Below are 144,179 nucleotides of genomic sequence, written 5' to 3' on the forward strand. Positions count from 1 at the left end.
ACCACGTTTCACAGTGTCTCCCAAAGTCTCGCACAGTACCTCAGAATGAACAGGGCTCTCTCCTAGCCCATCCGGTGTGCAGGTAGTGTCCTCTGGAGCATAATGACAGAGCATCCGACCCAAATCATTCCCCAGCAGAACATTAACAGGGATGTCCTCAGAGACCCCCACCTCCCGCAAACCTTTGCCTGTACCCCAATCCAGGTACACATGGGCCATGGGCACAGCAGGCCGCACACCTCCAATTCCTTTTAAAGCCATGGTTCTTCCAGGGATGATGTCCTCTGTATCCACCACTTCAGGCCGCACCAAGGTAAAGGAGGCTCCAGAATCCCGCAAACCCACTGTCACCCGGTCACCCACAGTTACACTCTGCAGGTTATCTGCTCTTTTCTCCACCGCTCCGGACACCAGAAGAACGGCTGTGTGTCCTCCAGCTACTGGTGGAGAATTATTTTTGTTGGGGCAAGTGGCACTCAGGTGCCCAATATTGTTGCATCTGTAACATCGGTGGGTGTCCCCCTGACCCAATGTGGCTCCTTTTGCTTTTGGGAATGATGGCAAGAATTTCCCGGCTGACCTGGTGGTGCTTTGTGGTTGTGTGGCTCCCCTCCAGCTACTTGCTCCAGCTTGTGCAGATCCACGCTTTAAGGTCGGTGCCCGGTTGTTGGCGAAGTCATCTCCAAGTTCTGCTGCTTCCGTTGCTGTCTTGGGCTTGCGGTCCAATATCCACTTTCTGGCTTCAAAGCTCCGTGTTTGGAGAAGCTGATCCAGGACCATCAAGTCCTCCAGGGCCTCATAGGTAGTGACTTGTAGGCCCCCAGTCCATAGCCTGAATTCAGTCCTTAGCTGACCTGCATGTTCAGTGCAGCTTTCTGTGGCGCTTTGTTGCAAAGTCCTAAATCTTTTCCGATAAGTCTCTGGAGTCAGATTAAAACTTTTGAGCAGGGCAGATTTTATTGCCTCATAGTCCTGGTCACTCTCAGAGGGAAGCGAAGCAAACACATCAAGAGCTTTCCCTCGCAGGTTAGATATCGTCCCCACTGTTCCTTAGGTAGATGGAGCTGCTGGCAAACCTTTTCAAATCCCCTCAGGAACACATCCAGATCACCATCTTTCTCCAACATGGGGAAATGTTCCAAGCGGGGTTTGTGGTCTCCTTGATCCCGCACATCACTCCGTGCGGATGAAGCATCCCCTCTCAGCCTCAGAACCTCCGGTTCATGCCTCCGCTGGGCCTCTCTTTCTGCGGCTCGTGCCTGGGCCTCTCTCTCTCTGCCGCTCGTGCCTGGGCCTCTCTCTCTGCAGCTCGTATCTGGGCCTCTCTCTCTGCCGCTCGTGCCTGGGCCTCTCTCTCTGCAGCTCGTATCTGGGCCTCTCTCTCTGCCGCTCGTGCCTGGGCCTCTCTCTCTGCCGCTCGTGCCTGGGCCTCTCTCTCTGCAGCTCGTATCTGGGCCTCTCTCTCTCTCTCTGCCGCTCGTGCCTGGGCCTCTCTCTCTGCAGCTCGTATCTGGGCCTCTCTCTCTCTCTGCCACTCGTGCCTGGGCCTCTCTCTGCCGCTCGTGCCTGGGCCTCTCTCTCTGCAGCTCATATCTGTGCCTCTCTTTCTGCGGCTCGTGCATGGGCCTCTCTCTCTGCTGCTCGTGCCTGGGCCTCTCTCTCTGCTGCTCGTGCCTGGGCCTCTCTCTCTGCTGCTCGTGCCTGGGCCTCTCTCTCTGCTGCTCGTGCCTGGGCCTCTCTCTCTGCTGCTCGTGCCTGGGCCTCTCTCTCAGCAGTTTGGTACTGGAGAAGCAGTTGAAGTTAATATTGGCATCCACATTCCCAAGGTGTTGTAAGGCAGTCCGCATATAAGAGTCCAAGGCCTCATGTGGAGTACTGTCCAGATGGGGAATAATGTTGTATTCCCCAGGAGATATCAGTCCTTGAATGGCAGTCCCAGCTGTAGGACTTTGTCTCATGTCACTCAGCTCTTCTGCAGGGGCATCATACTCCACAAGATCAGCAATAAGTTGTTCCTTGTTCTTTCCTGCAGTAGGGATGTCCTTTTCTTGGCACATTAGCTCCAGTGCAGGCTTGGACTTCTTGCGATATGCCTCCATATTTCCGAGATGAGACAGAGGAGGTAAAACAGGAGATGGAGAGGACAGAACTGTCTTGCACTCTTTTTGTATGTCTTTTAAACCAGCACTGAGCTCTGTCTTTGGAATTTACACACAAGGATATGTCTGCAATTTCTTTTTAGTGCTAAGATTTCCTTACAGGTAAAATCCAGCAAGCACTAAAAATCTCTAAATATATCCCGACGCTGCCACCAGTTGTCACGATCACACCCTATCGGTCCAGCCAAAACATTAGAGAGCGTGATGGTGCAAGGGTTAAAGCCGCCAGACCTCTGGGTATCCACTACTAGTCCCAGCAAGTCACCAAATTAACCCTTAGATAAACGTGTTTCCACCAGAGCAGCCTTCAGAAAGGTGAGTTCCTATATTTAGAGATCAAAGACCAGAGCTGATTAATTAAACATTTAATCTGATAAAAGGTATCACAGTGCTGACTATATAAAAATACAGAAACAAATGACATACAGGTACAAAAATATATAAGAGAGTTTAGCAATACAAGTTCAGAAAGCAAAAATGAAGTTCTTACAACATGATGGTATAGCCGTCCTTCAGTGAGAGTTGCAGCTGTACTTAGGATGGTCTTGTCAGCTTGTTGCACAGCATTGAACACCCTGAGTCTAGCATAGTTAAATATTATATATCTGCCTTTTTGGAGGGAGACTCCATTCCCCCCTCCCTTCTGATCCCACTAGGGGGCATCTCTGTTGCTTCAAAGGGCCTCTGACTTCAAAGGAGATACAAACAGACAGCCAGACCCCCAATAAAATGCAATACACAAACCCACAGTCTAAATGACCTCTCACCCCCAGGTCTTAGGTTATACACAGATACAATAAAAACACATGTATGTTTCCATAATCAGGCCTTGGGCCTGACATTCACCATCTACAATGTCCAAATATTACGCACACTTTATAAGCTCCACCCCCCACACATATAGAATGTAAAAAAACTGGCGACCAAAAGTTTTGTAATTTTACTAAAACGACAAGCGCAGAATTTCCATCCCTTGTCTGTAGAACTACCAGTAAAGAAGGGGTTAATCCTGTTTCTGGCCCATTTGCGCCTCCCGGGAGTCCAGATCCAGCCTTTCGTACCTGCCCCACTGTGATGACTTCCCAGCAGCTGTCATTCTTGTGGATGAACACAAGGTGGCGCCGTATTCCTAGAGTTACGGAGAAGGAATGACGCTAAAGGTTTCCATGGAGATGGGAAGCCACGGATCCTCATTGCTCTCTCCCCGGAGACTGGAGGCTCATGTGCGAAAACCCAATAGGACGACGTCCACAGCGACAAATCGGTCGCCCCCTCCCCCTCCATTAATCCACGACTAAAAAATGATTGATACATTGTGACCGTCTCCATGACGACAAACTCCCCCATCCTCCACCTAAAATCTAAATGTTCCTATAGCACGATGGCTCCCACGGTGCACCCCAATAACCCCAATGTTCACCCCATGGGTTCTGATCACTGGGGGACCCAGAGGGAACAACCATCATCTTGTTATCAGGAGACAAAATTATCTAAATTGTAAAGTTCCATCATGTCCTGCTGAACTTTGCGTTTCAATTTATCAAAGCTTTTAAAACCTCTGCTTGTTGTCAGTCAGGGTCTCCCAACCAAGGTGTCTCCAGCTGTTGCAAAACTACAACTTCCAGCATGCCTGGACAGCCGAAGTGCCGAGGAGGAGAGATCAGGAATGTTACAATGTATCAGATCAGGGGAGATCACGAATGTTACAATGTATCAGATCAGGAGAGATCAGGAATGTTACAATGTATCAGCGCAGGGGAGATCAGGAATGTTACAATATATCAGATCAGGAGAGATCAGGAATGTTACAATGTATCAGATCAGGAGAGGAGCGATCAGGAATGTTACAATGTATCAGCGCAGGAGAGATCAGGAATGTTACAATGTATCAGATCAGGAGAGATCAGGAATGTTACAATGTATCAGCGCAGGAGAGATCAGGAATGTTACAATTTATCAGCGCAGGAGAGATCAGGAATGTTACAATGCATCAGATCAGGAGAGATCAGGAATGTTACAATGTATCAGCGCAGGAGAGATCAGGAATGTTACAATGTATCAACGCAGGAGAGATCAGGAATGTTACAATGCATCAGCGCAGGAGAGATCAGGAATGTTACAATGTATCAGCGCAGGAGAGATCAGGAATGTTACAATGTATCAGATCAGGAGAGAACAGGAATGTTACAATGTATCAGTGCAGGAGAGATCAGGAATGTTACAATGTATCAGTGCAGGAGAGATCAGGCATGTTACAATGTATCAGTGCAGGAGAGATCAGGAATGTTACAATGTATCAGTGCAGGAGAGATCAGGAATGTTACAATGTATCAGATCAGGAGAGGAGCGATCAGGAATGTTACAATGTATCAGCGCAGGAGAGATCAGGAATGTTACAATGTATCAGCGCAGGAGAGATCAGGAATGTTACAATGTATCAGATCAGGAGAGAACAGGAATGTTACAATGTATCAGATCAGGAGAGAACAGGAATGTTACAATGCATCAGCGCAGGAGAGATCAGGAATGTTACAATGTATCAGATCAGGAGAGATCAGGAATGTTACAATGTATCAGTGCAGGAGAGATCAGGAATGTTACAATGTATCAGTGCAGGAGAGATCAGGAATGTTACAATGTATCAGCGCAGGAGAGATCAGGAATGTTACAATGTATCAGATCAGGAGAGAACAGGAATGTTACAATGTATCAGATCAGGAGAGAACAGGAATGTTACAATGCATCAGCGCAGGAGAGATCAGGAATGTTACAATGTATCAGATCAGGAGAGATCAGGAATGTTACAATGTATCAGCGCAGGAGAGATCAGGAATGTTACAATGTATCAGATCAGGAGAGATCAGGAATGTTACAATGTATCAGATCAGGAGAGATCAGGAATGTTACAATGTATCAGCGCAGGAGAGATCAGGAATGTTACAATGTATCAGATCAGGAGAGATCAGGAATGTTACAATGTATCAGCGCAGGAGAGATCAGGAATGTTACAATGTATCAGATCAGGAGAGATCAGGAATGTTACAATGTATCAGCGCAGGAGAGATCAGGAATGTTACAATGTATCAGATCAGGAGAGATCAGGAATGTTACAATGTATCAGCGCAGGAGAGATCAGGAATGTTACAATGTATCAGATCAGGAGAGATCAGGAACATTACTACACAAGGATTATTCTTCACACCCTTAGCACTGGACTGGCCCTTTAAGTGACATCACTGGTCCCAGTTGTGCGCGGTATCATAATCGATGGACTTGGCGCTCGCAGGATTATACTGATAATGTCCAGTAATAAGGCTGCACTAATAATAATGTGGTGCTGTTACCTGTAGTTCTTCTCTCTCTTCCGGAAGCTTTCCCTCATGCTGAATACGATAATTTGCGGTCACCAGGTGGACGGATACGATACTGAGGCTCCTCGCACTATGACGTTATACCTGGGAATTCTGGGGTTCAAAGGTCAGAGTAGGAGATGGCGGCGCGCAGGTATTTACGTAAGGTTACGTGGGGTCAGTGGTGAGCGCAGGGTTAATGACCCTCAGGACATGGACACAGCCTCGTCCTCCGGTCATGGCCTCCGCTCTGCTGCGACGCTTCAGTCCTCAATCCTACTATATTTCCCCAATGGATCTAAAGATCTGCGTGTGTTTCCATGGTGACAGACTACAAACAAACCCTGTGTAGTCTGAGTTGGTGGTTATATGTTTTCTTTGCTAGTCATAAGACTAGAACAACCTGCAGCCAGATCACTAGTCACATGACCATATATATATATATATATATATATATATATATATATATATATATATATATACACATACACACAGGGGTCTATGTTGGAGACAGTATAATACTCTGTCAGCTCTTCTGGTGCAGTCAATCTATCACCACCCATGAGCCTCCCAAATGAAGTGATGTCACAGTGCTGATGAGGTCACAGCCCCTGATGAGGTCACAGCCCCTGATGAGGAAACAGCCCCTGATGAGGTCACAGATCCTGATGAGGTCACACCCCCTGATGAGGTCACAGCCCCTGATCATAATCGTGTTCATCCAGTACAACCTTTATGTTCCGCCGCACTCGCTGTATGAGTGGGAGAGAAAACGTGAATCATTTATTCGCACGGTTTCCGTAGCAACACGTTTCCTCTGAGCAGGTAAAAAAGACGCACAATGGAACGAATTAACCTCCCCGACCAGGAGGAGATGTAAATAAAGGGAGAACTCCGACCACAGTGCAGACCGCAAGAGGTCCTCCGAAAGAGCCGGCGCCACAACACTATGTCACCGCTGCGCAGAACCGTACAAAGCGCAGAACCGTACACAGCGCAGAACCGTACAGAGGGTAAACTGTACACAGCGCAGAACCGCACGCAGCGCAGAACCATACAGAGAGTAAACTGTACACAGCGCAGAACCGCACACAGCGCAGAACCGTACAGAGTAAACTGTACTCAGCATAGAACCGCACACAGCGCAGAACCGCACACCGCGCAGAACCGCACACCGCGCAGAACCGCACACCGCGCAGAACCGTACAGAGCACCACCGCCTTATATCAGGAATTATTGTGTCCAGCTGTAATAGTAACACATAACGTCTCCTCCACCTGTACAGCCGGGACATTGGGCTCCGAAATTCAGGGCTCAGAAGGGATAAACTTTCATCCCGCTCACTATAACAAGACATGTTCCCTACACCATGTCTTGCTGTCAGTGAAAAGAAACCTTATTTTATTACAGAATCTGAAAACATTTACAGACCTAATCCTGCTAGATCTATATGTATGTAAAGCCAAAGGCTGTCTGGGCATGCTGGGAGTTGTAGTTTTGCTACAGCTGGAGGCACCCTGGTTGGGATACACTGGGTTAAGGGGGTCGGGGATTGAGCAGCGTCAGCGAGGGTTTATTTCTGATTATTCGGCGTCTCCCCAGATTCCAGCCTCTCTTCTTTACATTTCTTCTTCTCTCATTATTTACAGATTTCCATAAGTCAATATCTGGATATTACAGCGCGGCAAGAACTTATTATCTCCATCGCTCCAGCAGGATAGAGTTATAGAGACACAACGAGCTAAGAGACACAACGAGCTATAGAGACACAACAAGCTATAGAGACACAACGAGCTATAGAGACACAACGAGCTATAGAGACACAACGAGCTATAGAGACACAACGAGCTATAGAGACACAACGAGCTATAGAGACACAACGAGCTATAGAGACACAACGAGCTATAGAGACACAACGAGCTATAGAGACACAACGAGCTATAGAGACACAACGAGCTATAGAGACACAGCGAGCTATAGAGACACAACGAGCTATAGAGACAACGAGCTATAGAGACAACGAGCTATAGAGACAACGAGCTATAGAGACAACAAGCTATAGACACAACGAGCTAAGAGACACAACGAGCTATAGAGACACAACGAGCTATAGAGACACAACGAGCTATAGAGACACAACGAGCTATAGAGACACAACGAGCTATAGAGACACAGCGAGCTATAGAGACAACGAGCTATAGAGACAACGAGCTATAGAGACACACAACGAGCTATAGAGACAACAAGCTATAGAGACAACGAGCTATAGAGACAACGAGCTATAGACACAACGAGCTAAGAGACACAACAAGCTATAGAGACACAACGAGCTATAGAGACACAACGAGCTATAGAGACACAACGAGCTATAGAGACACAGCGAGCTATAGAGACACAGCGAGCTATAGAGACACAGCGAGCTATAGAGACACAACGAGCTATAGAGACACAACGAGCTATAGAGACACACAACGAGCTATAGAGACACAACGAGCTATAGAGACACAACGAGCTATAGAGACACAACGAGCTATAGAGACACAGCGAGCTATAGAGACAACGAGCTATAGAGACACACAACGAGCTATAGAGACAACAAGCTATAGAGACAACGAGCTATAGAGACAACGAGCTATAGAGACAACGAGCTATAGAGACAACGAGCTATAGAGACAACGAGCTATAGAGACAACGAGCTATAGAGACACAACGAGCTATAGAGACACAACGAGCTATAGAGACACAACGAGCTATAGAGACACAACGAGCTATAGAGACACAACGAGCTATAGAGACACAACGAGCTATAGAGACACAGCGAGCTATAGAGACACAGCGAGCTATAGAGACACAGCGAGCTATAGAGACACAACGAGCTATAGAGACACAACGAGCTATAGAGACACACAACGAGCTATAGAGACACAACGAGCTATAGAGACACAACGAGCTATAGAGACACAACGAGCTATAGAGACACAACGAGCTATAGACACAACGAGCTATAGAGACACAGCGAGCTATAGAGACACAGCGAGCTATAGAGACAACGAGCTATAGAGACAACGAGCTATAGAGACAACGAGCTATAGAGACAACGAGCTATAGAGACACACAACGAGCTATAGAGACAACAAGCTATAGAGACAACGAGCTATAGAGACAACGAGCTATAGAGACAACGAGCTATAGAGACACAACGAGCTATAGAGACACAACGAGCTATAGAGACACAACGAGCTATAGAGACACAACGAGCTATAGAGACACAGCGAGCTATAGAGACACAGCGAGCTATAGAGACAACGAGCTATAGAGACAACGAGCTATAGAGACACACAACGAGCTATAGAGACAACAAGCTATAGAGACAACGAGCTATAGAGACAACGAGCTATAGAGACAACGAGCTATAGAGACACAACGAGCTATAGAGAAACAACGAGCTAGAGACACAACGAGCTATAGAGACACAACGAGCTATAGAGACACAACAAGCTATAGAGACACAACAAGCTATAGAGACAACGAGCTATAGAGACACAACGAGCTATAGAGACACAGCGAGCTATAGAGACAACGAGCTAAGAGACACAACGAGCTATAGAGACACAGCGAGCTATAGAGACAACGAGCTATAGAGACAACGAGCTATAGAGACACAACGAGCTATAGAGACACAACAAGCTATAGAGACACAACGAGCTATAGAGACACAACGAGCTATAGAGACACAACGAGCTATAGAGACACAACGAGCTATAGAGACACAACGAGCTATAGAGACACAACGAGCTAAGAGACACAACGAGCTATAGAGACACACAACGAGCTATAGAGACACAACGAGCTAAGAGACAACGAGCTATAGAGACACAGCGAGCTATAGAGACACAGCGAGCTATAGAGACACAGCGAGCTATAGAGACACAGCGAGCTATAGAGACACAGCGAGCTATAGAGACACAGCGAGCTATAGAGACACAGCGAGCTATAGAGACACAGCGAGCTATAGACACAACGAGCTATAGAGACACAACGAGCTATAGACACAACGAGCTATAGAGACACAACGAGCTAAGAGACAACGAGCTATAGAGACACAACGAGCTATAGAGACACAGCGAGCTATAGAGACACAACGAGCTATAGAGACACAACGAGCTATAGAGACACAACGAGCTATAGAGACACAACGAGCTATAGAGACACAACGAGCTATAGAGACACACAACGAGCTATAGAGACACAACGAGCTAAGAGACAACGAGCTATAGAGACACAACGAGCTATAGAGACACAGCGAGCTATAGAGACACAGCGAGCTATAGACACAACGAGCTATAGAGACACAACGAGCTAAGAGACAACGAGCTATAGAGACACAACGAGCTATAGAGACACAACGAGCTATAGAGACACAACGAGCTATAGAGACACAACGAGCTATAGAGACACAACGAGCTATAGAGACACAACGAGCTATAGAGACACAACGAGCTATAGAGACACAACGAGCTATAGAGACACAACGAGCTATAGACACAACGAGCTATAGAGACACAGCGAGCTATAGAGACACCGAGCTAGACACCGAGCTATAGAGACACAACGAGCTATAGAGACACAACGAGCTATAGAGACACAACGAGCTATAGAGACACAACGAGCTATAGAGACACAACGAGCTATAGAGACACAACGAGCTATAGAGACACCGAGCTAGACACCGAGCTATAGAGACACAACGAGCTATAGAGACACAACGAGCTATAGAGACACAACGAGCTAAGAGACACAACGAGCTAAGAGACACAACGAGCTAAGAGACACAACGAGCTATAGAGACACACAACGAGCTATAGAGACACACAACGAGCTATAGAGACACACAACGAGCTATAGAGACACACAACGAGCTATAGAGACACACAACGAGCTATAGAGACACACAACGAGCTATAGAGACACACAACGAGCTATAGAGACACCACGAGTTATAGAGACACCACGAGCTATAGAGACACCACGAGCTATAGAGACACACAACGAGCTATAGAGACACACAACGAGCTATAGAGACACACAACGAGCTATAGAGACAACGAGCTATAGAGACAACGAGCTATAGAGACAACGAGCTATAGAGACAACGAGCTATAGAGACACACAACGAGCTATAGAGACACACAACGAGCTATAGAGACACACAACGAGCTATAGAGACACACAACGAGCTATAGAGACACACAACGAGCTATAGAGACACACAACGAGCTATAGAGACACACAACGAGCTATAGAGACACCACGAGTTATAGAGACACCACGAGCTATAGAGACACCACGAGCTATAGAGACACACAGCGAGCTATAGAGACACACAACGAGCTATAGAGACAACGAGCTATAGAGACAACGAGCTATAGAGACAACAAGCTATAGAGACAACGAGCTATAGAGACAACGAGCTATAGAGACACAAAACGAGCTATAAAGACACACAACGAGCTATAGAGACACACAACGAGCTAGAGACAACGAGCTATAGAGACAACAAGCTATAGAGACAATGAGCTATAGAGACAACGAGCTATAGAGACAACGAGCTATAGAGACAACGAGCTATAGAGACAACGAGCTATAGAGACAACGAGCTATAGAGACAACGAGCTATAGAGACAACGAGCTATAGAGACCCACAACGAGCTATAGAGACCCACAACGAGCTATAGAGACACACAACGAGCTATAGAGACACACAACGAGCTATAGAGACACACAACGAGCTATAGAGACACACAACGAGCTATAGGGACAATGAGCTATAGAGACACAACGAGCTATAGAGACACACAACGAGCTATAGAGACACACAACGAGCTAGAGACAACGAGCTATAGAGACAACAAGCTATAGAGACAACGAGCTATAGAGACGAGCTATAGAGACAACGAGCTATAGAGACACACAACGAGCTATAGAGACAACGAGCTATAGAGACCCACAACGAGCTATAGAGACACAACGAGCTATAGAGACACAACGAGCTATAGAGACACAACGAGCTATAGAGACACAACGAGCTATAGAGACACAACGAGCTATAGAGACACAACAAGCTATAGAGACACAACGAGCTATAGAGACACAGCGAGCTATAGAGACACAGCGAGCTATAGAGACACAACGAGCTATAGACACAACGAGCTATAGAGACAACGAGCTATAGAGACAACAAGCTATAGAGACAACGAGCTATAGAGACAACGAGCTATAGAGACAACGAGCTATAGAGACACACAACGAGCTATAGAGACAACGAGCTATAGAGACCCACAACGAGCTATAGAGACCCACAACGAGCTATAGAGACACAACGAGCTATAGAGACACAACGAGCTATAGAGACACAACGAGCTATAGAGACACAACGAGCTAGAGACACAACGAGCTATAGAGACACAACGAGCTATAGAGACACAACGAGCTATAGAGACACAACGAGCTATAGAGACACAACAAGCTATAGAGACACAACGAGCTAGAGACACAACAAGCTATAGAGACACAACGAGCTATAGAGACACAACGAGCTATAGAGACACACAACGAGCTATAGAGACACAACGAGCTATAGAGACACAACGAGCTATAGAGACACAACGAGCTATAGAGACACAACGAGCTATAGAGACACAACAAGCTATAGAGACACAACGAGCTATAGAGACACAACGAGCTATAGAGACACAACGAGCTATAGAGACACAACAAGCTATAGAGACACAACAAGCTATAGAGACACAACAAGCTATAGAGACACAACGAGCTATAGAGACACACAACGAGCTATAGAGACACACAACGAGCTATAGAGACACACAACGAGCTATAGAGACACACAACGAGCTATAGGGACAATGAGCTATAGAGACACAACGAGCTATAGAGACACACAACGAGCTATAGAGACACACAACGAGCTAGAGACAACGAGCTATAGAGACAACAAGCTATAGAGACAACGAGCTATAGAGACAACGAGCTATAGAGACAACGAGCTATAGAGACCCACAACGAGCTATAGAGACACAACGAGCTATAGAGACACAACGAGCTATAGAGACACAACGAGCTATAGAGACACAACGAGCTATAGAGACACAACAAGCTATAGAGACACAACGAGCTAGAGACACAACAAGCTATAGAGACACAACGAGCTATAGAGACACAACGAGCTATAGAGACACACAACGAGCTATAGAGACACAACGAGCTATAGAGACACAACGAGCTATAGAGACACAACGAGCTATAGAGACACAACGAGCTATAGAGACACAACAAGCTATAGAGACACAACAAGCTATAGAGACACAACGAGCTATAGAGACACAACGAGCTATAGAGACACAACGAGCTATAGAGACACAACAAGCTATAGAGACACAACAAGCTATAGAGACACAACAAGCTATAGAGACACAACGAGCTATAGAGACACACAACGAGCTATAGAGACACACAACGAGCTATAGAGACACACAACGAGCTATAGAGACACACAACGAGCTATAGGGACAATGAGCTATAGAGACACAACGAGCTATAGAGACACACAACGAGCTATAGAGACACACAACGAGCTAGAGACAACGAGCTATAGAGACAACAAGCTATAGAGACAACGAGCTATAGAGACAACGAGCTATAGAGACAACGAGCTATAGAGACCCACAACGAGCTATAGAGACACAACGAGCTATAGAGACACAACGAGCTATAGAGACACAACGAGCTATAGAGACACAACGAGCTATAGAGACACAACAAGCTATAGAGACACAACGAGCTATAGAGACACAGCGAGCTATAGAGACACAGCGAGCTATAGAGACACAACGAGCTATAGACACAACGAGCTATAGAGACAACGAGCTATAGAGACAACAAGCTATAGAGACAACGAGCTATAGAGACAACGAGCTATAGAGACACACAACGAGCTATAGAGACAACGAGCTATAGAGACCCACAACGAGCTATAGAGACACAACGAGCTATAGAGACACAACGAGCTATAGAGACACAACGAGCTATAGAGACACAACGAGCTATAGAGACACAACAAGCTATAGAGACACAACGAGCTATAGAGACACAACGAGCTATAGAGACACAACGAGCTATAGAGACACAACGAGCTATAGAGACACAACGAGCTATAGAGACACAACGAGCTATAGAGACACAACAAGCTATAGAGACACAACGAGCTATAGAGACACAACAAGCTATAGAGACACAACGAGCTATAGAGACACACAACGAGCTATAGAGACACAACGAGCTATAGAGACACAACGAGCTATAGAGACACAACAAGCTATAGAGACACAACGAGCTATAGAGACACAACGAGCTAGACACAACGAGCTATAGAGACACAACGAGCTATAGAGACACAACGAGCTATAGAGACACAACAAGCTATAGAGACACAACGAGCTATAGAGACACAACGAGCTATAGAGACACACAACGAGTTATAGAGACAACGAGCTATAGAGACACAACGAGCTATAGAGACACAACGAGCTATAGAGACACAACAAGCTATAGAGACACAACGAGCTATAGAGACACAACGAGCTATAGAGACACAACGAGCTATAGAGACACAACGAGCTATAGAGACACAACAAGCTATAGAGACACAACAAGCTATAGAGACACAACGAGCTATAGAGACACAACGAGCTATAGAGACACACAACGAGTTATAGAGACACACAACGAGCTATAGAGACACACAACGAGCTATAGAGACAACGAGCTATAGAGACAACGAGCTATAGAGACAACGAGCTATAGAGACAACGAGCTATAGAGACACACAACGAGCTATAGAGACACACAACGAGCTATAGAGACACACAACGAGCTATAGAGACACACAACGAGCTATAGAGACACACAACGAGCTATAGAGACACACAACGAGCTATAGAGACACACAACGAGCTATAGAGACACCACGAGTTATAGAGACACCACGAGCTATAGAGACACCACGAGCTATAGAGACACACAGCGAGCTATAGAGACACACAACGAGCTATAGAGACAACGAGCTATAGAGACAACGAGCTATAGAGACAACGAGCTATAGAGACAACAAGCTATAGAGACAACGAGCTATAGAGACAACGAGCTATAGAGACACACAACGAGCTATAAAGACACACAACGAGCTATAGAGACACACAACGAGCTAGAGACAACGAGCTATAGAGACAACAAGCTATAGAGACAATGAGCTATAGAGACAACGAGCTATAGAGACAACGAGCTATAGAGACAACGAGCTATAGAGACAACGAGCTATAGAGACAACGAGCTATAGAGACAACGAGCTATAGAGACAACGAGCTATAGAGACCCACAACGAGCTATAGAGACCCACAACGAGCTATAGAGACACACAACGAGCTATAGAGACACACAACGAGCTATAGAGACACACAACGAGCTATAGAGACACACAACGAGCTATAGGGACAATGAGCTATAGAGACACAACGAGCTATAGAGACACACAACGAGCTATAGAGACACACAACGAGCTATAGAGACAACAAGCTATAGAGACAACGAGCTATAGAGACAACGAGCTATAGAGACAACGAGCTATAGAGACAACGAGCTATAGAGACCCACAACGAGCTATAGAGACACAACGAGCTATAGAGACACAACGAGCTATAGAGACACAACGAGCTATAGAGACACAACGAGCTATAGAGACACAACGAGCTATAGAGACACAACAAGCTATAGAGACACAACGAGCTATAGAGACACAGCGCTATAGAGACACAACGAGCTATAGAGACACAACGAGCTATAGAGACACAACGAGCTATAGAGACAACGAGCTATAGAGACAACGAGCTATAGAGACAACGAGCTATAGAGACAACAAGCTATAGAGACAACGAGCTATAGAGACAACGAGCTATAGAGACACACAACGAGCTATAGAGACAACGAGCTATAGAGACCCACAACGAGCTATAGAGACACAACGAGCTATAGAGACACAACGAGCTATAGAGACACAACGAGCTATAGAGACACAACGAGCTATAGAGACACAACAAGCTATAGAGACACAACGAGCTATAGAGACACAACGAGCTATAGAGACACAACGAGCTATAGAGACACAACGAGCTATAGAGACACAACGAGCTATAGAGACACAACAAGCTATAGAGACACAACGAGCTATAGAGACACAACAAGCTATAGAGACACAACGAGCTATAGAGACACACAACGAGCTATAGAGACACAACGAGCTATAGAGACACAACGAGCTATAGAGACACAACAAGCTATAGAGACACAACGAGCTATAGAGACACAACGAGCTATAGAGACACAACGAGCTATAGAGACACAACGAGCTAAGAGACACAACGAGCTAGACACAACGAGCTATAGAGACACAACGAGCTATAGAGACACAACGAGCTATAGAGACACAACAAGCTATAGAGACACAACGAGCTATAGAGACACAACGAGCTATAGAGACACAACGAGCTATAGAGACACAACGAGCTAAGAGACACAACGAGTTATAGAGACAACGAGCTATAGAGACACAACGAGCTATAGAGACACAACGAGTTATAAAGAGACATAGAGACACAACATTAAACATCCGAAGTGTAGGGAGAAAACTAAACCCTTAATAAAATTCTTATATTAATGACTTAATAGGATCTGACTGTTGTCTAAGACACAGCTATAGATAATCAGATCATATTATAAAGCAATGCAATAATCCAAAGGTTCACTAACTTTTCCTCCCTGCATTGTGGATGTTTACTTAATGTGCTCCACAAAGGACATAAACGATACAACTGTCTGTGTTATTAGACCTGCACATGTGGAAGTGACATGTCAGTGCGTTCATGTTACCATGACAACCCCCAGAGCAAGCGCAACTTCAACCACTGAGCTTTATGATGAAGCGCAGCCGCTCTCTCCCAGGGTCCTGTGGGGCGCAACCAGTGCTGAACTCAGAGACAAACACTGCAGGGGGTTCGTTACTTAGTGTTAGGATAATAATGACGATGTCCCTGATCCTGTAGATGCCAGTAACTCCATTGTCTAGGCAGTGTATCCAAATCAGTGTGCCTCCAGCTGTTGCAGAACTACAACTCCCAGCATGCCCGGACAGCCAAATGCTTCGTAGAGGAGCCCCATAGCTTCACCCTAGGACCTTATTGGGCATCCGGCCGGGTCTAGGACAATGTCAGACTGCAGAATCTAAGGCAGTGTTCCCCAACCAGTGTGCCTCCAGCAGTTGCAAAACTACAACTCCTAGCATGGCCGGACAGCCAACAGCTGTCCGGGTATGCTGGGAGTTGTAGTTTTGCAACAGCTGAAGGCACACTGGTTGGGAAACAATGGTCTAGGGAATAACCTTGTATCTCCTGTATCCCCCGCGCAAGGCGTTAATGTATCACAGTCTCTAAAGAATCGGCGCAGAGATACAAAGCGTCACATCCGACTGTCGATGAGTAAATACAGATTCCGTCTATAGCCAGAAGGGGGCGATAAAATTGGGTCACCTGAATAATCCCCCCCCCCCTCATCTTCCCCAACAATTAACCCTTCAAAGGGCAGAGTATTACGCTTGGTTCCCCCTTCACTAATTATACATATAAATCATGGTAAGGTCCACCCTTCTCTATAAGGCCTCTACTGGGTTGGGTTCCCCTTTAAGTGGGGCTGAGTATAGGCCGGTGGGGGGGGGCTATAGGATTGGGCTCAGCTGTTTCCTATATTTAGCTCTCCGTAGCCTCGGGGGGGAGGTTAAGAGACGATTGTTAGAAATAAAATCCACCATATGATATAAAAGACTCCGACCTCATTCATGTGAAATCAGACAGAATCTGCGGAGGATTCTACGAGACGAGTCACATGATCAGCGAGCAACGAGATGGACGGAGAACTGCACAGTATGTACAGAGGCCAAGATCACAGGATCCGATAGAGAGAACTGTGTGGTCATATAGTTACAGCTGCACAGTCTTCTCTATCCCCTCCCTGCACTCATCTCTATGATCATAGAGAGAACTGTGTGGTCATACAGTTACAGCTGCACAGTCCTCTCTATCCCCTCCCTGCACTCATCTCTATGATCATAGAGAGAACTGTGTGGTCATACAGTTACAGCTGCACAGTCCTCTCTATCCCCTCCCTGCACTCATCTCTATGATCATAGAGAGAACTGTGTGGTCATACAGAGACAGCTGCACAGTCCTCTCTATCCCCTCCCTGCACTCATCTCTATGATCATAGACAGAACTGTGTGGTCATACAGTTACAGCTGCACAGTCCTCTCTATCCTCTCCCTGCACTCATCTTTATGATTATAGAGAGAACTGTGTGGTCATACAGTTACAGCTGCACAGTCTTCTCTATCCCCTCCCTGCACTCATCTCTATGATCATAGAGAGAACTGTGTGGTCATACATTACAGCTGCACCGTCCTCTCTATCCCCTCCCTGCACTCATCTCTATGATCATAGAGAGAACTGTGTGGTCATACAGTTACAGCTGCACAGTCCTCTCTATCCCCTCCCTGCACTCATCCCTATGATCATAGAGAGAACTGTGTGGTCATACAGTTACAGCTGCACAGTCCTCTCTACCCCCTCCCTGCACTCATCTCTATGATCATAGAGAGAACTGTGTGGTCATATAGTTACAGCTGCACAGTCCTCTCTACCCCCTCCCTGCACTCATCTTTATGATCATAGAGAGAACTGTGTGGTCATACAGATACAGCTGCACAGTCCTCTCTATCCCCTCCCTGCACTCATCTCTATGATCATAGAGAGAACTGTGTGGTCATACAGATACAGCTGCACAGTCCTCTCTATCCCCTCCCTGCACTCATCTCTATGATCATAGAGAGAACTGTGTGGTCTTACAGATACAGCTGCACAGTCCTCTCTATCCCCTCCCTGCACTCATCTCTATGATCATAGAGAGAACTGTGTGGTCTTACAGATACAGCTGCACAGTCCTCTCTACCCCCTCCCTGCACTCATCTCTATGATCATAGAGAGAACTGTGACATGATGTAACAGCAGAATAGTGAGTGCAGTGCTGGAGTACCCTTATATGATAATGTAGATGACAGGATCTATAATCTGGGATCTGGACACGTAAATAACATTTTTGCCGTTTTCTCACGATTTGGGATCCTTAAGGAGGATTCTGTCATTTTCGTGTCCTGGGGATTTCAGAAGACAAATCCTTAGCAACAGGACGGACAGCGAGGTCTCCGGGAGCCGAGCAATGTGAGAGGAGACCCTGAGCGGCGGGATCCACCCTCCTCGGACCCTGGGGCCTCCAGTCATCCTCACAGCCCGGGCCCCATGGAAACTGAGCAGGAGCCACAGAGGAAACAGATCGGCTCCTGGGGGCCCCTGACATCCCCATCTGGAGTGAACTGGATGTATCTGGGTGTGCGGCCATCATGTGGGGCATTTTATCCCATACTGGGGGCATTTTATTTGTGTATAATGCAGAAAATATGCGTCAAAATAAACCATGTGAACAAAGACCAAGAGTGCCAATCAGAACCAATACAAAGTGCCCCTGGAATCAATACAAAGTGCCCCCGGAATCATTACAAAGTGCAACCCGGAATCATTACAAAGTGCCCCCGGAATCATTACAAAGTGCTCCCGGAATCATTACAAAGTGCCCCCGGAATCATTACAAAGTGCCACCCGGAATCATTACAAAGTGCCACCCGGAATCATTACATAGTGCCACCCGGAACCAATACAAAGTGCCACCCGGAATCATTACAAAGTGCCCCCGGAATCATTACAAAGTGCCACCCGGAATCATTACAAAGTGCCACCCGGAATCATTACAAAGTGCCACCCGGAATCATTACAAAGTGCCACCCGGAATCATTACAAAGTGCCACCCGGAATCATTACAAAGTGCACCCGGAATCATTACAAAGTGCCACCCGCAATCATTACAAAGTGCACCCGGAATCATTACAAAGTGCCACCCGGAATCATTACAAAGTGCTCCCGGAATCATTACAAAGTGCCCCCGGAACCAATACAAAGTGCCACCCGGAACCAATACAAAGTGCCACCCGGAACCAATACATAGTGCCACCCGGAACCAATACAAAGTGCCACCCGGAATCATTACAAAGTGCCACCCGGAATCATTACAAAGTGCCACCCGGAATCATTACATAGTGCCACCCGGAACCAATACAAAGTGCCACCCGGAATCATTACAAAGTGCCACCCGGAATCATTACAAAGTGCCACCCGGAATCATTACAAAGTGCCACCCGGAATCATTACAAAGTGCTACCCGGAACCAATACAAAGTGCCACCCAGAATCATTACAAAGTGCCCCCGGAATCATTACAAAGTGCCACCCGGAATCATTACAAAGTGCCACCCGGAATCATTACAAAGTGCCACCCGGAATCATTACAAAGTGCCACCCGGAATCCTTACAAAGTGCCACCCGGAATCCTTACAAAGTGCCACCCGGAATCATTACAAAGTGCCACCCGGAATCATTACAAAGTGCACCCGGAATCATTACAAAGTGCCCCCGGAATCATTACAAAGTGCCACCCGGAATCATTACAAAGTGCCACCCGGAATCATTACAAAGTGCCCCCGGAATCATTACAAAGTGCCACCCGGAATCATTACAAAGTGCCACCCGGAATCATTACAAAGTGCCACCCGGAATCATTACAAAGTGCACCCGGAATCATTACAAAGTGCCACCCGGAATCATTACAAAGTGCACCCGGAATCATTACAAAGTGCCCCCGGAATCATTACAAAGTGCCACCCGGAATCATTACAAAGTGCCACCCGGAATCATTACAAAGTGCCACCCGGAATCATTACAAAGTGCACCCGGAATCATTACAAAGTGCACCCGGAATCATTACAAAGTGCCACCCGGAATCATTCCAAAGTGCCACCCGGAATCATTCCAAAGTGCCACCCGGAATCATTCCAAAGTGCCACCCGGAATCATTACAAAGTGCCACCCGGAATCATTACAAAGTGCCACCCGGAATCATTACAAAGTGCCACCCGGAATCATTACAAAGTGCCACCCGGAATCATTACAAAGTGCCACCCGGAATCATTACAAAGTGCACCCGGAATCATTACAAAGTGCCACCCGGAATCATTACAAAGTGCACCCTGAATCATTACAAAGTGCCACCCGGAATCATTACAAAGTGCCACCCGGAATCATTACAAAGTGCACCCGGAATCATTACAAAGTGCCACCCGGAATCATTACAAAGTGCCACCCGGAATCATTACAAAGTGCCACCCGGAATCATTACAAAGTGCCACCCGGAATCATTACAAAGTGCCACCCGGAATCATTACAAAGTGCCACCCGGAATCATTACATAGTGCACCCGGAATCATTACAAAGTGCACCCGGAATCATTACAAAGTGCCACCCGGAATCATTACATAGTGCACCCGGAATCATTACAAAGTGCACCCGGAATCATTACAAAGTGCCACCCGGAATCATTACAAAGTGCCACCCGGAATCATTACAAAGTGCCACCCGGAATCATTACAAAGTGCACCCGGAATCATTACAAAGTGCACCCGGAATCATTACAAAGTGCCACCCGGAATCATTACAAAGTGCCACCCGGAATCATTACATAGTGCACCCGGAATCATTACAAAGTGCCACCCGGAATCATTCCAAAGTGCCACCCGGAATCATTACATAGTGCACCCGGAATCATTACAAAGTGCCACCCGGAATCATTCCAAAGTGCCACCCGGAATCATTACATAGTGCACCCGGAATCATTACAAAGTGCCACCCGGAATCATTACAAAGTGCACCCGGAATCATTACATAGTGCACCCGGAATCATTACATAGTGCACCCGGAATCATTACAAAGTGCAACCCGGAATCATTACAAAGTGCCACCCGGAATCATTACAAAGTGCACCCGGAATCATTACAAAGTGCCACCCGGAATCATTACAAAGTGCACCCGGAATCATTACAAAGTGCACCCGGAATCATTACATAGTGCACCCGGAATCATTACAAAGTGCACCCGGAATCATTACAAAGTGCCACCCGGAATCATTACAAAGTGCCACCCGGAATCATTACAAAGTGCCACCCGGAATCATTACAAAGTGCACCCGGAATCATTACAAAGTGCACCCGGAATCATTACAAAGTGCACCCGGAATCATTACAAAGTGCCACCCGGAATCATTACAAAGTGCCACCCGGAATCATTCCAAAGTGCCACCCGGAATCATTACATAGTGCACCCGGAATCATTACAAAGTGCCACCCGGAATCATTCCAAAGTGCCACCCGGAATCATTACATAGTGCACCCGGAATCATTACAAAGTGCCACCCGGAATCATTACAAAGTGCACCCGGAATCATTACAAAGTGCACCCGGAATCATTACAAAGTGCCACCCGGAATCATTACAAAGTGCAACCGGAATCATTACAAAGTGCACCCGGAATCATTACAAAGTGCCACCCGGAATCATTACAAAGTGCCACCCGGAATCATTACAAAGTGCCACCCGGAATCATTACAAAGTGCCACCCGGAATCATTACAAAGTGCCACCCGGAATCATTACAAAGTGCCACCCGGAATCATTACAAAGTGCCACCCGGAATCATTACAAAGTGCCACCCGGAATCATTACAAAGTGCAACCAGAATCATTACAAAGTGCCACCCGGAATCATTACAAAGTGCCACCCGGAATCATTACAAAGTGCCACCCGGAATCATTACAAAGTGCCACCCGGAATCATTACAAAGTGCAACCAGAATCATTACAAAGTGCCACCCGGAATCATTACAAAGTGCCACCCGGAATCATTACAAAGTGCACCCGGAATCATTACAAAGTGCCCCCGGAATCATTACAAAGTGCCACCCGGAATCATTACAAAGTGCACCCGGAATCATTACAAAGTGCCACCCGGAATCATTACAAAGTGCAACCGGAATCATTACAAAGTGCACCCGGAATCATTACAAAGTGCCACCCGGAATCATTACAAAGTGCCACCCGGAATCATTACAAAGTGCCACCCGGAATCATTACAAAGTGCACCCGGAATCATTACAAAGTGCCACCCGGAATCATTACAAAGTGCCACCCGGAATCATTACAAAGTGCCACCCGGAATCATTACAAAGTGCAACCAGAATCATTACAAAGTGCCACCCGGAATCATTACAAAGTGCCACCCGGAATCATTCCAAAGTGCCACCCGGAATCATTACAAAGTGCCACCCGGAATCATTACAAAGTGCCACCCGGAATCATTACAAAGTGCACCCGGAATCATTACAAAGTGCACCCGGAATCATTACAAAGTGCAACCCGGAATCATTACAAAGTGCCACCCGGAATCATTACAAAGTGCCACCCGGAATCATTACAAAGTGCACCCGGAATCATTACAAAGTGCCACCCGGAATCATTACAAAGTGCACCCGGAATCATTACATAGTGCACCCGGAATCATTACAAAGTGCACCCTGAATCATTACAAAGTGCCACCCGGAATCATTACAAAGTGCACCCGGAATCATTACAAAGTGCCCCCGGAATCATTACAAATGTGATATATACAGACAGGATGGACGCCTCCTATATACATATATACAGTGGGGATCAAAAGTTTGGGCCCCCCAGGTAACAATTTGTATTAATCTGCATAAAGAAGCCAAGGAAAAATGGAAAAATCTCCAAAAGGATCAAATTACAGATTAGACATTCTTATAATATGTCACCAAAAGTTACATTTTATTTCCATCATTTACACTTTCACAATAACAGAAAACAAAAAAATGGCGTCTGCAAAAGTTTGGGCCCCCTGCAGAATTTATAGCATGCACTGCGCCCTTTATACAGCTGAGACCTGTCAGTGTCATGGATTGTTCTCAATCATCATCTGGGAAGACCACGTGATGTCATCTCATAAATGCCCAGACTCATCTGACCTTGCCCCAACAATCAGCACCATGGGTTCTTCTAAGCAGTTGTCTAGAAATCTGAAACTGAAAATAGTTGACGCTCACAAAGCAGGAGAAGGATATAAGAAGATAGCAAAACATTTTCAGATGTCAATATCCTCTGTTCAGAATGTAATTAAGAAATAGCAGTCATCAGGAACAGTGGAAGTTAAAGCAAGATCTGGAAGACCAAGAAAAATATCAGACAGAACAGCGGCAAGCAATGCACCGACTCAGACTCCTACTAAATTTAGATCGGAATAAATAAAAAAAGCAAGTTTAAATGTCCCAATTCACAAAAAGTTATAATGAATTCCTTCTCTACTGTAAGAATGAAGACCAATGCATGCAGGGCCTCACGTAACCGCAAAACGAACACGTTAAGTGACCGTGAAGAAGCTTTTCATGTGCTTTACTATTTGGTACGCAACGCACAATTAGGAGCGGCAATACTTCTACTTTCCATAGTGTTGTGTTCTGCTGTTACAGGGAACCCATGGGTAACCGAGCCTCTCACCGATAAGGGGTTAAGTAAATATGTTATTTTGCAGGACTAGAGACACTTGTATAAGTGAAGGGAATGGAGGGTCAATAGTTCAAGACTGAAGCTGTAAACCATTGGAAAAACTGCTGCCATTCAGCTAAGGTTATAAAAACTTGTAAACTCCAATTGTTAGCTTAAAGGGGTACTCCGGTGGAAAACATTTTTTTTTTTTTTTTAATTAACTGATGCCAGAAAGTTAAACAGTTTTGTAAATTACTTCTATTAAAAAATTTTAATCCTTCCAGTACCTTTAGCTGCTAAATACAACAGAGGAAATTATTTTCTTTTTGGAACACAAAGCTCTCTGCTGGCATCATTACCACAGTGCTCTCTGCTGACACCTCTGTCCATTTTAGGAACTGTCCAGAGCAGAATATGTTTGCTATGGGGATTTTCTCCTACTCTGGACAGTTCCTAAAATGGACAGAGATGTCAGCAGAGAGCACTGTGCTCGTGATTCAGAAGAGAGCTCTGTGTTGCAAAAAGAAAAGTATTTCCTCTGTAGTATTCAGCAGCTGATAAGCACTGGAAGGATTAAGGTTTTTTAATAGAAGTAATTTACAAATCTGTTTAACTTTCTGGCACCAGTTGATTTAAAAAAAAAAAAAAAAAAAAAAAAAAAGTTTTCCACCAGAGTACCCCTTTAACCTCTTAAGGACCCAGGACGTACGGGGACGTCCCCGCACCCTGGGCCTTAAGGACCCAGGACGTCCCCATACGTCCTGGCGTTTTACGGTCTCTGCCGCGCGCCGGGCAGAGATCGGAACTGGATGCCTGCTGAAATCCTTCAGCAGGCATCCAGGGCAAACGTCGAGGGGGGCCATGTAGGCCCCTCCATGTCGGCGATCGCCGCAAATCGCAAGGGAAATCGCCCTTGCGATCTGCGGCGATACCGGGCTGATCGGGTCTCTGGGACCCGACCGCCCGGTAATTTCGCATGATCCCGGCTGTAACAGACAGCCAGGACCATGCTAACGTATAGGAGCGAGGTGGCAAGCCGGCCACCTCCTCCTATACCCTGCGATCTGTCGGTTAGTTAACCGACCAATCGCAGGAGGGGGGGCGGTTACTTCCTCCCGTCCTGCCCGGCCCCTGAAAGTCCGGAGAGGACGGGAGGAAGACCGGAGGACGCGGCGGGGGACGGGGGAGTGCTGGGGACCGGCCCCGGTACTTACCTCTTCCCTGAAGACCCGGATCCAGACGATGAAGATGGCAGCGGCGGCGACAGGTGAGTATATCTTCAGCCGCGGTCGGGCCCTTTACAGCAATGCACGTCGCCGTAAAGCGACATGCATTGCTGTAATAGGACCCTGTAAACTACAACTCCCAGCATGCCCAGACAGCCCATGTTTTGCAACATCTGGAGGTCCACAGTTTTTGGACCACTGTGCCCTTCCAGATGTTGCAAAACTACACATCCTCAGCATGCCCTTACTGTCCAGGCATGCTGGGAGTTGTAGTGCTGTAACATCTGGCCCTTCAGATGTTGCAGAACTACAACTCCCAGCATGCCTGGACAGTTTTGGCATACTGGGGGTTGTAGTTTTGCAACACCTGGAAGGGCACAGATTGGGAACCACTGTATTAGCGGTCTGCAAACTGTAGTCCTCCAGATGTTGCAAAACTACAACTGCAAGCATGCTGGGAGTTGTAGTTCGGCAACATCTGGCTCTAAAGATGTTGCCGAACTACTACTCCCAGCATGCCTGGGAATGTTTGGGAGTTGTGGTTTTGCAACAGCTGGAGGCAAACTGGTTGGGAAACATTGTTTCCTAACTCAGTGTTTCCCAACCCGTGTGCCTCCAGTTGTTGCAAAACCACAACTCCCAAACATTCTCAGGCATGCTGGGAGTAGTAGTTTTGCAACAGCTGGAGGTCCCCCCCCCCTGTGAATGTACAGGGTACATTCACATGGGCAGGCGGCTTACAGTGAGTATCTGGCTGCAAGTTTGCAATGCAGCAAATTTTGCGCGGCAGCTCAAACTCGCTGTAACCCCCCCCCCCCCCCCGCCCGTGTGACTGTACCCTAAAAACACTACACTAGACTACCACAAAATAAAATAAAAAGTAATAAACACTACATATACACATACCCCTACACAGCCCCCCTCCCCTCCCCAATAAAAAAGAAAAACGCCTGGTACGCCACTCTTTCCAAAATGGAGCCTCCAGCTGTTGCAAAACAACAACTCCCAGTATTGCTGGACAGCCGTTGACTGTCCAAGCATGCTCGGAGTTTTGCAACAGCTGGAGGCACCCTGTTTGGGAATCACTGGCGTAGAATACCCCTATGTCCACCCCTATGCAAATCCCTAATTCAGGCCTCAAATGCACATGGCGCTCTCACTTTGGAGCCCTGTCGTATTTCAAGGCAACAGTTTAGGGTCACATATGGGGTATCGCCGTACTCGAGAGAAATTGCCTAACAAATTTTGGGGGTCTTTTTCTCCTTTCACCCCTTATGAAAAGGTGAAGTTGGGGTCTACACCAGCATGTTAGTGTAAAAAAATAAACTTTTTACACTAACATGCTGGTGTTGCCCTATACTTTTCATTTTGACAAGAGGTAAAGGGGAAAAAAGCCCCCCAAAATTTGTAACGCAATTTCTCCAGAGTACAGAGATACCCCATATGTGGGCGCAAAGTGCTCTGGGGGCGCACAACAAGGCCCAGAAGGGAGAGTGCGCCATGTACATTTGAGGTGATTTGCACAGGGGTGGCTGATTGTTACAGCGGTTTTGACAAACACAAAAAAAAAAAAAAAAAAACATGTGACCCCATTTCGGAAACTACACCCCTCACGGAATGTAATGAGGGGTGCAGTGAGAATTTACACCCCACATGTGTCTGACAGATCTTTGGAAGAGTGGGCTGTGCAAATAAAAAATGTTGTACAGCCCACTGTTCCAAAGATATGACAGACACCAGTGGGGGGGTAAATGCTCACTGTACCCCTTGTTACGTTCCTCAAGGGGTCTAGTTTCCAAAATGGTATGCCATGTGGGGGTTATTTTGCTGTCCTGACACCATATGGGCTTCCTAAATGCGACATGCCCCCAGAGCAAAATATGCTCTCAAAAAGCCAAATATGACTCCTTCTCTTCTGAGCATTGTAGTTCGCCCATAGTGCACTTCAGGTCAACTTATGGGGTACCTCCATACTCAGAAGAGATGTGGTTACAAATTTTGGGGGGTATTTTCTGCTATTAACCCTTGCAAAAATGTGACATTTGGGGGGGAAACACTTTTTTTTTTACGTATGCAAAAGTCGTGAAACCCCTGTGGGGTATTAAGGCTCACTTTATTTCTTGTTACGTTCCACAAGGGGTCTAGTTTCCAAAATAGTATGCCATGTGGGGATTTTTTGCTGTCCTGGCACCATATGGGCTTCCTAAATGCGACATGCCCCCGAGCAAAATTTGCTCTCAAAAAGCCAAATATGACTCAATCTCTTCTGAGCATTGTAGTTCACCCATAGTACACCTCAGGTCAACTTATGGGGTACCTTCATACTCAGAAGAGATGGGGTTACAATGTTTGGGGGGTATTTTCTGCTATTAACCCTTGCAAAAATGTGAAATTTGGGGGGAAACACACATTTTAGTGAAAATTTTTATTTTTTTACATATGCAAAAGTCGTGAAACTCCTGTGGGGTATTAAGGCTCACTTTATTCCTTGTTACGTACCTCAAGGGGTCTAGTTTCCAAAATGGTATGCCATGTGGGGGATTTTTGCTGTTCTGGCACCATAGGGGCTTCCTAAATGCAACATGCCCCCCAAAAACCATTTCAAAAAAACGTACTCTCCAAAATCCCCTTGTCGCTCCTTCGCTTCTGAGCCCTCTACTGCGCCCGCCGAACACTTTACATAGACATATGAGGTATGTGCTTACTCGAGAGAAATTGGGCTACAAATATAAGTATACATTTTCTCCTTTTACCCCTTGTAAAAATTCAAAAATTGGGTCTACAAGAACATTCGAGTGTAAAAAATGGAGATTGTGAATTTTCTCCTTCACTTTGCTGTTATTCCTGTGAAACACCTAAAGGGTTAAAACGCGGACTGAATGTCATTTTGAATACTTTGGGGGGTGCAGTTTTTATAATGGGGTCATTTGTGGGATATTTCTAATATGAAGACCCTTCAAATGCACTTCAAACCTGAACTGGTCCATGAAAAATTGTGAGTTTGGAAATTTTGGGAAAAATTGGAAAATTGCTGCTGAACTTTGAAGCCTCTGATGTCTTCCAAAAGTAAAAACACGTAAATTTTATGATGCAAACATAAAGTAGACATATTGTATATGTGAATTAAAAAAAATTTTTTGGGAATATCCATTTTCCTTACAAGCAGAGAGCTTCAAAGTTAGAAAAATGCAAAATTTTCAAATTTTTCATAAAATTTTGGGATTTTTCACCAAGAAAGGATGCAAGTTACCACAAAATTTTACCACTATGTTTAAGTAGAATATGTCACGAAAAAACAATCTCGGAATCAGAATGATAACTAAAAGCATTCCAGAGTTATTAATGTTTAAAGTGACAGTGGTCAGATGTGCAAAAAATGTCTGGGTCCTGAGGTGTAAAATGGCTGGGTCCTTAAGGGGTTAAACATGACTATGGGATTCTACTAGGGAAATCATGTTTTATAATAGATGCCCCTTCCTTGATCCTCCCACTGCCCCATCTTCAGCAGCAGATCAGCACACAAAAAGGAGAAGGCAGCAGCTTCTGCCCAACTACCTCTCTCTCTGCTAGAAGAACTTGGTGGAACAGCTTCTTGGATTCAACTTTAAGTGTTTATAAATACATTTGCAGATTAATACAGAGGAGTCGGAACATTTAGCTACCGACTCCACATCCCTGGTTTGAACTTTGCAGATGAACATATAGAAAAGACTGATGCATTTTGGAAACAGGTTCTGTGGACCGATGAGGTTAAAATTGAACTTTTTGGCCGGAATGAGCAAAGGTACGTTTGGAGAAGAAGGGGAGCAGAATTTAATGAAAAGAACCTCTGTCCAACTGTTAAGCATGGGGGTGGATCAATCATGCTTTGGGGTTGTATTGCAGCCAGTGGCACAGGGAACCTCTCACGAGTAGAAGGAAAAATGGATTCAATAAAATTTCAGCTAATTTTGGATGCTAACTTGATGCCATCTGTGAAAAAGCTGAAGTTAAAGAGAGGATGGCTTCTACAAATGGATAATGATCCTAAACACACCTCGAAATCCACAGGGGATTACATCAAGAGGCGTAAACTGAAGGTTTTGTCATGGCCTTCACAATCTCCTGACCTCAACATAATTGAAAATCTATGGATAGACCTTAGAAGAGCAGTGCGTGACAGACAGCCCATAATTCTCAAAGAACTGGAAGACTTTTGTAAGGAAAAATGGGCAGATACCTCAAACAAGAACTTAAAGACTCTCGGCTGCTACAAAAAGCGTTTACAAGCTGTGATACTTGCCAAAAGGGGCAGAACAAGATATTAACTCTGCAGGGGGCCCAAACTTTTGCAGACGCCATTTTATTGTTTTCTGTTATTGTGAAAGTGTAAATGATGGAAATAAAATGTAACTTTTGGTGACATATTATAAGAAGGTCTAATCTGTAATTTGATCCTTTTGGAGATTTTTCCATCTTTCTTTGGCTTCTTTATGCAGATTATTACACATAGTTACCTGGGGGCCCAAACTTTTCATCCCCACGGAAAATACAGACGGGACGGACGGCCCCTATATACATATATACAGACAGGACGGACGCCTCCTATATACATATATACAGACAGGACGGACGCCCCCTATATACATATATACAGACAGGAAGGACGCCCCCTATATACATATATACAGACAGGAAGGACGCCCCCTATATACATATATACAGACAGGATGGACGTCCCCTATATACATATATACAGACAGGATGGACGCCCCCTATATACATATATACAGACAGGATGGACGCCCCCTATATACATATATACAGACAGGACGGACGCCCCCTATATACATATATACAGACAGGACGGACGGCCCCTATATACATATATACAGACAGGACGGACGCCTCCTATATACATATATACAGACAGGACGGACGCCCCCTATATACATATATACAGACAGGATGGACGCCCCCTATATACATATATACAGACAGGACGGACGCCCCCTATATACATATATACAGACAGGACGAACGGCCCCTATATACATATATACAGACAGGATGGACGTCCCCTATATACATATATACAGACAGGATGGACGCCCCCTATATACATATATACAGACAGGATGGACGCCCCCTATATACATATATACAGACAGGACGGACGCCCCCTATATACATATATACAGACAGGACGGACGCCCCCTATATACATATATACAGACAGGATGGACGCCCCCTATATACATATATACAGACAGGATGGACGCCCCTATATACATATATACAGACAGGACGGACGCCCCCTATATACATATATACAGACAGGACGAACGGCCCCTATATACATATATACAGACAGGACGGACGCCTCCTATATACATATATACAGACAGGACGGACGCCCCCTATATACATATATACAGACGGGATGGACGCCCCTATATATATATATACAGACAGGATGGCCTCTCCTATATACATATATACAGACAGGATGGCCTCTCCTATATACATATATACAGACGGGATGGACGCCCCTATATACATATATACAGACAGGATGGACGTCCCCTATATACATATATACAGACGGGATGGACGCCCCTATATACATATATACAGACGGGATGGACGCCCCTATATACATATATACAGACAGAATGGCCTCTCCTATATACATATATACAGACAGGATGGCCTCTCCTATATACATATATACAGACGGGATGGACGCCCCTATATACATATATACAGACGGGATGGACGCCCCTATATATATACATATATACAGACGGGATGGACGCTCCCTATATACATATATACAGACAGGATGGACGCCCATATATACATATATACAGACAGGATGGACGCCCCCTATATACATATATACATACAGGATGGACGCCCCTATATACATATATACACACCGGATGGACGGCCCCTATATACATATATACAGACAGTATGGACGTCCCCTATATACATATATACAGACGGGATGGACGCCCCTATATACATATATACAGACAGGACGGACGCCCCCTATATACATATATACAGACAGGATGGACGCCCCCTATATACATATATACAGACGGGATGGACGCCCCTATATACATATATACAGACAGGATGGCCTCTCCTATATACATATATACAGACAGGATGGCCTCTCCTATATACATATATACAGACGGGATGGACACCTCTATATACATATATACAGACAGGATGGACGCCCCCTATATACATATTTAGACAGGATGGACGCCCCCTATATACATATATACAGACATGATGGACGCCCCTATATACATATATACAGACAGGATGGCCGCTCCTATATACATATATACAGACAGGATGGCCTCTCCTATATACATATATACAGACAGGATGGACGCCCCCTATATACATATATACAGACAGGATGGACGCCCCCTATATACATATATACAGACAGGATGGACGCCCCCTATATACATATATACAGACAGGATGGACGTCCCCTATATACATATATACAGACAGGATGGACGCCCCCTATATACATATACAGACAGGATGGACGCCCCCCTATATACATATATACAGACAGGATGGACGCCCCCTATATACATATATACAGACAGGATGGGCGCCCCCTATATACATATATACAGACAGGATGGACGCCCCCTATATACATATATACAGACAGGATGGACACCCCTATATACATATATACAGACAGGATGGACACCCCTATATACATATATACAGAAAGGATGGACACCCCCTATATACATATATACAGACAGGATGGACGCCCCCTATATACATATATGCAGACAGGATGGACGCCCCCCTATATACATATATACAGACAGGATGGACGCCCCCTATATACATATATACAGACAGGATGGACACCCCCTATATAGATATATACAGACAGGATGGACACCCCCTATATACATATATACAGACGGGATGGACGTCCCCTATATACATATATACAGACAGGATGGACGCCCCCTATATACATATATACAGACGGGATGGATGCCCCTATATATATACATATATACAGACAGGATGGACGCTCCCTATATACATATATACAGACAGGATGGACGCCCCTATATACATATATACAGACAGGATGGACGCCCCCTATATACATATATACATACAGGATGGACGCCCCTATATACATATATACAGACAGGATGGACGGCCCCTATATACATATATACAGACAGGATGGACGCCCCCTATATACATATATACAGACCGGATGGACGCCCCTATATACATATATACAGACAGGATGGACGCCTCCTATATACATATATACAGACAGGATCGACGCCCCTATATACATATATACAGACAGGATGGACGCCTCCTATATACATTTATACAGACAGGATGGACGGCCCCTATATACATATTTAGACAGGATGGACGCCCCCTATATACATATATACAGACAGGATGGACGTCCCTATATACATATATACAGACGGGATGGACGCCCCTATATACATATATACAGACAGTATGGACGTCCCCTATATACATATATACAGACGGGATGGACGCCCCTATATACATATATACAGACAGGATGGACACCTCCTATATACATATATACAGACAGGATGGACGCTCCTATATACATATATACAGACAGGATGGACACCTCCTATATACATATATACAGACAGGATGGCCTCTCCTATATACATATATACAGACAGGATGGACGCTCCTATATACATATATACAGACGGGATGGACGCCCCTATATACATATATACAGACGGGATGGACGCCCCCTATATACATATATACAGACAGGATGGACGCCCCTATATACATATATACAGACAGGATGGACGCCCCCTATCTACATATATACAGACAGGATGGACGCCCCTATATACATATATACAGACAGGATGGACGTCCCCTATATACATATATACAGACAGGATGGACGCCCCTATATACATATATACAGACAGGACGGACGCCCCCTATATACATATATACAGACAGGATGGACACCTCTATATACATATATACAGACAGGATGGACACCCCTATATACATATATACAGACAGGATGGACGCCCCCTATATACATATATACAGACAGGATGGACACCCCTATATACATATATACAGACAGGATGGACACCTCCTATATACATATATACAGACAGGATGGACACCCCTATATACATATATACAGACAGGATGGACACCTCCTATATACATATATACAGACAGGACGGACGCCCCCTATATACATATATACAGACAGGACGGACGCCCCCTATATACATATATACAGACAGGATGGACACCCCTATATACATATATACAGACAGGATGGACACCTCCTATATACATATATACAGACAGGATGGACACCCCTATATACATATATACAGACAGGATGGACGCCCCCTATATACATATATACAGACAGGATGGACGCCCCCTATATACATATATACAGACAGGATGGACGCCCCCTATATACATATATACAGACAGGATGGACGCCTCCTATATACATATATACAGACAGGATGGACGCCCCCTATATACATAATTACAGACAGGATGGACGCCCCCTATATACATATATACAGACAGGATGGACGCCCCTATATACATATATACAGACAGGATGGACACCTCCTATATACATATATACAGACAGGATGGACGCCTCCTATATACATATATACAGACAGGATGGACGCCCCCTATATACATATATACAGACAGGATGGACACCTCCTATATACATATATACAGACAGGACGGACGCCCCCCTATATACATATATACAGACAGGATGGACGCCCCCTATATACATATATACAGACAGGATGGACGCCCCCTATATACATATATACAGACAGGATGGACACCTCCTATATACATATATACAGACAGGATGGACGCCTCCTATATACATTCCCCCCCCCCCCCCTCAGTTAACCATCTCTTTGCCCGAGGCAGCATTAACCCCCTGGGCCCCGTACCTGTCGTAGCTCCACCTGCTGTAGCACACGGTCCTGGTGCTGCTGACCCCCTCCATCCTCAGGTGCTGCCGACACTCCAGTAAGTGGGATCACATAGAGTCACTCAGGCTCATTGGGTCTCACAATGTGAGGAATGTACCACTGTGAGTGTGAGGAGGGGGGAGCTGTCAGTGATGTGGGGAGGAGGCTGGGGCTGATCTGGTATCTCCCTATAAACCATGGAGCGCAGTGCGTGAGACGATCTCCATCTGCATCTCCATCATTACCGCCGATCTGATCTTCACTCTAATGGGATCCGAGCAGGAGACGACACAGAACAACCTGATGAATAACAGAGACAGCTGGGACCGAGGACTACAACTCCCATCCTCCACATCACAGCCCTGAGGACTACAACTCCCATCCTCCACATCACAGCCCTGAGGACAACTCCCATCCTCCACATCACAGGAGAGCACTACAACTCCCATCCTCCACATCACAGACCAAGCACTACAACACCCATCCTCCACATCACAGACCGAGCACTACAACTCCCATCCTCCACATCACAGACCGAGCACTAAAACTCCCATCCTAATACTGTCTCTTATATACAAGAATATAACTACTATAATACTGCTCCTATATACAAGAATATAACTAATATAATACTGCTCCTATATACAAGAATATAACTACTATAATACTGCCTCTATATACAAGAGTATAACTACTATAATACTGCTCCTATATACAAGAATATAACGACTATAATACTGCTCCTATATACAAGAATATAACGACTATAATACTGCTCCTATATACAAGAATATAACTAATATAATACTGCTCCTATATACAAGAATATAACTACTATAATACTGCCTCCTATATACAAGAATATATCTACTATAATACTGCCTCCTATATACAAGAATATAACTACTATAATACTGCTCCTATATACAAGAATATAACTACTATAATACTGCCCCCTATATACAACAATATAACTACTATAATACTGCTCCTATATACAAGAATATAACTACTATAATACTGCTCCTATATACAAGAATATAACTACTATAATACTGCTCCTATATACAAGAATATAACTACTATAATACTGCCCCTATATACAAGAATATAACTACTATAATACTGCCTCCTATATACAAGAATATAACTACTATAATACTGCTCCTATATACAAGAATATAACTAATATAATACTGCTCCTATATACAAGAATATAACTACTATAATACTGCTCCTATATACAAGAATATATCTACTATAATACTGCTCCTATATACAAGAATATAACTACTATAATACTGCCCCTATATACAAGAATATAACTACTATAATACTGCTCCTATATACAAGAATATAACTACTATAATACTGCTCCTATATACAAGAATATAACTACTATAATACTACTCCTATATACAAGAATATAACTACTATAATACTGCTCCTATATACAAGAATATAGCTACTATAATACTTCTCCTATATACAAGAATATAACTACTATAATACTGCTCCTATATAAAAGAATATAACTACTAGAATACTGCTCCTATATACAAGAATATAACTACTATAATACTGCTCCTATATACAAGAATATAACTACTATAATACTGCTCCTATATACAAGAATATAACTACTATAATACTGCTCCTATATACAAGAATATAACTACTATAATACTGCTCCTATATACAAGAATATAACCACTATAATACTGCCTTCTATATACAAGAATATAACTACTATAATACTGCTCCTATATACAAGAATATACTACTATAATACTGCTCCTATATACAAGAATATAACTACTATAATACTGCTCCTATATACAAGAATATAACTACTATAATACTGCTCCTATATACAAGAATATAACTACTATAATACTGCCTTCTATATACAAGAATATAACTACTATAATACTGCTCATATATACAAGAATATAACTACTATAATACTGCTCCTATATACAAGAATATAACCACTATAATACTGCCTTCTATATACAAGAATATAACTACTATAATACTGCTCCTATATACAAGAATATAACTACTATAATACTGCCTCCTATATACAAGAATATAACTACTATAATACTGCTCCTATATACAAGAATATAACTACTATAATACTGCCTCCTATATACAAGAATGTAACTACTATAATACTGCTCCTATATACAAGAATATAACTACTATTATACTGCTCCTATATACAAGAATATAACTACAATAATACTGCTCCTATATACAAGAATATAACTACTATAATACTGCTCCTATATACAAGAATATAACTACTATAATACTGCTCCTATATACAAGAATATAACTACTATAATACTGCTCCTATATACAAGAATATAACTACTATAATACTGCTCCTATATACAAGAATATAACTACTATAATACTGCCTCTATATACAAGAATATAACTACTATAATACTGCCCCTATATACAAGAATATAACTACTATAATACTGCTCCTATATACAAGAATATAACTACTATAATACTGCCCCCTATATACAAGAATATAACTACTATAATCCTGCTCTTATATACAAGAATATAACTACTATTATACTGCTCCTATATACAAGAATATAACTACTATAATACTGCCCCTATATACAAGAATATAATTACTATAATACTGCTCCTATATACAAGAACATAACTACTATAATACTGCCCCCTATATACAAGAACATAACTACTATAATACTGCTCCTATATACAATATAACTACTATGATACTGCCCCTATATACAAGAATATAACTACTATAATACTGCCCCTATATACAAGAATATAACTACTATAATACTGCTCCTATATACAAGAATATAACTACTATAATACTGCTCCTATATACAAGAATATAACTACTATAATACTGCTCCTATATACAAGAATATAACTACTATAATACTGCTCCTATATACAAGAATATAACTACTATAATACTGCTCCTTTATACAAGAATATAACTACTATAATATTGCTCCTATATACAAGAATATATCTACTATAATACTGCCTCCTATATACAAGAATATATCTACTATAATACTGCTCCTATATACAAGAATATAACTTCTATAATACTGCCTCCTATATACAAGAATATAACTACTATAATACTGCCCCTATATACAAGAATATAACTACTATAATACTGCTCCTATATACAAGAATATAACTACTATAATACTGCTCCTATATACAAGAATATAACTACTATAATACTGCTCCTATATACAAGAATATAACTACTATAATACTGCTCCTATATACAAGAATATAACTACTATAATACTGCTCCTATATACAAGAATATAACTACTATAATACTGCCCCCTATGGATAGCTATGATGTCATTTCCAGCACGTGTTGCGCTCGTATCTGACAGGCCGCACGCTGGATGTGACAATTAAGATTCCCCCGTAGACTGCGCTGCCGCCCCGGGCTCTGGCTGGTCAGTGGAGACGGTTCAGCCATGATGTTGTTACCATAGTAACAGCTGTACGCCTGACAGGAGCCCCCCCCCTATAACACGTGTTACTAATTACAGGAGGGCTGCGTACACACTGCGAGCGCCACCTCATGCGGTATTATATATGTGCCCCTCCCTGCTGTGAATTATAAGAATATTATGGGTCACAGCTGCTGCAGAACATCTTCCCATAAATAATATCGTATTATTATCAGGTTTTTATTATAAATTTTCGTAGTCTTGTTGAGCCGATCCCGCGCACACAGCGGATGTATGGAGGGTCAGACGTCTGCCCTCTGCTTGTTGTCAGTGAGTGGAAGCAGTTTGAGGCTGGTTTTGTCGCTGTCCTTCTGGAGCCCCTGATCAGGGCTTTAAGGGGTCCTCCGACATCAGGTAAAATCTTACAACACTGCAGCAGCATAAAGTGTCTATTTGGTGAATGTTGGCGGTGCGGGGGTCTATTTGGTGAATGTTGGCGGTGCGGGGGTCTATTTGGTGAATGTTGGCGGTGCAGGGGGTCTATTTGGTGAATGTTGGCGGTGCGGGGTCTATTTGGTGAATGTTGGCGGTGCGGGGGTCTATTTGGTGAATGTTGGCGGTGCGGGGGTCTATTTGGTGAATGTTGGCGGTGCGGGGGTCTATTTGGTGAATGTTGGCGGTGCGGGGGTCTATTTGGTGAATGTTGGCGGTGCGGGGGTCTATTTGGTGAATGTTGGCGGTGCGGGGGTCTATTTGGTGAATGTTGGCGGTGCGGGGGTCTATTTGGTGAATGTTGGCAGTGCGGGGGTCTATTTGGTGAATTTTGGCGGTGCGGGGGTCTATTTGGTGAATGTTGGGGTGCGGGGGGGTCTATTTGGTGAATGTTGGCGGTGCGGGGGTCTATTTGGTGAATGTTGGCGGTGCGGGGGTCTATTTGGAGAATGTTGGCGGTGCGGGGGTCTATTTGGTGAATGTTGGAGGTGCGGGGGTCTATTTGGTGAATGTTGGCGGTGCGGGGGTCTATTTAGTGAATGTTGGCGGTGCGGGGGTCTATTTGGTGAATGTTGGCGGTGCGGGGGTCTAGTTGGTGAATGTTGGCGGTGCGGGGGTCTATTTGGTGAATGTTGGTGGTGCGGGGGTCTATTTGGTGAATGTTGGCGGTGCGGGGGTCTAGTTGGTGAATGTTGGCGGTGCGGGGGGTCTATTTGGTGAATGTTGGCGGTGCGGGGGGGTCTATTTGATGAATGTTGGCGGTGCGCGGGTCTATTTGGTGAATGTTGGCGGTGCGAGGGTCTATTTGGTGAATGTTGGCGGTGCGGGGGTCTATTTGGTGAATGTTGGCGGTGCGGGGGTCTATTTGATGAATGTTGGCGGTGCGGGGGTCTATTTGGTGAATGTTGGGGGTGCGGGGGTCTATTTGGTGAATGTTGGGGGTGCGGGGGTCTATTTGGTGAATGTTGGCGGTGCGGGGGGGTCTATTTGGTGAATGTTGGCGGTGCGGGGGGTCTATTTGGTGAATGTTGGCGGTGCGGGGGTCTATTTGGTGAATGTTGGCGGTGCGGGGGTCTATTTGGTGAATGTTGGCGGTGCGGGGGGTCTATTTGGTGAATGTTGGCGGTGCGGGGGTCTATTTGGTGAATGTTGGCAGTGCGGGGGTCTATTTGGTGAATGTTGGCGGTGCGGGGGTCAAATTGGTGAATGTTGGCGGTGCGGGGGTCTATTTGGTGAATGTTGGCGGTGCGGGGGTCTATTTGGTGAATGTTGGCGGTGCGGGGGTCTAGTTGGTGAATGTTGGCAGTGCGGGGGTCTATTTGGTGAATGTTGGTGGTGCGGGGGTCTATTTGGTGAATGTTGGTGGTGCGGGGGTCTATTTGGTGAATGTTGGTGGTGCGGGGGTCTATTTGGTGAATGTTGGTGGTGCGGGGGTCTATTTGGTGAATGTTGGCGGTGCGGGGGTCTATTTGGTGAATGTTGGCGGTGCGGGGGTCTAGTTGGTGAATGTTGGCAGTGCGGGGGTCTATTTGGTGAATGTTGGCGGTGCGGGGGTCTATTTGGTGAATGTTGGTGGTGCGGGGGTCTATTTGGTGAATGTTGGCGGTGCGGGGGTCTATTTGGTGAATGTTGGCGGTGCGGGGGTCTATTTGGTGAATGTTGGCGGTGCGGGGGTCTATTTGGTGAATGTTGGCGGTGCGGGGGTCTGTTCACACTTCGCTGTTCGCCGTCAGGTTTGTGTGAATAGAAACAGAAGAGATGTTTTCATTATTTGTTAATTACTCATAAAACAAATAACTGCAGCTGCTACAGATTGGCCCCCGGGGCCCCGGACGGTGGGGGCCGAGTCTCTAAGGATCTTTAGCCGCTAATTATAGAAGACAGAAAACTGCGCTGCAGGAGACATCTCAGGAAACATCCAGAAAAACCTAACAGGAGCAAAAGAAGATGAAAGTCAAGATCTCTGATAGAAGTCAGTGAATAGAAAACAAACAAACGTGTCAATTCTGGAGACGAAAACCTGCCCGTACCTTATACTGCTGAGGGTTTGTTACTATGTATCAGAGCAGCGAGAACCATCAGGCTACAGCAGAGCTCGATAAGGCTGGGCCCAGAAGCTGCATATGGAGCTTAGCTGTAGCCTGATACAGAGCAGCAGTAGGTGGGGCCAATATTACAGCAGGCGGCACATCTTGGGGCCACATACAGGTTTAGTGCGGTTTTCCCAAACTGTGTGGCCTCAGGGGAAAGGTTTTTGTAAATTCGTTCAGACTGGCCTCCTGCTCCTGATCTTCTTCCTCCTCCTACTCTTCTTCCTCCTCCTGCTCTTCTTCCTCCTCCTTCTCCTGATCTTTCTCCTGCTCCTGATCTTTTTCCTCCTGCTCCTGATCTTCTTCCTCCTGCTCCTGATCTTCCTACTGATCTCCTTCCTTCTGCTCTTGATCTTCCTCCTCCTCCTGATCTTCCTCCTTCTAATCTTCCTCCTGATCTTCTTTCTCCTGCTCTTGATCTTCCTCCTCCTCCTCCTGCTCTTTTTCCTTCTGTTCTTTCTCCTCCTGCTCCTCTTTCTGCTGGTCCTGATATTCTTCCTGATCTTCCTCATCCTGATCTTCTTCCTCCTCCTCCTGATATTCCTCCTGCTCCTTTGCCTCTTGCTCATGATCTTCCTCCTTTCTCTTCCTCCTGATCTTCTTTCTCCTGATCTTGATCTTCCTCCTCCTTCTCCTGATCTTCCTCCTCCTGCTCTTCTTCCTTCTGTTCTTTCCCCTTCTGCTCCTCTTTCTCCTGGTCCTGATCTTCTTTCTCCTGCTCATCATCTTCCTCCTCCTTATCTTCCTCCTGCTCATGATCTTCTTCCTCCTCCTGCTCTTCTTCCTTCTGTTCTTTCTTCTCCTGCTCCTCTTTCTCCTGGTCCTGATCTTCTTCCTCCTCCTCCTGATCTTCTTTCTCCTGCTACTTTGCCTCCTGCTCATGATCTTCTTCCTTCTAATCTTCCTACGCTTTATCCTGCTCTTGATCTTTTTTCTCCTGCTCTTGATCTTTCTCCTGCTCCTGATCTTCTTCCTCCTGCCACTTTGCCTCCTGCTCATGATCTTCCTCCTCCTGATCTTCTTCCTTCTAATCTTCCTCCTCCTCCTGACCGTCTTTCTCTGGCTCTTAATCTTCCTCCTCCTTCTTTTGATCCTCCTCCTTCTCCTGATCTTCCTCCTGCTCCTCCTCCTGATCTTCTTTCTCCTGCTCTTGATCTTCCTCCTCCTTCTCCTGATCTTGTTCCTCCTGCTCTTCTTCCTTCTGTTCTTTCTCCTGGTCCTGATCTTCTTCCTCCTCCTCCTGATCTTCCTCCTCCTCCTCTTTCTCCTGATCTTCTTCCTGATCATCTTCCTCCTCCTACTGATCTTCTTTCTCCTGCCCCTTTGCCTCCTGCTCATTATCTTCTTCCTCCTCCTGATCTTCTTCCTTCTAATCTTCCTCCTTTCTCCTGCTCTTGATCTTTTTCCTCCTGCTCCTTTGCCTCCTGCTCATGTTCTTCCTCCTCCTGATCTTCTTCCTTCTAATCTTCCTCCTCCTCCTGACCGTCTTTCTCCGGCTCTTAATCTTCCTCCTCCTTTTTATCTTCCTCCTCCTTCTCCTGATCTTCTTTCTCCTGCTCTTGATCTTCCTCCTCCTTCTCCTGATCTTGTTCCTCCTGCTCTTCTTCCTTCTGTTCTTTCTCCTCCTGCTCTTCTTTCTCCTGGTCCTGATCTTCTTCCTCCTCCTCCTCCTGATCTTCCTCCTCCTCCTGATCTTCTTCCTCCTCCTACTGATCTTCTTTCTCCTGCTCCTTTGCCTCCTGCTCATGATCTTCTTCCTCCTCCTGATCTTCTTCCTTCTAATCTTTCTCCTGCTCTTGATCTTTTTCCTCCTCCTTGTGATCTTCTTCCTCCTCCTTCGCCTCCTGCTCATGGCCTTTTCCCTTCTCCTTCTGATCTTCCTCCTCCTTCACCTCCTGCTCATCTTCTTCCTCCTCCAAATATTCTTGCTGCTCCCTCTTCCTCACATCTACATGGCCCATAAAACTGTTTTTTTAATACAAAATAAAGACATGGACACTGCTAAGAAAAGTATGATGTACAGTGCCAGCCAGACACCAGAGGTTGGGGTGACAGATGCAATTTAACCCTTTAAATGGGCACTCCTCTGAAAAACTATACATCGATATTATTTTAAATCAACTGGTGCCAGAAAGTTAAACAGATCTGTAAATTACTTCTAAATAAAAAATCCTTCCAGTACTTATCAGCTGCTGTATGCTACAGAGGAAGTTGTGTAGTTCTTTCCAGTCTGACCACAGTGCTTTCTTCTGCCACCTCTGTCCATGTCAGGAACTGTCCAGAGCAGAAGAGGTTTGCTATGGGGATTTTCTCCTGCTCTTGACCGTTTTTGATTTTTCCTTGTTGCCTTTTATAAACCATAACACTTTCTATTTCCCACCTACAGACCCCAATGAGGGTTTTTGTTTTGTTTTATGTGGCACCAATTGTACTCTGTTTTATAACAAAATCTTCCAAAATCAAGGCCAAAACATTTGGGGGGATTCTGTTTCTAAGCAGCGCACTTTATGGTAAAAATGACACCTTATCTTTATTACAACAATAACCAGTTGATATAGGTTTGGTTTTATTTCACTAAAAAAAAAAAAAAATTATTGAAATTTTGATACGAAAATTAATATGTTTAAAATTCTCCTCTACTGAATGCTCTTCATTTTTTTTTATTTTTTTTTTTAGGGTACAATAGGTTTTCAACCGTTGAATGCCCTCTAGGGGGCGCTGTGGAAAATAAAAACAAAGTAACAGCAGGAAGTCATATAAATGCGTAGGGGGAGGGTCTTACAATGAACTATGGGACATGGTATGCAAATGATCTCTCTTGTGCCACCTATTGGCAGAATCCATGAAAGGCAGTTATCCTTACACTGTGGCTTTCCAGCTGTTGCAAAACTACAATTTTATTAAAGACAGGAGGCTCATATTATGCTATTCTTTCTTTAATTTAGCCCACAGCAGCAAGGGTTAACATACAGAACAGTGAAGAAAACTTTTTAGCGTAACCAAACATCAGGTGTATGGTCATCCATATCATCCAATCAGAATAGGTTACAGGTGAGAAGGTCCGTGAACACCAACTCTTATTCCTCTTTCTTGCTGCTCACAGCTAAAGATAAGAACACAAAAATGTTGCTCCTGCATTATTTCACATATATATATATTGTTCTTTATTTCATATATTTTTCAGATATATTTGATATTAAGTATATATTTTCTTATCATTTCTTTCCCCTTTTTTGATATATTCGTTGTGTTTTTTCATATTTTCTTTTCCCCCCCTTTTTTCTTTCCCGTTACTTATTTCATTGCGGTACCGAGGTTCTCCTAAGATATACATATATATATAAATATATATTCTTCCATGTTGCACACTTCTGTGGCACAAGTTTTTCTGCTATTTTTCATCTGGTAAAGAAACTGTTTTTACTTACGGTTTTGTATATCTGGTCCCGGTCCTTCTCGAGCGGTGTCGGGGTCTGCAGGGTAATCCCGGGTTACTCCGCGTCTCTCTGTGGGCTCCGCTTCATATTTTTCTCCTGTGGCGCAGTTCTTTTCTCGATCGGCCATTTTTCGGCCGCGCGCATGCGCAGTATCTTCTTTATTCGCGTCTTCTCGTTTATCGCGAGACTTGTGGCACAACTGGTTCTCAGTTGCTTTCCCGCCCCCATTCTTCTCATGGATCTTCCCTCACAGTATTGCGCTACTATAGCTCGGCTATATTAGAAAAAAAAATATTGGGTTTTTCCTCTCATTTGGCCATTATACTTTAGCTAGTATATTTTTCAATACATTATATAGTGGTTTGGCACTTTTTGATATATTTTATAAAAACCTCATGTAAATTTTCATTAAATTATTATTACCATGACTTCTGAGGTGAATACTGTTTCCCCATCTGAGGTTAGAGAATTGACCTTTATTAATGAGGCACATGTACAACATTTGGTTTCAGACTCTGTGAATAAGTCTGTTCGCTCTGTCATTAAAGATGCATTTTCATCCTTACAAGAATCCATTTCTACCGCAGTCAAAATGGCTATTACTCCGGCCATTCCTGTGCACCAAGATCTTACTACTCCTTCAGATTTATTCTATTCTGCCGAAGAATCGGTCTCTCAGTTAGCAGAGGCTTCAAATCTGGTAAAGCTTCCAGGAAGCGGCATCATTGCCATGACGACCCTTCATCTAACTTTAATAAGAAATCAAAGAAGGGTCAGGTTGACAAAATTGCTGATGGCCGTTCACATCATCACGGCAAAAAATCTAGTGGAAAATCATCCCACAAAAAACCCTCAGTCCGTGAGGAAGTTATAAATAAACGGACATCGAAATCCTCATTCAGAAACAAACCGGACTCTTATGTCGTATCTGACCGGTCATCTTCCGAGTCTGATCCCTCTTCTGAGGAACAGGATTCTAGTTACGAGGATGTGTCAGAATCTAATGAATCAGATAATGTAGCTGTAAATGACACCTCTGCTGAGGTAGTGTTGGACAGTTCTGGCACCCCCTACTTCGATCCGGATCAAATTTTTCATCCGAGATCAGGGGATTGGGTCCCACATCCAAATGTGGCCAAATATGTTCAGTCTTGTTTTAACAAACCTATGGACAAGAAAGCCAGAAACAGACTTAGGGCAGAATGCCTAGACCCTCTTTACCTGACATAACCACTGCGACCCCTGACATTGACCTCACTTTGGTAAAATATTTATCTAAATCAGGGAAGAATCCTAAAAAGGGTCTGGACAGATCTCTAAAATCTTGCCAAGATAAGCTAATTGACATTTTGGGTCCTTTAACAAAGATTATGAATCTTTCTGAAGAGGCTCTGGCCTCTAAGGACCCCGTTGACCCTAATGTCTTACATGGGTGGATACAAAAGGGCATTTTGCTTTTTTGGCAATGCCAACTCTGCCCTCTCTGCAGAACGGAGACGGGCTATTTTATTAAAAATGGATCCCCAGGTTACCCATCTGGCTCCCAATGAACCGGCTCCCTCTAATGAGGGATTGTTATTTGGAGAATCATTTATTAAGGAGCTCAATAAATATGTGGGGTTATTTTCAAGCCTTGATAAGGCTCAAACGTCTATAAAAAAGGTTTTTCAACCAAAGGTTTTTCCCAAGGTTGGGAGAGGAAGGGGACGCTTCCCCAGCCGTACTGTCCAGGAACGACAACAGTTTCGAGGCCCCTCTCAACCTAAAACCTCTCAAGCAACAAACTCCTATAACTCTCTGTTCTTTCCCTATCGTGGAAGACCATGGAGTTCCAGAGGATTCCAGAAATAAAGACCTTCTTCAGTTAAGTCCGATTCCTGTTTCTTTCCCTCACATACCCCTAGGGGGCAGACTAACCCATTTTTTCCAAAATTGGTCTATGATAACATCAGACTCTTGGGTTCTCAACACAATCAAAGGTTATCAAATAGAATTCATGATTCCTCCTTTTCAGTCTCATCTTCCCAATCCGATGTTTTTTTCCAGTCAGGATCAAAATCTTATAGACTTGGAGATCAGCGAACTTCTTTCAAAAAATGCTATCATCCCTATAGAAAGATCTCCTCAGAGTTTTATCAGCAACCTTTTTCTGGTAAAAAAAAGAAAGATGGCGGTCACAGACCAGTCATAAATCTCAAGTCTCTCAATGCCTTCATCAGATATCGCCATTTCAAAATGGAGGGCATTCATCTTTTGAGAGATCTTCTTCACAGAGATTGGCTTGTCAAGATAGATCTCAAGGACACCTATCTCACGGTTCCCATTCATTCTTCGTTCCAACATTACCTCCAGTTTTCCTGGAAAAATCTAATTTGGCAATTTACGTGCCTTCCATTCGGTCTGGCATCCACTCCTTGGTGTTTCACCAAGTTGATGAAACCGGTGGTTTCCATCTTGAGGAGCCGGGGTGTGCGTCTGATCATATATCTGGACGACATCCTCATCATGGCTCAATCTTTTCATCTCATCAACCTTCATATGCAATGGACTCTTTCATTACTCACAGACCTAGAATTTATTATAAATTACAAAAAATCTATTCTGACCCCTTTAAGGGAAGTGGAATTTCTAGGATTTTTGGTGAATACTGTAACAGACACTTTGAGTCTCCCCCTAAGACGATTTAAGACTATTCGTCGGGGGATTCGCTCGGTTCTGAACAAGAATTCTTTGAGAAATATTGCACGCCTAGTGGGCCTTCTATCTGCCTCCATCCAGGCTATTTTTCCGGCCCCGTTACATTACAGAGCATTACAACGACTCAAAATTCAACACCTCCAGAATGGTTATTCAGACTCTATCTCTCTTACATCAGAGACGAAAGAAGAATTACTTTGGTGGCTCCAACATATAGAATCTTGGAATGGTAAGGCCATTTTTCATCCCTTTCCGGATTTTTCTATAGAATCAGATGCAAGTCTTTTAGGTTGGGGTGCTTGCTGTTGCCATCTCTCTACCCGGGGGGGGGAAATGGTCTTCAGACGAGCCTCTCCTTCATATCAACTGTTTGGAGCTTCTAGCTGGATTTTTCGCTCTCAAGAGTTTTGCGAAGAACAAATCTGATTGTTGTATTCTTCCAAGGATGGACAATATTTCGGCGGTTCAATACATCAACCGCTTGGGTGGTACGAAATCAAAAATGTTGTCAGAAATTTCCAAAGATTTTTGGCATTTTTGTTTAGACAGGAACATTGTCCTCAAAGCCGAATATCTTCCTGGTCTTTCGAACAAGATTGCGGACTAGAACTCTCGTTTCCTCGTGGATGCCAGCGATTGGCGCCTAGATCCTTCCATATTTCATCAACTCCATTATCTTTGGGGTCCTCTGTACCTAGACCTCTTTGCTTCTCGTTTAAATCGTCAACTACCTCTTTTCTTCAGTTGGCGTCACGATCCGGAAGCCTTAGGCGTAGACGCCCTTCTCCAATCTTGGCCCTCAGAGACCCTTTACGCTTTTCCTCCTTTTTCTCTAATCCCCAGAGTCCTCCTTCAAATCCTCTCTCGACTGTGGTTTAATAACCCCTTGGTGGCCATCTCAAGCATGGTTCCCTCAGCTTCTGGGTATGACTGTAGATTTCCCTCGGATCATTCCCATGTCTCCTTCAACCCTTCTAGATCCATCAGGGAATTCACACCCTCTAATTCTGTCAGACTCCCTGTCTCTAGTAGCTTGGCTAGTATAAGGGAAACCTTAAATGATCAGGAACTTTCACAATCAGCTAGAGACATCTTATTGGATGCATGGGCCCCAGGAACCAGATCTGCCTGGAAAGTTTGGTCTCATTGGTGCGCACAACGGGATCTGGATCCCGTTCACTCATCTTTGAATGATATCCTAAATTTCCTCTCTTTTTCGTTCGATCAAGGTAAAGCTTATCGCACTATTAACGTATACCGTTCTGCTATCTCATCAAATCACATCCCTATTGATTCTATCCCTATTGGCAAACATCCTTTGGTTTGCAGACTTTTGAAAGGGATTCGCTTCAGAAGACCTCCTCAGCCCAAATATACTTCTACTTGGGATGTTAATCTAGCGTTATCCTTCTTGGATTCTTTAGGTCCTAATGACTCTCTATCCTTAAAACTTCTTTCCCTCAAACTTTCCATGTTTTTATGTTTAATCTCTTGTAAAAGAGTCTCTGATGTCAAGGCTCTTGATATTTCTCATACAACGTGTTACTTTTTCCATTTATAAACGTACAAAAACCAATTTACATTCAGTGTTCGATTCTTATTTTCCGCACAATGTGAATCTTTGTGTAGTTCTTGGTCTTCAATCTTATGAACGTAAAACACTTCCTTTACGTTCACATTCTTCTTCTCAATTTTTGATCTCTTATTGTCGACCCCATCTTCCCGTCTCTTCTGCCACTATTGCTAGATGGGTCCAACAAACTATGCACCTAGCAGGTGTGGACACCGCCATGTTTGGGGCTCATTCTACTAGAGGGGCTATGGCCACTAGAGTCATTCAATCCGGAGGGTCTCTGTCAGACCTTTTGAAAGCTGCTGATTGGTCTTCAGAATCTACTTCCAGGACCTTTTATTTCAGACCTTCTTCTCATATTTCGATGTCTGTATTTTAATGATATGATTTATAGTTTAGCTTTAAACATACATAATATGAGCCTCTGTCTTTCAATAAAATTGGAGATTTTCCTAGTCTTGATGACGGAAAATATGGATTTTATTAAAGACCGGAGGCGAATATTATCCCTCCCTAGTTACCTTTGCTTGTTGTTTCTTATTTATTTCAGCCTAGATGGAGGATTATTGATTCGCCTCGTGGTCAAGTCTTCGTTCCGATGTTCTCCTGTTTGGCCTCCAAGTTCCAGTTCTACTTTGGAAGTTGTTGGGTGTTTTTTCTTCTATAGTCGGTGTTCACGCACCTTCTCACCTGTACCCTATTCTGATTGGATGATATGGACTCTACCATACACCTGATGTTTGGTTACGCTAAAAAGTTTTCTTCACTGTTCTGTATGTTAACCCTTGCTGCTGTGGGCTAAATTAAAGAAAGAATAGCATAATAATATGAGCCTCCTGTCTTTAATAAAATCCATATTTTCCGTCATCAAGACTAGGAAAATCTCCAATTCCCAGCATGCCCGGACAGCCGTTGGCTGTCCGGGCATGCTGGGAGTTGTAGTTTTGCAACAGCCGGAGAGCCACGTATGAAAAGCCACCTCCATTAGGCAGCACTTTTGCTGGAGATTTACTATACATTAGAACCGCAATACCAGACACAACCTGCGGCCGGTGGCGGCGCTGTTTGGGTAAAAAAAAAAAAGCAGCATTTTAAACCAATAACCTTTATTATAATTAGAATTTGGCAACGGTTACGACGCTCACCGCCCGCGTATATAACGCCATATGTGCGCCCATCCCTCCGGGGTCAGAGTTCAGCTCAGGCACTTAGTTCTCCGGTCGGGCGCGGCGGGTGGCGAATGAGTCCTCAGTACTTGGCTTACAGATGGGGGGGGCTGCTACATTATCGCTAGAAAGGCGTAAATAATAAAGACGTGACGCAGATCACATGACCAGGAAACCGCCCCTGCCCCCCCCTCCCTATGCACAACGATTTTCTACGCCAATACTGACAGAGGTGAACGGAAAAATAACGACAACCGCCATCTTGAAAGGAAAGGACACTTCGAAACCGGATTCTTGGTGAATAAAAATCGGATGCTGAAACGCGACAGAATAATTCAATAAAAATAAAAAAAGGAGGTAAAATAATTATAAAGAAAAAAAAGAGTCGCCGCGCATCAACGTGGAATTTGCAGACGGACATCACGCGCTGCGTCCGGAGCCGCCGCTAAAATTGTACCGTAAAAGAAGGAAAGGTGGGTGGGGGTCGGTGAGTTTTCAGAGAGACCTGCTCGCTCCTGTGTGTGTGGGGGGGGGGGGGGGGGGGGGGGGGCTTCAAGGGACTTTCCTGCGTCCAGGGTCACATGGTCTAAGGCCATCCTGGTGACGTGAGATAAGACGCTGCTCAGACAGGACGCCGAGTGTCAGCTGCGCCAGCCGCCCCTAGAAGATGACGCAATGACAGCCATTCTTGTCCTTCTCCTTCCGCGTCGGCTCCGGGGAGGGGGGGCACTCCTGCTCCTGAAACTTCCTGCAGAAAAGAGAGAAGTTACTCCGAGAATGATGGGAGTGAGATCCACCGACCTTCACCCCCATCATCCTCCCCACACTTACCTCACCCCGCACCTACCTCCCCACTCGTCTCCTCCCCGCACCTACCTCCCCACTCGTCTCCTCCCCGCACCTACCTCCCCACTCGTCTCCTCCCCGCACCTACCTCCCCACACTTACCTCACCCCGCACCTACCTCCCCACTCGTCTCCTCCCCGCACCTACCTCCCCACTCGTCTCCTCCCCGCACCTACCTCCCCACTCGTCTCCTCCCCGCACCTACCTCCCCACTCGTCTCCTCCCCGCACCTACCTCCCCACTCGTCTCCTCCCCGCACCTACCTCCCCACTCGTCTCCTCCCCGCACCTACCTCCCCACTCGTCTCCTCCCCGCACCTACCTCCCCACTCGTCTCCTCCCCGCACCTACCTCCCCACTCGTCTCCTCCCCGCACCTACCTCCCCACTCGTCTCCTCCCCGCACCTACCTCCCCACTCGTCTCCTCCCCGCACCTACCTCCCCACACTTACCTCACCCCCGCACCTACCTCCCCACTCGTCTCCTCCCCGCACCTACCTCCCCACTCGTCTCCTCCCCGCACCTACCTCCCCACTCGTCTCCTCCCCGCACCTACCTCCCCACTCGTCTCCTCCCCGCACCTACCTCCCCACACTTACCTCACCCCGCACCTACCTCCCACTCGTCTCCTCCCCGCACCTACCTCCCCACTCGTCTCCTCCCCGCACCTACCTCCCCACACTTACCTCACCCCGCACCTACCTCCCCACTCGTCTCCTCCCCGCACCTACCTCCCCACTCGTCTCCTCCCCGCACCTACCTCCCCACTCGTCTCCTCCACGCACCTACCTCCCCACTCGTCTCCTCCCCGCACCTACCTCCCCACTCGTCTCCTCCCCGCACCTACCTCTCCACTCGTCTCCTCCCCGCACCTACCTCTCCACTCGTCTCCTCCCCGCACCTACCTCTCCACTCGTCTCCTCCCCGCACCTACCTCTCCACTCGTCTCCTCCCCGCACCTACCTCCCCACTCGTCTCCTCCCCGCACCTACCTCCCCACTCGTCTCCTCCCCGCACCTACCTCCCCACACTTACCTCACCCCCGCACCTACCTCCCCACTCGTCTCCTCCCCGCACCTACCTCCCCACTCGTCTCCTCACCCCGCACCTACCTCCCCACACTTACCTCACCCCGCACCTACCTCCCCACACTTACCTCACCCCGCACCTACCTCCCCACACTTACCTCACCCCGCACCTACCTCCCCACACTTACCTCACACCGCACCTACCTCCCCACTCTTCTCCTCCCCGCACCTACCTCCCCACTCGTCTCCTCCCCGCACCTACCTCTCCTCCCCGCACCTACCTCTCCACTCGTCTCCTCCCCGCACCTACCTCTCCACTCGTCTCCTCCCCGCACCTACCTCTCCACTCGTCTCCTCCCCGCACCTACCTCTCCACTCGTCTCCTCCCCGCACCTACCTCTCCACTCGTCTCCTCCCCGCACCTACCTCTCCACTCGTCTCCTCCCCGCACCTACCTCCCCACTCGTCTCCTCCCCGCACCTACCTCCCCACTCGTCTCCTCACCCCGCACCTACCTCCCCACACTTACCTCACCCCGCACCTACCTCCCCACTCGTCTCCTCCCCGCACCTACCTTCCCACTCGTCTCCTCCCCGCACCTACCTCCCCACTCGTCTCCTCCACGCACCTACCTCCCCACTCGTCTCCTCCCCGCACCTACCTCCCCACTCGTCTCCTCCCCGCACCTACCTCTCCACTCGTCTCCTCCCCGCACCTACCTCCCCACTCGTCTCCTCCCCGCACCTACCTCCCCACTCGTCTCCTCCCCGCACCTACCTCCCCACTCGTCTCCTCCCCGCACCTACCTCCCCACACCTACCTCCCCACACTTACCTCACCCCGCACCTACCTCACCACTCGTCTCCTCCCCGCACCTACCTACCAACTCGTCTCCTCCCCGCACCTACCTCCCCACTCGTCTCCTCCCCGCACCTACCACCCCACTCGTCTCCTCCCCGCACCTACCTCCCCACTCGTCTCCTCCCCGCACCTTCCTCCCCGCACCTACCTCCCCACTCGTCTCCTCCCCGCACCTACCTCCCCACTCGTCTCCTCCCCGCACCTACCTCCCCACTCGTCTCCTCCCCGCACCTACCTCCCCACTCGTCTCCTCCCCCCGCACCTACCTCCCCACACGTCTCCTCACCCCGCACCTACCTCCCCACACTTACCTCACCCCGCACCTACCTCCCCACACTTACCTCACCCCGCACCTACCTCCCCACTCGTCTCCTCCCCGCACCTACCTCCCCACTCGTCTCCTCCCCGCACCTTCCTCCCCGCACCTACCTCCCCACTCGTCTCCTCCCCGCACCTACCTCCCCACTCGTCTCCTCCCCGCACCTACCTCCCCACTCGTCTCCTCCCCGCACCTACCTCCCCACTCGTCTCCTCCCCGCACCTACCTCCCCACTCGTCTCCTCCCCCCGCACCTACCTCCCCACACGTCTCCTCACCCCGCACCTACCTCCCCACACTTACCTCACCCCGCACCTACCTCCCCACACTTACCTCACCCCGCACCTACCTCCCCACTCGTCTCCTCCCCGCACCTACCTCCCCACTCGTCTCCTCCCCGCACCTACCTCCCCACTCGTCTCCTCCCCGCACCTACCTCTCCACTCGTCTCCTCCCCGCACCTACCTCTCCACTCGTCTCCTCCCCGCACCTACCTCTCCACTCGTCTCCTCCCCGCACCTACCTCTCCACTCGTCTCCTCCCCGCACCTACCTCTCCACTCGTCTCCTCCCCGCACCTACCTCTCCACTCGTCTCCTCCCCGCACCTACCTCTCCACTCGTCTCCTCCCCGCACCTACCTCTCCACTCGTCTCCTCCCCGCACCTACCTCTCCACTCGTCTCCTCCCCGCACCTACCTCTCCACTCGTCTCCTCCCCGCACCTACCTCTCCAGTCGTCTCCTCCCCGCACCTACCTCTCCACTCGTCTCCTCCCCGCACCTACCTCTCCACTCGTCTCCTCCCCGCACCTACCTCTCCACTCGTCTCCTCCCCGCACCTACCTCTCCACTCGTCTCCTCCCCGCACCTACCTCTCCACTCGTCTCCTCCCCGCACCTACCTCTCCACTCGTCTCCTCCCCGCACCTACCTCTCCACTCGTCTCCTCCCCGCACCTACCTCACCACTCGTCTCCTCTCTGTACTCTCCTCACCACTCGTCTCCTCTCTGTACTCTCCTCACCACTCGTCTCCTCTCTGCACTCTCCTCCCCACTCGTCTCCTCTCTGCACTCTCCTCACCACTCGTCTCCTCTCTGCACTCTCCTCACCACTCGTCACCTCTCTGCACTCTCCTCACCACTCGTCTCCTCTCTGCACTCTCCTCACCACTCGTCTCCTCTCTGCACTCTCCTCACCACTCGTCTCCTCTCTGCACTCTCCTCACCACTCGTCTCCTCCCCGCACTCTCCACTCGTCTCCTCCCCGCACTCTCCACTCGTCTCCTCCCCGCACTCTCCACTCGTCTCCTCCCCGCACTCTCCACTCGTCTCCTCCCCGCACTCTCCACTCGTCTCCTCCCCCCACTCTCCACTCGTCTCCTCCCCGCACTCTCCTCTCCACTCGTCTCCTCCCCGCACTCTCCACTCGTCTCCTCCCCGCACTCTCCACTCGTCTCCTCCCCGCACTCTCCACTCGTCTCCTCCCCGCACTCTCCACTCGTCTCCTCCCCGCACTCTCCACTCGTCTCCTCCCCGCACTCTCCACTCGTCTCCTCCCCGCACTCTCCACTCGTCTCCTCCCCGCACTCTCCACTCGTCTCCTCCCCGCACTCTCCACTCGTCTCCTCCCCGCACTCTCCACTCGTCTCCTCCCCGCACTCTCCACTCGTCTCCTCTCTGCACTCACCTCACCACTCGCACCAGTTCATGAAAAGCTTGATCGACGTTCATTCGGATTTTCGCAGACGCCTCCATATACGTCACTTTCAGCTGCCGCGCCAATTGGTGCCCCTCCTCCTGAGTTACCTGCAAAAAAGTCAGAACAACGTGACTGCGCCCCCAGAGCAGACCAATGACCCCAATATTATTCATACAAACATAGAGAGGGTTATGGGGGCCCCGGTCTACACACAGAGAAGGGTTATGGGGGCCCAGTCTACACACAGAGAAGGGTTATGGGGGCCCCGGTCTACACACAGAGAAGGGTTATGGGGGCCCCGGTCTACACACAGAGAAGGGTTATGGGGGCCCCGGTCTACACACAGAGAAGGGTTATGGGGGCCCCGGTCTACACACAGAGAAGGGTTATGGGGGCCCCGGTCTACACACAGAGAAGGGTTATGGGGGCCCCGGTCTACACACAGAGAAGGGTTATGGGGGCCCCGGTCTACCCACAGGGAAGGGTTATGGGGGCCCCGGTCTACACACAGGGAAGGGTTATGGGGGCCCCGGTCTACCCACAGAGAGGGTTATGGGGGCCCAGTCTACACACAGAGAAGGGTTATGGGGGCCCCGGTCTACACACAGAGAAGGGTTATGGGGGCCCCGGTCTACACACAGAGAAGGGTTATGGGGGCCCCGGTCTACACACAGAGAAGGGTTATGGGGGCCCCGGTCTACACACAGAGAAGGGTTATGGGGGCCCCGGTCTACACACAGAGAAGGGTTATGGGGGCCCCGGTCTACACACAGAGAAGGGTTATGGGGGCCCCGGTCTACACACAGAGAAGGGTTATGGGGGCCCCGGTCTACACACAGAGAAGGGTTATGGGGGCCCCGGTCTACACACAGGGAAGGGTTATGGGGGCCCCGGTCTACACACAGGGAAGGGTTATGGGGGCCCCGGTCTACCCACAGAGAGGGTTATGGGGGCCCCGGTCTACCCACAGAGAGGGTTATGGGGGCCCCGGTCTACCCACAGAGAGGGTTATGGGGGCCCCGGTCTACACACAGAGAAGGGTTATGGGGGCCCCGGTCTACACACAGAGAAGGGTTATGGGGGCCCCGGTCTACACACAGAGAAGGGTTATGGGGGCCCCGGTCTACACACAGAGAAGGGTTATGGGGGCCCCGGTCTACACACAGAGAAGGGTTATGGGGGCCCCGGTCTACACACAGAGAAGGGTTATGGGGGCCCGGTCTACACACAGAGAAGGGTTATGGGGGCCCCGGTCTACACATAGAGAAGGGTTATGGGGGCCCCGGTCTACACACAGAAGGTTATGGGGCCCCAGTCTACACACAGAAGGTTATGGGGCCCCGGCCTACACACAGAAGGTTATGGGGGCCCCCGGTCTACACACAGAGGGTTATGGGGGCCCCGGTCTACACACAGAAGGGTTATGGGGGCCCCGGTCTACACACAGAAGGGTTATGGGGGCCCCGGTCTACACACAGAAGGTTATGGGGCCCCGGTCTACACACAGAAGGTTATGGGGCCCCAGTCTACACACAGAATGTTATAGGGCCCCAGTCTACACACAGAAGGTTATGGGGCCCCAGTCTACACACAGAAGGTTATGGGGCCCCAGTCTACACACAGAATGTTATGGGGCCCCAGTCTACACACAGAGGGTTATGGGGCCCCAGTCTACACACAGAGAATGTTATGGGGCCCCAGTCTACACACAGAAGGTTATGGGGGCCCCTCAGGCTGTTGTTGTAGGATAGACATCTGTATGTAATAAAGCAGCCGCACGTCCACCATTTGTATTTTGATCTATTTGCTTCTCAACATAAATTCAAACACTAACAGGTTATTATACATTTTGCCACTCGTCACCTCTTATTTATACTGAGAAGCGATAGATCCGAATACTAATACTGCCCTCTGCTGGTGAAGAGTGAACATTACATGGCAGATAACAGAGAACAATACAAGAGAAATGACGGAAATTATCTTCTCCATACAGATGACTGGTGAAAATGGCCCCAGTGATCCGACCGCCAACACCGGGTCACATGACCCTGCCCGCTATCACCTGGTCACATGACCCTGCCCGCTATCACCTGGTCACATGACCCTGCCCGCTATCACCTGGTCACATGACCCTGCCCGCTATCACCTGGTCACATGACCCTGCCCGCTATCACCTGGTCACATGACCCTGCCCGCTATCACCTGGTCACATGACCCTGCCCGCTATCACCTGGTCACATGACCCTGCCCGCTATCACCTGGTCACATGACCCTGCCCGCTATCACCTGGTCACATGACCCTGCCCGCTATCACCTGGTCACATGACCCTGCCCGCTATCACCTGGTCACATGACCCTGCCCGCTATCACCTGGTCACATGACCCTGCCCGCTATCACCTGGTCACATGACCCTGCCCGCTATCACCTGGTCACATGACCCTGCCCGCTATCACCTGGTCACATGACCCTGCCCGCTATCACCTGGTCACAAGACCCTGCCCGCTATCACCTGGTCACAAGACCCTGCCCGCTATCACCTGGTCACAAGACCCTGCCCGCTATCACCTGGTCACATGACCCTGCCCGCTATCACCTGGTCACAAGACCCTGCCCGCTATCACCTGGTCACAAGACCCTGCCCGCTATCACCTGGTCACAAGACCCTGCCCGCTATCACCTGGTCACATGAACCTGCCCGCTATCACCTGGTCACATGACCCTGCCCGCTATCACCTGGTCACAAGACCCTGCCCGCTATCACCTGGTCACAAGACCCTGCCCGCTATCACCTGGTCACAAGACCCTGCCCGCTATCACCTGGTCACAAGACCCTGCCCGCTATCACCTGGTCACAAGACCCTGCCCGCTATCACCAGGTCACAAGACCCTGCCCGCTATCACCTGGTCACAAGACCCTGCCCGCTATCACCTGGTCACATGACCCTGCCCGCTATCACCTGGTCACAAGACCCTGCCCGCTATCACCTGGTCACATGACCCTGCCCGCTATCACCTGGTCACATGACCCTGCCCGCTATCACCTGGTCACATGACCCTGCCCGCTATCACCTGGTCACATGACCCTGCCCGCTATCACCTGGTCACATGACCCTGCCCGCTATCACCTGGTCACATGACCCTGCCCGCTATCACCTGGTCACAAGACCCTGCCCGCTATCACCTGGTCACATGACCCTGCCCGCTATCACCTGGTCACAAGACCCTGCCCGCTATCACCTGGTCACAAGACCCTGCCCGCTATCACCTGGTCACATGACCCTGCCCGCTATCACCTGGTCACATGACCCTGCCCGCTATCACCTGGTCACATGAACCTGCCCGCTATCACCTGGTCACATGACCCTGCCCGCTATCACCTGGTCACATGAACCTGCCCGCTATCACCTGGTCACATGACCCTGCCCGCTATCACCTGGTCACAAGACCCTGCCCGCTATCACCTGGTCACAAGACCCTGCCCGCTATCACCAGGTCACAAGACCCTGCCCGCTATCACCTGGTCACAAGACCCTGCCCGCTATCACCAGGTCACATGACCCTGCCCGCTATCACCTGGTCACATGACCCTGCCCGCTATCACCTGGTCACAAGACCCTGCCCGCTATCACCTGGTCACAAGACCCTGCCCGCTATCACCTGGTCACATGACCCTGCCCGCTGTCACCTGGTCACAAGACCCTGCCCGCTATCACCTGGTCACATGAACCTGCCCGCTATCACCTGGTCACATGACCCTGCCCGCTATCACCTGGTCACATGACCCTGCCCGCTATCACCTGGTCACATGACCCTGCCCGCTATCACCTGGTCACATGACCCTGCCCGCTATCACCTGGTCACATGACCCTGCCCGCTATCACCAGGTCACATGACCCTGCCCGCTATCACCTGGTCACATGACCCTGCCCGCTATCACCAGGTCACATGACCCTGCCCGCTATCACCAGGTCACATGACCCTGCCCGCTATCACCAGGCCACATGACCCTGCCCGCTATCACCTGGTCACATGACCCTGCCCGCTACCACCTGGTCACATGACCCTGCCCGCTACCACCTGGTCACATGACCCTGCCCGCTATCACCAGGTCACATGACCCTGCCCGCTATCACCAGGTCACATGACCCTGCCCGCTATCACCAGGTCACATGACCCTGCCCGCTATCACCTGGTCACATGACCCTGCCCGCTATCACCTGGTCACATGACCCTGCCCGCTATCACCTGGTCACATGACCCTGCCCGCTATCACCTGGTCACATGACCCTGCCCGCTATCACCTGGTCACATGACCCTGCCCGCTATCACCTGGTCACATGACCCTGCCCGCTATCACCTGGTCACATGACCCTGCCCGCTATCACCTGGTCACATGACCCTGCCCGCTATCACCTGGTCACATGACCCTGCCCGCTATCACCTGGTCACATGACCCTGCCCGCTATCACCTGGTCACATGACCCTGCCCGCTATCACCTGGTCACATGACCCTGCCCGCTATCACCTGGTCACAAGACCCTGCCCGCTATCACCTGGTCACAAGACCCTGCCCGCTATCACCTGGTCACATGACCCTGCCCGCTATCACCTGGTCACATGACCCTGCCCGCTATCACCTGGTCACAAGACCCTGCCCGCTATCACCTGGTCACAAGACCCTGCCCGCTATCACCTGGTCACAAGACCCTGCCCGCTATCACCTGGTCACATGACCCTGCCCGCTATCACCAGGTCACATGACCCTGCCCGCTATCACCAGGCCACATGACCCTGCCCGCTATCACCTGGTCACATGACCCTGCCCGCTACCACCTGGTCACATGACCCTGCCCGCTACCACCTGGTCACATGACCCTGCCCGCTATCACCAGGTCACATGACCCTGCCCGCTATCACCAGGTCACATGACCCTGCCCGCTATCACCAGGTCACATGACCCTGCCCGCTATCACCTGGTCACATGACCCTGCCCGCTATCACCTGGTCACATGACCCTGCCCGCTATCACCTGGTCACATGACCCTGCCCGCTATCACCTGGTCACATGACCCTGCCCGCTATCACCTGGTCACAAGACTGAGCGGCAGGACCAGTGTTACCTGTCTCTGATGCTCCAGATCTGCCTTATTTCCAACCAGGATCATCGGAAATTCATCCCGATCTTTTACTCTGAGGATTTGTCTCTGGAATTTATAGATTTCTTCAAAGCTGCAAAATCATCAAAAAGACAGTAAAGAAAACAAACTATGACATCACTGATATAATATAATGACATGTGATCACAGCCCCGCCCCCTGTATGACATCACTGATATAATATAATAGTAATATAATGACATGTGATCACAGCCCCGCCCCCTGTATGACATCACTGATATAATATAATAGTAATATAATGACATGTGATCACAGCCCCGCCCCCTGTATGACATCACATATATAATATAATAGTAATATAATGACATGTGATCACAGCCCCGCCCCCTGTATGACATCACTGATACAATATAATAGTAATATAATGACATGTGATCACAGCCCCGCCCCCTGTATGACATCACTGATATAATATAATAGTAATATAATGACATGTGATCACAGCCCCGCCCCCAGTATGACATCACTAATATAATATAATAGTAATATAGTGACATGTGATCACAGCTCCGCCCCCTGTATGACATCACTGATATAATATAATAGTAATATAATGACATGTGATCACAGCCCTGCCCCCTGTATGACATCACTGATATAATATAATAGTAATATAATGACATGTGATCACAGCCCCGCCCCCTGTATGACATCACTGATATAATATAATGACATGTGGTCACAGCCCCGCCCCCTGTATAACATCACTGATATAATATAATGACATGTGGTCACAGCCCCGCCCCCTGTATGACATCACTGATATAATATGATGACATGTGATCACAGCCCCGCCCCCTGTATGACATCACTGATATAATATAATAGTAATATACTGACATGTGATCACAGCCCCGCCTCCTGTATGACATCACTGATATAATATAATAGTAATATAATGACATGTGATCACAGCCCCGCCCCCTGTATGACATCACTGATATAATATAATAGTAATATAATGACATGTGATCACAGCCCCGCCCCCTGTATGACATCACTGCTATAATATAATAGTAATATAATGACATGTGATCACAGCCCCGCCCCCTGTATATAATAGAATGACATGTGATCACAGCCCCGCCCCCTGTATATAATAGAATGACATGTGATCACAGCCCCGCCCCCTCTATATAATATACTGACGTGATCACAGCCCTGCCCCCTGTATATAATAGAATGACATGTGATCACAGCCCCGCCCCCTGTATATAATAGAATGACATGTGATCACAGCCCCGCCCCCTGTATATAATAGAATGACATGTGATCACAGCCCCGCCCCCTGGATATAATAGAATGACATGTGATCACAGCCCCGCCCCTGGATATAATAGAATGACATGTGATCACAGCCCCGCCCCCGGCATATAATATACTGACGTGATCACAGCCCCGCCCCCTGGATATAATAGAATGACATGTGATCACAGCCCCGCCCCCTGGATATAATAGAATGACATGTGATCACAGCCCCGCCCCCTGGATATAATAGAATGACATGTGATCACAGCCCCGCCCCCTGGATATAATAGAATGACATGTGATCACAGCCCCGCCCCCTGGATATAATAGAATGACATGTGATCACAGCCCCGCCCCCTGGATATAATAGAATGACATGTGATCACAGCCCCGCCCCCTGGATATAATAGAATGACATGTGATCACAGCCCCGCCCCCTGGATATAACAGAATGACATGTGATCACAGCCCCGCCCCCTGGATATAACAGAATGACATGTGATCACAGCCCCGCCCCCTGGATATAACAGAATGACATGTGATCACAGCCCCGCCCCCTGGATATAACAGAATGACATGTGATCACAGCCCCGCCCCCTGGATATAACAGAATGACATGTGATCACAGCCCCGCCCCCTGGATATAACAGAATGACATGTGATCACAGCCCCGCCCCCTGGATATAACAGAATGACATGTGATCACAGCCCCGCCCCCTGGATATAATAGAATGACATGTGATCACAGCCCCGCCCCCTGGATATAATAGAATGACATGTGATCACAGCCCTGCCCCCTGGATATAATAGAATGACATGTGATCACAGCCCCGCCCCCTGGATATAACAGAATGACATGTGATCACAGCCCCGCCCCCTGGATATAACAGAATGACATGTGATCACAGCCCCGCCCCCTGGATATAACAGAATGACATGTGATCACAGCCCCGCCCCCTGTATATAACAGAATGACATGTGATCACAGCCCCGCCCCCTGTATATAACAGAATGACATGTGATCACAGCCCCGCCCCCTGTATATAACAGAATGACATGTGATCACAGCCCCGCCCCCTGTATATAATAGAATGACATGTGATCACAGCCCCGCCCCCTGTATATAACAGAATGACATGTGATCACAGCCCCGCCCCCTGTATATAACAGAATGACATGTGATCACAGCCCCGCCCCCTGGATATAATAGAATGACATGTGATCACAGCCCCGCCCCCTGGATATAATAGAATGACATGTGATCACAGCCCCGCCCCCTGGATATAATAGAATGACATGTGATCACAGCCCCGCCCCCTGTATATAATAGAATGACATGTGATCACAGCCCCGCCCCCTGTATATAACAGAATGACATGTGATCACAGCCCCGTCCCCTGTATATAACAGAATGACATGTGATCACAGCCCCGCCCCCTGAATATAACAGAATGACATGTGATCACAGCCCCGCCCCCTGGATATAACAGAATGACATGTGATCACAGCCCCGCCCCCTGGATATAACAGAATGACATGTGATCACAGCCCCGCCCCCTGGATATAACAGAATGACATGTGATCACAGCCCCGCCCCCTGGATATAACAGAATGACATGTGATCACAGCCCCGCCCCCTGTATATAACAGAATGACATGTGATCACAGCCCCGCCCCCTGTATATAACAGAATGACATGTGATCACAGCCCCGCCCCCTGTATATAATAGAATGACATGTGATCACAGCCCCGCCCCCTGTATATAACAGAATGACATGTGATCACAGCCCCGCCCACTGTATATAATAGAATGACGTGATCACAGCCCCGCCCTCTGGATATAATAGAATGACATGTGATCACAGCCCCGCCCCCTGGATATAACAGAATGACATGTGATCACAGCCCCGCCCCCTGGATATAACAGAATGACATGTGATCACAGCCCCGCCCCCTGTATATAACAGAATGACATGTGATCACAGCCCCGCCCCCTGTATATAACAGAATGACATGTGATCACAGCCCCGCCCCCTGTATACAACAGAATGACATGTGATCACAGCCCCGCCCCCTGTATATAATAGAATGACATGTGATCACAGCCCCGCCCCCTGTATATAATACAATGCCATGTGATCACAGCCCCGCCCCCTGTATATAACAGAATGACATGTGATCACAGCCCCGCCCCCTGTATATAACAGAATGCCATGTGATCACAGCCCCGCCCCCTGGATATAACAGAATGACATGTGATCACAGCCCCGCCCCCTGTATATAACAGAATGACATGTGATCACAGCCCCGCCCCCTGTATATAACAGAATGACATGTGATCACAGCCCCGCCCCCTGTATATAATAGAATGACATGTGATCACAGCCCCGCCCCCTGTATATAACAGAATGCCATGTGATCACAGCCCCGCCCCCTGTATATAACAGAATGACAAGTGATCACAGCCCCGCCCCCTGTATATAACAGAATGCCATGTGATCACAGCCCCGCCCTCTGGATATAATAGAATGACATGTGATCACAGCCCCGCCCCCTGTATATAACAGAATGCCATGTGATCACAGCCCCGCCCCCTGTATATAATAGAATGACATGTGATCACAGCCCCGCCCCCTGTATATAACAGAATGACATGTGATCACAGCCCCGCCCCCTGTATATAACAGAATGACATGTGATCACAGCCCCGCCCCCTGTATATAACAGAATGACATGTGATCACAGCTCCGCCCCCTGGATATAACAGAATGACATGTGATCACAGCCCCGCCCCCTGTATATAACAGAATGACATGTGATCACAGCCCCGCCCCCTGTATATAATAGAATGACATGTGATCACAGCCCCGCCCCCTGTATATAATAGAATGACATGTGATCACAGCCCCGCCCCCTGTATATAACAGAATGACATGTGATCACAGCCCCGCCCCCTGTATATAATAGAATGACATGTGATCACAGCCCCGCCCCCTGTATATAACAGAATGCCATGTGATCACAGCCCCGCCCCCTGTATATAACAGAATGACAAGTGATCACAGCCCCGCCCCCTGTATATAACAGAATGCCATGTGATCACAGCCCCGCCCTCTGGATATAATAGAATGACATGTGATCACAGCCCCGCCCCCTGTATATAACAGAATGCCATGTGATCACAGCCCCGCCCCCTGTATATAATAGAATGACATGTGATCACAGCCCCGCCCCCTGTATATAACAGAATGACATGTGATCACAGCCCCGCCCCCTGTATATAACAGAATGACATGTGATCACAGCCCCGCCCCCTGTATATAACAGAATGACATGTGATCACAGCTCCGCCCCCTGGATATAACAGAATGACATGTGATCACAGCCCCGCCCCCTGTATATAACAGAATGACATGTGATCACAGCCCCGCCCCCTGTATATAATAGAATGACATGTGATCACAGCCCCGCCCCCTGTATATAATAGAATGACATGTGATCACAGCCCCGCCCCCTGTATATAACAGAATGACATGTGATCACAGCCCCGCCCCCTGTATATAACAGTACCTCCCCCGGTCGGTGACAGAGAACACCAGCAGGAATCCTTCTCCCGTCCTCATATATTGTTCTCTCATGGCTCCGAACTCCTCCTGCCCCGCGGTGTCCAGGACTGGAAGACACAGAACGCAACGTTACTCCAGGTGTAGGAGACGGCGCCCCCTGCAGTACAGACTGGGTGATCACATATAGAGGAGGTTTCGTATTCAGCTTCATTTAATCATTTTTCTGCTTTTCTTCATATAAATTGATCCTGTTATTTCATAGATATTGGCCCAGAATGACCATTGTAAACCCGACCGGTTTGGTCTGGTTGAGCGAAAGAATTTGGTGCATTGCTTCACAAATTTTATCTGCGCCAGAAATTGCACCAAAAAAAATGGAAAAATCCGACCAACTCTCCATTAGAAAAAAAAAAACATCAACTAATAACGGAGCAACGCGTCCCCAGAAGAGTCGTAAGGGAAAAGGGGCAAAACGTAAGGGAAAGGGGCAAAACATACGGGAAAAGGGGCAAAACGTACGGGAAAAGGGGCAAAACGTACGGGAAAAGGGGCAAAACGTACGGGAAAAGGGGCAAAACGTACGGGAAAAGGGGCAAAACGTACGGGAAAAGGGGCAAAACGTACAGGAAAAGGGCAAAACGTAAGGGAAAGGGGCAAAACGTAAGGCAAAGGGGCAAAACGTACGGGAAAAGGGGCAAATGTACGGGAAAAGGGGCAAAACGTACGGGAAAAGGGGCAAAACGTACGGGGAAAGGGGCAAAACGTACGGGGAAAGGGGCAAAACGTACGGGGAAAGGGGCAAAACGTACGGGGAAAGGGGCAAAACGTACGGGAAAAGGGCCAAAACGTACGGGAAAAGGGCCAAAACCTACGGGGAAAGGGGCAAAACGTACGGGAAAAGGGGCAAAACGTACGGGAAAAGGGGCAAAACGTACGGGAAAAGGGGCAAAACGTACGGGAAAAGGGGCAAAACGTACGGGAAAAGGGGCAAAACGTACGGGAAAAGGGACACAGCGTACGGGAAAAGGGGCAAAGCGTATGGGAAAAAGGTGAAAAGCGTACGGGAAAAAGGGGCAAAGCGTACGGGAAAAAGGGGCAAAGCGTACGGGAAAAAGGGGCAAAGCGTACGGGAAAAAGGGGCAAAACGTACGGGAAAAGGGGCAAAACGTACGGGAAAAGGGGCAAAACGTACGGGAAAAGGGGCAAAACGTACGGGAAAAAGGCCAAAACGTACGGGAAAAGGGGCAAAACGTACGGGAAAAGGGGCGAAACGTACGGGAAAAAGTGCAAAACGTACGGGAAAAAGTGCAAAACGTACGGGAAAAGGGGCAAAACATACGGGAAAAGGGGCAAAACGTACGGGAAAAGGGCAAAACGTACGGGAAAAAGGGCAAAACGTACGGGAAAAAGGGGCAAAACGTACGGGAAAAAGGGGCAAAACGTACGGGAAAAAGGGGCAAAACGTACGGGAAAAAGGGCAAAACGTACGGGAAAAGGGGGCACAGCGTACGGGAAAAGGGGCAAAGCGTACGGGAAAAGGGGCAAAACGTACGGGAAAAGGGGCAAAGCGTACGGGAAAAGTGCAAAACGTACGGGAAAAGGGGCAAAACATACGGGAAAAGGGGCAAAACGTACGGGAAAAGGGCAAAACGTACGGGAAAAAGGGCAAAACTTACGGGAAAAAGGGCAAAACGTACGGGAAAAAGGGGCAAAACGTACGGGAAAAAGGGGCAAAACGTACGGGAAAAGGGGCAAAACGTACGGGAAAAGGGGCAAAACGTACGGGAAAAGGGGCAAAACGTACGGGAAAAAGGGGCAAAACGTACGGGAAAAAGGGGCAAAACGTACGGGAAAAAGGGGCAAAACGTACGGGAAAAGGGGGCACAGCGTACGGGAAAAGGGGCAAAGCGTACGGGAAAAGGGGCAAAGCGTACGGGAAAAAGGGGCAAAGCGTACGGGAAAAAGGGGCAAAACGTACGGGAAAAGGGGCAAAACGTACGGGAAAAAGGGCAAAACGTACGGGAAAAAGGGCAAAACGTACGGGAAAAAGGGCAAAACGTACGGGAAAAAGGGCAAAAGTACGGGAAAAAGGGCAAAACGTACGGGAAAAGGGGCAAAACGTACGGGGAAAAAGGGGCAAAACGTACGGGAAAAAGGGGCACAGCGTACGGGAAAAGGGGCAAAACGTACGGGAAAAGGGGCAAAACGTACGGGAAAAAAGGCGAAACGTACGGGAAAAGGGGAGAAACGTACGGGAAAAAGGGCAACACGTACGGGAAAAGGGGAGAAATGTAGGAAAGTTCCTGTGGGAAACCAAAATCCACAAAGAAGACGACTCCAGACTCCGTAAATCGCGGCCGTTGCGTCGACACAATCAGAATCCGGAGTAATAAGAATCTATTTGTGTCACTGATAACACAGGGGCCCCGTATAGGATTCAGGTGATTCTAATGCGGGGCCCCTCTTTCTCTTATCAGTGAGACACCAGGGGCCCAAAGTTATTTAACCCCTTGAAATCATTAGTTATTTAATACAATTTTTCATGTATTGTGATTTCCTGTTGACTAAATATAAGAAAATCCTGAATAAGACGCCTCCGGCCTTATAGACAGGTCACTGCGCATTAATATGGAGGCACTCACTGTCCAGGCGCGCCGCGCGCTCATCGATCACACATTGCTTGGTGTAGGAATCTTCAATGGTAGGGTCGTAGTCCGTCACGAAGTAAGACTGCAAGAAAAGAGGAGGAGAGCGTCACGCGGAGGAGAGGAGAGCGTCACGCGGAGGAGAGGAGAGCGTCACGCGGAGGAGAGGAGAGCGTCACGCGGAGGAGAGGAGAGCGTCACGCGGAGGAGAGGAGAGCGTCACACAGAGGAGAGGAGAGCGTCACACGGAGGAGAGGAGAGCGTCACGCGGAGGAGAGGAGAGCGTCACACAGAGGAGAGGAGAGCGTCACACAGAGGAGAGGAGAGCGTCACACAGAGGAGAGGAGAGCGTCACGCGGAGGAGAGCGTCACACGGAGGAGAGGAGAGCGTCACACAGAGGAGAGGAGAGCGTCACGCGGAGGAGAGGAGAGCGTCACGCGGAGGAGAGGAGAGCGTCACGCAGAGGAGAGGAGAGCGTCACGCAGAGGAGAGGAGAGCGTCACGCAGAGGAGAGCGTCACGCGGAGGAGAGGAGAGCGTCACGCGGAGGAGAGGAGAGCGTCACGCGGAGGAGAGGAGAGCGTCACGCGGAGGAGAGGAGAGCGTCACGCGGAGGAGAGGAGAGCGTCACGCGGAGGAGAGGAGAGCGTCACGCGGAGGAGAGGAGAGCGTCACGCGGAGGAGAGGAGAGCGTCACGCGGAGGAGAGGAGAGCGTCACGCGGAGGAGAGGAGAGCGTCACGCGGAGGAGAGGAGAGCGTCACGCGGAGGAGAGGAGAGCATCACGCGGAGGAGAGGAGAGCATCACGCGGAGGAGAGGAGAGCATCACGCGGAGGAGAGGAGAGCATCACGCGGAGGAGAGGAGAGCGCCACGCGGAGGAGAGGAGAGCGTCACGCGGAGGAGAGCGTCACACGGAGGAGAGGAGGAGAGCGTCACGCGGAGGAGAGCGTCACACGGAGGAGAGCGTCACACGGAGGAGAGCGTCACACGGAGGAGAGCGTCACACGGAGGAGAGCGTCACACGGAGGAGAGCGTCACACGGAGGAGAGCGTCACACGGAGGAGAGCGTCACACGGAGGAGAGCGTCACACGGAGGAGAGCGTCACACGGAGGAGAGCGTCACACGGAGGAGAGCGTCACACGGAGGAGAGGAGGAGAGCGTCACACGGAGGAGAGGAGGAGAGCGTCACACGGAGGAGAGGAGGAGAGCGTCACACGGAGGAGAGGAGGAGAGCGTCACGCGGAGGAGAGGAGGAGAGCGTCACGCGGAGGAGAGGAGGAGAGCGTCACGCGGAGGAGAGGAGGAGAGCGTCACGCGGAGGAGAGGAGGAGAGCGTCACGCGGAGGAGAGGAGGAGAGCGTCACGCGGAGGAGAGGAGGAGAGCGTCACGCGGAGGAGAGGAGGAGAGCGTCACACGGAGGAGAGGAGGAGAGCGTCACACGGAGGAGAGGAGGAGACGGTCACACGGAGGAGAGGAGGAGAGCGTCACGCGGAGGAGAGGAGGAGACGGTCACACGGAGGAGAGGAGGAGAGCGTCACGCGGAGGAGAGGAGGAGAGCGTCACGCGGAGGAGAGGAGGAGAGCGTCACGCGGAGGAGAGGAGGAGAGCGTCACGCGGAGGAGAGGAGGAGAGCGTCACGCGGAGGAGAGGAGGAGAGCGTCACGCGGAGGAGAGGAGGAGAGCGTCACACGGAGGAGAGGAGAGCGTCACACGGAGGAGAGGAGAGCGTCACACGGAGGAGAGCGTCACACGGAGGAGAGGAGAGCGTCACACAGAGGAGAGGAGAGCATCACACAGAGGAGAGGAGAGCATCACACAGAGGAGAGGAGAGCATCACACAGAGGAGAGGAGAGCATCACACAGAGGAGAGCGTCACACAGAGGAGAGGAGAGCGTCACACGGAGGAGAGGAGAGCGTCACGCGGAGGAGAGGAGAGCGTCACACGGAGGAGAGGAGAGCGTCACACGGAGGAGAGGAGAGCGTCACACAGAGGAGAGGAGAGCATCACACAGAGGAGAGGAGAGCATCACACAGAGGAGAGGAGAGCGTCACACAGAGGAGAGGAGAGCGTCACACAGAGGAGAGGAGAGCGTCACACAGAGGAGAGGAGAGCGTCACACAGAGGAGAGGAGAGCGTCACACAGAGGAGAGGAGGAGAGCGTCACGCGGAGGAGAGGAGGAGAGCGTCACACAGAGGAGAGGAGGAGAGCGTCACACAGAGGAGAGGAGGAGAGCGTCACACAGAGGAGAGGAGGAGAGCGTCAAACGGAGGAGAGCGTCACACGGAGGAGAGGAGGAGAGCGTCACACGGAGGAGAGCGTCACACGGAGGAGAGCGTCACACGGAGGAGAGCGTCACACGGAGGAGAGCGTCACACGGAGGAGAGCGTCACACGGAGGAGAGGAGGAGAGCGTCACGCGGAGGAGAGGAGGAGAGCATCACGCGGAGGAGAGGAGGAGAGCGTCACACAGAGGAGAGGAGGAGAGCGTCACACGGAGGAGAGCGTCACACGGAGGAGAGGAGGAGAGCGTCACACGGAGGAGAGCGTCACACGGAGGAGAGCGTCACACGGAGGAGAGGAGGAGAGCGTCACGCGGAGGAAAGGAGGAGAGCGTCACGCGGAGGAGAGGAGGAGAGCGTCACGCGGAGGAGAGCGTCACGCGGAGGAGAGGAGGAGAGCGTCACGCGGAGGAGAGGAGGAGAGCGTCACGCGGAGGAGAGGAGGAGAGCGTCACGCGGAGGAGAGGAAGAGAGCGTCACGCGGAGGAGAGGAGGAGAGCGTCACGCGGAGGAGAGGAGGAGAGCGTCACGCGGAGGAGAGGAGGAGAGCGTCACGCGGAGGAGAGGAGGAGAGCGTCACGCGGAGGAGAGGAGGAGAGCGTCACGCGGAGGAGAGGAGGAGAGCGTCACGCGGAGGAGAGGAGGAGAGCGTCACGCGGAGGAGAGGAGAGCGTCACGCGGAGGAGAGGAGAGCGTCACGCGGAGGAGAGGAGAGCGTCACGCGGAGGAGAGGAGAGCGTCACACGGAGGAGAGGAGAGCGTCACACGGAGGAGAGGAGAGCGTCACACAGAGGAGAGGAGAGCGTCACACAGAGGAGAGGAGAGCGTCACACAGAGGAGAGGAGAGCGTCACACAGAGGAGAGGAGAGCGTCACACAGAGGAGAGCGTCACACAGAGGAGAGGAGAGCGTCACACAGAGGAGAGGAGGAGAGCGTCACGCGGAGGAGAGGAGAGCGTCACACAGAGGAGAGGAGAGCATCACACAGAGGAGAGCGTCACACAGAGGAGAGGAGAGCGTCACACGGAGGAGAGGAGAGCGTCACGCGGAGGAGAGGAGAGCGTCACACGGAGGAGAGGAGAGCGTCACACAGAGGAGAGGAGAGCGTCACACAGAGGAGAGGAGGGCGTCACACAGAGGAGAGCGTCACACAGAGGAGAGGAGAGCGTCACACAGAGGAGAGGAGAGCGTCACACGGAGGAGAGGAGAGCGTCACACAGAGGAGAGGAGAGCGTCACACAGAGGAGAGGAGAGCGTCACACAGAGGAGAGGAGAGCGTCACACAGAGGAGAGGAGAGCGTCACACGGAGGAGAGATATAACTTATCAATACCCTGTAATTACCTCAAATGACCACCAGGTGTCACCAACAGTACATCCCTCACCTGCTGACACAATTATATACATGGGGGGGGATCACTAATCAGTTCAGCGCACTCCTGACTCTGCTGGATGTAAATGGGACAGGTGCACTTTAAGGCGTCACACCACAGAGCGCTCTAATGTCTCCGGACGTCTCCTAATGAATTTCACAATCAATCCGCAGAGTCTAGACGGAGACCAGCGCCAGAACAACACTTGTCTACAGAGAGCGGATCAGATTCAACATCACATGACCAAAAAATACATAAAGGAATAACAACCCCAAAATAACCGCCATCTGCTGAGTGACCCCAAAATACACCGAACGGACGGGATGATAGACGGCATCAGCGTTACTACATAGAATCTGCGGTATAATCCTGAAACACCTAAAAACCGCCATTATATAATAGATCAGTGTCTGTACCTAGATAATAACTACTATAATACTGCTCCCTATATACAAGAATATAACTACTATAATACTGCCTCCTATATACAAGAATATAACTACTATAATACTGCTCCTATATACAAGAATATAACTACTATAATACTGCTCCTATATACAAGAATATAACTACTATAATACTGCTCCTATATACAAGAATATAACTACTATAATACTGCTCCTATATACAAGAATATAACTACTATAATACTGCTCCCTATATACAAGAATATATCTACTATAATACTGCTCCTATATACAAGAATATAACTACTATAATACTGCTCCTATATACAAGAATATAACTACTATAATACTGCTCCCTATATACAAGAATATATCTACTATAATACTGCTCCTATATACAAGAATATAACTACTATAATACTGCTCCTATATACAAGAATATAACTACTATAATACTGCTCCTATATACAAGAATATAACTACTATAATACTGCTCCTATATACAAGAATATAACTACTATAATACTGCTCCTATATACAAGAATATAACTACTATAATACTGCTCCTATATATAAGAATATAACTACTATAATACTGCTCCTATATACAAGAATATAACTACTATAATACTGCTCCTATATACAAGAACATAACTACTATAATACTGCTCCTATATACAAGAATATAACTACTATAATACTGCTCCTATATACAAGAATATAACTACTATAATACTGCCCCCTATATACAAGAATATAACTACTATAATACTGCTCCTATATACAAGAACATAACTACTATAATACTGCTCCTATATACAAGAATATAACTACTATAATACTGCTCCTATATACAAGAATATAACTACTATAAAACTGCTCCTATATACAAGAACATAACTACTATAATACTGCTCCTATATACACAAGAATATAACTACTATAATACTGCTCCCTATATACAAGAATATAACTACTATAATACTGCCCCTATATACAAGAATATAACTACTATAATACTGCTTCTATATACAAGAATATAACTACTATAATACTGCTCCTATATACAAGAACATAACTACTATAATACTGCCCCCTATATACAAGAATATAACTACTATAATACTGCCTCCTATATACAAGAATATAACTACTATAATACTGCCCCCTATATACAAGAATATAACTACTATAATACTGCCTCCTATATACAAGAATATAACTACTATAATACTGCTCCTATATACAAGAATATAACTCCTATAATACTGCTCCTATATACAAGAATATAACTACTATAATACTGCTCCTATATACAAGAATATAACTACTATAATACTGCTCCTATATACAAGAATATAACTACTATAATACTGCTCCTATATACAAGAATATAACTACTATAATACTACTCCTATATACAAGAATATAACTACTATAATACTGCTCCTATATACAAGAATATAACTACTATAATACTGCTCCTATATACAAGAATATAACTACTATAATACTACTCCTATATACAAGAATATAACTACTATAATACTGCTCCTATATACAAGAATATCACTACTATAATACTGCTCCTATATACAAGAATATAACTACTATAATACTGCTCCTATATACAAGAATATAACTACTATAATGCTGCCCCCTATATACAAGAATATAACTACTATAATACTGCCCCCTATATACAAGAATATAACTACTATAATACTGCTCCTATATACAAGAATATAACTACTATAATACTGCTCCTATATACAAGAATATAACTACTATAATACTGCTCCTATATACAAGAATATAACTACTATAATACTGCTCCTATATACAAGAATATAATTACTATAATACTGCTCCTCTATACAAGAATATAACTCCTATAATACTGCTCCTATATACAAGAATATAACTACTATAATACTGCTCCTATATACAAGAATATAACTACTATAATACTGCTCCTATATACAAGAATATAACTACTATAATACTGCTCCTATATACAGGAATATAACTACTATAATACTGCTCCTATATACAAGAATATAACTACTATAATACTGCTCCTATATACAGGAATATAACTACTATAATACTGCTCCTATATACAAGAATATAACTACTATAATACTGCTCCCTATATACAAGAATATAACTACTATAATACTGCTCCTATATATAAGAATATAACTACTATAATACTGCTCCTATATACAAGAATATAACTACTATAATACTGCTCCTATATACAAGAATATAACTACTATAATACTGCTTCTATATACAAGAATATAACTACTATAATACTGCTCCTATATACAGGAATATAACTACTATAATACTGCTCCTATATACAAGAATATAACTACTATAATACTGCTCCTATATACAAGAATATAACTACTATAATACTGCTCCTATATACAACAATATAACTACTATAATACTGCTCCTATATACAAGAATATAACTATTATAATACTGCTCCCTATATACAAGAATATAACTACTATAATACTGCTCCTATATACAAGAATATAACTACTATAATACTGCTCCTATATACAACAATATAACTACTATAATACTGCTCCTATATACAAGAATATAACTACTATAATACTGCCCCCTATATACAAGAATATAACTACTATAATACTGCCCCCTATATACAAGAATATAATTACTATAATACTGTTCCTATATACAAGAATATAACTACTATAATACTGCTCCTATATACAAGAATATAACTACTATAATACTGCTCCTATATACAAGAATATAACTACTATAATACTGCCTCCTATATACAAGAATATAACTACTATAATACTGCTCCTATATACAAGAATATAACTACTATAATACTGCCTCCTATATACAAGAATATAACTACTATAATACTGCCTCCTAGCTGTGAGGTTGTGTGTCTGTAGTTCTCCTGATGTCTGGAGAAAGCCCAGGGCGGGGCCACCCTGGGCGGGGAAGCTCCCCAAGCAAGGCCCAGGCTTCTCGGCCTACACTGGAGGAAAACTCCCAGACTCTTTTTGATGGAGATGAAAATCCTAAAGTGGATGTTGTACACCAAAGTCCTCAGCATGGAAGCACTACAAGTGCAAGGATGGAAGATAAAGAAATGGATGTTTGTAAAGCAAAGAAAGAAGCAGCAGAAAGTGTTTGTGGGACACGTGTTATGATACAGTCGGCCGGCCAAGGCTCTCAGTGTGGGGAACAACCAAAAGGCTCCCAGAAAGTAAGTCCTGTAAGAGACAACAAGTCTGCTATTCAAGGCCATGTTGGTGCACAGGAGGTGAGGGGATCACATGTTGGTGCACAGGAGGTGAGGGGATCACATGTTGGTGCACAGGAGGTGAGGGGATCACATGTTGGTGCACAGGAGGTGAGGGGATCACATGGAGGTGCACAGGAGGTGAGGGGATCACATGTTGGTGCACAGGAGGTGAGGGGATCACATGTTGGTGCACAGGAGGTGAGGGGATCACATGTTGGTGCACAGGAGGTGAGGGGATCACATGTTGGTGCACAGGAGGTGAGGGGATCACATGTTGGTGCACAGGAGGTGAGGGGATCACATGGAGGTGCACAGGAGGTGAGGGGATCACATGGAGGTGCACAGGAGGTGAGGGGATCACATGGAGGTGCACAGGAGGTGAGGGGATCACATGTTGGTGCACAGGAGGTGAGGGGATCACATGGAGGTGCACAGGAGGTGAGGGGATCACATGTTGGTGCACAGGAGGTGAGGGGATCACATGTTGGTGCACAGGAGGTGAGGGGATCACATGTTGGTGCACAGGAGGTGAGGGGATCACATGGAGGTGCACAGGAGGTGAGGGGATCACATGGAGGTGCACAGGAGGTGAGGGGATCACATGGAGGTGCACAGGAGGTGAGGGGATCACATGGAGGTGCACAGGAGGTGAGGGGATCACATGTTGGTGCACAGGAGGTGAGGGGATCACATGGAGGTGCACAGGAGGTGAGGGGATCACATGTTGGTGCACAGGAGGTGAGGGGATCACATGTTGGTGCACAGGAGGTGAGGGGATCACATGTTGGTGCACAGGAGGTGAGGGGATCACATGGAGGTGCACAGGAGGTGAGGGGATCACATGGAGGTGCACAGGAGGTGAGGGGATCACAGGCAGCAGGTGTGCAGCTCCACTCTCCAGCACAGAGACAGAGGAGGACATCACTGGAGAGACAGACATTACAGGAGAACCTACAGCAACAAGAGGTGGTCTCCAGCATGGCCCGCTCAGGCCGCACCAGATCCCAGGCTGGAGGTAAGAGCCAAAATACTGCAGAGGGGTCTATGGGGGTGACACCTGGGAAATTTGTGGAGAAATCTCAAAGTGTCTGCAAAACTGTTCCTGCCCCGGACTCTGACCTGGCTTCAGCAGATACAAGCAGCCATGGCTCCGTATTCATCCAGCCCGAGAGTCTATCCAGACCCCACCAGCAGGGCAAAGAGACCACCCGGGCACCAGAGCTACAGCTGGCGGAGGAGATCCCAGCACTGGTGAGGAGGATGGAGGAGCTGAAGCATCAAAAACAAATGCTACAAATGCAGATTGACTGTATATACAAACTGAAGACAGCGAATCCACAATACAAGACAATGCATGACAACAAACTGTATACACTGAGCACAGAACTGGCCACCATAGTGAGCGAGATGGACTGTTTACTGGAGAGGATGGGACCACTGGCGGAATCCTATAGGAACCAGGAGCGCTTTTCCCAGTACCAGCTAAATTTTGATTCTGAGCCCAGATCAGATGTAATACCTGACATCACCGCAGAGGAGCCCCAGGAGGTGAAAAGACCCCTAATAAAACCCCCAAACTTCACCTTTAAGGATCAGCATAAGTTTGGAGAACAGCAACATCAGAGACCTGCAGCTGTTCCTAAACAAGAGCCTGCAATTCCGGTACCTGCAGAGGCACCACAAGTCCCAGAGGACCCAGTACATCAGGAGGACAGTGGACATTTGCCGGTGTATGAAGGTGATGGGGTGATGGAGCAGAGCTCTAATGTTGGGGCACGGACTGGGGGTGCGGACTGTGATAATGTTGGGGCACGGACTGGGGGTGCGGACTGTGATAATGTTGGGGCACGGACTGGGGGTGAGGACTGTGATAATGTTGGGGCACGGACTGGGGGTGCGGACTGTGATAATGTTGGGGCACGGACTGGGGGTGAGGACTGTGATAATGTTGGGGCACGGACTGGGGGTGAGGACTGTGATAATGTTGGGGCACGGACTGGGGGTGCGGACTGTGATAATGTTGGGGCACGGACTGGGGGTGAGGACTGTGATGATGTTGGGGCACGGACTGGGGGTGCGGACTGTGATAATGTTGGGGCACGGACTGGGGGTGAGGACTGTGATAATGTTGGGGCACGGACTGGGGGTGCGGACTGTGATAATGTTGGGGCACGGACTGGGGGTGCGGACTGTGATGTTCCTGAGGGGTTGGTGGCTGGAGGGGGTGCACAATCTGTGTGGGGTGTTGTGTCTGATAATGATATAGAGGTGGATGGGACAGGTGATGTTGTACACAATACTGTGCAGGATTTCCCCCCTTTACCCACAAGTACAGCAGCTGTGGCAGGGCCCCCTAGAGTAGACCCCAACCCTGTAAGACAGGACGCAGGTACCCGCCAGGTTCCTCCTAGAAATGCCTGGAGCCGTGGTGCTCCATCTTTCACCTCCAGCACCAATTACACTGGCCAGGCATTTAAAAGGAGGAACGTGGTGAGATTTCGGCACAGAGGTGCCAAGGAGGACCTTCCGGATAGGAGGTTTGTGGTGAGGGAGCTCCTGTGCCATCAGATGGGGTTTGTGCCAGCGGACATCTTGGCAGTAATAAACCTACCAGATAGACAGGGCTATGATGTCAGCTTTAAGCTCATGTCTAATCTGGATCGGTTCTGGTCCAACTTCCCCAGGTTCAGAGACGCAGAGGGATGGAGTAAATTCAGTTTTATTCCCATATCCAAGCCAGATACCGTCATCATAAACATCATCTTCTGGAATGAATCTGTTCCTCCCCAGGACATTGTGGTGTGGCTCCGCAGACATTGTGACCTGGTGTCTGATCTCACCAAGAACAGAGATGATGACGGTATCTGGACTGGAGGGTGGAAGGTCCTGGTGAAGCTGCGCCAACATGGGAACATCACCCAACTCCTTCTTTATTGGGAGGGAAAAGGGTGTTTGCTTCTACCCCGGTCAGCCCAGAAAGTGCTTTAAATGTGGTAAACCTGGGCATCTGGCTAACACCTGTACAGTGGTAAAATGTAACCTGTGTGGTGAGACTGGTCACCTAAGTGCCGACTGTCACAACATCAGATGTAATCTATGTGGTGAGATCGGTCACCCTCACCGGGACTGTCCCAATGCCTGGCACAACATCTGCCGGGAGCTTCCTGATGAGGACCTTGTGGCGGGGGCAGAGGCTGTAGAGGAGGAGGCTTTGTTATCAGACCCTATACTGACCAGACAGGAGGTTCAGCCAGATGTGAGTAACACTGCACCAACACCTCAGCAGTCAGAGAGCACACAGGGGGACATGGAGGTTGTGCCACAAGACCAGCAGCAGCCGGGGGTATCCTCTTCTGTGTCTGAGGGGAATAGGATGCAGCAAAATAAGAGGAGGAAAAAAGACAAGTCCTCCCGCAGGCCTGAGGGGGAGAACAGCTCCGGCCAAAGTGTGAAGAAAAGGGCTGACAACAGGGCAGGAGTGATGGTCGTGTCCAACAGGTACGAGGTCCTGTCAGAGTCCGAGGGAGATCTGGACACTGAATTGAAAAGAATAGAGGATGACTGTGATGGTGACACCAGGGACCAACCCCCAATAAAAAAGAGACCCCCGAGTGTAAAACCTCAGGTAGAGTCAGACATGGAGACAGGTGGTGGCCAGCGGGACTCAGATTCTGACTTGTGATGATGGGGATCAGGTCTCTGCTCTTCTTTCTTATCATGGCGGGGTTTACTTTAAGGGTAACTTCTAATAATGTGAACAGTATTAAAGTGAGGAGGACACGGCACATAGTCTATGACTATCTTAGGGATCTGGACACAGATGTCATCTTCATACAGGAGACACGCCTGACTTCTTCGGGGTATTTACGTGAGGCTGAGAGGGAATGGACGCCTGGGCCTTCTTTCTGGTCACTGGCTGTGGAGCCTTATGCCGGGGTGGCCATACTGTTTACCACCAGGAATGTGACTGTACATAGGATGACAGAGGTCATTATGGGAAGGTGTCTGATCCTGGAGGTCACTATCCATGGTAGAAGACTCCGGCTAATAAATATCTATGGCCCACAGACAGTGACCGAAAGGATCCAGCTATTTAATGAGGTAAAACCATATCTATTCACATCTGTTCCTGTTATAATGGCCGGGGATTTTAACGTCACTAGGACATCAAGTGACAGGTCCTCAGGCAGAGCGGTGACCAGGGACTCCAAGGTCCTAAATAACATCATATTGCAGGCCGGTCTGAGTGATGTCTTCACACAGGGTGGAAGAAAACCAAAACTCACATACACATGTTCTGACAGGAGCAGTAGAATAGATATGGCGTTTGTGGGTCCTGAAGAATTTATTAGTGATAGGACTGAGAGAACTGTCCCTTATTCGGATCACATGGCCTTAGCTTTCTGCCTTGGTGTCAGTAAGTGCCCAGATATTGGAAGGGGTCTTTGGAAGCTTAATTCCAGTATCTTGGAGGATGTCTATGTCCAGAAATGTGTTCATTCCTTTATGCAGAGCCAGCTAGAGCGGGTGGACTTCTATGATGATATGGCCGCCTGGTGGGAGGATGTCAAGGATGAGATCAGAACCCTCTTAAAGAGACTGTCAGTTATAAAGGGGAAGAGTAAGTATGGCCAGTATCTCAAGCTGCGCAAAGAATTGGAGTCACTGTATTCGGCGGGTGGGGACCAACAAAGGATAGACCGGCTGAAATCTGAGATAAGGCAGTATCAGTACAGCAGGTATACCTCCCTGGTTCTTGAACGGGATTATGGGTCCTTAGGGTCTCCTGATCCTTTTGAGAATTGCCGGGAGCGGGTGGCAAATAAATCTGTCACCGGTCTCACTGACTCCCAGGGTGTTTTGCAGGAATCTCGGGAGGGTATCCTGGGGGTGGTGAGATCGTACTATGCTGACTTGTTTCAGAGGAAGGTTTTGGATAGAGACAAGATGACCCAATTCTTGGAGACAACTCCGCTCCCTGATACTAATGATTTGGACTTTTCTCCTTTGACAGCAGAATTGACGGTGGCGGAGGTCAAAGAGGCCATTGATAAGTTACATCTGAAGAAGGCACCAGGTCCAGATGGGATAACAGCAGAATTCTATAAGACATTCAGAGACCTCTTGGCTCCAATCCTCGTGGATGTTTATACAAATTGTCTAGAAAGTCACCTGATGCCTCCATCCATGAGAGTGTCCTCGCTGATTCTGCTGTCTAAAGGTAAAGAGCCGAGTGACATCAAGAACTGGAGGCCGATTGCCCTCTTGAATGTCGACAGGAAGATTCTGGCAAAAATCCTGTTTTCTAGGTTAGTTTGTCTGTCCCCGGCACAGTTGGCAGGCTGTCAGTATGGCACAGTAAAAGGGCGGAACATCTCTGGGGCAGTGATCTCCATAAGGGAGATGTTTGAGAGATGTAAAGCCCTGAGGTGTGGGAGATATGTTGTCAGTCTTGACCAGGCTAAAGCCTTTGACAGAGTAGATCACGAGTATCTATGGGCCACTTTGTCAAAGTACGGTATTCCGGGACAATTCATCGATTGGCTGAAGACTTTGTATTGTGAGGCCGAGAGCTTTCCTCTGATCAATGGTTGGCAGGGTGACACCTTCAGGGTTGAGGCGGGGGTGAGACAAGGTTGCCCACTGAGTCCGCTGCTGTATGTATTTGCCTTAGACCCATTTCTGAGGTCACTGCAGGAGTGTGGTTTTCAGGGGGTGCCGGTCCCCCACTGCCTGCCCCTGAGTGTTGTTGCCTATGCGGATGATGTGACTGTAGTGATATCTGAGCCTCGTGAGGTGGAGATGTTGTCTGCGGCCATCAGAAGTTACTCGGAGGCCTCAGGGTCTCTGGTCAACCTTGAGAAGAGTCAAGCTCTCTGGATCTCAGATACTGATCCAGATTTTGATCTGACCCAATTTGTGAGAGCCTCCACCTATATTAAAATCCTAGGGGTCAAATTCGGGAGGGATGATAACGCCAAACTTAATTGGGAAGAGAAGTTGGAAGCCGGAAATGCAAAGGTTCAGCGATGGAAGAACTGGAGGCTGACCTATAGAGAAAGGGTTAAAATGTTGAAGACTTACCTGGTCCCCGTCTTCTTGTATGTCTCTGTCGTTTTTCCTTTGCCAGAATCTTTCTCCGCTCGGCTCTTTAGTCTGTTCTTCCAAATGTTTTGGGGGAACAGGTTGAACCCAATAAAAAGAGGGATCACCTACCTACAGAGGAGAGAGGGTGGGTTGGATATGCTGAATCCAAGGGTGTTCTTTGACTCCATGTTTCTAAAAGTAAATTTTGGTTGCCTGGACTCAAACAACAGCTCCCTGTGGGCGAATAGTATCAGGGACTGGATATTGCCTTTTGCAGAGTCTTGGGTGCGAGGCGGCAGTCTCAAGAGGGGGAGATGGACGCGTGACTACCTCCCCCCGTATCTGGAATACGGGCTCAGATGTCTGAAGAGATGGCGCATTGAGAAGTCTTATATAGAGAGTAAGACCCGTAAGGACCTTTATGTCAGGGTTTGTAGGACCTTTTTCTTTTTACAACCAGCACTAAGGGACTGTACATCCGTCATCTTACGGGACAGTCTGAGGCTTCTAAACAGTGTGAGGCTCCCGAACAAATTCCATGACATCGCCTGGCTGTCCTTACACGGGAAACTGTTCGTAAGAGGGAATTTAAAATACCTGAGTCTGTCTGATCGGAAGTGTCCCCTGGGGTGTCAGGAGGAGGAGACCATGACACATTTTATATCGGAGTGCTGGGGAGGGCGACACATATGGCAGACGATATCCAACAAGCTAAGAATCCAAAGACTACAGACCTTAAAATACCCAGAAATAATTTACGGTGTAACATCTAGTGTGAGTGACATTGACAGGGAAACGTTATATATCATCATATCTGTCATAAAATACTACCATTGGCACACCAGGACCCGAGTCTCCATGTATAATGAACCCTTCCATGATAGGAGAGCAGTAGACCTGATCATGTCAGAGCTGAGGTGGATCAAGTGTTTGGAGATCAGGAAGGATGAGAAAAATCTATCATTATGGAGGAACGTACATATAGAATAATATTCACCTTCATGATGCTTTTGTGTTGTTCATTTATTTACTTTTCTTCTCATATAAAAGCAATGGGCTTTTTCTAAGTTAACATTGTTTCTTTTGTAATGGAAGTGTATGATTTTTAATATTTGATATTGTTTTGATAATTTTTGGTCGAGTGTACTGTAATATTTATGTTTGTTTTTTACTAATAAAAATTGCCTCCTATATACAAGAATATAACTACTATAATACTGCCCCTATATACAAGAATATAACTACTATAATACTGCTCCTATATACAAGAATATAACTACTATAATACTGCCCCTATATACAAGAATATAACTACTATAATACTGCTCCTATATACAAGAATATAACTACTATAATACTGTCTCCTATATACAAGAATATAACTACTATAATACTGCTCCTATATACAAGAATATAACTACTATTATACTGCTCCTATATACAAGAATATAACTACTATAATACTGCTCCTATATACAAGAATATAACTACTATAATACTGCTCCTATATACAAGAATATATCTACTATAATACTGCTCCTATATACAAGAATATAACTACTATAATACTTCCCCCTGTATACAAGAATATAACTACTATTATACTGCTCCTATATACAAGAATATAACTACTGTAATACTGCTCCTATATACAAGAATATAACTACTATAATACTGCTCCTATATACAAGAATATAACTACTGTAATACTGCTCCTATATACAAGAATATAACTACTATAATACTGCTCCTATATACAAGAATATAACTACTATAATACTGCTCCTATATACAAGAATATAACTACTATAATACTGCTCCTATATACAAGAATATAACTACTATTATACTGCTCCTATATACAAGAATATAACTACTATAATACTGCTCCTATATACAAGAATATAACTACTATTATACTGCTCCTATATACAAGAATATAACTACTGTAATACTGCTCCTATATACAAGAATATAACTACTGTAATACTGCTCCTATATACAAGAATATAACTACTGTAATACTGCTCCTATATACAAGAATATAACTACTGTAATACTGCTCCTATATACAAGAATATAACTACTATAATACTGCTCCTATATACAATATAACTACTATAATACTGCTCCTATATACAAGAATATAACTACTATAATACTGCTCCTATATACAAGAATATAACTACTATAATACTGCTCCTATATACAAGAATATAACTACTATAATACTGCTCCTATATACAAGAATATATCTACTATAATACTGCTCCTATATACAAGAATATAACTACTATAATACTGCTCCTATATACAAGAATATAACTACTATAATACTGCTCCTATATACAAGAATATAACTAATATAATACTGCCTCCTATATACAAGAATATAACTACTATAATACTTCCCCCTATACACAAGAACATAACTACTATAATACTGCTCCTATATACAAGAATATAACTACTATAATACTGCTCCTATATACAAGAATATAACTACTATAATACTTCCCCCTATACACAAGAACATAACTACTATAATACTGCTCCTATATACAAGAATATAACTACTATAATACTGCTCCTATATACAAGAATATAACTACTATAATACTGCTCCTATATACAAGAATATAACTACTATAATACTGCTCCTATATACAAGAATATAACTACTATAATACTGCTCCTATATACAAGAATATAACTACTATAATACTGCACCTATATACGAGAATATAACTACTATAATACTGCCCCCTATATACAAGAATATAACTACTATAATACTGCTCCTATATACAAGAATATAACTACTATAATACTTCTCCTATATACAAGAATATAACTACTATAATACTGCCCCTATATACAAGAATATAATAGTAGTTATATTCTTCTATATAGGAGCAGGATTATAGTAGTTATATTCTTCTATATAGGAGCAGTATTATAGTAGTTATATTGTATATAGGAGCAGTATTATAGTAGTTATATTCTTGTATATAGGAGCAGTATTATAGTAGTTATATTCTTGTATATAGGGGGCAGTATTATAGTAGTTATATTCTTGTATATAGGAGCAGTATTATAGTAGTTATATTCTTGTATATAGGAGCAGTATTATAGTAGTTATATTCTTGTATGTAGGAGCAGTATTATAGTAGTTATATTCTTGTATATAGGAGCAGTATTATAGTAGTTATATTCTTGTATGTAGGAGCAGTATTATATTAGTAATCCTGCTCCTATATACAAGAATATAACTACTATAATACTGCTCCTATATACAAGAATATATCTACTATAATACTGCTCCTATTTACAAGAATATAATTACTATAATACTACTCCTATATACAAGAATATAACTACTATAATACTACTCCTATATACAGGAATATAACTACTATAATACTGCTCCTATATACAAGAATATATCTACTATAATACTGCTCTTATATACTAGAATATAACTACTATAATACTGCCTCCTATATACTAGAATATAACTACTATAATACTGCCTCCTATATCCAAGAATATAACTACTATAATACTGCCTCCTCTTTACAAGAATATAACTACTATAATACTGTTCCCTATATACAAGAATATAACTACTATAATACTGCTCCTATATACAAGAATATAACTACTATAATACTGCTCCTATATACAAGAATATAACTACTATAATACTGCTCCTATATACAAGAATATAACTACTATAATACTGTCTCCTATATACAAGAATATAACTACTATAATACTGCTCCTATATACAAGAATATAACTACTATAATACTGCCCCTATATACAAGAATATAACTACTATAATATTGCTCCTATATACAAGAATATAACTACTATAATACTGCCCCTATATACAAGAATATAATAGTAGTTATATTCTTCTATATAGGAGCAGGATTATAGTAGTTATATTGTATATAGGAGCAGTATTATAGTAGTTATATTCTTGTATATAGGAGGCAGTATTATAGTAGATATATTCTTGTATATAGGAGCAGTATTATAGTAGTTATATTCTTGTATGTAGGAGCAGTATTATATTAGTAATCCTGCTCCTATATACAAGAATATAACTACTATAATACTGCTCCTATATACAAGAATATATCTACTATAATACTGCTCCTATTTACAAGAATATAATTACTATAATACTACTACTATATACAAGAATATAACTACTATAATACTGCTCCTATATACAAGAACATAACTACTATAATACTACTCCTATATACAGGAATATAACTACTATAATACTGCTCCTATATACAAGAATATAACTACTATAATACTGCTCCTATATACAAGAATATAACTACTATAATACTGCTCCTATATACAAGAATATAACTACTATAATACTGCTCCCTATGTACAAGAATATAACTACTATAATACTGTCTCCTATATACAAGAATATAACTACTATAATACTACTCCTATATACAAGAATATAACTACTATAATACTGCTCCTATAGACAAGAATATAACTACTATAATACTGCTCCTATATACAAGAATATATCTACTATAATACTGCCTCCTATATACTAGAATATAACTACTATAATACTGCCTCCTATATACTAGAATATAACTACTATAATACTGCCTCCTATATCCAAGAATATAACTACTATAATACTGCCTCCTCTTTACAAGAATATAACTACTATAATACTGCTCCCTATATACAAGAATATAACTACTATAATACTGCTCCTATATACAAGAATATAACTACTATAATACTGCTCCTATATACAAGAATATAACTACTATAATACTGCTCCTATATACAAGAATATAACTACTATAATACTGCCTCCTACATACAAGAATATAACTACTATAATACTGCTCCTATATACAAGAATATAACTACTATAATACTGCTCCTATATACAAGAATGTAACTACTATAATACTGCTCCTATATACAAGAATATAACTACTATAATACTGCTCCTATATACAAGAATATAACTACTATAATACTGCCCCCCTATATACAAGAATATAACTACTATAATACTGCTCCTATATACAAGAATATAACTACTATAATACTGCTCCTATATACAAGAATATAACTACTATAATACTGCTCCTATATACAAGAATATAACTACTATAATACTGCTCCTATATACAAGAATATAACTACTATAATACTCTCCAGTCTGTCCTGTACATAGTAGGACCCTAATAGAGAGGTGACAGCTGCAGACCCTCCATAGACTCTTACAGGCATTCCAGGTATGTGGAAGAGACACAGTGAAACGTGAGCGGGGCCGGAGCGTGCACAATATAATACCGTCATCTCTATACAGGGAAAGAGAAGGAACAGCCTTCTAAAGAGTAAGACATAATAAACAGCAGATTGTGAGTGCAGCTCTGGTGGATAAAACATGATGTAACAGCAGAATAGTGAGTGCAACTCTGCAGCATGAGACAGGATGTAACAGCAGAATAGTGAGTGCAGCTCTGGAGGATAAGACCTGATGTAACAGCAGAATAGTGAGTGCAGCTCTGGAGGATAAGACATGATGTAACAGCAGAATAGTGAGTGCAGCTCTGGAGGATAAGACATGATGTAACAGTATAATAGTGAGTGCAGCTCTGGAAGATAAGACATGATGTAACAGCAGAATAGTGAGTGCTGCTCTGGAGGATAAGACATGATGTAACAGCAGAATAGTGAGTGCAGCTCTGGGGGATAAGACATGATGTAACAGCAGAATAGTGAGTGCAGCTCTGGGGGATAAGACATGATGTAACAGCAGAATAGTGAGTGCAACTCTGGAGGATAAGACAGGATGTAACAGCAGAATAGTGAGTGCAGCTCTGGAGGATAAGACATGATGTAACAGCAGAATAGTGAGTGGGGGGGAGGGGGGGGGAGTGAACAACTCATATCATATATTGTCATCTATATGAGAACCACAACCAGATTACGGTGTAACATCAACAGGGGACTATAATATACAGGGGCAGGAGCGCACAGGAGGTTGTAATATAGAGCTCCAGCACTGATATAACCTCTATATATTACATCATATGTGATGATATCAGCCGCTCCTCTTATAACGCTCCAGTATTGATATAATCTCTATATATTACATCATATGTGATATCAGCCGCTCCTCTTATAACGCTCCAGTACTGATATAATCTCTATATATTACATCATATGTGTCTGATATCAGCCGCTCCTCTTATAACGCTCCAGCACTGATATAACCTCTATATATTACATCATATGTGATGATATCAGCCGCTCCTCTTATAACGCTCCAGTATTGATATAATCTCTATATATTACATCATATGTGATATCAGCCGCTCCTCTTATAACGCTCCAGTACTGATATAATCTCTATATATTACATCATATGTGATGATATCAGCCGCTCCTCTTATAACGCTCCAGTATTGATATAATCTCTATATATTACATCATATGTGATATCAGCCGCTCCTCTTATAACGCTCCAGTACTGATATAATCTCTATATATTACATCATATGTGTCTGATATCAGCCGCTCCTCTTATAACGCTCCAGCACTGATATAACCTCTATATATTACATCATATGTGATGATATCAGCCGCTCCTCTTATAACGCTCCAGTATTGATATAATCTCTATATATTACATCATATGTGATATCAGCCGCTCCTCTTATAACGCTCCAGTACTGATATAATCTCTATATATTACATCATATGTGATGATATCAGCCGCTCCTCTTATAACGCTCCAGTACTGATATAATCTCTATATATTACATCATATGTGATATCAGCCGCTCCTCTTATAACGCTCCAGTACTGATATAATCTCTATATATTACATCATATGTGATGATATCAGCCGCTCCTCTTATAACGCTCCAGTACTGATATAACCTCTATATATTACATCATATGTGATGATATCAGCCGCTCCTCTTATAACGCTCCAGTACTGATATCACCTCTATATATTACATCATATGTGATATCAGCCGCTCCTCTTATAACGCTCCAGCACTGATATAACCTCTATATATTACATCATATGTGATATCAGCCGCTCCTCTTATAACGCTCCAGTACTGATATCACCTCTATATATTACATCATATGTGATATCAGCCGCTCCTCTTATAACGCTCCAGTACTGATATAACCTCTATATATTACATCATATGTGATGATATCAGCCGCTCCTCTTATAACGCTCCAGTACTGATATAACCTCTATATATTACATCATATGTGATATCAGCCGCTCCTCTTATAACGCTCCAGTACTGATATAATCTATATATTACATCATATGTGATGATATCAGCCGCTCCTCTTATAACGCTCCAGTACTGATATAATCTATATATATTACATCATATGTGATATCAGCCGCTCCTCTTATAACGCTCCAGTACTGATATAATCTCTATATATTACATCATATGTGATATCATCCGCTCCTCTTATAACGCTCCAGTACTGATATAACCTCTATATATTACATCATATGTGATGATATCAGCCGCTCCTCTTATAACGCTCCAGTACTGATATAACCTCTATATATTACATCATATGTGATGATATCAGCCGCTCCTCTTATAACGCTCCAGTACTGATATAACCTCTATATATTACATCATATGTGATGATATCAGCCGCTCCTCTTATAACGCTCCAGTACTGATATAATCTCTATATATTACATCATATGTGATGATATCAGCCGCTCCTCTTATAACGCTCCAGTACTGATATAATCTCTATATATTACATCATATGTGATGATATCAGCCGCTCCTCTTATAACGCTCCAGTACTGATATAACCTCTATATATTACATCATATGTGATGATATCAGCCGCTCCTCTTATAACGCTCCAGTACTGATATAATCTCTATATATTACATCATATGTGACTGATATCAGCCGCTCCTCTTATAACGCTCCAGTACTGATATAACCTCTATATATTACATCATATGTGATATCAGCCGCTCCTCTTATAACGCTCCAGTACTGATATAACCTCTATATATTACATCATATGTGATATCATCCGCTCCTCTTATAATGCTCCAGTACTGATATAACCTCTATATATTACATCATATGTGATATCATCCGCTCCTCTTATAACGCTCCAGTACTGATATAATCTCTATATATTACATCATATGTGATGATATCAGCCGCTCCTCTTATAACGCTCCAGTACTGATATAACCTCTATATATTACATCATATGTGACTGATATCATCCGCTCCTCTTATAACGCTCCAGTACTGATATAATCTCTATATATTACATCATGTGACTGATATCATCCGCTCCTCTTATAACGCTCCAGTACTGATATAATCTCTATATATTACATCATATGTGATATCATCCGCTCCTCTTATAACGCTCCAGTAGTGATATAATCTCTATATATTACATCATATGTGACTGATATCATCCGCTCCTCTTATAACGCTCCAGTACTGATATAATCTCTATATATTACATCATATGTGATATCAGCCGCTCCTCTTACAACGCTCCAGTACTGATATAATCTCTATATATTACATCATATGTGATGATATCAGCCGCTCCTCTTATAACGCTCCAGTACTGATATAATCTCTATATATTACATCATATGTGACTGATATCAGCCGCTCCTCTTATAACGCTCCAGTACTGATATAATCTCTATATATTACATCATATGTGATGATATCAGCCGCTCCTCTTATAACGCTCCAGTACTGATATAATCTCTATATATTACATCATATGTGATGATATCATCCGCTCCTCTTATAACGCTCCAGTACTGATATAACCTCTATATATTACATCATATGTGATGATATCAGCCGCTCCTCTTATAACGCTCCAGTACTGATATAATCTCTATATATTACATCATATGTGACTGATATCAGCCGCTCCTCTTATAACGCTCCAGTACTGATATAATCTCTATATATTACATCATATGTGATGATATCATCCGCTCCTCTTATAACGCTCCAGTACTGATATAACCTCTATATATTACATCATATGTGATGATATCAGCCGCTCCTCTTATAACGCTCCAGTACTGATATAATCTCTATATATTACATCATATGTGTCTGATATCAGCCGCTCCTCTTATAACGCTCCAGTACTGATATAATCTCTATATATTACATCATATGTGATGATATCATCCGCTCCTCTTATAACGCTCCAGTACTGATATAATCTCTATATATTACATCATATGTGATATCAGCCGCTCCTCTTATAACGCTCCAGTACTGATATAATCTCTATATATTACATCATATGTGACTGATATCAGCCGCTCCTCTTATAACGCTCCAGTACTGATATCACCTCTATATATTACATCATATGTGATGATATCAGCCGCTCCTCTTATAATGCTCCAGTACTGATATAACCTCTATATATTACATCATATGTGATATCAGCCGCTCCTCTTATAACGCTCCAGTACTGATATAATCTCTATATATTACATCATATGTGATGATATCAGCCGCTCCTCTTATAATGCTCCAGTACTGATATAATCTCTATATATTACATCATATGTGATATCAGCCGCTCCTCTTATAACGCTCCAGTACTGATATAACCTCTATATATTACATCATATGTGACTGATATCAGCCGCTCCTCTTATAACACTCCAGTACTGATATAACCTCTATATATTACATCATATGTGACTGATATCAGCCGCTCCTCTTATAACGCTCCAGTACTGATATAACCTCTATATATTACATCATATGTGACTGATATCAGCCGCTCCTCTTATAACACTCCAGTACTGATATAACCTCTATATATTACATCATATGTGACTGATATCAGCCGCTCCTCTTATAACGCTCCAGTACTGATATAACCTCTATATATTACATCATATGTGATGAGATCAGCCGCTCCTCTTATAACACTCCAGTACTGATATAATCTCTATATATTACATCATATGTGATGATATCAGCCGCTCCTCTTATAACACTCCAGTACTGATATATAACCTCTATATATTACATCATATGTGATGATATCAGCCGCTCCTCTTATAACGCTCCAGTACTGATATAATCTCTATATATTACATCATATGTGATGATATCAGCCGCTCCTCTTATAACGCTCCAGTACTGATATAATCTCTATATATTACATCATATGTGATATCAGCCGCTCCTCTTATAACGCTCCAGTACTGATATAATCTCTATATATTACATTATATGTGATATCAGCCGCTCCTCTTATAACGCTCCAGTACTGATATAACCTCTATATATTACATCATATGTGATGATATCAGCCGCTCCTCTTATAACGCTCCAGTACTGATATAACCTCTATATATTACATCATATGTGATGATATCAGCCGCTCCTCTTATAACGCTCCAGTACTGATATAATCTCTATATATTACATCATATGTGATATCAGCCGCTCCTCTTATAACGCTCCAGTACGCATATAACCTCTATATATTACATCATATGTGATATCAGCCGCTCCTCTTATAACGCTCCAGTACTGATATAACCTCTATATATTGCATCATATGTGATGATATCAGCCGCTCCTCTTATAACGCTCCAGTACTGATATAACCTCTATATATTACATCATATGTGATATCAGCCGCTCCTCTTATAACGCTCCAGTACTGATATAACCTCTATATATTACATCATATGTGATATCAGCCGCTCCTCTTATAACGCTCCAGTACTGATATAACTTCTATATATTACATCATATGTGATATCAGCCGCTCCTCTTATAACGCTCCAGTACTGATATAACCTCTATATATTACATCATATGTGATGATATCAGCCGCTCCTCTTATAACGCTCCAGTACTGATATAACCTCTATATATTACATCATATGTGAGGATATCAGCCGCTCCTCTTATAACGCTCCAGTACTGATATAACCTCTATATATTACATCATATGTGATATCAGCCGCTCCTCTTATAACGCTCCAGTACTGATATAATCTCTATATATTACATCATATGTGATGATATCAGCCGCTCCTCTTATAACACTCCAGTACTGATATAACCTCTATATATTACATCATATGTGATATCAGCCGCTCCTCTTATAACGCTCCAGTACTGATATAACCTCTATATATTACATCATATGTGATGATATCAGCCGCTCCTCTTATAACGCTCCAGTATTGATATAATCTCTATATATTACATCATATGTGATATCAGCCGCTCCTCTTATAACGCTCCAGTACTGATATAATCTCTATATATTACATCATATGTGTCTGATATCAGCCGCTCCTCTTATAACGCTCCAGCACTGATATAACCTCTATATATTACATCATATGTGATGATATCAGCCGCTCCTCTTATAACGCTCCAGTATTGATATAATCTCTATATATTACATCATATGTGATATCAGCCGCTCCTCTTATAACGCTCCAGTACTGATATAATCTCTATATATTACATCATATGTGATGATATCAGCCGCTCCTCTTATAACGCTCCAGTATTGATATAATCTCTATATATTACATCATATGTGATATCAGCCGCTCCTCTTATAACGCTCCAGTACTGATATAATCTCTATATATTACATCATATGTGATGATATCAGCCGCTCCTCTTATAACGCTCCAGTACTGATATAATCTCTATATATTACATCATATGTGATATCAGCCGCTCCTCTTATAACGCTCCAGTACTGATATAATCTCTATATATTACATCATATGTGATGATATCAGCCGCTCCTCTTATAACGCTCCAGTACTGATATAACCTCTATATATTACATCATATGTGATGATATCAGCCGCTCCTCTTATAACGCTCCAGTACTGATATCACCTCTATATATTACATCATATGTGATATCAGCCGCTCCTCTTATAACGCTCCAGCACTGATATAACCTCTATATATTACATCATATGTGATATCAGCCGCTCCTCTTATAACGCTCCAGTACTGATATCACCTCTATATATTACATCATATGTGATATCAGCCGCTCCTCTTATAACGCTCCAGTACTGATATAACCTCTATATATTACATCATATGTGATGATATCAGCCGCTCCTCTTATAACGCTCCAGTACTGATATAACCTCTATATATTACATCATATGTGATATCATCCGCTCCTCTTATAACGCTCCAGTACTGATATAATCTATATATATTACATCATATGTGATATCAGCCGCTCCTCTTATAACGCTCCAGTACTGATATAATCTCTATATATTACATCATATGTGATATCATCCGCTCCTCTTATAACGCTCCAGTACTGATATAACCTCTATATATTACATCATATGTGATGATATCAGCCGCTCCTCTTATAACGCTCCAGTACTGATATAACCTCTATATATTACATCATATGTGATGATATCAGCCGCTCCTCTTATAACGCTCCAGTACTGATATAACCTCTATATATTACATCATATGTGATGATATCAGCCGCTCCTCTTATAACGCTCCAGTACTGATATAATCTCTATATATTACATCATATGTGATGATATCAGATGCTCCTCTTATAACGCTCCAGTACTGATATAACCTCTATATATTACATCATATGTGATGATATCAGCCGCTCCTCTTATAACGCTCCAGTACTGATATAACCTCTATATATTACATCATATGTGATGATATCAGCCGCTCCTCTTATAACGCTCCAGTACTGATATAATCTCTATATATTACATCATATGTGATATCAGCCGCTCCTCTTATAACACTCCAGTACTGATATAACCTCTATATATTACATCATATGTGATATCAGCCGCTCCTCTTATAACGCTCCAGTCCTGATATAACCTCTATATATTACATCATATGTGACATCAGCCGCTCCTCTTATAACGCTCCAGTACTGATATAATCTCTATATATTACATCATATGTGATATCAGCCGCTCCTCTTATAACGCTCCAGTACTGATATAATCTCTATATATTACATCATATGTGACTGATATCAGCCGCTCCTCTTATAACACTCCAGTACTAATATAATCTCTATATATTACATCATATGTGATGATATCAGCCGCTCCTCTTATAACGCTCCAGTACTGATATAATCTCTATATATTACATCATATGTGACTGATATCAGCCGCTCCTCTTATAACGCTCCAGTACTGATATAATCTCTATATATTACATCATATGTGACTGATATCAGCCGCTCCTCTTATAACGCTCCAGTACTGATATAATCTCTATATATTACATCATATGTGATGATATCAGCCGCTCCTCTTATAACGCTCCAGTATTGATATAATCTCTATATATTACATCATATGTGACTGATATCAGCCGCTCCTCTTATAACGCTCCAGTACTGATATAACCTCTATATATTACATCATATGTGATGATATCAGCCGCTCCTCTTATAACGCTCCAGTACTGATATAACCTCTATATATTACATCATATGTGATATCAGCCGCTCCTCTTATAACGCTCCAGTACTGATATAACTTCTATATATTACATCATATGTGATATCAGCCGCTCCTCTTATAACGCTCCAGTACTGATATAACCTCTATATATTACATCATATGTGATGATATCAGCCGCTCCTCTTATAACGCTCCAGTACTGATATAACCTCTATATATTACATCATATGTGAGGATATCAGCCGCTCCTCTTATAACGCTCCAGTACTGATATAACCTCTATATATTACATCATATGTGACTGATATCAGCCGCTCCTCTTATAATGCTCCAGTACTGATATAATCTCTATATATTACATCATATGTGATATCAGCCGCTCCTCTTATAACGCTCCAGTACTGATATAATCTCTATATATTACATCATATGTGATATCAGCCGCTCCTCTTATAATGCTCCAGTACTGATATAATCTCTATATATTACATCATATGTGATATCAGCCGCTCCTCTTATAACGCTCCAGTACTGATATAATCTCTATATATTACATCATATGTGATATCAGCCGCTCCTCTTATAACGCTCCAGTACTGATATAACTCTCAGCTTTGATGGTTTCTATAGTTATTTTCAGGCTGCAGACAATGTAGTTTCCATTCACTGACAACAAGCAGAGTTATTAAACAGGAATATTTTGTCCCTCCCTCCCTGTTCCTTTGAGGTGTAGGGGCAGTCATTGGCGGAGCTCACACGGGGTTAACCCTCTGATGACATCACAGAGATGCAGACGATGCCTGGGGGTATGAATACTATGCAGAATGACTTCACTACCTGAGACGCTGCCAGGATCCCGGGTGACATCAGGCTGAAGGCATCGCAGCAGTGACAAATCCGTCTACTACACCGACTCCAGTCACATCTGAAGCTGCAGCCACAGCCTCACTGCTTTAGGGACTCTGCAGATTGTGGCGGTATTAGAGTGTACTGCATTATACTGGGTTATAGGATGTGACCACCACAACTGACTGCAGCTCTGGAGGATAAGACAGGATGTAACAGCAGAATAGTGAGTGCAGCTCTGGAGGATAAGACAGGATGTAACAGCAGAATAGTGAGTGCAGCTCTGGAGGATAAGACAGGATGTAACAGCAGAATAGTGAGTGCAGCTCTGGAGGATAAGACAGGATGTAACAGCAGAATAGTGAGTGCAGCTCTGGAGGATAAGACAGGATGTAACAGCAGAATAGTGAGTGCAGCTCTGGAGGATAAGACAGGATGTAACAGCAGAATAGTGAGTGCAGCTCTGGAGGATAAGACAGGATGTAACAGCAGAATAGTGAGTGCAGCTCTGGAGGATAAGACAGGATGTAACAGCAGAATAGTGAGTGCAGCTCTGGAGGATAAGACATGATGTAACAGCAGAATAGTGAGTGCAGCTCTGGAAGATAAGACATGATGTAACAGCAGAATAGTGAGTGCAGCACTGGAGGGTAAGACATGATGTAACAGCAGAATAGTGAGTGCAGCTCTGGAAGATAAGACAGGATGTAACAGCAGAATAGTGAGTGCAGCTCTGGAGGATCAGACATGATGTAACAGCAGAATAGTGAGTGCAGCCCTGGAGGATAAGACATGATGTAACAGCAGAATAATGAGTGCAGCCCTGGAGGATAAGATATGATGTAACAGCAGAATAGTGAGTGCAGCTCTGGGGGATAAGACATGATGTAGCAGCAGAATAGTGAGTGCAGCTCTGGAGGATAAGACATGATGTAACAGCAGAATAGTGAGCGCAGCTCTGGAGGATAAGACATGATGTAACAGCAGAATAGTGAGCGCAGCTCTGGAGGATCAGACATGATGTAACAGCAGAATAGTGAGTGCAGCTATGGAGGATAAGACATGATGTAACAGCAGAATAGTGAGTGCAGCACTGGAGGATAAGACATGATGTAACAGCAGAATAGTGAGTGCAGCTCTGGAAGATAAGACAGGATGTAACAGCAGAATAGTGAGTGCAGCTCTGGAGGATCAGACATGATGTAACAGCAGAATAGTGAGTGCAGCTCTGGAGGATCAGACATGATGTAACAGCAGAATAGTGAGTGCAGCTATGGAGGATAAGACATGATGTAACAGCAGAATAGTGAGTGCAGCTCTGGAGGATAAGACATGATGTAACAGCAGAATAGTGAGTGCAGCTATGGAGGATAAGACATGATGTAACAGCAGAATAGTGAGTGCAGCTCTGGAGGATAAGACATGATGTAACAGCAGAATAGTGAGTGCAGCTCTGGAGGATAAGACATGATGTAACAGCAGAATAGTGAGTGCAGCTCTGGAGGATAAGACAGGATGTAACAGCAGAATAGTGAGTGCAGCTCTGGAGTGTCATTCATACTGGCCCTTCAGGTTTCAGGACGTCACATGTTAATTTTTTCCTATAATTTCTTATGCATTATTGTTTATTTCATTAATACCGCAGTCACCTCAGAGGTCGCGCTCAGATTATATGGACAGGTGACGCAGTCCTCCGATACAGCGCGCAGTTAATCGTCAACATCGCCCCTCCCCCAATGCGATTTATTAGTAATTATAGGAAGGCTGCGGTGGCGGTCTGTGCTGTACGAGTATGAGGGGGATCAGGTGTTTACTACAACACTCACCCCCCGCAGCACAAGTAGTTTCTGAGTGAGTAATCTGGCAAAGTGACAACCAAGACCACTAGAGCGCAAGAAAAAGAGCGAGAAAAAGATGAAGAAAACAAAAAAATGAGAATGTGAACAAACAAGAGCAAAAGAGCAAGTAAGATAGAGGATGAGAAAGAGAGGGAGTCAAGAAAGGTAGAGAAAGTCAGTCAGTGAAAACCTGCAAGAGAGCAAGCAAACATAAGTGCGAGCAAGTGAGCAACTGAACGAGAGAGAAAGTGAGCAAACAGGAAAGCAAGCGAACAAGAGAGCAACTGAACAAGAGAGAAAGTGAGCTAACAGGAAAGCAAGCGAACAAGAGAGCAAGTGAACAAGAGAGAAAGTGAGCTAACAGGAAAGCAAGCGAACAAGAGAGCAACTGAACAAGAGAGAAAGTGAGCTAACAGGAAAGCAAGCGAACAAGAGAGCAAGTGAACAAGAGAGAAAGTGAGCTAACAGGAAAGCAAGCGAACAAGAGAGAAAGTGAGCAAACAGGAAAGCAAGCGAATAAGTGAGCAACTGAACAAGAGAGAAAGTGAACAAGAGAGAAAGTGAGCTGACAGGAAAGCAAGCGAACAAGAGAGAAAGTGAGCAAGCAGGAAAGCAAGCGAACAAGAGAGAAAGTGAGCAAGCAGGAAAGCAAGCGAATAAGAGAGCAACTGAATGAGAGAAAGTGAGCAAACAGGAAAGCAAGCGAATAAGAGAGCAACTGAACGAGAGAGAAAGTGAGCAAACAGGAAAGCAAGCGAATAAGAGAGCAACTGAACGAGAGAGAAAGTGAGCAAACAGGAAAGCAAGCGAATAAGAGAGCAACTGAACAAGAGAGAAAGTGAACTAACAGGAAAGCAAGCGAACAAGAGAGAAAGTGAGCAAACAGGAAAGCAAGCGAACAAGAGAGAAAGTGAGCAAGCAGGAAAGCAAGCGAATAAGAGAGCAACTGAATGAGAGAAAGTGAGCAAACAGGAAAGCAAGCGAACAAGAGAGCAACTGAACGAGAGAGAAAGTGAGCAAACAGGAAAGCAAGCGAATAAGAGAGCAACTGAACAAGAGAGAAAGTGAGCTAACAGGAAAGCAAGCGAATAAGAGAGCAACTGAATGAGAGAAAGTGAGCAAACAGGAAAGCAAGCGAATAAGAGAGCAACTGAATGAGAGAAAGTGAGCTAACAGGAAAGCAAGCGAATAAGAGAGCAACTGAACGAGAGAAAGTGAGCAAACAGGAAAGCAAGCGAATAAGAGAGCAACTGAACGAGAGAAAGTGAGCAAACAAGAAAGCAAGCGAATAAGAGAGCAACTGAACGAGAGAAAGTGAGCAAACAAGAAAGCAAGCGAGTAAGAGAGCAACTGAACGAGAGAAAGTGAGCAAACAAGAAAGCAAGCGAGTAAGAGAGAAAGTGAGCAAACAAGAAAGCAAGCGAATAAGAGAGCAACTGAATGAGAGAAAGTGAGCAAACAAGAAAACAAGCGAATAAGAGAGCAACTGAACGAGAGAGAAAGTGAGCAAACAAGAAAGCAAGCGAATAAGAGAGCAACTGAACGAGAAAGTGAGCAAACAAGAAAGCAAGCAAATAAGAGCAACTGAATGAAAGTGAGCAAAAAGGAAAGCAAGCGAATAAGAGAGCAACTGAATGAGAGAAAGTGAGCAAACAAGAAAGCAAGCGAGTAAGAGAGAAAGTGAGCAAACAGGAAAGCAAGCGAATAAGTGAGCAACTGAACAAGAGAGAAAATGAGCAAACAGGAAAGCAAGCTAACAAGAGAGAAAGTGAGCAAGCAGGAAAGCAAGCGAATAAGAGAGAAAGTGAGCAAACAGGAAAGCAAGTGAATAAGAGAGCAACTGAATGAGAGAAAGAGCAACTGAATGAGAGAAAGTGAGCAAACAAGAAAGCAAGCGAGTAAGAGAGAAAGTGAGCAAACAGGAAAGCAAGCGAATAAGTGAGCAACTGAACAAGAGAGAAAGTGAGCAAACAGGAAAGCAAGCTAACAAGAGAGAAAGTGAGCAAGCAGGAAAGCAAGCGAATAAGAGAGAAAGTGAGCAAACAGGAAAGCAAGTGAATAAGAGAGCAACTGAATGAGAGAAAGAGCAACTGAATGAGAGAAAGTGAGCAAACAAGAAAGCAAGCGAGTAAGAGAGAAAGTGAGCAAACAGGAAAGCAAGCGAATAAGTGAGCAACTGAACAAGAGAGAAAGTGAGCAAACAGGAAAGCAAGCTAACAAGAGAGAAAGTGAGCAAGCAGGAAAGCAAGCGAATAAGAGAGAAAGTGAGCAAACAGGAAAGCAAGTGAATAAGAGAGCAACTGAATGAGAGAAAGTGAGCAAACAGGAAAGCAAGCGAATAAGAGCAACTGAATGAGAGAAAGTGAGCAAACAGGAAAGCAAGCGAATAAGAGAGCTACTGAATGAGAGAAAGTGAGCAAACAAGAAAGCAAGCGAATAAGAGAGCAACTGAATGAGAGAAAGTGAGCAAACAAGAAAGCAAGCGAATAAGTGAGCAACTGAACAAGAGAGAAAGTGAGCAAACAGGAAAGCAAGCGAGAAAGTGAACAAGAGAGCAATCTAACAAAATAGCTAGCAAGAAAGTGAGCGCGCAAACAAGAGAAAGAGAGAACATGAACTGAACGAGAGAAAGTGAGCAAACAAGAAGGCAAGCGAATAAGAGAGCAACTGAATGAGAGAAAGTGAGCAAACAGGAAAGCAAGCGAATAAGAGAGCAACTGAACGAGAGAAAGTGAGCAAACAGGAAAGCAAGCGAATAAGAGAGCAACTGAACGAGAGAAAGTGAGCAAACAGGAAAGCAAGCGAGTAAGAGAGAAACTGAACAAGAGAGCAATCTAACAAAATAGCTAGGAAGAAAGTGAGCGCGCAAAGAGAAAGAGAGAACATGAAACATGGGAGAAAGTGAGCAAACAAGTGAGCAAGAGAGTGGGGAAAAAAGTAAGTAAAAGAGCAAGCTAAAGAGTGAGCGAATGGACGATAGAGCGTGCGAGCAAGATACAAAGTGTGAGAAAACCAGAGAGATCACATTGAGAACCAGCACCGGATAATTATAACATTAACCATTTCCTGGACGACCATTGTGACCTGAAATAACATCACCCGAAATACAAAGAGAAAGTGAGGAGGAGCGTCCTGTACTGACACACTGCACCAGAAAACCAAACCACTAATTACACCAGTGTCTGGTGGAGATAGAGAGGATTGTCTGCACTGATACATTGTAACAAACCCTCAGCTGTGGGAAGTGTTTGGTCAGCTCTGACATTTTATAGAGAATTCTCTGGAGTCTTCAGTTCCGTCCATTCCTGGGAGACAGATAATATGGTGACCGCGCCAATTCCACCCATACTGGAGCAACGAGGCCGGGGAGCTGTACTGACCGCTATATTGGGTGTCACTCAACTTTCTCAGGATCAGATGAAGCTAAGAAACGGGCGGATATTTTTTTTATTCTCTTATTTATTTATGGTTTAGGGGAAAATCTCCTTCATTCACAGTAAATATTCAGAGTAAGAAGAATGATGTCATCATAGAGGTCAGGTCATCACTTATGATGTCATCATAGAGGTCAGGTCATCACTTATGATGTCATCATAGAGGTCAGGTCATCATAGAGGTCAGGTCATCACTTATGAGGTCATCATAGAGGTCATCACTTATGATGTCATCATAGAGGTCAGGTCATCATAGAGGTCAGGTCATCACTTATGAGGTCATCATAGAGGTCAGGTCATCACTTATGATGTCATCATAGAGGTCGGGTCATTACTTATGATGTCATCATAGAGGTCATCACTTATGATGTCATCATAGAGGTCGGGTCATCACTTATGATGTCATCATAGAGGTCAGGTCATCATAGAGGTCAGGTCATCACTTATGAGGTCATCATAGAGGTCGGGTCATCACTTATGATGTCATCATAGAGGTCGGGTCATCATAGAGGTCAGGTCATCACTTATGAGGTCATCATAGAGGTCGGGTCATCACTTATGATGTCATCATAGAGGTCAGGTCATCACTTATGATGTCATCATAGAGGTCGGGTCATCACTTATGATGTCATCATAGAGGTCGGGTCATCACTTATGATGTCATCATAGAGGTCGGGTCATCACTTATGATGTCATCATAGAGGTCGGGTCATCACTTATGATGTCATCATAGAGGTCGGGTCATCACTTATGATGTCATCATAGAGGTCGGGTCATCACTTATGATGTCATCATAGAGGTCGGGTCATCACTTATGATGTCATCATAGAGGTCGGGTCATCACTTATGATGTCATCATAGAGGTCGGGTCATCACTTATGATGTCATCATAGAGGTCGGGTCATCACTTATGATGTCATCATAGAGGTCGGGTCATCACTTATGATGTCATCATAGAGGTCGGGTCATCACTTATGATGTCATCATAGAGGTCGGGTCATCACTTATGATGTCATCATAGAGGTCGGGTCATCACTTATGAGGTCATCATAGAGGTCGGGTCATCACTTATGATGTCATCATAGAGGTCGGGTCATCACTTATGAGGTCATCATAGAGGTCGGGTCATCACTTATGAGGTCATCATAGAGGTCGGGTCATTACTTATGATGTCATCATAGAGGTCGGGTCATCACGTATGATGTCATCATAGAGGTCGGGTCATCACGTATGATGTGATCATAGAGGTCGGGTCATCACTTATGATGTCATCATAGAGGTCGGGTCATCACTTATGATGTCATCATAGAGGTCGGGTCATCACTTATGATGTCATCATAGAGGTCGGGTCATCACTTATGAGGTCATCATAGAGGTCGGGTCATCACTTATGAGGTCATCATAGAGGTCGGGTCATCACTTATGATGTCATCATAGAGGTCGGGTCATCACTTATGATGTCATCATAGAGGTCGGGTCATCACTTATGATGTCATCATAGAGGTCGGGTCATCACTTATGATGTCATCATAGAGGTCGGGTCATCACTTATGAGGTCATCATAGAGGTCGGGTCATCACTTATGATGTCATCATAGAGGTCGGGTCATCACTTATGATGTCATCATAGAGGTCGGGTCATCACTTATGATGTCATCATAGAGGTCGGGTCATCACTTATGATGTCATCATAGAGGTCGGGTCATCACTTATGATGTCATCATAGAGGTCGGGTCATCACTTATAAGGTCATCATAGAGGTCGGGTCATCACTTATGAGGTCATCATAGAGGTCAGGTCATCACTTATGATGTCATCATAGAGGTCAGGTCATCATTTATGATGTCATCATAGAGGTCGGGTCCTCACTTATGATGTCATCATAGAGGTCGGGTCATCACGGACATGTATATATGCGTGTTTATGTGTACAATAGAATTTCCCAATAGCGGATACTCACAGAGAAAAAAAAAAAGAAACCGTTTCCACTATTGATAGATGTCCCCTATTGAGAGATGTCCCCTATTGAGAGATGTCCCCTATTGAGAGATGTCCCCTATTGGGAAAAAAGGCTCAAAAATCTTTCTAAATTATGAAATATTGTCCTGTCCTCACTCCAGAGTGTAATCACCTATAAAACATGCTAAAAAGTGATATTACAGGAGAATCTTACAGTGCCATTTAATCTCCCCTTATCCCTCCCCCCATTTCATTTCATCCCCTTGTGTCCTGTGCTGAATCACCCCCCCCCCCTTTATTACTCTGTGCAAATATGTCACCCCCTCTTTACCACCCCCTGTGCCACTTTATTCCCCCTGTGCCCTGTTACAAATCATCCCCCCACCCCACATCACTTTTCCCCATCCCTCCTCCCCCTGTTCTTCTTCTTACCCTGCCAGCAGGCTCAGGTGCAGGGCTCTCAGCGGTTTAATGCTCTCCAGATGTCATCTGCGCTGCACTTACTGTAAGGCTGATGCTCCTGACATATCTGCTGCTCTCAGTAAGTCCAGCGCAGAGGACATCTGGAGACCATCAAACCGCTGAGAGCCCTGCACCTGAGCCTGCTGGCCAGGTAAGAAGAACACCAGGAGGAGGAGGGAAGGGGAAAAGTGATGAGGTGTGGGGGGGAGGGGGGGGGGGATGATTTTGCACAAGGCAGAATTAACTGACACATGGGGGATAAAGAGGGAATGAAATTGGAGTGTTTTGTCCCCTATTGGGAGTGTTTTGTCCCCTCTATTGGGAGTGTTTTGTCCCCTCTATTGGGAGTGTTTTGTCCCCTCTATTGGGAGTGTTTTGTCCCCTCTATTGGGAGTGTTTTGTCCTCTATTGGGAGTGTTTTGTCCCCTATTGGGAGTGTTTTGTCCCCTATTGGGAGTGTTTTGTCCCCTATTGGGAGTGTTTTGTCCCCTATTGGGAGTGTTTTGTCCCTCTATTGGGAGTGTTTTGTCCCCTATTGGGAGTGTTTTGTCCTCTATTGGGAGTGTTTTGTCCCCTATTGGGAGTGTTTTGTCCCCTATTGGGAGTGTTTTGTCCTCTATTGGGAGTGTTTTGTCCCCTATTGGGAGTGTTTTGTCTCCTATTGGGAGTGTTTTGTGCTCTATTGGGAGTGTTTTGTCCTCTATTGGGAGTGTTTTGTCCTCTATTGGGAGTGTTTTGTCCATTATTGGGAGTGTTTTGTCTCCTATTGGGAGTGTTTTGTCCCCTCTATTGGGAGTGTTTTGTCCCCTATTGGGAGTGTTTTGTCCCCTATTGGGAGTGTTTTGTCCCCTATTGGGAGTGTTTTGTCCCCTATTGGGAGTGTTTTGTCCCCTATTGGGAGTGTTTTGTCCCCTATTGGGAGTGTTTTGTCTCCTATTGGGAGTGTTTTGTCCCCTCTATTGGGAGTGTTTTGTCCCCTATTGGGAGTGTTTTGTCCCCTATTGGGAGTGTTTTGTCTCCTATTGGGAGTGTTTTGTCCCCTATTGGGAGTGTTTTGTCCCCTATTGGGAGTGTTTTGTCCCCTATTGGGAGTGTATTGTCCCTCTATTGGGAGTGTTTTGTCCCCTATTGGGAGTGTTTTGTCCCCTATTGGGAGTGTTTTGTCCCCTATTGGGAGTGTTTTGTCCCCTATTGGGAGTGTTTTGTCCCCTATTGGGAGTGTTTTGTCCCCTATTGGGAGTGTTTTGTCCCCTCTATTGGGAGTGTTTTGTCCCCTCTATTGGGAGTGTTTTGTCCCCTATTGGGAGTGTTTTGTCCCCTATTGGGAGTGTTTTGTCCCCTATTGGGAGTGTTTTGTCCCCTATTGGGAGTGTTTTGTCCCCTCTATTGGGAGTGTTTTGTCCCCTCTATTGGGAGTGTTTTGTCCCCTCTATTGGGAGTGTTTTGTCCCCTCTATTGGGAGTGTTTTGTCCCCTCTATTGGGAGTGTTTTGTCCCCTCTATTGGGAGTGTTTTGTCCCCTCTATTGGGAGTGTTTTGTCCCCTCTATTGGGAGTGTTTTGTCCCCTCTATTGGGAGTGTTTTGTCCCCTCTATTGGGAGTGTTTTGTCCCCTCTATTGGGAGTGTTTTGTCCCCTATTGGGAGTGTTTTGTCCCCTCTATTGGGAGTGTTTTGTCCCCTCTATTGGGAGTGTTTTGTCCCCTCTATTGGGAGTGTTTTGTCCCCTCTATTGGGAGTGTTTTGTCCCCTCTATTGGGAGTGTTTTGTCCCCTATTGGGAGTGTTTTGTCTCCTATTGGGAGTGTTTTGTCCCCTATTGGGAGTGTTTTGTCCCCTATTGGGAGTGTTTTGTCCTCTATTGGGAGTGTTTTGTCCTCTATTGGGAGTGTTTTGTCCCCTATTGGGAGTGTTTTGTCTCCTATTGGGAGTGTTTTGTCCTCTATTGGGAGTGTTTTGTCCTCTATTGGGAGGGTTTTGTCCCCTTGTGGGAGGGTTTTGTCCCCCTAGTGGGAGGGTTTTGTCCCCCTAGTGGGAGGGTTTTGTCCCCCTAGTGGGAGGGTTTTGTCCCCCTAGTGGGAGGGTTTTGTCCCCTATTGGGAGTGTTTTGTCCCCTATTGGGAGTGTTTTGTCCTCTATTGGGAGTGTTTTGTCCTCTATTGGGAGTGTTTTGTCCCCTATTGGGAGTGTTTTGTCCTCTATTGGGAGTGTTTTGTCCTCTATTGGGAGTGTTTTGTCTCCTATTCGGAGTGTTTTGTCCTCTATTGGGAGTGTTTTGTCCCCTCTATTGGGAGTGTTTTGTCTCCTATTCGGAGTGTTTTGTCCTCTATTGGGAGTGTTTTGTCCCCTCTATTGGGAGTGTTTTGTCCCCTCTATTGGGAGTGTTTTGTCTCCTCTATTGGGAGTGTTTTGTCCCCTATTGGGAGTGTTTTGTCCTCTATTGGGAGTGTTTTGTCTCCTATTCGGAGTGTTTTGTCCTCTATTGGGAGTGTTTTGTCCCCTCTATTGGGAGTGTTTTGTCCCCTATTGGGAGTGTTTTGTCCCCTATTGGGAGTGTTTTGTCCCCTATTGGGAGTGTTTTGTCCTCTATTGGGAGTGTTTTGTCTCCTATTCGGAGTGTTTTGTCCTCTATTGGGAGTGTTTTGTCCCCTCTATTGGGAGTGTTTTGTCCCCTATTGGGAGTGTTTTGTCCTCTATTGGGAGTGTTTTGTCCCCTCTATTGGGAGTGTTTTGTCTCCTATTGGGAGTGTTTTGTCCCCTATTGGGAGTGTTTTGTCCCCTATTGGGAGTGTTTTGTCCCCTATTGGGAGTGTTTTGTCCCCTATTGGGAGTGTTTTGTCCCCTATTGGGAGTGTTTTGTCCCCTATTGGGAGTGTTTTGTCCCCTATTGGGAGTGTTTTGTCCCCTATTGGGAGTGTTTTGTCCCCTATTGGGAGTGTTTTGTCCCCTATTGGGAGTGTTTTGTCCCCTATTGGGAGTGTTTTGTCCCCTATTGGGAGTGTTTTGTCCCCTATTGGGAGTGTTTTGTCCCCTATTGGGAGTGTTTTGTCCTCTATTGGGAGTGTTTTGTCTTCTATTGGGAGTGTTTTGTCCCCTATTGGGAGTGTTTTGTCCCCTATTGGGAGTGTTTTGTCCCCTATTGGGAGTGTTTTGTCCTCTATTGGGAGTGTTTTGTCCTCTATTGGGAGTGTTTTGTCTCCTATTGGGAGTGTTTTGTCCTCTATTGGGAGTGTTTTGTCCTCTATTGGGAGTGTTTTGTCCTCTATTGGGAGGGTTTTGTCCCCTTGTGGGAGGGTTTTGTCCCCCTAGTGGGAGGGTTTTGTCCCCCTAGTGGGAGGGTTTTGTCCCCCTAGTGGGAGGGTTTTGTCCCCTATTGGGAGTGTTTTGTCCTCTATTGGGAGTGTTTTGTCCTCTATTGGGAGTGTTTTGTCCTCTATTGGGAGTGTTTTGTCCCCTATTGGGAGTGTTTTGTCCTCTATTGGGAGTGTTTTGTCCTCTATTGGGAGTGTTTTGTCTCCTATTCGGAGTGTTTTGTCCCCTATTGGGAGTGTTTTGTCCCCTCTATTGGGAGTGTTTTGTCCCCTATTGGGAGTGTTTTGTCCTCTATTGGGAGTGTTTTGTCCCCTCTATTGGGAGTGTTTTGTCCCCTCTATTGGGAGTGTTTTGTCTCCTATTCGGAGTGTTTTGTCCTCTATTGGGAGTGTTTTGTCCCCTCTATTGGGAGTGTTTTGTCCCCTCTATTGGGAGTGTTTTGTCCCCTATTGGGAGTGTTTTGTCCCCTCTATTGGGAGTGTTTTGTCCCCTCTATTGGGAGTGTTTTGTCTCCTATTGGGAGTGTTTTGTCCCCTATTGGGAGTGTTTTGTCCCCTATTGGGAGTGTTTTGTCCCCTATTGGGAGTGTTTTGTCCCCTATTGGGAGTGTTTTGTCCCCTATTGGGAGTGTTTTGTCCCCTATTGGGAGTGTTTTGTCCCCTATTGGGAGTGTTTTGTCCCCTATTGGGAGTGTTTTGTCCTCTATTGGGAGTGTTTTGTCCTCTATTGGGAGTGTTTTGTCCCCTATTGGGAGTGTTTTGTCCCCTATTGGGAGTGTTTTGTCCCCTATTGGGAGTGTTTTGTCCCCTATTGGGAGTGTTTTGTCCCCTATTGGGAGTGTTTTGTCCCCTATTGGGAGTGTTTTGTCCCCTATTGGGAGTGTTTTGTCCCCTATTGGGAGTGTTTTGTCCCCTATTGGGAGTGTTTTGTCCCCTATTGGGAGTGTTTTGTCCTCTATTGGGAGTGTTTTGTCCCCTATTGGGAGTGTTTTGTCTCCTATTGGGAGTGTTTTGTCCTCTATTGGGAGTGTTTTGTCCTCTATTGGGAGGGTTTTGTCCCCCTAGTGGGAGGGTTTTGTCCCCCTAGTGGGAGGGTTTTGTCCCCCTAGTGGGAGGGTTTTGTCCCCCTAGTGGGAGGGTTTTGTCCCCCTAGTGGGAGGGTTTTGTCCCCCTAGTGGGAGGGTTTTGTCCCCCTAGTGGGAGGGTTTTGTCCCCCTAGTGGGAGGGTCTTCGTCCGCTCTTGAGAGGTGTCCTCTAAGGGAGAGTTTACTGTATACATACAGTGTGTGTCAGTCATCACAACAATCCTGGTATTCTATTCATGAAGCAGGAGGCTCAGGATGAGCTCTATCAGTCGTGCGCTGTCGGTATTGGTGGGAGCGCACACACCTGGGGTTTCCATGTAAATAAAGTCACTTTGGGGGAGGGTCTGACCCTGAATGCCCGCTCCTCGCCCCATCGCCCTGGTTAATATTTCTTTGTCTTTTAAGGATCAATGTTCCAGGAAGAGCAGCGAAGGGAGACGGCGCCGCGGCAAGGTCACCGCCGACCAGAAGCGCCAAACCCACAGCTTACGACCTACCACAAAAACGTATACCTACTGGGAAACTCCTACAAGATGGCACAAAACTACAACTCCCAGCGTGCCCTGACAGCCAAAGGCTGTCAGGGCATGCTGGGAGTTGTAGTTTTGTAACAGCTGGAGAACCACATTTCAGGGAATGCTGCACCTCTACATCCGCATCACGTCTACATACAAACCGCGATAAACATATAAATGACAGGACGGAATGATGGCGTCGTCGGGGGAGGGGGTGAGAGGTCAGCGAGTGACAGCTGGGAGCGAGGGGCAACAACAGCTGCACCCACTGAAAAACATGGCATCAGCGCTGGGGCCACTCCGTGCCCCCGTAACCCTTCAATCACCAAGAACGTCCCTGAGCTGAGGGTTTGTTACTATTGTATGCAGTCTAGACAATTCCTTACTGATCGCTTGTTACATTGTATCAGTCTGAAGTACAGGATGGTTGGCTGGATACAATGATGACAGGACAGAGGGTATCGGGCGCTGACCACACCCACACGACAGAGAGTACCGGGCGCTGACCACACCCACAGGACAGAGGGTACCGGGCGCTGACCACACCCACAGGAAAGAGTACCGGGCGCTGACCACACCCACAGGACAGAGGGTACCGGGCGCTGACCACACCCACACGACAGAGAGTACCGGGCGCTGACCACACCCACAGGACAGAGGGTACCGGGCGCTGACCACACCCACAGGAAAGAGTACCGGGCGCTGACCACACCCACAGGACAGAGGGTACCGGGCGCTGACCACACCCACAGGACAGAGGGTATCGGGCACTGACCACACCCACAGGAAAGAGTACCGAGCGCTGACCACACCCACAGGAAAGAGGGTATCGGGCGCTTACCACACCCACAGGACAGAGAGTACCAGGCGCTGACCACACCCACAGGACAGAGAGTACCAGGCGCTGACCACACCCACAGGACAGAGGGTACCGGACGCTGACCACACCCACAGGACAGAGGGTACCGGGCGCTGACCACACCCACAGGACAGAGGGTACCGGGCGCTGACCACACCCACAGGACAGAGGGTACCGGGCGCTGACCACACCCACAGGACAGAGAGTACGGGGTGCTGACCACACCCACAGGACAGAGAGTACGGGGCGCTGACCACACCCACAGGACAGAGGGTATCGGGCACTGACCACACCCACAGGAAAGAGTACCGAGCGCTGACCACACCCACAGGACAGAGGGTATCGGGCGCTGACCACACCCACAGGACAGAGGGTACCGGGCGCTGACCACACCCACAGGACAGAGGGTACCGGGCGCTGACCACACCCACAGGAAAGAGGGTATCGGGCGCTGACCACACCCACAGGACAGAGGGTACCGGGCGCTGACCACACCCACAGGACAGAGGGTACCGGGCGCTGACCACACCCACAGGACAGAGGGTATCGGGCACTGACCACACCCACAGGAAATAGTACCGAGCGCTGACCACACTCACAGGAAAGAGGGTATCGGGCGCTGACCACACCCACAGGACAGAGGGTACCGGACGCTGACCACACCCACAGGACAGAGGGTACCGGACGCTGACCACACCCACAGGACAGAGGGTACCGGGCGCTGACCACACCCACAGGACAGAGGGTACCGGGCGCTGACCACACCCACAGGACAGAGGGTACCGGGCGCTGACCACACCCACAGGACAGAGGGTACCGGGCGCTGACCACACCCACAGGACAGAGGGTACCGGGCGCTGACCACACCCACAGGACAGAGGGTACCGGGCGCTGACCACACCCACAGGACAGAGGGTACCGGGCGCTGACCACACCCACAGGACAGAGGGTACCGGGCGCTGACCACACCCACAGGACAGAGAGTACGGGGTGCTGACCACACCCACAGGACAGAGAGTACGGGGCGCTGACCACACCCACAGGACAGAGGGTATCGGGCACTGACCACACCCACAGGAAAGAGTACCGAGCGCTGACCACACCCACAGGAAAGAGTACCGAGCGCTGACCACACCCACAGGACAGAGAGTACCAGGCGCTGACCACACCCACAGGACAGAGAGTACCAGGTGCTGACCACACCCACAGGACAGAGAGTACCGGGCGCTGACCACACCCACAGGACAGAGGGTACCTGGCGCTGACCACACCCACAGGACAGAGGGTACGGGGCGCTGACCACACCCACAGGACAGAGGGTACCGGGCGCTGACCACACCCACAGGACAGAGGGTACCGGGCGCTAACCACACCCACAGGACAGAGGGTACCGGGCGCTGACCACACCCACAGGACAGAGGGTACCGGGCGCTGACCACACCCAAAGGACAGAGGGTACCGGGCGCTGACCACACCCACAGGACAGAGGGTACCGGGCGCTGACCACACCCACAGGACAGAGGGTACCGGGCGCTGACCACACCCACAGGACAGAGGGTACCGGGCGCTGACTACACCCACAGGACAGAGGGTACCGGGCGCTGACCACACCCACAGGACAGAGAGTACGGGGCGCTGACCACACCCACAGGACAGAGGGTGCCGGGCGCTGACCACACCCACAGGACAGAGGGTACCGGGCGCTGACCACACCCACAGGACAGAGGGTACCGGGCGCTGACCACACCCACAGGACAGAGGGTACCGGGCGCTGACCACACCCACAGGACAGAGGGTACCGGGCGCTGACCACACCCACAGGACAGAGGGTACCGGGCGCTGACCACACCCACAGGACAGAGGGTACCGGGCGCTGACCACACCCACAGGACAGAGAGTACGGGGTGCTGACCACACCCACAGGACAGAGAGTACGGGGCGCTGACCACACCCACAGGACAGAGGGTATCGGGCACTGACCATACCCACAGGAAAGAGTACCGAGCGCTGACCACACCCACAGGAAAGAGTACCGAGCGCTGACCACACCCACAGGACAGAGAGTACCAGGCGCTGACCACACCCACAGGACAGAGAGTACCAGGCGCTGACCACACCCACAGGACAGAGAGTACCGGGCGCTGACCACACCCACAGGACAGAGGGTACCTGGCGCTGACCACACCCACAGGACAGAGGGTACCGGGCGCTGACCACACCCACAGGACAGAGGGTACCGGGCGCTAACCACACCCACAGGACAGAGGGTACCGGGCGCTGACCACACCCACAGGACAGAGGGTACCGGGCGCTGACCACACCCACAGGGTACCGGGCGCTGACTACACCCACAGGACAGAGGGTACCGGGCGCTGACCACACCCACAGGACAGAGAGTACGGGGCGCTGACCACACCCACAGGACAGAGGGTACCGGGCGCTGACCACATCCACAGGACAGAGGGTACCGGGCGCTGACCACACCCACAGGACAGAGGGTACCGGGCGCTGACCACACCCACAGGACAGAGGGTATCGGGCGCTGACCACACCCACAGGACAGAGGGTATCGGGCGCTGACCACACCCACGGGACAGAGAGTACCAGGCGCTGACCACACCCACAGGACAGAGAGTACCGGGCACCGACCACACCCACAGGAAAGAGAGTACCGGGCGCCGACCACACCCACAGGAAAGAGAGTACCGGGCGCCGACCACACCCACAGGACAGAGAGTACCGGGCGCTGACCACACCCACAGGACAGAGGGTACCGGGTATAAGGGGAGGGAAGAGGTATAAGGGAAGGGGAGGGGTATAAGGGAAGGGGAGAGGTATAAGGGGAGGGGTATAAGGGGAGGGGAGAGGTATAAGGGGAGGGGTATAAGGGGAGGGGAGAGGTATAAGGGGAGGGGAGAGGTATAAGAGGAGGGGTATACGGGGAGGAACATAAGGGGAGGGGATGGGTATAAGGGGAGGGGTATAAGGGACGAGGTATAAGGGGAGGGGAGGGGTATAAGGGAAGGGGTATAAGGGAAGGGGAGGGGTATAAGGGGAGTGGTATAATGGGAGGGGCGAGGTATAAGGGGAGGGGCGAGGTATAAGGGGAGGGGAGGGGTATAAGGGGAGGGGTATAAGGGGAGGGGTATAAGGGGAAGGGGAGGGGTATAAGGGGAAGGGGAGGGGTATAAGGGAAGGGGAGGGGTATAAGGGAAGGGGAGGGGGTATAAGGGAAGGGGAGGGGTATAAGGGAAGGGGAGGGGTATAAGGGAAGGGGAGGGGTATAAGGGGAGTGGTATATGGGGAGGGGCGAGGTATAAGGGAAGGGGAGGGGTATAAGGGAAGGGGAGGGGTAGAGTATAAGGGGCGAGGTCTAAGGGGAGGGGCGAGGTCTAAGGGGAGGGGCGAGGTCTAAGGGGAGGGGCGAGGTCTAAGGGGAGGGGAGGGGCGAGGTATAAGGGGAGGGGCGAGGTATAAGGGGAGGGGCGAGGTATAAGGGGAGGGGCGAGGTATAAGGGGAGGGGCGAGGTATAAGGGGAGGGGCGAGGTATAAGGGGAGGGGCGAGGTATAAGGGGAGGGGCGAGGTATAAGGGGAGGGGAGGAGTATAAGGGGAGGGGAGGAGTATAAGGGGAGGGGAGGAGTATAAGGGGAGGGGAGGAGTATAAGGGAAGGGGAGGGGGTATAAGGGGAGGGGCGAGGTATAAGGGGAGGGGAGGAGTATAAGGGGTTGCAACCAAAGCTCAGCCCATAGCAACCAGACATCAGCTCATTCCAACCAATCAGATCTCAGCTCATTCCAACCAATCAGAAAAGGCCGACCTCCAATCGGTTGCTATGGGAAACAAAGATGGTGGTGATAAGCGCGGCCCTATTGTCTTTTCACAATCTCTGCTGCATGTCAGTGACTGGGACACATATATATATATATTCATCCCATAACGTCTCACAGCAGAGGGTCCGTGACACTTGTATCCAGTGCCATCAATCCGATACATTGTAACAAACCCTCAGAAGAGATGAGACCCCCAGCCCGTGGGCTCTGTGAGGGCATGCTGGGAGCTGTAGTTCTGCGCTCCCTGACATGGTTGTGATCTCCATCACTGACAACAAGCAGAGATCCTGAAAATGGAGAAAAACTGAAACCTGGAAGAAACTAAATGTCACAGAAAGCGGTGACGGTTACCAGGGCGGCCATATTGGTCGTCGCCAAGGAATATGAGAAATTACTAAACAGAAATGTTAATAAGGTGACACAAAGACTGGGGGCGGAGCCAGTGCTTATGGGACTACAAGTCTCAGCACGGACGATCGGATGCAATCACCCCACATGTACAAAAAGTGATTCCCAACCAGGGTGCCTCCAGCTGTGGCAAAACTACAACTCCCAGCATGCCAAGAAGGACTTTGGCTGTCCGGGCATGCTGGGAGTTGTAGTTTGGCCACAGCTGGAGGCACACTAGTTGGGAAACACTGTCTTAGCCACACCCCCTTACAGATCTGTCCCTGGGCATGCTGGGAGTTGTAGTTCTCCTGTGAGGCTCCAGACCCCGGATATCCTCCCCACAATATCTATGACAGCTGCCGGGGCCCCACATTCCAGCACAGGGGCCCTGCCGGTACCCACCTGGATGAACTGGATGGTGAGCGCGGACTTCCCCACCCCGCCGCCGCCCACCACCACCAGCCGGTACTTGTCCTGCACCGAGCCGTCCTTCCAGCCGGCCATACCCGGGGCGGGGGTCCCTGCGCCGCTATACAAATGGCCGAACGAGGGGCCGCCAGCCAGCACTGCCGCTCCGGGGGCGGGGACACGGTAATGAGGGGCGGGACAGGGGGAAGGAGGGGCGGGACAGGGGGAAGGAGGGGCAGGACAGGGGGAAGGAGGGGCGGAACAGGGGAATGAGGGGCGGGACAGGGGAATGGGGAGCAGGAGGGGCGGGGACAGGGGAATGAGGAGCAGGAGGGGCGGGGACAGGGGAATGAGGGGTGGGAGGGGCGGTGACAGGGGAATGAGGGGTGGGAGGGGCGGGGACAGGGGAATGAGGGGCGGGGACAGGGGGAATGAGGAGCTGGGTATTCAGTGTGGGGCGGGGATAGGCTAATGAGGAGCTGGGTATTCAGTGTGGGCGGGGATAGGCTAATGAGGAGCGGGGTATTCAGTGTGGGGCGGGCATAGGCTAATGAGGAGCTGGGAATTCAGCGGGAGGGGCGGGGATAGGTTAATGAGGAGCTGAGTATTCAGTGTGGGGCGGGGAAAGGCTAATGAGGAGCTGGGTATTCAGTGTGGGGCGGGGATAGGTTGAGGAGCTGGGTATTCAGCGGGAGGGGCGGGGATAGGCAAATGACGGAGGAGATGAATATTCAGAGGGCGGGGATAAGGCTAATAAGGAAAGTATGCTAGTTTATGAGATGGGGCGGGGCTATGCTACCTATACCGGGCGGAGCTATGCAAATGAGCTGCCTATTCAGCGGATGGGGCGGGGCTAGGCTAACCAGGGTAATGCATATTAATCAGATGTTATGACCGGCAGCGCCTCAACTATCCGTGATCACATGACCTGCTGTTACCTCACGGACACCGCAGCCTGCCGCAAAGGATGACGGGAGGAGCCGCGACCTACAGGTGACCTAAGAGACTCCTCCCCCTCCTTACTGACAGGTGACTCCTCCCCCTCCTTACGGACAGGCGCCCCCCCTATCCTTACTGACAAGTGACCACTGACCACCCCCCCTTCCTTCCCGACAGGTGACGGGGTCTGGAGGAGGAGGAGGAGGACAGAGGGGTCTGGAGGAGGAGGAGGACAGAGGGGTCTGGAGGAGGAGGAGGACAGAGGGGTCTGGAGGAGGAGGAGGACAGAGGGGTCTGGAGGAGGAGGAGGACAGAGGGGTCTGGAGGAGGAGGAGGACAGAGGAATCTGGAGTTGATTGGAGGAGGAGGAGGACAGAGGAGTCAGGAGGAGGAGGACAGAGGAGTCTGGAGGAGGAGGAGGACAGAGGAGTCTGGAGGAGGAGGAGGACAGAGGGGTCTGGAGGAGGAGGAGGACAGAGGGGTCTGGAGGAGGAGGAGGACAGAGGGGTCTGGAGGAGGAGGAGGACAGAGGGGTCTGGAGGAGGAGGAGGACAGAGGAATCTGGAGTTGATTGGAGGAGGACAGAGGAGTCTGGAGGAGGAGGAGGAGGACAGAGGGGTCTGGAGGAGGAGGAGGACAGAGGAGTCTGGAGGAGGAGGAGGACAGAGGAGTCTGGAGGAGGAGGAGGAGGACAGAGGGGTCTGGAGGAGGAGGAGGACAGAGGAGTCTGGAGGAGGAGGACAGAGGGGTCTGGAGGAGGAGGAGGACAGAGGAGTCTGGAGGAGGAGGACAGAGGGGTCTGGAGGAGGAGGAGGACAGAGGGGTCTGGAGGAGGAGGACAGAGGAGTCTGGAGTTGATTGGAGGAGGACAGAGGAGTCTGGAGGAGGAGGACAGAGGGGTCTGGAGGAGGAGGACAGAGGAGTCTGGAGGAGGAGGACAGAGGGGTCTGGAGGAGGAGGACAGAGGAGTCTGGAGGAGGAGGACAGAGGAGTCTGGAGGAGGAGGACAGAGGAGTCTGGAGGAGGAGGACAGAGGAGTCTGGAGGAGGAGGACAGAGGAGTCAGGAGGAGGAGGAGGACAGAGGGGTCTGGAGGAGGAGGAGGACAGAGGGGTCTGGAGGAGGAGGAGGACAGAGGGGTCTGGAGGAGGAGGACAGAGGAGTCTGGAGTTGATTGGAGGAGGACAGAGGAGTCTGGAGGAGGAGGACAGAGGGGTCTGGAGGAGGAGGAGGACAGAGGGGTCTGGAGGAGGAGGACAGAGGGGTCTGGAGGAGGAGGAGGACAGAGGAATCTGGAGGAGGAGGACAGAGGAGTCTGGAGTTGATTGGAGGAGGACAGAGGAGTCAGGAGGAGGAGGACAGAGGGGTCTGGAGGAGGAGGAGGACAGAGGGGTCTGGAGGAGGAGGACAGAGGAGTCTGGAGGAGGAGGAGGACAGAGGAATCTGGAGTTGATTGGAGGAGGACAGAGGAGTCTGGAGTTGATTGGAGGAGGACAGAGGAGTCTGGAGGAGGAGGAGGACAGAGGAATCTGGAGTTGATTGGAGGAGGACAGAGGAGTCTGGAGGAGGAGGAGGACAGAGGGGTCTGGAGGAGGAGGAGGACAGAGGAGTCTGGAGGAGGAGGACAGAGGGGTCTGGAGGAGGACAGAGGAGTCTGGAGGAGGAGGACAGAGGGGTCTGGAGGAGGAGGAGGAGGACAGAGGGGTCTGGAGGAGGAGGACAGAGGAGTCTGGAGTTGATTGGAGGAGGACAGAGGAGTCTGGAGGAGGAGGACAGAGGGGTCTGGAGGAGGAGGACAGAGGGGTCTGGAGGAGGAGGACAGAGGGGTCTGGAGGAGGAGGACAGAGGAGTCTGGAGGAGGAGGACAGAGGAGTCTGGAGGAGGAGGACAGAGGAGTCTGGAGGAGGAGGAGGACAGAGGAGTCAGGAGGAGGAGGAGGACAGAGGGGTCTGGAGGAGGAGGACAGAGGAGTCTGGAGTTGATTGGAGGAGGACAGAGGAGTCTGGAGGAGGAGGACAGAGGGGTCTGGAGGAGGAGGAGGACAGAGGGGTCTGGAGGAGGAGGACAGAGGAGTCTGGAGGAGGAGGAGGACAGAGGAATCTGGAGTTGATTGGAGGAGGACAGAGGAGTCTGGAGTTGATTGGAGGAGGACAGAGGAGTCTGGAGGAGGAGGAGGACAGAGGAATCTGGAGTTGATTGGAGGAGGACAGAGGAGTCTGGAGTTGATTGGAGGAGGACAGAGGAGTCTGGAGTTGATTGGAGGATTGTTCATTGCACATTAGACCACACCCACTTACCATGTGATCTCTGGTGCTAAATTACCTGTATTAATAACAGGTGTCTCAGGATGATTCTGCCATCTAGTGGTGAATCATCAAACTACCTGACAATAATCCAGTATCCAGCAGAGGACCCACATGTATATAGTCATATATAAGGTGTCACTCCGCCCACATGTATACATAGTCATATATAAGGTGTCACTCCGCCCACATGTATGCATAGTCATATATAAGGTGTCACTCCGCCCACATGTATACATAGTCATATATAAGGTGTCACTCCGCCCACATGTATACATAGTCATATATAAGGTGTCACTCCGCCCACATGTATACATAGTCATATATAAGGTGTCGCTCCGCCCACATGTATATAGACATATATAAGGTGTCGCTCCGCCCACATGTATACATAGTCATATATAAGGTGTCACTCCGCCCACATGTATATAGACATATATAAGGTGTCCCTCCGCCCACATGTATATAGTCATATATAAGGTGTCACTCCGCCCACATGTATATAGACATATATAAGGTGTCACTCCGCCCACATGTATATAGTCATATATAAGGTGTCACTCCGCCCACATGTATATAGTCATATATAAGGTGTCACTCCGCCCACATGTATACATAGTCATATATAAGGTGTCACTCCGCCCACATGTATACATAGTCATATATAAGGTGTCACTCCGCCCACATGTATACATAGTCATATATAAGGTGTCACTCCGCCCACATGTATATAGTCATATATAAGGTGTCACTCCGCCCACATGTATATAGACATATATAAGGTGTCACTCCGCCCACATGTATATAGACATATATAAGGTGTCACTCCGCCCACATGTATATAGTCATATATAAGGTGTCACTCCGCCCACATGTATATAGTCATATATAAGGTGTCACTCCGCCCACATGTATATAGTCATATATAAGGTGTCGCTCCGCCCACATGTATATAGTCATATATAAGGTGTCGCTCCGCCCACATGTATATAGTCATATATAAGGTGTCGCTCCGCCCACATGTATATAGACATATATAAGGTGTCACTCCGCCCACATGTATATAGTCATATATAAGGTGTCACTCCGCCCACATGTATACATAGTCATATATAAGGTGTCACTCCGCCCACATGTATACATAGTCATATATAAGGTGTCACTCCGCCCACATGTATACATAGTCATATATAAGGTGTCACTCCGCCCACATGTATACATAGTCATATATAAGGTGTCACTCCGCCCACATGTATACATAGTCATATATAAGGTGTCACTCCGCCCACATGTATACATAGTCATATATAAGGTGTCACTCCGCCCACATGTATACATAGTCATATATAAGGTGTCACTCCGCCCACATGTATATAGTTATATAAGGTGTCACTCCGCCCACATGTATATAGACATATATAAGGTGTCACTCCGCCCACATGTATATAGACATATATAAGGTGTCACTCCGCTCACATGTATATAGACATATATAAGGTGTCATTCCGCCCACATGTATAGTCATATATAAGGTGTCACTCCGCCCACATGTATATAGTCATATATAAGGTGTCACTCCGCCCACATGTATAGTCATATATAAGGTGTCACTCCGCCCACATGTATACATAGTCATATATAAGGTGTCACTCCGCCCACATGTATACATAGTCATATATAAGGTGTCACTCCGCCCACATGTATACATAGTCATATATAAGGTGTCACTCCGCCCACATGTATACATAGTCATATATAAGGTGTCACTCCGCCCACATGTATACATAGTCATATATAAGGTGTCACTCCGCCCACATGTATACATAGTCATATATAAGGTGTCACTCCGCCCACATGTATATAGTCATATATAAGGTGTCACTCCGCCCACATGTATACATAGTCATATATAAGGTGTCACTCCGCCCACATGTATACATAGTCATATATAAGGTGTCACTCCGCCCACATGTATACATAGTCATATATAAGGTGTCACTCCGCCCACATGTATACATAATCATATATAAGGTGTCACTCCGCCCACATGTATACATAGTCATATATAAGGTGTCACTCCGCCCACATGTATACATAGTCATATATAAGGTGTCACTCCCCCCACATGTATATAGTTATATAAGGTGTCACTCCGCCCACATGTATATAGACATATATAAGGTGTCACTCCGCCCACATGTATATAGACATATATAAGGTGTCACTCCGCCCACATGTATATAGACATATATAAGGTGTCATTCCGCCCACATGTATAGTCATATATAAGGTGTCCCTCCGCCCACATGTATATAGTCATATATAAGGTGTCCCTCCGCCCACATGTATATAGTCATATATAAGGTGTCCCTCCGCCCACATGTATATAGTCATATATAAGGTGTCACTCCGCCCACATGTATACATAGTCATATATAAGGTGTCACTCCGCCCACATGTATATAGACATATATAAGGTGTCACTCCGCCCACATGTATAGTCATATATAAGGTGTCACTCCGCCCACATGTATATAGTCATATATAAGGTGTCCCTCCGCCCACATGTATATAGTCATATATAAGGTGTCCCTCCGCCCACATGTATATAGTCATATATAAGGTGTCACTCCGCCCACATGTATATAGACATATATAAGGTGTCACTCCGCCCACATGTATATAGACATATATAAGGTGTCACTCCGCCCACATGTATATAGTCATATATAAGGTGTCGCTCCGCCCACATGTATATAGTCATATATAAGGTGTCACTCCGCCCACATGTATATAGTCATATATAAGGTGTCACTCCGCCCACATGTATATAGTCATATATAAGGTGTCACTCCGCCCACATGTATATAGTCATATATAAGGTGTCACTCCGCCCACATGTATATAGTCATATATAAGGTGTCCCTCCGCCCACATGTATATAGTCATATATAAGGTGTCCCTCCGCCCACATGTATATAGTCATATATAAGGTGTCACTCCGCCCACATGTATACATAGTCATATATAAGGTGTCACTCCGCCCACATGTATATAGACATATATAAGGTGTCACTCTGCCCACATGTATATAGTCATATATAAGGTGTCCCTCCGCCCACATGTATATAGTCATATATAAGGTGTCGCTCCGCCCACATGTATACATAGTCATATATAAGGTGTCCCTCCGCCCACATGTATATAGTCATATATTAGGTGTCAGGATCAAACTATCATTGAGTAAACAGGAAGTTTTTTTTTTACTTTTTTTTTGACATTTCTGGGCAAATCATTTTTCTCCTGTTTCTATAGAAATCATCTATTTTTGCAGTTTCCTCTGAGCAGTGTTCAGCCAGTTACATCAGGTCACCCAGATATGTGAGTGTCTGTACCCCGACCTCGGAGTGCCCCCAGAGCTGACACTCCATAGAGGTAACCTGGAGAATGGGGGCAGTGATAAGATGACTCTTCACTGTGTGCAGTCTCTTCCTCCTGTGCAGTCACTGTGTGCAGTCTCTTCCTCCTGTGCAGTCACTGTGTGCAGCCTCTTCCTCCCGTGCAGTCACTGTGTGCAGTCTCTTCCTCCCGTGCAGTCACTGTGTGCAGTCTCTTCCTCCCGTGCAGTCACTGTGTGCAGTCTCTTCCTCCCGTGCAGTCACTGTGTGCAGTCTCTTCCTCCTGTGCAGTCACTGTGTGCAGTCTCTTCCTCCTGTGCAGTCACTGTGTGCAGTCTCTTCCTCCTGTGCAGTCACTGTGTGCAGTCTCTTCCTCCTGTGCAGTCACTGTGTGCAGTCTCTTCCTCCTGTGCAGTCACTGTGTGCAGTCTCTTCCTCCTGTGCAGTCTCTTCCTCCTGTGCTGTCACTGTGTGCAGTCTCTTGCTCCTGTGCTGTCATTGTGTGCAGTCTCTTCCTCCTGTGCTGTCACTGTGTGCAGTCTCTTCCTCCTGTGCTGTCACTGTGTGCAGTCTCTTCCTCCTGTGCTGTCACTGTGTGCAGTCTCTTCCTCCTGTGCTGTCACTGTGTGCTGTCACTTCCTCCTGTGCAGTCTCTTCCTCCTGTGCAGTCACATTGTGGGCTTTGCAGCTGATGGAAGGGATTCTCTACTGTTGGAGCAGTAAATCTGTGGCAGAGAAGTAATAGCGACATCAATACCACAAACTATAGGGGAGACCTGGTATAATTATTGGGGCGCACGTCTGTAATGACTTCGAGGAGAGCGCAGGGACGGTACCATCCAGGGGCTACACTTATCTAGAGACGTACGAGAGCGCTCCTACCGCCAGCGAGTGCTCTGTTTACGTCTGCTATCTACCCCCGAGCACTGAGGACACCGCGGGATGAGACGGGCGCTGTTCTTCGCTCAATGCCCCCATTATACCCGATCATGTGACTAAGACAAACTGTTTGGGAATCTCAACAATGAGAAGAAAGTGATCTCTGAGATGGAACAATACGGGCATTGAGAACGCGGGTAGAGTGCGCCGACCGAGATACTGTGACCATTAATAACGCAGCGCTCTGAAAACACAGGACGGAAGGGCTGTCACTGTCACCAAACTGAGGGTGTGCACTACAAATACCAGAGAAATAAGAGACATCCCGACAGGAGTCCCTGCCCCCGTACACTGAGCGGCCTGAAGATATGTGGGTGGATGTTCTGCACCGTGCTCAGCGGCTGTGTACTGTACTGCAAGCTGATACCAAAAGACACCATTTACATTATGTACAGGGACCCCGCCTGAGACAGTCCCCAGTTCTGTGCACTAAGTGGTCGGGAAATATGCGGCTATAGTCATCGCTGTTTACACGTAGTACTGCTGCTGCTGGTCTGGACGTTCCGTACCTGGCTCTGCAGCTGTGTACTGTAGTGCGGCTGTGTACTGTACTGTAGTGCGGCTGTGTACTGTACTGTAGTGCGGCTGTGTACTGTACTGTAGTGCGGCTGTGTACTGTACTGTAGTGCGGCTGTGTACTGTACTGTAGTGCGGCTGTGTACTGTACTGTAGTGCGGCTGTGTACTGTACTGTAGTGCGGCTGTGTACTGTACTGTAGTGCGGCTGTGTACTGTACTGGAAGACAATAAATTCCAGGATCTTCTCTTATCTAATGTGTCACTATATAAGGTTTTATATTGCTTTATACTAATATTTTTTTTCACTATATATATATATTTTTTTTTTTTATCTAAATTTCATATCCACCCCTAAACATATTTATAGCTATTTATTTGCAGTATTATATATATATATATATATATATATATATATATATATATATATATATATATATTATATACATATATTATATACATACATATACACACACACACATACACATATATAATATATACATACATACATACATATACACACACACACACACACGTCAAGAAGGGAAGACAGCACTAGTCCCTGCTCTTATGCCCGTGACCATCCGGATAACCAGTCCAGATACAGAGCATCCAATTGGTATAGGTCACAGCAAAATGTATGCAGACTCCCAATTTCAAAAAGGCCGTGGTCTTTATTTAGGTCATCAACAGTGAAATTGAAATTGGGAGTCTGCATACATTTTGCTGTGACCTATACCAATTGGATATATATATATACACAGAGACTGATATGAATATATAGCTATTTATTTGCTGTATACTATATATATATATATATATATATATATATATATATATATATATATATATATACACACACAGACTGATATGAATATATAGCTATTTATTTGCTGTATATATATATATATATATATATATATATATATATATACACACACACACAGAGACTGATATGAATAAATCGCTTTGCACAGAATGTGGCCATTTTTAATGCAGATATTCTCTGCTTTTAATTTTATTTCTATATATTCCGCATTTTTAATATATATCCTCATTATTATCCATGTTTATATGACTTAGGTTTCATTCATACTATATTCTTCACTCTGCTTATTATGTAATCATTTTAACCCATTGATTCCCTATACATAGTATTCCCATGACATCCCTATGGTACGCTCCGGTATTATATTTCATATATACTCTTATCCGATGCCTCTGACAAACATCCACAGGACCGAATACCCTCGATCTAATATCCTCACATTATTATTATAACATTTTTATTACAATTCTTTTATATTTCTATATTTTCGTAATCCCGAGTTTCCTTATAATTCTCCTTAGTTACTTCATCCATCCTTTATTCATTTTCCAGTTATACAAATCATTCCACTTTTTTCTCTTTGTTGCACTTACCTTTGATTGTTCTTTGTCAGCATAATCCGAATCCAGGAAAGCCGGGTTACACCTCTCTCGGAATAATGACGCACAAACTCCGCTCTCTCTCCGTGTGAAGAAGCATCCAACATGTCTCTACAAGATCCGTGTTTGCGGCACAAGCCTCATCACCGCTCACCTTGACAAGTCCGCTCCACCAGAGGGCGCTGCAGGCCTCGGTTTCGTGTTCACCTGCCCACCGGTCTATCTTTCATAATAGACGGATTATGGATAGAACTGATGTAGACTTATCACCTAAATATCAGTTACCGGTTTGGTAACAGAATGGATATTTTTATTTCATTTTAAATTCCCCGATCTTTCCCCGTCACGTGACTTACCCGAGCTTCTACTCCTCCCCCTTCTCTTAATTCCACCCACCAAATGTTTGGCGTTTTTTTAATGTATTTATACCTGTTTATATATTGATTTTGTTATGCCAATCTGAGGAAGGGTTTTGAAACCGAAACGCGTCATTGGTCTTACAATAAAAGCATTCTAAAGAATATTTAGGAGAAGCAGCGCCTAAGAGAGGGACATTTCTACCTTACTCTCTGCACATTTTGTGGGCAGTCCTGCAGCTGTTCCCACGTCCATACAACATTGCAGCATTCCCAGATCACCACAAAACCCCGTAATTATTGGGGTGATATGCGCAATTCTATTGCGCTCAAGGTGATCACAATACCCATCTTCATTGTTTTGAATATTGTATATTGAGGATAACGCACTTGGCGCCTTGTGTGGCTCTTTTTGTTTCCCGATTCTCTTATCTAAGACATTGGTTAGAGCAGCATTCTTACCTACCTGAGTTCCTCATCGATCCCGGACGAGCCCCCAGAACATGTCACCGTAGTACTTGGTCACATCAGTAAAAGGAGGGACCCTAACTTATTGTTTGTGCGCCCCCAGTGGGGAAAGAATAAATATTAACCATTAAGAGAGCAGAGTATACAGGACGCACATTCATCCGGTGGAAGGAGGCCGAGCGCTCCCTCCCGTCAGGACTGCAGACATTACAGAGACACTACTGCAGCGCGGCCGATCATCCTCCGGTGTTACCGTATTTCCTAAAAGTATCTGGAGGTTTCACAAGACAGAATCCGCTCTGTATAATGTTCCCGTCATGGGCGTCGCTCTCCGTTTCCTGTACTTTCTCAATGATCTTGCGTAAACTTTACATTTACATGATGGATGTGACAAGTCAGAATCTGCACCGAACGCAACGTGCTGTTACATCATGTCTTATCCTCCACAGCTGCACTCACTATTCTGCTGTTACATCATGTATTATCCTCCAGAGCAGCACTCACTATTCTGCTGTTACATCATGTCTTATCCTCCACAGCTGCACTCACTATTCTGCTGTTACATCATGTATTATCCTCCAGAGCAGCACTCACTATTCTGCTGTTACATCATGTCTTATCCTCCAGAGCTGCACTCACTATACTGCTGTTACATCATGTCAACCTCCAGAGCTGCACTCACTATTCTGCTGTTACATCATGTCTTATCCTCCAGAGCTGCACTCACTATTCTGCTGTGACATCACGTCTTCTCCTCCAGAGCTGCACTCGCTATTCTACAACGCCGCCCATCCCCCCGAGCATCCTAACCCAACGCCGCCCATCCCCCCGAGCATCCTAACCCAACGCCGCCCATCCCCCCGAGCATCCTAACCCAACGCCGCCCATCCCCCCGAGCATCCTAACCCAACGCCGCCCATCCCCCCGAGCATCCTAACCCAACGCCGCCCATCCCCCCGAGCATCCTAACCCAACGCCGCCCATCCCCCCGAGCATCCTAACCCAACGCCGCCCATCCCCCCGGGCATCCTAACCCAACGCCGCCCATCCCCCCGAGCATCCTAACCCAACGCCGCCCATCCCCCCGAGCATCCTAACCCAACGCCGCCCATCACCCTGAGCATACTAACCCAACACCGCCCATCTCCCCGAGCATCATAACCCAACGCCGCCCATCTCCCTGAGCACACCCTCCCCACAGTGACACATGATGGCGGGGGATTAACACCCGGAGCGCACATCCCCTCAGCCTTCTATAGGCGCCAAGTTAGAACTGGTTATGACCTAGTGTGCAGGGGATTTTATGGTCCCGGCGGAGAAAACACTGTTGCCCCCTAGTGGCAAGGGCCTATTCCCATGATGCCGTGTCCTCAAATAAATCTATGAGAAAGCTTTGTTTGTACCTAAAATTGTTAATGTAACAAACCCTCTGCTGTGAGAACTATTAGATCAGTAAGTTCTCCCCTAAGAATATAAACAAGAATATTCTTGAATCCCTGATGAAGTTAAAAAGGTAAATGAGAAACCCGTAGAATGTATAAATGCACCAGGACTAGGGCGCTGTTCAGAGGACTAACCCCATGTACACCATTTTATAGAAGTGTTTCCTGAATAGGGTGCCTCCAGCTGTTGCAAAACTACAACTCAGCATGCCCGGACAGCCAACGGCTGTCCGGGCATGCTGGGAGTTGTAGTTTTGCAACAGCTGGAGGGACACTAGTTGGCAAACCGTTTTCTTTTAGAGAGACATTGCCACTTGTGCTTGTTATGCGCTTGTCTGCGGACAACCAATATGGCCGCCATTAGACCCGCAGGTTTCCTTGGTCACTAAGTCAAAGTAAGCATCGCCAGGGGACCAAAGGGGCCATCGTAACCCTGGCTGCCTAAATATCCCAGAAACGTAACGGCGCTGCAGAAAACGACGGAAAAAATCCACCGCGCCGGAATAATCAAAAGAGGCGTTTATTGACGACCAATCACTTTACGGCTTCATGTCAGGTGACAGGACAGAAGAAATAAGAAATGTTCTATAAATGTCACCGATTGGCAGGATCCCGGGGTCAGAGGTCAGCGATCCTGCAGATCCTAGGCTCTACGTGACACACGCAGGAGGGAGGGGCCAGAGACAGGGGGAGGGGCTTCTCTATACAGTCGACTTCTTCTGAGACAGGTTGATCTTGTCCCCAAGGCTGAGCGCCATTCCCTGCAGGAGAAAACACCAGACATTACTAGACGCTGCCAGACACCCGGAACGTCCTGCACAGCTCAGCCACTGGGGGGCGCTCTTACCTGGCTCTTGGCCCTGATCCGTATGTGTCCAGTGACCGGAGCGTCGGGGCCCAGGTGGATCGGCTTCTCAATGCTGACGTTGGCGAGAGCGTCCTCACCGAATATGGAGCGAGCGTAGAGATTGGCCGCCATGAAACCGCAGTAACCGGAGAGCGCCTGAAGAGGAAAGAACGCAGGATCAGTAATGTATGTACCCAGTGACCTCACCAGCAGAATAGTGAGTACAGCTCTGGGGTATAATACAGGATATAACTCAGGATCAGTACAGGATAAGTAATGTAATGTATGTACACAGTGACCTCACCAGCAGAATAGTGAGTACAGCTCTGGAGTATAATACAGGATATAACTCAGGATCAGTACAGGATAAGTAATGTAATGTATATACACAGTGATCTCACCAGCAGAATAGTGAGTACAGCTCTGGGGTATAATACAGGATATAACTCAGGATCAGTACAGGATAAGTAATGTAATGTATGTACACAGTGACCTCACCAGCAGAATAGTGAGTACAGCTCTGGAGTATAATACAGGATATAACTCAGGATCAGTACAGGATAAGTAATGTAATGTATGTACACAGTGACCTCACCAGCAGAATAGTGAGTACAGCTCTGGAGGATAATACAGGATATAACTCAGGTTCAGTACAGGATAAGTAATGTAATGTATGTACACAGTGACCTCACCAGCAGAATAGTGAGTACAGCTCTGGGGTATAATACAGGATATAACTCAGGATCAGTACAGGATAAGTAATGTAATGTATGTACACAGTGACCTCACCAGCAGAATAGTGAGTACGGCTCTGGAGTATAATACAGGATATAACTCAGGATCAGTACAGGATAAGTAATGTAATGTATGTACACAGTGACCTCACCAGCAGAATAGTGAGTACAGCTCTGGAGTATAATACAGGATATAACTCAGGATCAGTACAGGATAAGTAATGTTATGTATGTACACAGTGACCTCACCAGCAGAATAGTGAGTACAGCTCTGGGGTATAATACAGGATATAACTCAGGATCAGTACAGGATAAGTAATGTAATGTATGTACACAGTGACCTCACCAGCAGAATAGTGAGTACAGCTCTGGAGTATAATACAGGATATAACTCAGGATCAGTACAGGATAAGTAATGTAATGTATGTACACAGTAACCTCACAAGCAGAATAGTGAGTACAGCTCTGGGGTATAATACAGGATATAACTCAGGATCAGTACAGGATAAGTAATGTAATGTATGTACACAGTGACCTCACCTGCAGAATAGTGAGTACAGGATCAGTGTGTGGTTACATGTCTTGTTTGTGTTTTTCTTTCACCCCTGGTGCACACATGTGGAGTAGCACTCGCCCCGCCCCGCCCCCCCCCTCACTCGCCCCCCCCCCCCACTCACCTTCTCCGGGGTCAGACACTTCATGTTCGTTGACTTCAGGATGTGCTGCAGATACTCGTTCAGGTCGATGATGTTGGTGTTGACGGTCACCTGGATGGACACAGATCGTTATCTCAGTGATTGGCGCCTCTTCCCTCCGATCCCTATAATTTACCGTTCCCGCAGGCGCTCACCTTGTTCTCCCACTCAAACTCCGCCCACATCTGCCTGAACTCCGTGTCGGTGCAGCCGGCGGGCTGGATATAATCCATGATGTCGATGTGGATGTCGCTGAGGACCACGCAGTTCCTGTCACTCGCTGCACCGGACACGTCATACACTGCGCAGATATAAAGGACGCGATCAGCGGCACAAGGACTACACCACATCCCCATACACCGCAGCCTCTCAGTGGAGCCCCCTGTGGTCACTCATCCTCAGGACTCACCAATGTTTCCGAATATAATCCCGTTCTCTGTGGAGGCGACTTTCACGTTTGCTTTGATGTTGGCGAAGTCGTGCGGAGCGAGGGTGAGGGGCGACGGCTTCTCTACAAGCTTCAGATCCCCTGAGAAGAAGAAGAAATCAGAGTCATGAGGACAACGGGCGACTCATATAAAAGTATAGGAAAAATGCTGCTGTGTACGGGCGCCGCTGATCTCCCATAAGATATAAATCAGCGAACTCAGACTAAGTAACGTAAACTGCAACGTCAGTACACTGCTGCCACCTGCTGTCTACACTGAGGTACTACACCTCCTGTCATCTGCACCAAGTATTGTGAACCACCGCCCCCCGCTGTCCACCCCCAGAGGATACAACCACCGCCCCCCGCTGTCCACCCCCAGAGACTACAACCACCGCCCCCCGCTGTCCACCCCCAGAGGCCACGACCACCGCCCCCCGCTGTCCACCCCCAGAGGATACAACCACCGCCCCCCGCTGTCCACCCCCAGAGGATACAACCACCGCCCCCCGCTGTCCACCCCCAGAGGATACAACCACCGCCCCCCGCTGTCCACCCCCAGAGACTACAACCACCGCCCCCCGCTGTCCACCCCCAGAGACTACAACCACCGCCCCCCGCTGTCCACCCCCAGAGGATACAACCACCGCCCCCCGCTGTCCACCCCCAGAGGATACAACCACCGCCCCCCGCTGTCCACCCCCAGAGGATACAACCACCGCCCCCCGCTGTCCACCCCCAGAGGATACAACCACCGCCCCCCGCTGTCCACCCCCAGAGGATACAACCACCGCCCCCCGCTGTCCACCCCCAGAGAATACAACCACCGCCCCCCGCTGTCCACCCCCAGAGGATACAACCACCGCCCCCCCCCCCACCCCCAGAGGATACAACCACCGCCCCCCGCTGTCCACCCCCAGAGAATACAACCACCGCCCCCCGCTGTCCACCCCCAGAGGATACAACCACCGCCCCCCGCTGTCCACCCCCAGAGAATACAACCACCGCCCCCCGCTGTCCACCCCCAGAGAATACAACCACCGCCCCCCGCTGTCCACCCCCAGAGAATACAACCACCGCCCCCCGCTGTCCACCCCCAGAGGATACAACCACCGCCCCCCGCTGTCCACCCCCAGAGGATACAACCACCGCCCCCCGCTGTCCACCCCCAGAGGATACAACCACCGCCCCCCGCTGTCCACCCCCCAGAGGATACAACCACCGCCCCCCGCTGTCCACCCCCAGAGGATACAACCACCGCCCCCCGCTGTCTACCCCCAGAGGATACAACCACCGCCCCCCGCTGTCCACCCCCAGAGACCACAACCACCGCCCCCCGCTGTCCACCCCCAGAGACCACAACCACCGCCCCCCGCTGTCCACCCCCAGAGAATACAACCACCGCCCCCCGCTGTCCACCCCCAGAGAATACAACCACCGCCCCCCGCTGTCCACCCCCAGAGGATACAACCACCGCCCCCCGCTGTCCACCCCCAGAGGATACAACCACCGCCCCCCGCCGTCCACCCCCAGAGGCTACAACCACCGCCCCCCGCTGTCCACCCCCAGAGGATACAACCACCGCCCCCCGCTGTCCACCCCCAGAGGCTACAACCACCGCCCCCCGCTGTCCACCCCCAGAGGCCACAACCACCGCCCCCCGCTGTCCACCCCCAGAGACCACAACCACCACCCCCAGAGACCACAACCACCGCCCCCCGCTGTCCACCCCCAGAGAATACAACCACCGCCCCCCGCTGTCCACCCCCAGAGAATACAACCACCGCCCCCCGCTGTCCACCCCCAGAGAATACAACCACCGCCCCCCGCTGTCCACCCCCAGAGAATACAACCACCGCCCCCCGCTGTCCACCCCCAGAGAATACAACCACCGCCCCCCGCTGTCCACCCCCAGAGAATACAACCACCGCCCCCCGCTGTCCACCCCCAGAGGATACAACCACCGCCCCCCGCTGTCCACCCCCAGAGAATACAACCACCGCCCCCCGCTGTCCACCCCCAGAGAATACAACCACCGCCCCCCGCTGTCCACCCCCAGAGAATACAACCACCGCCCCCCGCTGTCCACCCCCAGAGGATACAACCACCGCCCCCCGCTGTCCACCCCCAGAGACCACAACCCACCGCCCCCCGCTGTCCACCCCCCAGAGACCACAACCACCGCCCCCCGCTGTCCACCCCCTGAGACCACAACCACCGCCCCCCGCTGTCCACCCCCAGAGGATACAACCACCGCCCCCCGCTGTCCACCCCCCAGAGGATACAACCACCGCCCCCCGCTGTCCACCCCCAGAGAATACAACCACCGCCCCCCGCTGTCCACCCCCAGAGGATACAACCACCGCCCCCCGCTGTCCACCCCCAGAGGATACAACCACCGCCCCCCGCTGTCCACCCCCAGAGGATACAACCACCGCCCCCCGCTGTCCACCCCCAGAGAATACAACCACCGCCCCCCGCTGTCCACCCCCAGAGGCCACAACCACCGCCCCCCGCTGTCCACCCCCAGAGGATACAACCACCGCCCCCCGCTGTCCACCCCCAGAGGATACAACCACCGCCCCCCGCTGTCCACCCCCAGAGGATACAACCACCGCCCCCCGCTGTCCACCCCCAGAGAATACAACCACCGCCCCCCGCCGTCCACCCCCAGAGGATACAACCACCGCCCCCCGCCGTCCACCCCCAGAGGATACAACCACCGCCCCCCGCCGTCCACCCCCAGAGACCACAGCCACCGCCCCCCGCCGTCCACCCCCAGAGACCACAACCACCGCCCCCCGCTGTCCACCCCCAGAGGCTACAACCACCGCCCCCCGCTGTCCACCCCCAGAGACTACAACCACCGCCCCCCGCTGTCCACCCCCAGAGGATACAACCACCGCCCCCCGCTGTCCACCCCCAGAGACTACACCCACCGCCCCCCGCTGTCCAGGCATACTGGGGGTTGTAGTTTTGCAGCAGCTGGAGGCACACTATTTGAAAAACACTGTTATAGAAGGAAATATCAGATACGGATGTTCAGCCCGTTCTCACCTAGTGTGGCGAGCTCCAGGGTGCAGTTCTGCAGGGTGTCACTGGTCTGATTGACGACTAACACATCCAGAACGATGTCATACTGATTCACATGGACGTAAGCCTCCGCATACACCGGATCCGAGAAACCCGTCAGCTGCGTCACCTGCACCGGAGAAACATAATGACATGTGATCACAGCCCCGCCCCCTGTATGACATCACTGATATAATATAATAGTAATATAATGACATGTGATCACAGCCCCGCCCCCTGTATGACATCACTGATATAATATAATAGTAATATAATGACATGTGATCACATCCCCGCCTCCCTGTATGACATCACTGATATAATATAATAGTAATATAATGACATGTGATCACAGCCCCTCCCCCTGTATGACATCACTGATATAATATAATGGTAATATAATGACATGTGATCAGAGCCCCGCCCCCTGTATGACATCACTGATATAATATAATAGTAATATAATGACATGTGATCAGAGCCCCGCCCCCTGTATCACATCACTGATATAATATAATAGTAATATAATGACATGGGATCACAGCCCCACCCCCTGTATGACATCACTGATATAATATAATAGTAATAGAATGACATGTGATCACAGCCCCGCCCCCTGTATCACATCACTGATATAATAGTAATATAATGACATGTGATCACAGCCCCGCCCCCTGTATGACATCACTGCTATAATAGTAATATAATGACGTGATCACAGCCCCGCCCCCTGTATGACATCACTGCTATAATAGTAATATAATGACGTGATCACAGCCCCGCCCCCTGTATGACATCACTGATATAATATAATATAATGACATGTGATCAGAGCCCCGCCCCCTGGATGACATCACTGATATAATATAATAGTGATATAATGACATGTGATCACAGCCCCGCCCCCTGGATGACATCACTGATATAATAGTAATATAATGACATGTGATCACAGACCCGCCCCCTGGATGACATCACTGATATAATATAATAGTAATATAATGACGTGATCACAGCCCCGCCCCCTGTATGACATCACTGATATAATAGTAATATAATGACACGTGATCACAGCCCCGCCCCCTGTATGATATCCCTGATATAATATCATAGTAATATAATGACGTGATCACAGCCCCGCCCCCTGTATGACATCACTGATATAATATGATGACGTGATCACAGCCCCACCCCCTGTATGAGATCACTGATATAATATAATAGTAATGTAATGACATGTGATCACAGCCCCGCCCCCTGTATGACATCACTGATATAATATAATAGTAATATAATGACATGTGATCACAGCCCCGCCCCCTGGATGACATCACTGATATGATAGTAATATAATGACATGTGATCACAGCCCCGCCCCCTGTATGACATCACTGATATGATAGTAATATAATGACATGTGATCACAGCCCCGCCCCCTGGATGACATCACTGATGACATGGGCTCCGTTGTTACCTTGTTCAGTTTAGATGCCAGCGGATCGGCCGCCTCCTTCCTCTGTGTGGTCCCCATAGCGGCGAGCAGACTCAGCTGGAACTGATCCTCCTTGGACGCCATCTCGCTCTTGGCGGTCAGCTGCATGAAGGAGATGTGGTCGTCGGCCTGAACCGTCACGTTCCGTTTCTCGGATTCCTTCTACTCGTGGTAAAATAAACAACAGGTGAGTATACAGGTTCTGGGGCAGATCCTGACGGGCAGTGGACGGGCAGGGGTTGTCACCTTCTGGGACAGCTTCTCCTCCTCCAGCTTGGCGGACAGCATGTGGGACAGGGACAGGCGGCACTCCTTGTTGAAGATCTCGTTCATCAGCGGCGAGCATTCCGACAGAACCTTCAGACAGAGCGAGATCCGGTCCACGTCGTCGTCCGTGATCGGCTTCTTGGGTAGAGAGGACTTACCCAGGTGCAGAATGGTCGCCATGAGGAGCATGGACTCCGCCACGAAGGACTGAAGAGCAAGAGAGAGAGAGAACACATTGATAGGACCTTACTGGGCATCCGGCCGGGCCTAAGACAGTCAAACTGCACAATCTAAAGCAACATTTCCACCCAGGGTGCCTCCAGCTGTTGCAAAACTACAACTCTTAGCATACCCGGACTGCAAGAGGCTTTGTACAGGAGCCTCATAGCTTCACCCTAGGACCTTATTGGGCTTCTGGCCAGGCCTAGGACAAAGTCTAACTACAGAATCTAAAATAGTCTTTCCTAATTTGTGTGCCTCCAGCTGTTGCAAAACTACAACTCCCAGCATGCCTGGACAGCCAAAGGCTTTGTACAGGAGCCCCCATAGCTTTATCCTAGGACCTCATTGGGCATCTGGCCAGGCCTAGGACAAAGTCAAACTGCACAACACAAAGCAGTCTTCCCCAATCAGGGAGCCTCCAGCTGTTGCAAGATTACAACTCCCAGCATGCCCAGACAGCCAAAGGCTTTGTAAAGGAGCCCTACAGCTTCATCATAAGACCTTATGACAAAGTCAAACTGCACAACCTAAAGTAGTGTTTCCCAATCAGTGTGCCTCCAGCTGTTGCAAAACTACAACTCCCAGCATGCCCACACTGCCAAAGGCTTTGTAAAGGAGCCCCATAACTTCATCATAAGACCTTATGACAAAGTCAAACTGCACAACCTAAAGTAGTGTTTCCCAGTGTGCCTCCAGCTGTTGTAAAACTACAACTCCCAGCATGCCCGGACAGCCGAAGGCTGTCCGGGCATGCTGGGAGTTGTAGTTTTGCAACAGCTGGAGGCAAGCCGGAGAGAAAGACCCCTGCGTAGGACTTTATCAGAATCTCACACTTACATTTTGTTTCTTCTTATCCTGAACCAAAGCCACGTAGCGCAGCGCGATCTTTGTCAGGGTGGTGGCGAGAGAAGCGGCGACGTAGAAATCTCCGTCCAGCAGAAATCCCCGGAGAGGCGGCCTGAGGCGAGAGACCGGGCGCAGGATTATTATACGTATATAATACGCGCGTGTGAGCTCAGGCTTACCAACTGTTTCCAATAACGCCCAGCAGAATTAAGAGTGCAGCTCTGCAGGCTGTAACTTAACTACCGTATTTTTCGCCGTATAAGACGCACTTTTTCAAAAGTAAATAGAAGTAAATATAAAATAAATAATACAATTTTAGAAATAATAGAAGGAAATTAAAAATATAAATAAGTAAATAGAAAAATAAATAAAATAAAAGTAAACAATAGAAGTAAAAATAAATAATCAAAGTAAATAAATATTAAAGAATAAAATAGAAGTAAATAAATATAAATACAATTTAATAGAAGTAAATAAAAATAAAATATAAATAAATAAAAGTAAAAAGAAAAGGTATATTCTATTTTTTTATTTTATTTTTATTTATGTACTTCTATTATTTATTTATATTTTAAGTAAATACCATAATAGAAGTAAATTCATAATAAATAAAAGTAAATATAAAAATAGAAATAAATAATAGAAGTAAATAAAATAAATAATAGAAGTAAATAAGAGTAAATAAATAGAAGTAAATTAATATGAATATAATAAAAGTAAAAGTAAATAAAAGTAAAAAATAGAATATAAATAAAAGTAAATTAATATGAATAAATAAGTAAATAAAAAAATAAATAATAGAAGTAAATAATATAAATGGGTTATCTGCGCGGACCTCTCCTCCTCCTTCTTGGTGGTCCGGGAGCTGCTGAGCGCGCTCTGGGTGGCGTACGTGCCCATCTCGGTCACCAGTTTCTGGGTGGGGCCGACCGTCACCTCCTCCTCCGCCTTAGTTTCCCCGGATTCCTTCTTTATCTCAGTCTCTACGATGGGGACCTAGAGGAGACCGGAGAAGGAATGAATGACGACTATCACCACCATCATCCTTCCTGTAAGGATCCGTCCTCCTCCCCCGCACTCACCTCCCCCAGGGACCGTCTCACTTCCGTCATCACGCTCTGGATGTCGTCTTTCGTGCTGCAATATTCGCCCAGAATCCACAGCGCTCCGCGGTAAATCCTACAAGACAAGAGGACGAATCACAACCCCCATCATGTACTCCTCCTCGCCCTATAAAACCCAGAACTTTCTTATTTTTCCATCTACAGAGCCATATAATAGCTTGTTTTTGGCCCGACTAATTTTACTTTATTTACTTTCTGATGACACCCTTCATTTTATAACCTGAGAATAAATACTAAAGAATTAAAAATATATTGAAAAAATAATAATAATAATAATTGTGGGGGGGACTTTACTTATATCCAGTGTAAGTTACGGTAAAACTACTGTATTATCTGTACTTTGCAGGTCTGATCGGTATTATAATTATTATATAATATCTTTGTTTTCATTTTATTACTTTAAATAAAAATATATAAACAAAATATTTATATATTCTAGATATGTATATAGACATGTATATAAATATATATTTTTTTATTACTAAAATAACACAAGCTTTATAAATTTGGGTATCACTGTATTGGTAAAATATATAAATATGCTTAAAGGGGTATTCCAGGAAAAAAAAATTTTTTTTATACATATCAACTGGCTCCAGAAAGTTAAACAGATTTGTAAATTACTTCTATTAAAAAAATCTTAATCCTTTCAGTACTTATGAGCTTATGAAGTTAAGGTTGTTCTTTTCTGTCTAAATCCTCTCTGATGACACCTGTCTCGGGAAATGCCCAGTTTAGAAGCAAATCCCCATAGCAAACCTCTTCTAAACTGGGAGTTTCCCGATTGGATTTAGACAGAAAAGAACACCCTTAACTTCAGAAGCTCATAAGTACTGAAAGGATTAAGATTTTTTTAATCGAAGTAATTTACAAATCTGTTTAACTTTCCGGAGCCAGTTGATATATATATCAAAAAGTTCTTTCCTGGAATACCCCTTTAATTATCGCCCTCTTCTGACTCCTGTATTATCTACAGACTCCTATCTGGGGCTTGTTCTTTGCTTATACTTTCTATCAACAATGTTCATTTTACCATAATATATACTGTCAAACTTTAAAAAATGATGGAGTTAAATTTATAGCTAAAAAAAAAAAACAAAAAAAAAAAAACTTTGTTTGCAAATTACATTAAAGCCGACACGTTTTTAACGCATTTCATGGAGTCCAAACGCTGACTCTAGTCGGCTCATTTTTACCCCGTACAGTGACCCCTCGACCTACGATGGCCCCGAATTAAGATCATTTCCACATACGATGCTTTTGTATATTGGGGCCATCGCATAAACTGCTATCCTCCAGCGCAGACTGCTTCACCTGCCCCCGTATAGCCGTTTACGGTGCCCCATGAGCTCCGCTGACGATCACTTACCTGTCCTCGGGGCTCCGGCGCGTCCTCTTCGGGATCCCCTGCATAGTCGGCGCTCTCCATAGTCGTCATCACGTCGCTGCGCACGCTGTCCCGTCATCCAATAGGAGCGCCGCGTGTAACAAGGTGATGGTGGCGACGGAGAGCGAGGATGCAGGAGAAGCAGAGGCCTTGCCGGAGCGAAGGGGACACCCCGGGGACGCGGCGACAGCGATGGACGGCGACATCCCGGGCAGCGGGGACAGGTGAGTATAACTTCCTCTAACAGCGGTCTTCAACCTGCGGACCTCCAGATGTTGCAAAACTACAACTCCCAGCATGCCCGGACAGCCGTTGGCTGTCCGGGCATGCTGGTTGTTGTAGTTTTGCAACATCTGGAGGTCCGCAGGTTGTAGACCACTGTCCTATACTTTACATTGCACGGATCCCTCAACATGCGATGGTTTCAACAAATGATGGTCCATTTGGAACGGATTACCATCGTATGTTGAGGGATCACTGTATATAGTTTTCCCACCAGTCCTAAAACCGCGGTTTGAGGTCCGGTTAGAGAACCGTATAAGGGGCAAAAATGATCCTCCATGAATGGAGGTGGCGGTCACACTGCAGTGCCGGTCCGGAGATCATCGGACCCCCCGTGATCAGACATTGTTATCTCCTTTGGATACAGGATAACATGTACAGGGGTGGAGTGCCCCTTTAGGATTTATTCTCTTACTTCACAGATTTTATAGCGTGGAAAACTTCCAGCATCTTTTCCACAATCAGCGTCCTCAGGTTGTCGAACCTCTGAACCGCTTCTCGCACGAACTCCATGACATCGGCGGCGGCGGCCTCATTGCTGTCACTCAGGAACTCCATGAGCTGTGGGGGGAGGGGGCACATATATAAACGGCGTCCAATACTTCAGACTGTGGATTAATGGAATTTCCCTATAGTACCAGTACTAGAGGGCGGGGGACGTACCACGGGGATGACGTTGGCGGCCATGTCTGGGAAGCGGACGCTGCAGGAGTGCAGGGTGCGGACCAGGAGCTGCCGGTACTTGTCGGTGTCCTCGTGTTCCGTCACGTTGTTGGTCTTTATCACTTCCTTCTTCAGTACAATCACCAGCTGCCACAACAGGACGGAGCGTCAGCGGCTGACCCCCGCACAACAACCGAACCTGCCCCCACAGACAGTGTTCTTACCTCCTCCACGTTTCTTGAAGACACCAAGTCCAGGGCCAGCTGCAGTGTTTTCTTGCGCACCTCGAGGTCAGGGGTCCCGAGGACCCTCAGAACGTCCATGACCAGGTCCTGAAGAACAGGAGGAGCAGAACTGATTATCACTGTCAAGATCTCTGCTTGCTGTGTGTGAATGTTAACCTCTAATACACATTGATGACTTTTCACATCCACTGCCAGCAAGCAGAGGTCTTAGAAAATGGTGAAGGGAACTGAAATATATTAGAAAGTAAGAGAAGTTATGGAATGACAAGGCTGAGGGGGCCCACCTGCAGGACGCGCTCATGGGACGGGTGGTCTTTGAGTTCGACCAGGCGATCCAGAACGATCAGCTTCACGTTGTTGTCGCTCTCCTTAATGATCAGATCGATGTAGCACTGAGCCGCCGCCTGGAGCGGAGAGAGGACATGAGGGGCGGATGAGACATTATGGGAGAAGCCAGGCTGAAAATCTGGGCTGCTAGACCCCCGCAACACAACTCTGCTTACAGGACCCCCTACAGCCCCAACCCTACTTACAGACAACACCCGCACCCCTGCCTACAGTCTCCCCCTCCAACACCCCCACCGCTGCCTACAGTGCCCCCCCCTCAACACCCCCACCTACAGTGCCCCCCTCCCCCCAACACCCCCATCGCTTCTTACAGCCCCCCCCAACACCCCCACCTCTTCTTACAGCCCCCCCCCAACACCCCCACCTCTTCTTACAGTCCCCCCCCAACGCTGCCTACAGCCCCCCCCATACACTCCCACCCCTGCTTACAGTCCGTCCCCCCAAACACCCCCACTCCTGCTTACAGCCCCCCAACCTCTACTTACAGTTCCCCCACATACACCCCCACCCCTGCTTACAGTCCATCCCCACCCCCCCAAAACCCCCACCCCTGCTTACAACACCCCCAGCTACAGTCCACACACCCCCACCTCTTCTTACAGTCCCCCCTAACCCCCCCCCTGCTTACAGGCCCCCCAATCTCCGCTTGCTGTGTTTCAGACATTTAGCCCCTCTTAACCCTCACTCCGATCCTTTGTACTATGGACCCCCTTAGCAGTTACCTTGATGGCGGTGGGCGCACTGGACAGGGTGACGAGGGTCCCGGCTGCCTCATACTTCACGGCCGGGCTGGATGACTGCAGCAGGTTGAAGATGCAGCGGATGAAGCGCGCTCTCTCGGAGGGGTTGGCGTGACACACCTGGCGGACACAGACATGGGGTTATGGGAGAAGCCTGAAATATTTTGGGTATCGGCCCTTTAGGGGACGGTCCCGTTCTGCGGTCACCGCGCACCTTGTATATGAGCTCCACGATCACCAGCTGCAGGATGTCCCCGAAGGTGTGAACCTGATCGATGCAGGTGCTGAGATAATCCAGAGCGCGGTCCTAGGGAGAGACACAGAGAATGACCCCCAAGTGATGTCACCGCGCCAAACCTCCAGACACAGAATGACCCCCAAGTGATGTCACCGCGCCAAACCTCCAGACACAGAATGACCCCCAAGTGATGTCACCGCGCCAAACCTCCAGACAGAATGACTCCCCAACCACACAACAAACCCCTCAGTGATGTCACTGCGCCAATCCTCCAGACACAGAGAATGACCCCCAAGTGATGTCACCGCGCCAAACCTCCAGACACAGAATGACCCCCAAGTGATGTCACCGCACCAAACCTCCAGACACAGAATGACTCCCCAACCACACAACAAACCCCTCAGTGATGTCACCGCGCCAAACCTCCAGACACAGAGAATGACCCCCAAGTGATGTCACCGCACCAAACCTCCAGACACAGAGAATGACCCCCAAGTGATGTCACCGCACCAAACCTCCAGACACAGAATGACTCCCCAACCACACAACAAACCCCTCAGTGATGTCACCGCGCCAAACCTCCACAGAGAATGACCCCCAAGTGATGTCACCGCACCAAACCTCCAGACACAGAATGACTCCTCAACCACACAACAAACCCCTCAGTGATGTCACCGCGCCAAACCTCCAGACAGAGAATGACCCCCAACCACACAAACCCCAGCGCTGTCACCGCACCAAACCTCCAGACACAGAGAATGACCCCCCAACCACACAACAAACCCCTCAGTGATGTCACCGCACCAAACCTCCAGACACAGAGAATGACCCCCCAACCACACAACAAACCCCTCAGTGATGTCACCGCGCCAAACCTCCAGACAGAGAGAGAATGACCCCCAACCACACAAACCCCAGCGCTGTCACCGCACCAAACCTCCAGACACAGAATGACCCCCAAGTGATGTCACCGCACCAAACCTCCAGACACAGAATGACTCCCCAACCACACAACAAACCCCTCAGTAATGTCACCGCGCCAAACCTCCAGACACAGAGAATGACCCCCAAGTGATGTCACCGCACCAAACCGCCAAACACAGAGAATGACCCCCCAACCACACAAACTCCTCAGTGATGTCACCGCGCCAAATCTCCAGACACAGAGAATGACCCCAAAGTGATGTCACCGCGCCAAACCTCCAGACACATAGAATGACCCCCAACCACACAACAAACCCCTCAGTGATCTCACCGCGCCAAACCTCCAGACAGAGAGAGAATGACCCCCAACCACACAAACCCCAGCGCTGTCACCGCGCCAAACCTCCAGACAGAATGACTCCCCAACCACACAACAAACCCCTCAGTGATGTCACTGCGCCAATCCTCCAGACACAGAGAATGACCCCCAAGTGATGTCACCGCGCCAAACCTCCAGACACAGAGAATGACCCCCAAGTGATGTCACCGCGCCAAACCTCCAGACACAGAGAATGACCCCCAAGTGATGTCACCGCGCCAAACCTCCAGACACAGAATGACTCCCCAACCACACAACAAACCCCTCAAGTGATGTCACCGCGCCAAACCTCCAGACACAGAGAATGACCCCCAAGTGATGTCACCGCACCAAACCTCCAGATACAGAATGACTCCTCAACCACACAACAAACCCCTCAGTGATGTCACCGCGCCAAACCTCCAGACAGAGAGAGAATGACCCCCAACCACACAAACCCCAGCGCTGTCACCGCACCAAACCTCCAGACACAGAATGACCCCCAAGTGATGTCACCGCACCAAACCTCCAGACACAGAGAATGACCCCCAAGTGATGTCACCGCACCAAACCTCCAGACACAGAATGACCCGCAAGTGATGTCACCGCGCCAAACCTCCAGACAGAATGACTCCCCAACCACACAACAAACCCCTCAGTAATGTCACCGCGCCAAACCTCCAGACACAGAGAATGACCCCCAAGTGATGTCACCGCGCCAAACCTCCAGACACAGAGAATGACCCCCAAGTGATGTCACCGCGCCAAACCTCCAGACACAGAGAATGACCCCCAAGTGATGTCACCGCACCAAACCTCCAGACACAGAATGACTCCTCAACCACACAACAAACCCCTCAGTAATGTCACCGCGCCAAACCTCCAGACACAGAGAATGACCCCCAAGTGATGTCACCGCACCAAACCGCCAAACACAGAGAATGACCCCCCAACCACACAAACTCCTCAGTGATGTCACCGCGCCAAATCTCCAGACACAGAGAGAATGACCCCAAAGTGATGTCACCGCGCCAAACCTCCAGACACAGAGAATGACCTGCAAGTGATGTCACCGCACCAAACCGCCAAACACAGAGAATGACCCCCAACCACACAAACTCCTCAGTGATGTCACCGCGCCAAACCTCCAGACAGAGAGAGAGAATGACCCCCAACTGTACAACAAACCCCTCAGTGATCTCACTGCGCCAATTCTATTTTACGTGTATCCGAGCGTCACGTGGGGATTGCGGTCTGCACAGATTCTCCCCGTGTACCTGGTCGGCGTGGATCAGCATCATGAAGGCGTTCCTCTTACAGCTGGCGTCCTTCTCGTTCACCAGGAAGTCGTGGATCAGCTCCGGGGCGTCCGGGATGAGATGCTCAAAGTTTCTACAGAAAAAACGAATGGATACGATAAAGCGACAAATCTCCAGCTGTGCAACAACACAACAGTGAGTAGAATTCGTAAACATGTTACAGTATAAAAATTTCCGACTATTTCAAATTTACGCCAAGTGGGTGTGGCCTCCCAGTGCCCCAAACTTATTATAAATTTATTCCAGTTTCCTGCAATTTTAATTTGTTTATTGTAATTTACGCTAATCTATTTGTTAGAATCTACGCTATTTTATTTATTACAATTTACGCTATTTTATTACAATTTTCTCCATATGGGCGTGGCCTTCCAGTGCCCCAAATTTATTACAATTTTATTTATTCCAATTTATGCTATTTTATTTATTACCATTTGCACAATTTTAATTTACTACAATTTATGTTACTATTACAATTTACTCAATTTGATTCATTGCAATTTATGCCAAGTGGGTGTGGCCTCCCAGTGTCCCAAATTTATTGCAATTTTATTTATTACAATTTACAAAATTTTATTACAATTTACACAATTTTATTTATTATTACAATTTACGCTATTGTATTTATTACAATTCACGGAATTTGATTTATTACGTTTTTCGCTAGAGTAACTTATTGAGCAAATCTTCACTATCCCGGCGTGGCGCAGAGGACGGCAGCTTTATTATAAAGTGCGCGCCTATTATTAAATCATGCAAACAGGAAGCGGCAGGATATGTTTGCATGATTTAATTGACTTTCCCTATAAACTCACAGCAGAGGGTTTGTTACAATGTATCAGTGCAGATTGGTAAATATTTTAAGCTGCTGTTAAGTTTATGGAAGATTATTGTATAGACCAGTGTTTCCCAACCTAGATGCCTCCCCCTGTTGCAAAACTACAACTCCCAGCATGCCCGGACAGCCAACGGCTGTCCGGGCATGCTGGGAGTTGTAGTTTTGCAACAGGGGGAGGCATCTAGGTTGGGAAACACTGCCTCATTCCTACATGTATTCTGCAGGGGGGCACTTGTCCGACCTTCTCTCCTCTGACATCCACAGTAAACAGATTTGAGAGGCCATCGTACACATAAATCAGTGTTTCCCAACCAGTGTGCCTCCAGCTGTTGCAAACCTGCAACTTCTAGCATGCCAAGACAGCCAAAGGCCTGTTTGCCTCCTCCAGAGGATCCACTGAAACTTAAATTAAAACTCCCCTCCCATCTCGGCAGCCTTTGGCTGGGCAGGCATGCTGGAAGTTGTCTCTAGGATGGTTTTTCCCAACCAGTGTGCCTCCAGCTGTTGCAAAACTACAACTCCCAGCATGCCCAGACAGCCATAATTCCATATTCCCAGGACTGACTCCGCCCTTTCAGTCGCTCCTCCTACTGACCCCAATATCCAGGGACTGACTCTGCTCTCATTAGCTCCTCCTATTGGCCACTAATCCCACAGTTGTGAAACCACATTGTGATCCATAAGTGCAGGTCCTCCACTCCAACGTAGGTGCACAACTGCACTTTGGGTTGAGCACCTTGTATCATCTCAGATCACATCAATCTAAGTGTTAATCCCAGTAATGCCTCCCTCTTAGTAGCTCCTCCTACTGACCCCATAACTCCACCCTCATTAGCTCTTTGAGTTGACCCCATTATGCTGAGACTGACTCCTCCAACTAATTAGCTCCTCCTACTGACCCCAAAACACAGGAACTGACTCCTGGCTCTAATTCGCTTCTCCTTCTGACCCTATAACCCAGGGACTGGACCCTAATTATCTCCTCCCACTGGCCCTTAATCACAGGGACTGACTCACTAGCTCCTCCTACTGAGCTTATTACCCAGGGACTGACTCCACCCTCACTAGCTCCTCCCACTAACACTATAACCCAGGGACTGACTCCACCCTCCTTATCACCTTCCGCTGACCCTATAACCCAGAGACTGACTGCCCCCTCATTAGCTCCTCCCACTGACCCTATAACCCAGGGACTGACTCCACCCTCCTTATCTCCTCCCACTGACCCTATAACCCAGGGACTGACTCCACCCTCACTAGCTCCTCCCACTAACACTATAACCCAGGGACTGACTCCACCCTCCTTATCACCTTCCGCTGACCCTATAACCCAGAGACTGACTGCCCCCTCATTAGCTCCTCCCACTGACCCTTAATCACAGGGACTGACTCCTCCCACTGACCCTATAACCCAGAGGCATGCAAGCAGCTTTGATGATACAATAATAAAGTTTCAGTGACCTGTAGATGGTGTATATGGCGAGCACGGCGTTCCTACGCACGTAGCTGTGGCGGTGCTCCAGGCAGGCTCGTATGGCGGGCATCAGGGGCTCCAGGAGCTCCGCCTCCTTCAGCTTACACAGGAAGCGCAGGGTGGACCCCCGGATGAACTCGTTGGGGTGCTGGAGATCCTGGTGGAGGAAACAATTTGGTAAATGACTGGATTAGAAGCAGCGCGGCCGTCATACTGGCCTGTGTCCCGCCCCCCCAGGGATCACATGACGCTGACCTTCCTGTAGGCGTCGCACACCAGGATCATCTCCTGCAGCAGCTTCCCGTCCGGTGTTGTCTTGGGGACGATCTCCCAGAAGACGAGCAGCAGTTTCTTGATGGTGTGATCCTGCAGCGGCAGCACGAAGCGGATGATGGTCATCAGGAGGCCCGGAAGCTTCTCCCCGTTCAGGATCATGATGATCACTTTCTTCAGAGCCTCCGTCTTGGATTTCACATCTCCCTTCTCTACAGAAGAAACAAGAGCGCAACTCAGTACGTTCAGGAAAGGGGGAGGAGTCAGGAGAACAAGGTAACAGCATGACTCCGCCCACAGCCAGAGAACTCTTATCAGAAACAATCTGCTGACAATCTGCTTCCATACTGACCCCATTATTCAGGGACTGACTCCGCCTCCTCATTAGCTCCTCCTACTGACCCTATAACCCAAGGACTGACTCCACCCTCTCAGAAGCTCCATCTATTAACCCCATTATCCAAGGACTGACTCTCCCCCTCAGCACCTCCTCCTATTAAGCCCATTATCAGGTACTGACTGCGCCTGCTTAGCAGCTCCTCCTCCTGACTCCATTACCTAGGAATTGACTCCACCCTCATTAGCTTCTCCCACTGACCCCCTTACATAGGGACTGACTCTGTCCTCTCATTAACTCTTTCTGTTGGCTCCTCCTATTGGCCCCAAATCCCAAAGACCGACTCTGCCCCCATTCGCTCCTCCTACTGACCCTAAAATCCAGGGGCTGTCTTTGCACTCCGCAGCTCCCCTTATTGACCCCATAATCCAGAGCCTGACTCCACCCTCTCAGCAGCTCCTCCTCCT

The 144,179-nt window shown here is 47.2% G+C and overlaps 3 protein-coding genes across 4 annotated transcripts in view; all 3 read right to left on the bottom strand.

The window, feature by feature from the left end:
* The window catches only part of TUB (TUB bipartite transcription factor), a 133,852-nt gene extending 99,305 nt beyond the window's left edge, over positions 1-34,547 (bottom strand). The window contains exon 1 of one of the 2 annotated variants that reach the window (XM_056554301.1): positions 34,441-34,547. In XM_056554301.1, coding sequence (XP_056410276.1) covers positions 34,441-34,496 — 56 coding nt within the window. In that variant the 5' untranslated portion in view covers positions 34,497-34,547. The remainder of the gene's footprint in view (positions 1-34,440) is intronic. The other variant, XM_056554298.1, reaches the window with a different exon arrangement.
* Positions 34,548-49,333: 14,786 nt separating this feature from the next.
* Positions 49,334-112,966, bottom strand: RRAS2 (RAS related 2). Its single transcript, XM_056554296.1, has 6 exons — positions 112,771-112,966; positions 66,795-66,882; positions 64,157-64,259; positions 59,281-59,389; positions 54,148-54,266; positions 49,334-50,158 (listed from the first exon to the last, which is right to left on the bottom strand). Exons 1-6 carry the CDS (start codon positions 112,870-112,872, stop codon positions 50,071-50,073), a joined length of 609 nt encoding a protein of 202 aa, XP_056410271.1. The 5' UTR covers positions 112,873-112,966; the 3' UTR covers positions 49,334-50,070.
* Positions 112,967-125,067: 12,101 nt separating this feature from the next.
* The window catches only part of COPB1 (COPI coat complex subunit beta 1), a 21,700-nt gene continuing 2,588 nt past the window's right edge, over positions 125,068-144,179 (bottom strand). The window contains exons 3-22 of the mRNA XM_056554289.1: positions 143,358-143,587; positions 143,090-143,259; positions 140,752-140,866; positions 138,169-138,261; positions 137,937-138,074; positions 137,151-137,270; positions 136,846-136,953; positions 136,622-136,768; positions 136,374-136,519; positions 134,248-134,344; positions 134,001-134,161; positions 133,157-133,277; positions 132,077-132,304; positions 131,813-131,992; positions 130,324-130,468; positions 127,249-127,368; positions 126,995-127,140; positions 126,822-126,911; positions 125,411-125,566; positions 125,068-125,324 (exon numbers count right to left, since the gene is read on the bottom strand). Coding sequence (XP_056410264.1) covers positions 125,265-125,324; positions 125,411-125,566; positions 126,822-126,911; positions 126,995-127,140; positions 127,249-127,368; positions 130,324-130,468; positions 131,813-131,992; positions 132,077-132,304; positions 133,157-133,277; positions 134,001-134,161; positions 134,248-134,344; positions 136,374-136,519; positions 136,622-136,768; positions 136,846-136,953; positions 137,151-137,270; positions 137,937-138,074; positions 138,169-138,261; positions 140,752-140,866; positions 143,090-143,259; positions 143,358-143,587 — 2,771 coding nt within the window. The 3' untranslated portion in view covers positions 125,068-125,264. The remainder of the gene's footprint in view (positions 125,325-125,410; positions 125,567-126,821; positions 126,912-126,994; positions 127,141-127,248; positions 127,369-130,323; positions 130,469-131,812; positions 131,993-132,076; positions 132,305-133,156; positions 133,278-134,000; positions 134,162-134,247; positions 134,345-136,373; positions 136,520-136,621; positions 136,769-136,845; positions 136,954-137,150; positions 137,271-137,936; positions 138,075-138,168; positions 138,262-140,751; positions 140,867-143,089; positions 143,260-143,357; positions 143,588-144,179) is intronic.

The sequence above is a fragment of the Hyla sarda genome, unplaced genomic scaffold (assembly GCF_029499605.1).
Source record: "Hyla sarda isolate aHylSar1 unplaced genomic scaffold, aHylSar1.hap1 scaffold_66, whole genome shotgun sequence".
Taxonomy (NCBI): domain Eukaryota; kingdom Metazoa; phylum Chordata; class Amphibia; order Anura; family Hylidae; genus Hyla; species Hyla sarda.

Excerpts from the sequence above, each read along its gene's own strand:
- RRAS2 (XM_056554296.1), bottom strand. The coding sequence starts at position 112,872 with ATGGCCGGCTGGAAGGACGGCTCGGTGCAGGACAAGTACCGGCTGGTG. Across the intron at positions 59,390-64,156 it reads TCTGTCACCGACCGGGGGAG|CTTTGAAGAAATCTATAAAT; the intron begins GTACTGTTATAT and ends ATGATTTTGCAG. Across the intron at positions 50,159-54,147 it reads GAACTGGTGCGAGTGGTGAG|GAAGTTTCAGGAGCAGGAGT; the intron begins GTGAGTGCAGAG and ends TCTTTTCTGCAG.